We start from the raw sequence: 132,102 nt of genomic DNA on the forward strand, positions 1-132,102 counted from the left end.
AATAAGGAAATGAAAATAAAACTTGTGGGATCCAGAAAATGGCATTTTAAAAAATCAAACGTACCAAAACCAACTTAAAAATGCTAAAATATTCTATAATCAACAAAATAATGAACTGGTAGTTAATTTTTCCACAAAAGAAAACTGTAGGCCCTGGTAGTTTTACAATTAAGTTATATATCAGATGTTCAAAAAGTGGATTATTTCAATGTTAAATAATTCAGAGAACAGAAAGAACATTCCATAACTCATTCTATGAAGCTAAAAACTGTGAAAACAAAGTAACAGACCAACCTCACTCCTAAGCACAGATGTAAAAGTTCTAAGCAAAACATTAGCAATTAAAGTTCATCAGTGTATTTTAAAAAAATGATCATTAATGATCAAGATGGCTTTAGCCCGAGAAGGTAAAGACGGCTCAACATTTAAAAAATTTTAAATGTGTAATTCACCACATTACCTGATTAAAGTAGAATAAATACATTGACTTCAAGAGGAAAAAAAAGTGTTTCATAAATTTCAACCCCTATAAATTAAAGCTTAACAAAATAGAAGGAAACTTCCTTGCCTTGTTAAAGAGTAGCAAAACTAGTAAAATTCAATATTACCCCAAAGAGTAGGGCTGTCAGTACTCTCTAATTATCCTATAGATTAAATATGATTCTAGTTAAGAAAAAGAACCTCCTGCAGTTGTTTTTCTTCCCAAAGAATCTGACAACTGATTCTAATATTTAATGAAAGAACAAAAAGGTCAAGAACACTCCTTAAAATGAGGATAGGGTTACTTTACAAGTTATCAAGACCTTTAATCAAGTTGCAGCAATTATGTACCACTTAGCTCTTGGCTAGCCAAACTGACCAAAGGAATGGCACAAAAAGTCCCAAAATAGACATTTATTTACGTGGAAATTCGCCATGTAGACAAAGTCCCTGAAGAAAGGATGCATTAGTCAATAAACAGTAGAAAGAAAACTGGTTATCCGCATAGTAAAAAAACTGAAATTATTTCTCACACATACATAAATCAATTCCAAGTGGACTAAAGACAAATGTGAGACTTTCTGACTTCTAAAGGAGACTATAAAAATATCTTAAAACAGAGGGTACCTGGCTGGCTCGCCTGGTGTAGCATGGGACCCTTCATCTCAGGGTTGAAGGTTCAAACCCCATGTTGGGTGTAGAGATTACTTTAGGTCCTTAAAAAAACTTTTTAAAAAAGATTTATTTAGCATGTGCATGCAAGGGTGGGTAGATGGGCATAGGGAGAAGGAGCATTTCAAGCAGACTCTGCACTGAGTGCAGAGCCTGACACAGGACTTGTCATGGGGCTTGATCTCACGACCCTGAGATCATGACCTGAGCCAAAATCAACAGTTGCATGCTGAACTGACTGAGCCACCCAGGTACCCCTAAAAAAAAAAAATCTTGCAACATAAATATAACTACATTTGAAAATGTTAAAATTACAGAAATATTAGTATCCTATTATGAAGAACTTTTAAGAAAAAAGGACAAAAGACACCAAGAAGTATTTCACAGAAGAAACAATAGCAGCAATAGCAGCTAATCGTGAAAACATGTTCAACTTATTGTTTGGGAAAATGCAAATTAAAGCCACAGTAAAATGTCATTTTACACCTATCAAATTGGCAAGAATCCTCTTAGAGCAGTAAGCAAACTATAAACCAGGTTGTACACTAGCACAACCATTTTGGAAAATAAGCACATACCTTACTACCAACTCTGCTAGTACTACATACTCTGAAGAAATTCTTGCACATTTGTACCAAGACACTATATAAATTATCTGTAAAAGCCAAAGACAAATATAAGGAAAACTACTCCCAATATAAATTATAAAAATGAACCTGTTGAATAGAAAAAAAAACAAATAGGGCAGCCCGGATGGCTCAGTGGTTTAGTGCCTGCCTTCGGCCCAGGGCATGATCCTGGGGTCCTGGGATCGAGTCCCACATCGGGCTCCTTGCGTGGAGAGGGAGGAGCATACTTCTCCCTCTGCCTGTGTCTCTCCCTCTCTCTGTGTATCTCATGAATAAATAAAATGTTGTGTTAAAAAAAGAAAAAAAAACAAGAATACATACAGTACAATACTATTTTGTATAAAGTCCACCAACAAAGGTAAACATTACGTGGGACGTGTATATATACAGCAAAAGGCAAAAGAGGAAATGATTGATTCGGGACAATAGTTACCTCTGAGGAGGAGGGCAGACTGGGTACTGGAAATGAGAAGAACAAGAAGGTACAGTCAATACTATCAGAAATGTTCTAGTTCTTAATTACAGAATGGGTATGCAGGTGTACAATTATTACTTCCATATTGCATATATTTTTATATATGAATCAAACATTATATAAAGAAAAACAGTGACCAGTGGTTGCCAGAGGTTGGGTGTGGTGGGTGGACAAAGTGGGTGAAAGTGGTCAAAAGTACAAACATCCAGTTATAAAATAAGTCCTAGGGATATAATTACAGCACCATGACTACAGTTAATAACACTGTGTTATATATTTGAAAGTTGCTAATACGAGAGATCTTAACCTTTCTCAACATAAGAAAAAAATACGAGAGATCTTAAACTTTCTCAACAAAAAAATAGATCTTAACTAGACTTATTGTGGTGACTGTTTCACAAAATATACACATCGAATCATTATGGTATACACTACAAACTAGTCAACTATATCTCGATTTAAAAAATTAAGTAACTGGGCAGCCTGAGTGGCTTAGCGGTTTAGCGCCGCCTTCAGCCCTTGGCATGATCCTGGAGACCGGGATCGAGTCCCGCATCGGGCTCCCTGCGTGGAGCCTGCTTCTCCCTCTGCCTGTGTCTCTGCCTCTCTCTCTCTCTCTCAGTCTGTGTCTCTCATGAATAAATAAATAAATAAAATCTTTAAAAAAATAAAAAATTAAGTAACCAAAAAATAGTGACCAGAAATACTTTTATATTTCTAAGACACTATGAAAAAGGAAATCATCTTTCCTTAAATGTACATACACTACCTTGTAAAAGCAGATGTACAGTATAGCTGGTTAAGTGCAACAGTAGGATCTTTTGGTCACAAAGAATACTGGTCAACCACTCATTAGTTGTGGATCTTGTGAACAAGTCATTTTATGTCTGAATTTATTTTTTAACTGTAAAATACAGAATTACTGTAAAGATTAAATGTTATAAAGTGGTATAAACTACACACTTAAAAAAATAGTTATTCTCTCCTCAACTATTACCAAATTTAAGAAACCAGTTATAGGGGCACCTGGGTGGCTCAGTCAGTTAAGTATCTGACTCTTGATTTCAGCTCAGGATTTTGGGATCAAACCCCAAGTTATCAGTTTCTGTCTCAGACGGGAGCCTGCTTGAGGATTTCTCTCCTTCTCCCTCTACCCACCCCACCTCCAACGCATATTCTAAAATAAATCTTTAAAGATTTTTTAAAATTTTTTTATTCATGACACACACACACACACACACACACACACACAGAGGCAGAGACACAGGCAGAGGGAGAAGCAGGCTCCATTCAGGCAGCCTGACGTGGGACTCGATTCCGGGACTCCAGGATCAGGCCATGGGCTGAAGGTGGCGCTAAACCGCTGAGCCACTCGGGCTGCCCTAAAATAAGTAAATCTTAAAAAAAAAAAAAAAGAAAAGGAAAGAAAAGAAAAAAAAAAAAAAGAAACCCCTATATTCTACAGAGTTTTTTCAAGTAGATTGAACTTAGCCTCAACCATTATTACAATGGAGGACTTTCTGAAACTTTCTGAAACAACAAAACCACCAGAATTTTTGCATCAAATAAGGTTTCCCCTCAAAGAAACTACATACTGAAGTTACTTTCACTCAGTGATTTTAGAAATATTCCATTGGAACTATTTATTTGTGAAAAAATTGTCCCACAAAGTTAAACCTTAATTTTTGAGGATAGATTTCCCTGTTGTAACTATAAAATATTTTAATCAAGTTTGATGAATAAAGTACACAGGGCCACAATCAAGATTCTGGTCAAAATTAACATATGACTGGGAGGCCTGGTGGGCACAGTGGTAGAGCATGTACCTCTTGATCTCAGAGTTGTAAGTTCAAGACCTATGCTGAGTATAGAGATTACTAAAAGTAAAATCTTAAAAAAATTCTTTTTAACTAACATGACTAAAATGAGTGACAAGACTAGTTCTTTTGGATGCCTTACAAATGGAGTCTTCTGGCCATTTTCAGAAAAATGTTTAGCAATGGCAACATAATTGAAAAAAAAAACAGGATTACTTACTTGGAAGGACAGCATTCATCCTAATGCATAAAGAATCTCATTTCTATACAAGTCTGCAGTTGCTGAAGAGACAACTGCTTTAATCAGTTACTAAGATTAGTGAAACTACTTACATTAGTTGCCTACATCCTTTTTTTTTTTTTTTTAAGTACACTCCACGTCCAACGTGGAGCCCAGTGTGGGTCTTGAACTTACAACCCTGAGATCAAGACCTGAGCTGAGATCAAGAGTTGGATGCTTATGATCCTGGAGACCCTGGATCGAGTCCCATGTCAGGCTCTCTGCATGGAGCCTGCTTCTCCCTCTGCCTGTGTCTCTGCCTCTCTCTCTCTCTCTGCATCTCTATGAATAAATAAATTTAAAAAAAAATCTTTAAAAAAAAGAGTTGGATTCTTAACCAACTGAGCCACCCAGGTGCTCCTAAACATCCTTTATATGATAAAACATATTACAGCCAACCTATTAAATCAGTTTCAGGAATGGAAAATAAACAATTATATAGTTTTGATAGGATTCTGTAAAAACACTCAAAAAATGAGAAGCAAAGTTACATAGACTTTATAGAAATTGCTATTCATAATAGATAGATGTAGTATATTTTGAACCAATAAATAGTACTGATGTGAATCCAACTCTGAACTCAGTACTTGGCAGTATATATGATAATTATTTTGATTTGTTGGAGTATTTCTATACAAATTTATATTCAGTTTTAAGAAAATATTATAGAGAAGTTTTATTGCAACTTTTAACTCCACATAAGGAAGAAATAGAGCCAATGACACCCCAACAATTTCTTTAGAGGTCTGATGTAAAAAAACCACAAAAATGTTCTTTACTGATAAGATACAAATCAGATTCTAAATGCATTCTCTAACATAGAGGACATGGAGAAAAAAGGAACAAAGAAAATTTGCAAGAGGAGTTTATGTAATTTCAACAATCTCTTATCTAGGCATTTAAACAAATTTTGTGTGAGGAATAAGAGAAGAAATCATACTCTTTTGAGGGAGTACAAAGTTTATTCAAACATTTAAATAATTTAAAATAATCAGTTATACAGAGTACAGTGAAATTAATCAAAAACAATATCAAGTAATTTGTTTTTAAAGTGATAGTACAATATAGGAAAGCAGTGGCTTTAGTGATTTTATGGAAGATTCACACAAAAGCACCTACAATATTTCTTGAAGAAATAATAATATGCAAATTTTCACTTTTTCTGTTTTTCTGCTTACCATTTCAAAATTTTATCTCAATTTTCTATCACTTTTTTGGTATTCTTATTAACATCTGAGTAGAAATGAAGGCTTCATAATTAAGTAGCCATATTATTTTAATACTGTCATCTCTTTATTCCTATGAATATAATCATCTTTCGTTTGCATGAGTCCTTCAGCCTGATTCTCATTTTATATCTCAAAGAATGTTTTTAATAAACTGTATATATTGATCCCACTATTTATCTTTTCATACTATTGTCAAGACCTTCAAGACTATGCTTCTAATGGTCTATCAACACATAATATAACCGACAGCCACATGTTTTCTTTACTTCCCTTATGAATAGTTCCTATTTTATTGATAGCTAGGGTACCAATTTAGTATGTTACATGACTACAGTATAGTAAGACCAGAAATAGAAATTTAACACCCTTTTGCTCCTAAACTCTGCACACATGACAAAGGCAGAAATATGTTAAAGAAAAAAACCATTTTAAATAATCTTAGGAACAATGAGATCATGATCCTCTCTCTCACAAAATAAATATAACAAACATACTAGTAACCATAGCCAGACAAGCATTATAACACAAGAATTCCATTACACATAAGAAATAGACTGTTGAAGCCAGGTGTTGAGATTTATACTCCACATCCAGCTGGTTATAACCAGTCCAGTGAGTGCTAGAGTTAAATTCTTTGGGGACTGACTGAAATATGGTTTTAGTTATACAAGAAAACACTGATTCAGATCCAGCAAAGACTTATGAACTTGCCTACCGGCTGACAGCAAAAAATGGCGGAATTGGGGAACTTTTAAATCTACCTCATGGAAGACCTTTATCTGTGAGCCTGAGATCCTCTTACAAATTTTTTCTTTTTCTGGTCTAATAAATCCAGTAGACACTGGCTTTTGTAATGTGGCTTTCTACCCTATTATACTAATAAGCCCAGGCTGCCTTTTAATGAGGGCCATCAGAGTTACTAGGCAATGAATTTCAGAGCTGGATGGATGGGGTTAACGTTCCTCATTGCCCAGCTTTCCTGTCAACCAGCAAAGAACTATACTAAATTCTGAGGCATGATGACAGGAAAATTCAGGGAGGCCTGGAAGAGAGGTACCAAAGTGCATTGAAAATACAAAACAGAATATTTTAATATTCTTCATAAATAGTTTTACAAATATTTACATATAATGAATAGGCCACTTTGCATTACTGGCTAAAACTAGGAAGAGCTATTAAATCAGTAGGTTAATCAATCCTGGCTTCAAATAATCCATTGAAATATTTTTAATTGAAGTTCAATAAATATACTGAAGGTGATTAAACAGAAAAACAGTTTCAATCTTTTTAACAATATATTTTATTGGTAATAATGGACTTGAACTAATTAGTAAACCATAATCTATAAAGAATTTTTGTAAAAATGCATTCATTTTCTGATAATAAATACATCCAAATTCCAGTTTTTTTAAAAACCAGGATGAGGAAAAGAACAAAATGGAAAGATAATAATCCTGGGCTCAAAGCCAAATGATTAAACCAAAGAGAGAAATATTTTCAGATTCCTCTCAAGGAGTCATGGAATGGGCATCATTTTATCTGAAGGTTTCTCAACTGGGCACTAGAATAATACCAACTCTAAAGCCTTTTCCTCTAATATTTCTTCTGTTTCAAATTTTGCTAATATGAAACAAATCCTTTTTACATGAAATTTAAAAATAACAGTATAAATTCATTCAGATGGAATTAGCTCAGGTAGGTATTTGTTGCCCTAAACAAGTCAAACTGAAATCAAGGACTCCTTACAGCACTCCTATAAAGCTTCTGAATATTCAGCTAACGGCACTGAGAAAGACTAAACATTTTTTCTACTTCTATAAAGATCCAAGAAATTGAGAAGTCAACATCTAGAAAAAAGCAAGGCGGGATCCCTGGGTGGCGCAGCGGTTTGGCGCCTGCCTTTGGCCCAGGGCGCGATCCTGGAGACCCGGGATCGAATCCCACATCAGGCTCCCGGTGCATGGAGCCTGCTTCTCCCTCTGCCTATGTCTCTGCCTCTCTCTCTTTCTGTGACTATCATAAATAAAAATAGGAAAAAAAATTAAAAAAAAAAAAGCAAGGCATAAATTCATCAGCACCAAAGAGAAATAATCTTCAAAATGAGCAGGTCTTTTATGTGTTGATGAATAGGTTCTAATCTCCCCTCAAGGAAAAGTCCACTGCCTACAGTTAACACTTCTGGATAAAAGAAAAGGTAAAACTCAGTAAAATGGTAAAAATCATTTCCATTTTACATATTGATTTATCCAAAATGCCTTAAAGAGGGATTTCAAGATTTTGATACTACTTTAAACATTTTTCAGAGGAGGTATGGTTTCAAGTTAGACTGTTATTTGCTAAAGTGGGAAGTATCAAATTTACTTTTTTTACTAATAAATCTTCAGCTACTGTCTAAATGTTGCATTTAGTCACAATACAACAGTTTCCATTTAAAATAAGACTCTAGTGGTAGTGAAAACTGTTCAAAGGTGGTAACACAAAATCCTGGTTGTCTTTCTCGCATATCAAATATAACTAAATTGTTGGTGGCTGGAACTCAAATCACATACAATCAACCACATTATTGGATCCATGACCTACATCTCGAATTTGGCTAGTTAAACAGGCACACACAGCTACGCCTGCTCCAGCTCTGCAGTGAGACACAGATCCAACCAACTCCCACCTGAAAAGACAGGAAAAACAGGTTATCTTAATGCATGATTTACTTTACTCAAAATTCTAACCAAAGACAAAAACTCCCTATTATTGGGACTGGTTTTAAAAGACAGCAAGTTTCCTCAGGGAACTTATATAAATAAAATATTTCTAATGTTCTATATTAATGGCTACATCTAGCAGTGTTTTAGCACTCTGGAGTAATCTGTTACTGGAAGATCCCATTGAAGCATACAGAAAACATGAAAATTACCTATTCAGGACTGGATCAAATGCTTCCACTGTATTTAAGTATGCATTGCCATTATGCCCACCAACTGCAAAGATTTTGCCCATCACTGTTGCAATCCCCACTCCACCCCTTGGAGTGGTAAGTGCTGCTACATAATCCCACTTGTTGCTTCGAGGATCATACCGCTCAACTGAACTTAGAGGAGAATTATCATCAAAACCACCTATACATTAAAAAAAAAAAAAGATTTTAAAAATAGTACATTTCATAGAAATTAACTATTAAATCTCAATCCAATAGCTTCTCAGCCCAATCTTTTAAAAACATTTTAGGAAATAGAAAAAAAATCAAGGAAAAAATTCACCCCAATGCCTATCATCACCACCAACTCCTATTAGACATTTCTACAATTCGAGATAACTTAGATAGTACTGTACCTCAATACTAAGATTAAAAATCTGAAAGTAGGAAAAACTGAAGTTCCTATATCTAAGCAGATAACTTAGAAGGGAAAACCCCCCACAAACATTCATATAATTTGTCTTTAACCTACTAGAGGCAAATAAGACGTACTGAGATTCTTCTCTGTGTATACATTGTGTATTATATATTTAAACAGTTGGAGGGCCTGAGAAGAGAATAAAACTACCACTGAATCATTTGACTTATGTAGATACATTAAAGTTTTCCAACTGTTTCCCATAATGCTGTAACTGCCATCACAATTACAGAGATGGCTATGATTGAACTTTCACCAATTTTTGCCAAAACTACATCTTCATGCTACATACTCTAGATGGGGACAGTTCTCTCTATACATCATTCTAACAGTGTTACTTATTATATTCCTGATGGTTAAATATAGTGACTTATTCTGACAGTGTTCTTTCCTTTAAAAAATAAGTGTGCCTCTTTTTAAACTCCATCTCTGTCTACATGAGTAATCACTCTCTTCAGCAACTAAGCCTATTTTCCCGAGGACAGGAAGTGTTGCTATTATGATCAGTCTATTCAGAAACAAGGTCAGTTAAAAAAAATCAACAGTTAATTTCTCTAATGTGTTTAATTAAATCAACTTAACTGAAATAAAATTCACCAATTTTATGTATATAATTTGATAAATATTATAAATGTGCACAATAGTATCCTCACCACTGCAACCATGCTACAAAACATATTTTCATTATAATAAAGCTCTCCTAAACAGGGAGCTGTGAGAAGTAGCAACTGTGTACTGCAAGAACTCTGGTTTCTCATACACCCAAGTTCAAATTCTAGCTTTATCACTATGAAGTAAATTATTCACATTGAGTCTCTGCTACCTCACAGAGCTGTGATGATCAAACAAGATCTAAAGATAAATTGTTATCTCTTTTCTTTAGTACACATAACCCCTGGAATATTCAGCATTACTTCTATTGTTTGCAGATATTTCAATGCTAATGATACCCCACACTCTCTTATCAAGAACTGTTAAGTTATGTAATACCAAACAGTTTACATCAACATAAGTGTGACATATGCTAGTTATAATCTCTCTGACCAATTTCTTTTTCTGTAAAGAAGGGAATTACTCATCACAATATTGCTCCCCATTTACTGGGTAACTACAAAGTACCAGATGCAGTTTGAAATGTTTCTTATATCTTATCTTTAAATTTTAGAATAATTCTCTCAAAAATAATTCTCATTATTATTCCTATTTCATAGTTTAAAACCGTGCTACTGGGGACACCTGGGTGGCTCAGTGATTGTGTGTCTGTCTTCAGCTTAGGTCATGATCCCAGGATCCTGGGATCAAGTCCTGCATCAGGCTCCCCGTAGGGAAGCCTTGCTTCTCCCTCTGCCTATGTCTCTGCCTCTCTGTCTCTCATGGATAAATAAATAAAAATCTTAAAACAATAACAACAACAACACCCTGCTACTTAATGTGTGCTGAACAGACCAGAAGCAGCATTGATTATCAGTTGGGAACTGTTAGAAATACAGAATCTGGGCTCCTTCCTTGCAGTTTAACAGTATCTCCAGAAGATTCATATGTTTGAAGTCTGAGAAAGCACTGCCCTATGGTTCCTTCCAATTCTGCAATTCAGTAGGTCAACAGCCATTATGCATGTTGAAATAACCATTGCTTTGCTTTAAGGAATCAACATAATTCCCTTGAAATGATGATGGAAAAAATATTCTTAAATCAAAGATTTTAGCAAAGCATATGTGTCCTTACATTAAAAAATATATATCTTATTTAAATATAATCCTCTACTTTAGATATATTTACTACTCCTACTAAAAATATGAAGGTAGAAATTTTAAACGTGAAAGATGAAGGCATAAACAAAAGCACAAATGTGGATCTTAGTAATTTGAAAGCAAATTTTAAGACTAATTCCACTTGAGCCTAAATATTATATAATTTATGGTACTGTATTTTCTTAAATTAGAGAAATACCAACTACTCACCAACAACATATAAGCAACCATGGAGCTCACTAACTCCATTGCCTGCTCTTCGTTGACCCATTTCTTTAACTTCTATCCACTTATCCAGATGTGGATCATACCTCTCCACACTAGACAAAGAAGCTACTCCATCATTGCCACCTACTGCATAAACATGGTTCTAAATAAAGAAAGAATAAAAACACTTAACATTAGACATTTATTTATTTATTTATTTATGTATTTATTTCATTAGACTTTTAATTGATGTATATGTAATGGTAGACCAGATGTGCAAGAAAGCATGTTTCATGAGATAATATGGTGTGTAATCATTATCTGCATCCTGGAGATAAGAAGATAGCAGACCTTTCTTTATTAGGGACGTGATACAATGCAATCCATAAGCAAATTGTCACATAACTTACTATAAGAGCCACAGAGCCAACCCCTCCACGGGGAGTATTCATTGGTGCCACTGTACTCCACTGATCAGATTCTATGTCATATCTCTCTACATCATTGAAACAAGTGTTGTCATCTAACCCTCCAATTGCATAAATTGGACCACCCAAGGAGGCCAAGGCAATTCCTCGCCTGCAAAGACAATAAAAACACACTTTAGTGTCCGGTTTTGTTTCCAGAAAAAAGGTAATAAAAATATCATCCTAAGGAAGGCATTTACTTTGTTAAAGATCAGTGTGGGCTTTTTTCCCCATTATTTTTAGATTTATCAAACGTTCTGAATAGATGGCTATAAGGTTGCCAAATTATGCAACTGTATGTGAACAGTGCCCTCTGGAGTTTTATAATGCATAGTCTACACAGGTTACTTTAATTTCAAATGAAATAAAGTGAAACCCAACAAAATACTATATAAATGGAGTCCAAAACACAATTAGCAAAACACACAGTTGCATAATGAGAGATTAAATAAATTGAAAGAGATATTTTGCTGTGGAGGTCAGAAATCAATCTCATTTCTAAATTCATGTATTTGCACAGCACGTGTTTGGACAAAGGGTTTCATGGTACCACACAAAAGAACATCAACTTTCATATTACAAGCTTTATATCACATTGTTTTACTTCTGAAGGGCATTTATTTTTCTTCTTGGAAGGGAGACTTAGCCCTTGTGAAAAGCTAATTCACTGTAATAGTAATCAGAAAAAATAATTTCTTAAACACTGCAGCAATAAAAAATTGAATTATTCTAAAACTATAAACTGCCACTGACTTTGTATGTACTTTGGATAGTGTACTTTATAAACCTCGACCTTACTACCTTGCTTCTTCATCTGTAACCCATTTGAGAAAGGAGTAGACACAATTGATATGGAGATAATATAGCTAAGCACTTAAAACAGTGATTGGCCTATGTTTAATGCTATGTATTAAATATATTACTGGAGAGCGCAGCTGTTCAACAGAAATTCAAAGTTTACCAAGAGAATCCTAGGAAGGATTCTTAAGGGTAAGGTTGTTACTCATTTTCAATCCTCTTAATCTCTTTTGTCTTGAGTATAGAGCAATGACTTATAAAATACTGTGGCTATAAAAATTCGCAGGTGTGTGAACATGTGCGTGCACTCCAGAACATACAGGTGTTATATAATGGCAGATGTGTGCCTAATAAATATTCCTCCCCCTCACCATCCCAAACCACAAGAGTATATGACATTATTAGTTATCTCCTACTCCTCAAAACTCTTGATTTTCATGAAATCACACATTTGAATTCCCTCCCAAATCTCTAGCTGGTGCTATTTTGTTTCCTTTAATCGGTGTCTTCTTTTTTACCCTACCCCATCATTTAAATCACCATGTTCACTAAGGCCTCTTATCACTTACATGCTCTCTCTCTCCTGAGGCAACCTCATACTTTCCATGGATTTATGATAACTCAAATATATATTTCCAGACACATATCCCAACTTCTACCTTAAATCTGTCATGCTAGCTCTTGAACCTTAATTTTTTGCTTTTAGAGCAATGAATGAGGTTGGCAGGGGTGGAATAGAGGAAGACAGAGAGAAGGAATCTTAAGCAGGCTCCCCAACACAGGGCTCAATCTCATGATCCTGAGACCATAACCTGAGCTGAAATCAAGAATCAGACGCTTAACCAACTGAGCCATCCAGGCGCCCCTCTTCAACCTTAACTTTAACCTGAGATGAAACTCACGGCCTACTTCCCTGTAATAGGCAAATTTTAAGATGTACCCCCCACCCCCCAGTATATTCACCCTCTTGTCTTATTCCCATGCTTATACTACTTTATATGGCAAAAAGATTACTTGAACGGCCCTAATCTAATCACACAAGCCTGCTTAGAGTTTCTCCAGCAGGAGACAACTCAAAAACTCAAAGAATGAGATGGATTCTGCATACCACTGCTTGTTTGCAGACAGAAGGGAGCACCTGGAAAGGACCTGAATGGCTTCTAGGAATTGGGAGTGACATCTGGCAACAGCCAGTAAAAATGAGAAACTCAGTGCCACAATCTCAAGGAACTGAGTTTTATCAATAACCTAAATGACCTTGGAAGGAGATTCTTCCCCAGAGCCTCCAGAGAAGACCTTAGCCCAGCCTACACCTTGACCTTGGCCTGTAAGACCCCATCAAACCTGCTGAACTTCTGATCTATGGAACTGTGAGCTTTAATAAATAGACATTGTTTTAAGCTGCTAAGTGTGTGGTAAATGGTTTCACAGCAATAGAAAACTCATACACCTATCACAAGGGAAATAAAAATTTTATCCTGTTCATTGACTTGTTTTCTCTAATACAGAAAATTTTACCACTAGCCATATCCAATTGCTTAAGCCAAAAACTGAAGAATCAACCTTGCTTCTTGTTCTTTCAACCTTCCACATCTCAGTGTCATAAAATCTTTTGATTATCTCTCAAATATTTCCTCTCTTCTCTATCCCAACTTTTTCCACTTTAGTCCAAGCCACCATTATTTCTTGACTAAAATATTACAATGATCCTGTTGGTCTCCCAAGCTGTTTTCACTCTGCTCCTCCTCAAATCTTTTCTCCATTTCATTTCCCTGCTATTAAAACGTGTGTGTGTGTGTGTGTGTGTGTGTGTGTGTATGTGTAAAAGCTCACCAGATAAAATTAAAAACTTCTGGCAAGCCTGAAAGGCCCTCATCCTTTCCTTTTGTTTCAGTCTTATTTTTTCACACCATTCACCTTGATATTTCAGTCACACTGGACTTCCTTTATGCTCTCTGCTCTGTTGACCTCCAGATTTTCAGACTTCATCTCTTTCCACCCATCACCCTTCTATCCACCAATATCTAACCAGGATAAATTCTTCTATTCCTTCAGATCTTAAATGGAACTTCAAGATTTTCTCCACTCTCAAGCCCAGAATTATTGCCCTTGGGGGGCCTGCGTGGCTCAGTTGGTTAAGGGTCTGCCTTTGACTCAGGTCATGATCTCAGAGTCTTTGGATCAAGTTCCACATCAGGCTCCCTGCACGATGGGGAGTCTGCTTCCCCCCCACCCTCTCTGCCCTTCTCCCCACTCATGCTCTCTTTCAAATAAATAAATAAATAAATAAATAAATAAATAAATAAATAAAATTATTAAAAAATAAAATTATATTATATAATTATATATTTATATTATAAAATTATTAATTTTTAAAAATAATAAATAATAAATAAAATTTTAAAAATTATTGCTCTTGTAATTATGTCTTTATTTGTATCTTTCCTTCTTGAATGTAAGATCTACAGAAGTAAACCCATAAGATCATGACAGGAGCCAAAATCAAAAGTCAGCCACTTAATGGACTGAGTCACCCAGTCACCCTTGTTGCATTTCTATACACTAATAATGAAGCAGCAACAAGAGAAATAAAGAAGACAATCCCATTTACAACTGCACCAAGAAGAATAAAATACTTAGGAATAAATCTAACCAAAGAGGTGAAAGACCTGTACTCTAAAAACTATAAAACACTGATGAAAGAAATTCAAGACAACACAAAGAAATGGAAAGACATCCTATGTTCATGAGTAAAAACAAATTGCTAAAATGTCTACTACTCAAAGTAATCTACAGATTTAATGCAATCCCTATCAAAATATCAACAGCATTTTTCACATTTTTCACTAGAATAAACAATCCTAAAATTTGTATGGAACCAAAAAAAGAACCTGAATAGCCAAAGCAATTTGAAAAAGAAAAAGAAAACTGGAGGTGTCACAATTCCAGACTTCAAGTTATATTGCAAAGATGTAGTAATCAAAACAGTATGGTACTAGCACAGAAACAGAATGGAACTGAACAGAAAGCCCAGAAATAGACCCACAATTATATGGTCAATTAATCTTTGACAAAGGGGGAAAGAATATGCAATGGAAAAAAGAAAGCCTTTTTAACAAATGGTGTTGGGAAAACTGGACAGCAACGTGCAAAAAAAATAAATAAAAGAAAGAAAAGAAACTAGACCACTTTCTTTCACCATATACAAAAATAAACTCAAGGTGGATTAAGGACTTATGTGTGAGACCTGAAACCATAAAAATCCTAGATGAGAGCAAAGGCAGTATTTTTTCTGACACTGATCATAGCAACATCTTTCTAGATACATCTCCTGAGGCAAGGGAAACAAAAGGAAAAATAAACTATTGGGACTACATCAAAATCGAGAGCTTCTGCACAGCAAAGGAAACAATCAACAAAACTAAAAGGCAACCAACTGAACAGGAAAAGATGTTTGCAAATGACTTATCTGATAAATGGTTGGTATCCAAAATCTATAAAGAACTTATCAAACTCAACACCGAAAAAACAAGTAATCCAGTTAAGAAATGGGCACAAGGCACAAACAGACATTTTCCCAAAGAAGACATCCGGATGGCTAACAGACACATGAAAGATGCTCAACATCACTTATCATCAGGGAAATGCAAATCAAAGCCACAATATTACTTCACAAGTCACAGAATGGCTAAAATAAAAAACACAAGAAATAACACTATTGGCAAGGATGTGGGGGAAAAAAGGAACCCTTGTGCACTGTTGGTAGGAATGCAAACTTGTGCATCCACTGTTGGAAACAGTATGGAAAGTTCCTCAAAAAATAAAAATAGAACTATCCTAAGATCCATTACTGGGTATTTATCCAAAGAACATGAAAATACTAATTCAAAAGAATATATGCACCCCTATGTTCATTGCAGCATTATTTACAATAGTCAAACTACGGAAGCAGCCCAAGTATCCACTAGATAGATGAATGGATAAAGATGTAGTGTGCATGTGCGTGTGTGTATGTGTGTGTGTGTGTGTGTGTGTGTGTATATATATATATATATATATATATATATGTATATCCAAACACTTACCCCTACCTTTGATTTCCCAACTCTCATTACTTAGTAGATGAAATCACTAATCATGCTTTCAAAGAATGTTTAATAAAAAAACGTTCAATGTATACACACACACACACACACTGGAATATTATTCAGCCATCAAAAAGAATGAAATCTTGCCATTTGCAACAACATGGATGGAGCTACAGAGTATAATGATAAGTGAAATATCCCAGTCAGAGAAAGACAAATACCATATGATTTTGCTTATATGTGGATTTTAAGAAACAAAACAAAGGGGGAAAAAAGAGACAAACCAAAAAACAGACTCTTAAATATAGAGAACAAATATCATACCACAGGGGAGGTTGAGTAGGTGAAACAGAGGAAGGAAATTAAGAGTACACTTATCTTGGGTGATGGGTATTAAAGAGGGCACCTTTGGTGAGCACTGGGTGTTGTATATATGTCATGAATCACTAAATTGTACTACTGAAACTAATATTACACTGTATATTAACTGGAAAAAAAAAAGAGATCTAGGCCCACTCCACACCAATTCCAAGATAAATTGCTAGAATGAAAAAAAATTTTAAATAAGCATTTGGGAAATTTAAAGAAAGAGTACATCTATCTTGATGAGCACTGAGTAATATATGGAACTTTGTTAAGTCACTATATTGTGCATCTGAAACTAATGTAATACAGTATGTTAACTACACCAGAAGTAAAATAAAAAAATCCTCTCTCCTCAGATTAAAACCCTTCACCAGTTTTTTATTTTTATTTTTTTTCCTTCAATAGTTTTTTAATGACAAAGTTTTCAGATCTCTTACTAAACTACTAGTCCTTATATGCATTCCAGGTTATAACTCTCAGATTTGTAACAATTTTTGTGCACCTTCCATATACCATAATTATTTTCAAATTATAAACATATTTTTGTATTAACAGGTTATGTTCATTTAAAAAACTTGCAATCAGAATAAATTTAAAAGGATACAAAAATATATACAGCTTAATTTTTATTTCCATACCCCAATTAATGTTGTATATACCACTTTGAGAACCCAGCCATAGATATGGAGACATCAGCATGAAGAACAGTATAACTACAATCTTCCTTGATCTGAAGGCTACACTTCTCAACTATATTATATTCATTTTCCTTTTCTTCATTTTTTTATAGCTGTGCTTCATATTGGTTCAAGTACTTTTATCTATAAGAAACATAATTGCTAACCTGATTTTCTACCATGTTGTACTGGTGTAATTCATCTTTCATAATATCTAAAGCAGGTTTTTACCTGTAACTCTAATATTTTTAGGTATTGTTTCTAGATCTACAGGGTGATTAGTCTATTATACTTTTGGAATCTTCATTTGGTGAAATATTTTTTGAATCTTCATTTGGTCATCCACCTTAAGATATCTGAAAATCCAATATTGAAGTCATCAAAAAAATTCTGAATAGGCTATTTAAAACTTACTAAGTTATTGAAAATCTTCCTCTTCTTTAGATTAATCCATTTATCAACATATATTTCAATTTACTGTAGATTAAAATTTTAAGTATTAATGCTCATAATAAAATGAGTAAAAAATGAGGGATTTAATAAATATATTATTTATTTATTTATTTATTTATTTGAGAGAGAGAGTGAGAGATAGCAAGAGAGCATGAGCAATGGGAAGAGGCAAAGGGAGAGGAGAAGCAGGCTCCCCACTGGTCAGGAAGCCTGACACTGGGCTCCAACCCAGGACCCTGTGATCATGATCTGAGCCAAAGGCAGATGCTTAACCAACTGAAGCCACCCAGGCACCCTGAGGGATATTTTCTTAACATGTTAAAATAATTATGTCTTAGTCCTAAAGCCAGTATCTCATTTAATAGGGAAACACTAGAGACATTTCCACTAAGATCAAGATTAAGACAAAAACACCTACCATCTCTGCTACTATTCACCCTGTATTAGATTAATAGGCAAAATAATTAGACAAGAAAAACCATTCAAAGCATTGGAAAAACAGGCAAAAGTCGAATAAAGTCTATTAATTAATACCATTATATCAATGTTCATTTCCTGTTTTCAGTAATTGTACTACGATGGTATAAAATGTCAACATGAAGGGAGCTGGGTTAGGAGTATAGCACAGGATTTCTCTCTCAGTACTACTGACATTTGAGGAGGAAAATTCTTTGCTGTAGGGGGCTTTCTTATGTATTATAGGATTTTTAGCAGCATTGTTGGCCTCTCTCAACTAGATGCTGGCAGCCACTCCCTCTAACATCCCCCCCCCGAAATCTGTGACCACCAAAAATGTCTCCAGATATTGCCAAGTATTCCAGAGGAAGCAAAATAATCTTTTATTGAGAATCACTGGCATACAGGAATTCTACTATTTTTACAATTTTCCTTAAATCTATAATTATTTCAGAGTTAAAAAAAAAATCAATGCTCAGGTTTAGGTGGAAACCATATTAATCATTACCATATTCTGAAATATAAAAAGAAAATATAAAATATATTCTGAAGAGGGGGTGGGGGTGAATGGGTGACGGGCACTGAGGGGGGCACTTGACGGGATGAGCACTGGGTGTTATTCTGTATGTTGGCAAATTGAACACCAATAAAAAATAAATTTATTATTAAAAAAATAAAATATATTCTGAAGAAAGAAAATATAAAAAGTTATAACAAAGCATCACATTGGATGCTAAATTTAACAAAAAGTGTTTAAGACAGTATTAAAGTTTCTAAAAACGTAAAAAGTAGAAAATTAGCCCTTTAAATTATTGGAAGCTTTATTTTCCACCAACAAATCAAAAAATTTCCATGCTGATTCACCTCTTTGTGTTCATTGATGCCTTCATCATCCATTTATTAGTCAGAGGATCAAACATCTCCATGCTACCTAAATGTTCATTTCCATCATGTCCACCTACTGCGTATACTTTACCTGTCAAATAGAGAAGTTTGATTTTCATTTGATTCCAAATGGGTAAACTGATAGTTATTTATGTATATATAATATATATGAGATCACATATAATTAGAATAGCATGATAATTTTCAACAAATATTCTTCTGTTCAACATCATGAATAATGTCACTTAAATAGTCATATGAAAATAACTGTAAGCTTCTGCTCAATAAAATGCCTGGAACATGCTGTTCTATATAAAGTTATTTAAATGTCCAAACACTACCCCTACCTTTGATTTCCCAACTCTCATTACTTAGTAGATGAAATCACTAATCATGCTTTCAAAGAATGTTTAATAAAAAAAGTTCAATGTTATGTGAAGAAAATATAAAATTCAGTACAATGTGATCAAATTTTCTAAATGAAGTTATTAAAAATTCACATACAATAAATAACTGTAAAGGTTACACAGAAATAATGTCAACTGTGACTATTTCTGGGTGTTTGGGTTATAGGTGATTTTTACTTTTTATTAGAATGTTCTCTTATTTTCCAAAAAAGAATTTACACTTCTATAATCCAAAAAAAGTGATTTTTTTAAGGTCCTCTAACAGTTTACCCATGGTTCTGTAATTATTTCATTTTCAGTAACCAGTAAAAAAAGAATCTCATTTCAATAATAATTAAACATAAGAAAAAAGCTGATATATATTTATTATTTGAGTTCAATAAGCACTCTTCTTTAGGTTGATTATTTTGCAAATATAACTAAGAAAAGTTTAACTCTTTAACTCTCTTTTCCCTAATACTCATCTCTCAGTAAGCACCTACATGCAAGAGATTGCTCACTGAGCATCTTTGGGCATAAGACAAATAATCACCACACACATATTTTATTGACAGATTGAAACATTTTATAATTTAGAAATTTTCTTACAGAAAGAAATTCTCAAAGTTTAAATATCTCAAAAGAGTGTTACCATCATGGCTATGACTTAAGACAATAATGGACCCACCTTCCACAGAGATTACACCCACATGTCGCCTTCGACTATTCATTTCTGGCCCAAAAAACCAACTGTTTTTGTTGATAGAATAGCATTCAATACTGCGAAAGGGGTCACCAGATCCACCTCTACCACCTACACAAAACAGCACGCCTAAAGGTAAAACCAGAAAATAGAGATCAAAATTATAGCTCCCTAATTTTTCTTAAATTAGTGTGGAAAAAAATACTTAGGAAGTCAAAATTTTGATGAACTGCTAAAAAAAATGAGTTATTTGGATAACTTCAATGTCATTATGTTACTAAAATTCTAACTTTCTTTTCTTCCCCTTATTTGAACTTCTCAAAGAATAGAATACATCAGCTATTATCTCTGTTTGCTAAACAGAGATGTAATGTTACATCCCATTATAGTAAGGTTTAAGTTTTCACCCACTCTGTAAAATTGCTCTTGGCTAAGGTCAGAACTACATCCAATAAATGCTTAAGTTAATTTCTTATTGAACACAAGTACAACACTCGATATGTTGATCATCCTGTTTTTTGAGAAATTCCTCAATTCTCTTGATTTCCAAAATACTGAAGTCTCTCCTTTTGTGTCCAATAATTTCTCTTTCCTATGTTTCCCACGTTTCATCCTTCACCGACTTCTCACATACTTTATGTTAACACAGGAAAAGTACATTCCTTGATTTTAAATTCCATTCTGTATCATAATGCCTTCCAAACTACATATCTAAGCCATATTTCCACTTGATGTCCCACAGGCCTTTCAAACCCAACATATTGAAAGGATCTCCCCTCCTCACCTACCTGAACAACCCCTTCCTTCCCTGAGGTATCCTTCCTCTCCCTCACTATTCCACTGCCATTGTTTTAGTTCAGGTCCTCATCTGCTATTACCCAATACTGCAAAATCCTGTCCTTTCTTATCACTTTTAGTAGTCTTTTTGTTTTCAGGCATACTTTTATCCCTCTTATTTTTTTTTTTTTTTTTTTTTTAATTTTTATTTATTTATGATAGTCACAGAGAGAGAGAGAGAGAGAGGCAGAGACACAGGCAGAGGGAGAAGCAGGCTCCATGCACCGGGAGCCCGATGTGGGATTCGATCCCGGGTCTCCAGGATCGCGCCCTGGGCCAAAGGCAGGCACCAAACCGCTGCGCCACCCAGTCTCTTCATGCATAAAATGGAATAACGCCATCTATCTCATAGTAAGGATTGAATCCTACACTAAAACCTACTCATTAAGTTGCTGCAATCATTTAAGAGATCACATATACAAGAGTCTATTATATGCCTACTATATGCATGTAAGCCAGGCTACCAAGGTGTTGTTTAAATTTAAATCTGAATTTAAAGAGGAATTTAACTAAATACCTTGACTTCCAGAAACAGGATTCACAACTTTAAAAAACCCCATGCTTCAAAAATTTAATTTTTGACATCAACCAATTAAAAAAAAGGAGAATAAGCAGTCCTTTCCATAGAAAACTACAGTTGACACTTGAAGAACCCAGGAGTTAGGAGTACCAACTTCCTTTGTAGTTGAAAATCTGCAGGGCAGCCCCGGTGGTGCAAGGGTTTAGCACCACCTGCAGCCCAGGGCATGATCCTGGAGACCCGGGATCAAGTCCCGCGTCCCGTGTCAGGCTCCCTGCATGGAGCCTGCTTCTTCCTCTGCCTGCGTCTCTGCCTCTCTCTCGCGCTCTGTATCTCTCATGAGTAAATAAAATAAAATCTTAAAAAAAAAAAAAAAAGAAAAAGAAAATCTGCATATAATTTTTGATTCCCCCAAAACTTAACTCCTAATAGCCTACTGCTGACCAGAAGTCTTACTGGTAGCATGAATAGTCAGTTAACACATATTTTGTATGATATATATACACACACACACACACACACACACACACACACACATATGCCATATTCTTACAATAAAGTAAGCTAGAGAAAAGAAAATGTTATTTTTTTAAAGATTTATTTATTTATTTATGATAGACATAGAGAGAGAGAAAGAGGCAGAGACACAGGAGGAGGGAGAAGCAGGCTCCATGCCAGGAGCCCGACGTGGGACTCGATCCCGGGACTCCAGGATCGCGCCCTGGGCCAAAGGCAGGTGCTAAACCGCTGAGCCACTCAGCGATCCCCGAAAAGAAAATGTTATTAAGAAAATCATAAGAGAAGTGCTTGGGTGTAGCTCAGGCAGTTAAACATCTGACCCTTGACTTCAGCTCAGGTCTTGATCTCAGGGCTGTGAGCTCAAGCCCCTCACTAGGGCTTTAAAGAGAGAGAGAGAGAGAGAGAGAGAACAAATACATTTATAGTACTATAAAAAATCCACATACAAGTGGACCTATGCATGCAGTTCAAACCCATGTTGTTCGAGGGCTAATTGTATCTATGAAGAAGTAGTTCTAAATACATCTATGACATTCAAATTTTCGTTACCTATATAAAATCCCACTATTCATAATCATGTACTGCCCTTTGTTGTTATTTTTAGGCTATTCCACAGATCTGTTTATATGATAACTATATTTGGTAGCAACGAATGTAGATAAACTCTTTGCTCAGAGTACCACTTCTTGAATTCCTAGACCTTCATTTATTTTCCATCATCCCTCAAATATATTTTTTATAGTTATAAAAAGTAGCATAAGTGAACATGAACTATTAGGAAAATACAGTCTGAAAACTGTGGCAAATAAAGATAAAATTACATGCCTCCTTAAGTATAAGACCTTTAGATTTGAGGAGTCTAACATAGTCTATTATACAAATTTGTAACGTAGTTACTGCCTTTAAGTTTTTATTTTATTTTATTTTATTTTATTTTGTAATCTATACACCCAATGTGGGACTGAACTCATAACCCCAAGATCAAGAGTCACATTGCTCTTCCAAATGAGCCAGCCAGGGGGCCCACTTAGTGCCTTCCTTTCGATTTGATAAAACACAAAAACTAGTAATATTTAAACACAAAATATGTGTCAAGCTCCATCCTTGGCACTAGGGATACACCTGAATAAGATATTTACCTGTCTCTAAAGAGATCGAAACATGTCAAATAAATAAATTTCAATGCACTACAGTTAATAAAACAAGTGCAAACAAAGCATTCTAAAAGTACAAATGATAGAGGAATTAACTCTGCTAGAAGTATCAAGAAAACTTAAAAAAAAAAAGAGAGAGAGATTTCAGCAGGCTCTTCAAAGTGTATAGGGCTTATGACTTTTTAAAAAATTGGTTTATTGGTAAAACTACCTGAATCATGTCCAGTAAGAATTCACATACAACCATATTATTGCCAATTACTACTTTAAGACAATCAGATACTAACCATCTTACAATTAAGTTTGGGAATACATAACTAGTCCTCAAATACAACAAAGATCCTTCTAGTAGAGGTAATAAGATGAGTAATTTAATTACCAGCAGTATGCTTCCTTGGGGTAGTCCGAATGGAGTATTCAAAGTCAGGTACTGCTCTGCTACTCAAGTGAAGATGGTAATTTCTTGCTTCATCCAACAAATCTCTACATTTTAGATTTTGCTTGACAATCTGTTCTTTTGCCACAACACCCATAAGAAAATCAACTGGCAGCAGCGGCAAACGAACCTAAGATCATGAACAGTAGCAGATATAAGATTAAACTGTAATTAGATAGTTCATTCTGTACTTTGTAGTATGTTTACGTTGTTTTTAAAAACTCATTTATTGGGCAGCCTGGGTGGCTCAGCAGTTTAGTGCCGCCTTCGGCCTAGGGTGTGATCCTGGAGACCTGGGATCGTGTCCCATGTCCGGCTCCCTGCATGGAGCCTGCTTCTCCCTCTGCCTGTGTCTCTGCCTCTCTGTGTGTGTGTGTCTCTCTCTCTGTGTCTCTCAGAGAAAAAATAAAATAAATGAATGAATAATAAATAAAATCTTGAATAAATAAAATAAATGAATAAATAAAATCTTAGAAAAAAACCCTCATTTATTACACAAAGCCTTTCTAACATGTGAAGGAAGTTCAATGAGCCAAGTTCTAAAGTGATTTCTAGTATGCTCTGCACTAATGAAATCAGATTGTATGTTAAATACATCCTCCCCCCCTTTAAATACAGTTTTAAGTAGACTAATAAAATAATTCAATTGTCTTCACTCAAGTTACTTAATTCCAAAAATGGCAGTGTCATAATCACAAGGCCCCACTGCTGCTGGAGAAAAGGCACAATCAAAACAAAATTGCCATATTTTGTTCTTTTGCCTTTTAAAGCTTAGATAGAACAAATAAATGGGATTTCTTCATTACTTGAACAAATAAACATGCATAATATTAAATTAATGCTGTTTTCTCCAAACTAATCACCTTGGAAGGTTATATACTGAATGAGGGATGCATCCCCTATTAGGTAGAGGCACTCACCTTTCTTCCCTTAAAGATGCATTGATTTTCTAGTGGATTAAGGGGATGATCAAATCAGGTAATATGATTTTGAGTTAAAAGTACCTATGCATATACAGAAAGAAGATAGCTGCAACATAATGAAACTTTTTGTTTCTGTTGACAAAATTATTTTCAGAGTAATTCTAATGCTTATTTTATTATCTCCTTACCCAGGTTACCCTGTTGGAAATAAAGAAAGGAAGAAAGAAAAGAAAAGAAATGAAATAAATAAGAAAAGAGCCATATTTCTGAGGTTACAGAAGTGAAACCATGGTGAGGAAAGAAAATGGCATGTTATGTCTTGTGGTTCTTTCCAGATAAGAAAGTAACCACTATAATTTCAAAACTTCATTATAAACAATAGTTACTTAGAGCTGTTTCCTCAGAACCATTTTCTATCAGCATAAATAAAATATTCATTACTACAATTTCAAAAGGCTATTTTCAACATTCAGGTTAAAAAGCAAAGAATGGTATTTCTAATTAAATGTAACAAATTCAGACCTTTCCTTAAATAGTATAGTGAATAAATAGGAAAGTGAAGAGAAAGCCATTTTCACACTGTATAACACAAAGATTTCTACATTCCTTTAGATAATCTACACATTTCATATCAGTGAAACAACCTAATTTGCTGCTATATCACTTCATTTCTATACACCAGCTTATTTTAGCCCCTACCTGTGCAAGTGTTTCATCCAACCATTTGGAATGATGCTGTGGATTGGCAAGAAGCCACTTGATGGCCGCACTATAGACCTGCTTTTCATTCTCAATATTTAAGTCACTGGAGGACAGAAGTTTATGGAGATGTTGGGGTGACACACTTACAAAGTCTTCACACTCCACTACTTCAGTAAAATGCTCACAGGCATACTGATCCGCCATGTCCATTAAGTCTATTCGGTTGTGACTTTCAGCAAAAGCTCTCACTGCCAGGCAGTTGGAGGGATGAAAATGTAACTTCATGTATTCACAACAAGCTCTAGCCACCAGTTCAACCTGTAGAATACAGGCTGCATATAAGAGAGGTTGGACATTATCAACAGTCAAAGTGAGCCGTGAAGAATAGACAAACTTTACCAAGTCTTCTATTGCATCACCGTCAAAATCTCTGATCTCAATCAGTGTTTGCTTGGCTTCAGCCATTTCAGAAAGAAACATGGCTCTGAAGTAAGGGATAACACAAGCCAATACTAGTTTGTGACAAGAGATTAGCTTTGAGCCAACCTGTTTAAAACAAACAAACAAAAGGAGACTTAGTTTAATATAAAAATCAGTTTTAGATCAGCATTGAGCATGTGTGGTAGCAGGGACAAAAACCTGCACGAATTTAGTGTATTTGTTTTTAACAATCCAATCCTTTGGTTACTTATTTTAATCAAGGACAATTGCAATTTTCTTCTTCCAAAGTATTCACTTATCTTCTATATATTATCTAAAATGTATATATAGTAAACTATGATTTTCTAGACTACCTCAAATTTCAGGAACATTCTGTGAATGAATGAGAAGAGCAACACACATTATCTACCACTACTTGGGCACTATTCTTGTTTTTGGTCTGTGAGACCCTTTCTTAAAATTTTTTTCTCGGGATGCCTGGGTGGCTCAGTGGTTGAGCATTTGCCTTTGGCTCAGGGCATGATCCTGGATTCCCGGGATGGCTCAGGGCATGATCCTGGATTCTGGGATGGAGTCCCGCATCAGGCTCCTTGCATGGAGCCTGCTTCTCCTCCCCCTGCCTGTGTCTCTGCCTCTCTTTCTGTGTCTCTCATGAATGAATAAATACAATCTTTAAAAAATACAAAAATAAAAAGAATTAAAAATAAAATATTTTTTTTTCTGAGAACCTGGATGGCTCAGTTAAGCGTCTGCCTTTGGTTCAAGTCATGAGCCCAGCATCCTGGGATTGAGTCCCACATCAGGCTCTCTGATCAGTGAGGAGTCTGCTGCTCTCTCTGCCCCTCCCCCACTCATGCTCGCTCGCTCGCTCTCTCAAAAATAAATAAAATCTTTAAAAAACCTTTTTCCAGTTTTATAACTGACATATAATATTTGGTAAGTTTAGGTTATATAACATAGTGATTTCATACATGTATACATCATGAAATGATTATCACAATGTTTAGTAACTATCTAACACCTCACATAATTATAATTTTTCTTTCCCTATGATAAGAGCTTTTAAGATCTCTTAGGGGCACCTGCCAGGCTCAGTCAGTTGGGCGTCCATCTCTTGGTTTTGGCTCAGGTAGTAATCTCTAATGGGTCATGAGACAGAGCCTTGTATTGGGCTCCATACTCAGTGGGGAGTTTTCTTGGGATTCTCTCCCTCTGCTCCTCCCCTCCACCCATGCTGATGCATGCACTCTCTCAAATAAATATATTTTTTTAAAAAGATCTCTTGGGCAGCCCAGGTAGCTCGGTGGTTTAGCGCCGCCTTCAGCCCAGGGCCAGATCCTGGAGACCCAGGATCGGGTCCCAAGTCAGGCTCCCTACATGCTTCTCCCTCTGCCTGTGTCTCTGCCTCTCTCTCTCTCTCTCTCTCTCTCTCTCTGTGTGTGTGTGTCTCTCATGAATAAATAAAATCTTTAAAAAATAAAAAATAAATTTAAAAAGTATCTCTTATCTTAGTAACTTCTAAATATACAATATAGTATTATTAATTAGTCACCATGTCAGGCACTATTCTAAGTGCTTTTCACATATTAACTCACTTAATTGTCCCAATGCCCCTATGGGTAGGTACTATTATGATCCATAATTTACCAGTGAGAACACTGAGAGAGTAAATAATCCATTATTTTGTAGTATATACTATGAACTAAAGTTTTTTCGTTTCTTAAATTATTATTTTTTTAATTTTTATTTATTTATGATAGTCACAGAGAGAGAGAGAGAGAGAGAGAGAGAGAGAGAGAGGCAGAGACATAGGCAGAGGGAGAAGCAGGCTCCATGCACTGGGAGCCCGACGTGGGATTCGATCCCGGGTCTCCAGGAACGCGCCCTGGGCCAAAGGCAGGCGCCAAACTGCTGCGCCACCCAGGGATCCCTCTTAAATTATTTTGAAATAAAAACAATGAAATCTTAACCACCTTATTTGTTGAAAAATTAGACTATCAATACTTCGCTGTTGTAAACGGCACAATGAATTTTGCTGTCACTGAATCTATGTTCACACTTCATTATTTCCTACAGATAAGTTCCTAAAAGTAGAAATAGTATTTCAAAGTATAGGTACAGCTTGAATATATACTGCTAAATTGTCTATTTCTGATCTACCTACAATATTTGTGCGATGTTTCAAGTGTTAATTTATTGAAATATACTTGTCAATTTGATTAATGAAAATATTATCTCATTGTTTTAGTTTATCTTTTACCAATACCATTAAATCATTCATTTTGGGCTACTTGTATCTCATCTCTCCTATGAACTTTTTTCTATGTCTTTTTTCATATGTATTTGTAAGAACTCCTCATACATTTAGAATGTGAGCCATTTTTCATATATATTTCAAGCTTTTCTCTTTTATGGTGCACTTTTTTATTCACCCCCTATAGATTTTTACACAACCAAATCAATCTGTGTCTTTATGATTTCTGCCTTAGATTCTTTGCTTTAAAATGAGAATCATTCTAATATTCCATAAATATTAACTTTAGGTATTAGAGTATTTTTTTGGTATTATAGTGGTTATTTATGGTTTTATTGTTTTATACTTATAATTTTATTTCCATCTGCAAGTTTTTGGTATTGAGTATCCAGTTTTCCCAGCCTTAAAGTTAAATAACCATTAAGCACAAGTAACAGGATAGTGTTTTACCAATTTTCCTGTTTGCATGTAGCATTTTGACTGCATAATACACTTTTTGTTGGGTCTCATTATTTGGGAATGAATTTTAAAATGAGAACTTCCAGGGGATCCCTGGATGGCTCAGTGGTTTCGCGCCTGCCTTTGGCCCAGGGCGCGATCCTGGAGTCCCGGATCGAGTCCCGGATCGAGTCCCGCATCGGGCTCCTGGCATGGAGCCTGCTTCTCCCTCTGCCTGTGTCTCTGCCTCTCTCTCTCTCTCTCTGCCTACCATAAATAAATAAAAATAAATCTTTAAAAAAAAAAAAAGAACTTCTACAGAAAAAGGCCTGAGGAGTATAATGTATAAATGTTTTTGTTCATAAATGTTCCTCCCTGACCTTTTTTCACTAATGTGGAGGAAGAATGAATATCCCTTCAACAAATACAGGATTATCATTTCTGTTGGTTATACTGTATTTAATTTTTTAAAAAGTACTCACAAGGCAAGATTTAGATTCTATTGAGATTAAAGGTATAACCTAGACTAAAGCAGAGAGATTGGCATGTTTTCAAACTTACTTCAGTCCTAAAATGGGATCTGAAACCTGATATTAAACATTTTAAAAAGAAACTAAAAATACCTTTTCAGAATATCTCCACATGCCACCACTGAGATTTAGTTTCTATGCAAATATATGTAAATCTTACATGACATAAATCTGGTAAAACAATCTGCCATTACATAAAATAGAATTCTACAATTTCCAATTAAACATTATTTTAACACTGTCTGCTTATGCAAGCTGTATAAATCAATGAACCACAAACTATTTTCATATTGTTCATAAGGCTTTTGTCCCTCAAAAACTCTAATTTATGCAAATGAAGTAAAACTTGATTATTTAATACACACAATCATACCCCCATATGCCCTTTTAGAATAAATACCCATCTTAATTTTAAAAAAGTCTTTGAGCCATGTGTATGAAATAGCAACATGAGAATATTTGGCTTTTTATGCATTAATTCTCTTTTGACATTATTGAGTCTCACTGTATTACTGACAGCTTATTTCTATACTCTTGTGCTCTGGTACATAAAAATAATTACCAATTACTAAAAACATTTCATCAGAAAGTTAGGAATGCAAGAAAGCAGAGTATAAGGACTACACGCTTGAAATTTGGTGAAAAATACACAAATTACAAAAATAGTAGACATTACAATTTTAAATAAATACTACAGTATTTAGTAAATAATAATAAATGTTATGTTGGTTTTAACATAAAATACTAAAATTAAAATACTAATATTAAAATCCATAAAATAACAATATTTATAAAATATTAATATTAAAAATAAAATAGTGACTAATAAATATGAATACAATAATAAGTCCCTTTAATACTAGTGAAAAGGTAGTGAATTTTATAATTTACATCTTTTATTAGACTAATGAACATATGAATAATTCAAGATGCTCTGGGGAAAAATTATGTCAAGTTTAAACTTAAGTAGTGAAATATGTAGAATAACATTAATAAGATTATGTCTTCTTAAAAAAAAACTTGAAATACAAACCACTAATCAAAACCTTGAGTAATTTTCCATAGATTAGTCAGTAGGGATCAAAATACACACAATGAAACAAAGGTTTTTAGACTGAGAAACCACTTCACTTTTTCAACACTGGGATGGGAGGGAGAGAGGGGCACGGGGGAAGTCAAGCATCCTCAATTTTTATTGCTGATTGACATTTAAGTCCACCCAGAAAAACTACATGACAGACTAAAAAGAACTCTGAAAATAATAAGTGATCTTTTGCTGAATTATGAGTAAGCTAAAAGTAACATAAAAAGAACATTAACCAAGAACATTGATATTCCCCCCAAAAATGAACATTGAAATTTCAATAGCTTTCAATTCTAACTTACAAAATGAACTTATTATCCTACATTTAAGGTGACTTACATTTCAATTTTCTTTTTTCCCTCTAAAATACAAATTCAGTGTATAAAATCAACAAAGAACAGGAAAAAAATAGCGGAAAAATTCTGCTCACAATTCAACAAATACTGTCAACCTCTTGATGCATTTCCAACTTTTTTTTCTACGTGTTATGAAACATAATTAAGACCATCCCAAACTTGGGGTACCTGGGTGGCTCAATTAAGCATCCAACTCTTGATTTCAGCTCAGGTCATGATCTCAGGGTCATGAGATCAAGCCCCACAACCTGCTCTATGCTGAGTGTGGGGCCTGCTTAAGATTCTCTATCTCCTTCTGCTCTACTCCCACCCCGCACCCCACTGGCAAGCATACTTTCTTAAAAAAGATTGTCCTGAACTTTGTCATCATCTCCTAAGTTTCTGAAAACTTTTATAACCTTCATGTTTATTTGCTACCCTATACAGTGGATGTAACACACTTTATTTAATCATACTGATATTAGCCATTTACATAGCTTCTCCATATTTTAAAATACACTATTTCAGAGCAGAAAGTTTTTTCAGAATTTCAGAATATTTCATTAAGATGAAATCTGAAAAGTAGAATTAATTAACAAAAAAATATAAGCTTTTTATAGCTCGACACATACTGTTAAACTGTACACGAAAAACAATGAGTCAATTTACATATCCACCAGAAATGTTTAAGAATACCTCCTTCACCAAAATTTCAAAAGCAATAAATGTTTAAAATATTCAATGTTGATAAGTTAACAATTTTTTAATTGATTTGATTTTTACTTCTTAGCTATTTTTTTAAAAGATTTATTTATTTTAGAGGAGGAAAGAGAGATCTGGAGCAGGATGAGAGGGAGAGGAAGAGAATCTCAATCAGACTTCCAGCTAAGTGCAAAGCTGAGGCAGGGCTCCATTCCACAACCCTGAGATAATGACCTGCGCTGAAATCAAGAGTTAGATGTTTAACCAAATGAACCACCCAGGTGCCCCACTTCTTAGTTATTTCTAATATTTTTTCAAGAGATTTACTTTAGTGAAGTGAGAGTGTGAGAGAGTGTGGAAGAGGGGCAGAGGGAGAGAATCTTCAAGCAGACTCTGCTGAGTGGGGAGCCCAAGGCAGGGCATGATCTCAAGACCCATGAGATCATGCCCTAAGCTGAAACCAAGAGCCCGATGCCCAACCAACTGAGATACACAGGTGCCCCTTAATATCTTTTTTTAAAATGTGGCTATTCTAGTAACTATTCTTTTGCAAAGGAGCTGTTATTACATAGCTTCACTTCACTTCGAAGTATTAACTGTATAATCCCATTAACACAGTTTGTTAAAAATCATTTATAAACATGCATGCTAAAAAAACTTTTTAAATCATTAAAACTAAAGTATATTAGTTTGAAATGTTTATAATCATGCCACTTAGTAACTCAAACTAAGTGTTTAAGAACTACATTGAAATAAAAGTGCCTAAAACAAACAGTGAAAGAGGAATAGCGTAGAAGGAAAAAAAACCTACATGCTCAATCTCCTTTTATGTATGTTAATAAGCTATATTCTAATTTCTCAATTTTTTTCTAATTTCTCAACTTTAATCCTTTGTAATTTTGCCCTTTTAATCCTTTAGCTACTCTTTTCAATAATCCACCAATTTTAATCAGTTTGAATAACCAAAATAGTATTTTATTGCCAAGATCAAGAACAGGTTAGGTATATAAGACTCAAGATAGTTTGGCTTATGGTGAATTATCACATCATAATGTCTCACCACACCCACTGTTCTACAATCTTGGCTAATTTTACTACATTTATTAAAAGATCTGCTTAAAGAAAACAATGGATTAACACTTTAAGAGACTGAATAAACAACTATCTACAAATATAAGTATTTAAATACCTCTTTTTCTGAGAAACCTGAAAAAAATCAAAATGTCAATTTATTACTTGAATGTCAGAAAGTAAAAGTGATCATTTATTACACTGCTTAACACAGAATACTTAAGTGTTAAATATGAAAATCATCTCCTCCTTTATTGTTTCTCTTTTATTAGATTATGTCTGTCTTCTAGTCAGGAGTTATCTGTTACCTTTATAAGGCTAATAATTTTATCATTTCTAGCTCTTGGAAGTATGCTATTATAATGTAGTTTATATATTTTATTTCCCTGAAATCTTTTGGAGCACTTATTCTTACTTGGTCATTTGGAAGTTTGACACCAAAAAATAACAACAATCTTGAAAATATTTATTAGAATCCTATAAATATTTGCTTAAAAAATCACAGAAACGTACTTTCAAAAAAAAAAGAAGCCAAATAATATGAATAAAACATATTCAGTGGCAGCATCAACAGATGGTGTAGGGAGCTTCCTTCTTCTAATAATCTGTTAACTTCTTCAAGTAAAATTAACTATGATCTTTATTTTTTTTAAAGATTTATTTATTTATTCATTCAGAGAGAGTGAGAGAGAGGCAGAGACACAGGCAGAGGGAGAAGCAGGCCCCATGCAGGAAGCCCGATGTGGGACTCGATCCCGGGTCTCCAGGATCACACCCCAGGCTGCAGGCGGCGCTAAACCGCTGCGCCACCGGGGCTGCCCTAACTATGATCTTTAATAAGAATAATTACATTTCCTCAAACTACATAAAGCATGAGTTTTTACTCATCTTTGTAAGTGTTACTCTTGTTGATGTATAGCATATAACTTAAGTATTATGAGTGCTATGCAATACCTCTGAAAGACAAATTCCCCTGACCTTTATTCAACCAAATAGTTGCCCCCTAAGAAACTTGCCCCATGCACAATTTTAGACCTGCTACTGGATATACTGTTTAAAATGTTTTCACTAAAAAATAATATATAAACAAGTTTTACCTCTCCCTGGAATGGCTTAAAGACAATAATCTCTTATGTGAAGCCTTTTGAATCACCTCTCAGGCATAATTTATTAAATCCTCTCCTATGCTACCATAAAAATAACATAAAAATGATAATCGCTAAATTTTACTGTCTTTAACTTTATATGTGCCTATTTCTGACTAAATTTCAAATACCTTGAAGGCAAGAACAGAATATTATTCAAATTTCAAGTTTATTTATACTCTCCATGTACTAGAGTAAGACCTTAGTAAATATATGCTAAATAAACTTGTTATTTGTAATACAGGTGCTCATTTTGGAATCTAAAAATTGGCTAATGACCATATATACAAACAATAAAATAAATCTGGATAGTTGCTGGTTGTTTTTTTTTTTTTTTTAAAGATTTTATTTTTAAGTAATCTCTATACCCAACATGGAACTCAAATTTACAATCCCAATATGAAGAGTCACAACACTCCACCAACTGAGCCAGCTCAATGGTCTTTCTAAAATGTGTGTCCTTGGGGGTGCCTGGGTGGCTCCATTAGTTAAGCATCTGCCTTTGACTCAGGTCATGATCTTGGGGTTCAGGGATTGAGCCCCACATCAGGCTCCCTGCTCAGGGGGACTCTGCCTCTCTTTCTCCCTCCCTCTATGTGCAAGTGCACATGCATGCTCTAATAAATAAACAAATCTTTTTTAAAAAATAAAAAATAAAATATGTGGCCTAAAAGCAATAATGGTCAAAGGAAACATACTAATAAAAGAAAGTAGATGACTTTATATTAAAGAATTCTTAAAGTTACATGAATGTAAAAAGTGAAGTTTATGTTGAACAGAACATTATAAATTATCCATAATCCTATTTGACTTAGTTGTTCTATGACAATTAAATTCTGACAGTTGGGCAGCCCGAGTGGCTCAGCGGTTTAGCGCCACCTTCAGCCCAGGGCGTGATCCTGGAGTCCCGGGATTGAGTCCCACGTTCGGGCTCCCTGCATGGAGCCTGCTTCTCCCTCTGCCTGTGTCTCTGCCTCTCTCTCTCTCTCTCTCTCTCTCTCTCTCCCTCTCCCTCTCTCTGTCTCATGAATAAATAAATAAAATCTTAAAAAAAATTCTGACCGTTGAAGAAATGTTGAATTCAAATTAAGAAACAAATCCAATAATAGATTTGTTTAAAACTTCAGTTGTAATACTTTCTAATGAATAGGAAGAGAATATACCATAGCAGAATTATCTGATACCCTTGGAACAACAACAATAGTAACATGATCCAAATAGCTGATATTTGTTATCTTTCATATACCAAACAAACGCTATAAGGACTCCAGTTATATCAATTCACTTATTCCTCACAAAAACCTAATCATCACTCTAATTTTACAGTTGAAAAATAAAAATGATAGTCCCTTAAATTAATGAAGTGTGTCTCATCCCCAAATAATCTCCATCATGTTTAAAACATAGTATTTCAGTTTTCAACCTCTGATTCTGTGGGAGTTATTTCAATCTATTGCTTAAGTTACACAATAAAGTTACAAGTTTAATTCTCACTTGCCCTATTTTTTACTTAAGAAAGTTACTATGTTGTACAAATTATTCTAAAATTCAATTATAAAATTTATAAAATGAATAATACTCTACTTAATTATTTTCCATTCATACATTGATATGCTGAATGGTAACTGAATTCAAATAATCTATTTTACTTTTTTTTTTTCCAAAGCTAATGTGGGTCACTGAATTTCACACTAGGGTTGAAAATTAGAACAATGGCATAAAATGTGGAAAATGCTGCATGAATGCATATGAATCATCAAAAAAATTTTAATATCACACTGACACATAATAGTAAAAAGGAATCTTAAACAAGTAATGAGGAACAATTAGAACATGGGTTCCTCCACACTACTTTATCACTTTATCAATTTTACTAAAACTGTCTTTTACAGCAGAATAACAGGATTCTATAGACCACAGACTTAAAATTTACTATGCTTTTTCATCCAAGTCTAAATAGATTCTACTTCACTATCAGGTATAGAAAATCTCACTTAAGAGATAATTGTTTTAAAGTAGAGATTAAATTACCAGAACAGAAATATATACTAGAACACTAGTGCAGCTGAATAAACCACCAAGAATTCCTAACTTTCTAAGTTATTTCTAAATTCGTAAGTTAAAAGCTTACTAGTTAACAACAATTTATTAATTTCCCTAATAATGACTACTTACTGTTTTAAGGTTCCAGAACTCTCAGAAGTTACATTACCAAGAAATAATGAATATTACCATTTAATTAGTACAATAAATTTAGCTTATACTAACCTCTAAGCACCTTTGCTTATGTCCTTTCACCTTCAATAAAAAAGGATTGAGACCAGTCATCTTGACTGTAACAAGTAAGTATGGCACCAAAAATTTGTCTTGTGTGGTTCTAGAAACCTTCATTTTTCATAATGCAATAAAGAAGTTGAAAAAGAAAAATAGTCTCACCTTTAGTGTGACATCACAGAGTTCTCCATTTTCATAAAACCGAAGAAGGGAACCATGAAAATCTTTCCAAGCTTCATTAGCTTCAAAGATAAAGGAGTCTTCTCCATCACCATCACTAATTGAAGACCTGTTTTTTATTTGCTGGTGCTGCCTTTTCCCCTTTGTGCAGTGATTCCTAGCTTGTTTTGTATTCACAGATTCTGAAGCCATTTGCAACACTCTTCTTTTAATACAGCACTGTTCTCAAACATCCCATTTATTCTTTTGTAAAGAGTGGGGAGAAGGCAGAAGGGAGATGCTGCCCACTAACCTTCAGATATTTTTCAAAATCCACTCAAATTGCCATTGTTCAGTTTCCTGAGATTTAAAAATAAGTAAAACACATAAAAATACACCAAAAGAAAAAATATCATTAGTAATTATAGTTTACCAAAACTACATATGCAAAGTGACCACACAAATTATTACTTAAGAACAAGTTACTTTGTAACTTTATGCTAAAAGTCATATAAGTTATCTAAGCTAATTATTCCACTGAAGGAACTCCTTTAAAAATTAATTTGAGGGGCATCTGGGTGGCTCAGTGGTTGAGCATCTGCCTTCTGCTCAGGGCATGATCCCAGGGTCCTGGGATTGAGTTCCATATCAGGTTCCCCACAGTGAGTTTGCTTCTCCCCCTCTGTCTATGTCTCTGCCTCTCTCTGTGTGTCTCTCACGAATAAACAAAATCTTTAAAAAAAAAATCTAATTTGAAAATTCTGGGAAATGGTGGAATAGAAGCAGCAGGAATCTGCCTTCCCCACATAGGCAACAATTACACTGGCAGAATCTGTCTGATGTAACTATTTTGGAATTCTATGGAGCCTGCTGAAGGCTTGCAACTTCCAGGGAAAGACTGAGAAGTTTAATTTTGGTCAATTTAAGCAGTAGCAGCTGCCCATCCCCACATCCTCAGTCAGGTGGCAAGTAAGCAACTGTGTGCATGTTCCTTGGAGGAGCTACAATTTTTAGGATTCAGGGTGGGCAAAAAGAACCCAGTCCTCCAAATATCAGGGATCTCTGCTGATTGCTGACTACTGCTTCTGATCACCAAGGTATAGATAAAGGAAAAGGTGTATAGCCATTATTAATACACCTTTACCTGTTGCAAATCCCTCCCTCTTGGCTGAAGTGACTTCCAGATGATTTAAAAGGCTTGTGCCCTTTATTCCCATTCATTTTTTGGTTTGGGGGTTTTTTCCTCCCCCTTTCAGAAGCAAGACACAAAAAATAAAGAGTATAAACAAAGAAAATTAGAAAATGACAATGCATGCCAAGGGAAATGCTCAAATAAGACCTGAGAAGACCTTAAATTATACCTCAGGCTGGTCTTCAGCACAGAGATGGTCTAAAAACAATCAAAAAGAGGAGGAAAAAAAGTAACAAAAAATAGCAGAACTTAAAGAAGAATTCGATTAAATCTGGACACTGATTTCCAGAATTACTACATTATTAGATCCAAATGCCTAGTGTTCAACAACAACAAAAATCACAAGGCATACAATGAAACACATTCAAGGTGTGTGTTGGGGGAAGAAACAAACAACAAACTGTCTTGAAAAGGAACTAATGGAATTTATACTAAATGAAAACTTTAAAACAACTCTTTTAAGGATGCTCAACTAAAGGAAGATATAGAATCAGGCACACAATCAATACTATCAAAAAAAGAAACAGAAAAACTAAAGACCAAAAAGAGTTCCTGAAATGGAGAAGTACAATAACTGAAATGAAAAATTCACTAGAGGGACTCAGGACAGATTTGAACAGGAAAAAGAAAGAATTACCAACCTCAAAGACAAGACAATGGAAATTATCGACTCTCAAGTGGAAAACATTGAAGAAACATGAGTAGAACCTAAAAGACCTGTGGAACATCAAACAGACCAATATACATTATTGGAATCCTAGAAGAGTAAGTGAGAGATAAAGGGGAAGAGAGAATATTTAAAGAATAATGACTGAAAACTTCCAAGATTTGATGAAAAACATAAATGTAAACATTCAAGAAGTTTTACGAAAGAGGAATTAAAAGAACCACACCAAGACATTATAAAAAAGCTTCCAAAAGCCAAAGATAAAAAAGAATCTTGAACACAACAAAAGAAAAGTGAATTGTTAGATAGAGGATTCCTCAATAAGGGTATACTCGCAGATTTTTTTAACCAGAAACTTCAGAAACCAGCAAGGGTGGGCAGATATGTTCAAGGTACTGAAAGACAAAAGCTGTAATCAGAAATATTGTATCTAGCAATAATGTCCTTCAAAAGTCAGGAAGGAATTAAGGCATTCCCAGATAAGCAAAAACTGGGAGAGTTTATGACCATTAGACACCACCTGCAAGAAATCGAGTCCTATAAGGTTAAATAAAAGAATGCCCAAGAGCAACTCAAAGCCATATGGAAAAATAAGAGTTTGATAAAAGTAAATACATGAAAAAAAAAAAAAGTAAATACATGGGTAATTACAAAATCTGGTATTACTGTAGTTTTGGTTTGTTTGTTTTTTTAAAGATTTTATTTATTTACTCATGACACACACACACAGCGGGCGGAGGGGCAGAGATACAGGCAGAGGGAGAAGCAGGCTCCATGCAGGGAGCCCGATGTGGGACTCGATCCCAGGTCTCCAGGATCAGGCCCTGGGCTGAAGGCGGCGCTAAACCGCTGAGCCACTGGGGCTGCCCTAGTTTTGGTTTGTAACCACATTTTATTTTCTACAGATTTAATACACTAATACATCCATAGAAGAAAAAGTAATTATTAATGTGAAAGCAGCTTTACTGTAACTTTCATTTGCACACCGAATCTTGTTTCCTATACAACTTGAGAATAATTTAAAATAAATAAAAAATTGAAATTAAAAAAATTTAATTCAAAATTTAATAATTACTAATTGTGTAAAGATACACAAGTTAATATGGAAAGAATAGAAAAAAATACTCCATGCAAACAGGAACCAAAAGAGGGCAAATATAACTATACTAATACCAGATAAAAAAAGACCTTGAGTCTGAAAATGTTATAAGAAACAAAGAGAAATATATTAATAAAGGATCAATAGAATAAGAAAAGACAATTACAATGATTATGCATATAATGACAAATAATGAAAATACTTAAGTAAAAACTAATAGAATTGAAGTGACAAATAAATAGTTCCAGAATAATAACTGAAGACTCCAATACTCCATTCACAATAATAGACAGAATAACCACAGAAAAAGCAGAGGACACATAACACAATAAACCCATTAGATCGAAGACATAAAAACAAAACAAAACAAAACAAAAAAAAAAACCACAACGCTCTACCCAACACAACACATATCCTTCTCAAGTGCACATGGGATGCTTTCCAGAATGAATCACTGGTAGGCCACAAATTAAGTCTCACAGATTTAAATAAAAAGATAAACTGCATACCAACTATCTTCTCTAACTACAACAGGATGAACTTAGACATCATGACAAAAGAAAAATGGAAAATTGGCAGAACTGGGAAAATTAACACACTTTTAAAACTACCAATGAATCAAAGAAGAAATCACAAGGAATAATAGAAAATACTTAGCAAATGAAAACAAAAACACAACATACCAAAACTGATAGGCGTCACAGTGAAAGCAGTGCTAAGGAGGAAACTTATGGCTATTGACATATTTTTAGAAATCTCAAATGAACAATTTAGCTTTACAACTTAACTAGAAAAGGAAAACTACCTAAACCCAAAGTTAGCAGAAGAAATGAAATTAACATTGGAACAGAGATAAATGAAATAGAAAATAGATACATGATAGAGGAAAACAAACCAAAAGTTGGTTCTTTGAAGAGATCAACACAATTGACAACACTTCAGCTAAATCAACTAAGACAAAGAGAGAATGCTCAAATTAATAAAATCAGAAATGAAAGTAAGGAACATTACTTCTGACTCTGTAAAAATAAAAAAAAAAGTCATGAGAATACTATGAACAACTGTACATCCATAAATTGTGTATGAGATGGACAAGTTCCTAGGAAACAAAACCTAAATCATACACAAATAGAAAATCTAAATAGACTTATAACTATTAAAAAGACTGAATCAATAATCAAAAATCTCCCAACAAATTAAAGAACTAAATTTAATGGCTTCACTAATGAATTCTACCATATAAAGAAAAACTAATATTATTCCTTCCAAACTTTTCCCCCAAAATTGAAGAGGTCAGAAAACATCTTAATTCATTCTATGAGGCCAGCATTACCCTGTATGTGAAAACTACAAACCTATAAATCTTAGGAACATTGATGTCTGAAACTATAAAACTCCTAGAAAAAACACAGAGGAAATGCTTCATGACACTGAATGTGCCATGACTGCTTGGCTATAACACCAAAAGCACAGACAACAAAAGAAAAAAAAAAAAAACAGACAAATGGGACTATATCAAATTTTAAAACTTCTGTGCAGCATAGGAAACAACACAGTGAAAAGGCAACCCACAGAAAGGAAGAAAATATTTGCAAGTCATATATACATAAGAGGTTAATACCCAGAATAAACCCTTAATACCCTTTGACTCAAGAATAACAACAAAAAATATCAAACAATTCAATTTAAAAATAGGCAAAGGACTTGAATAGATATTTCTCCAAAGAAATAAAAAATGACCAATAAACACATGAAAAGATTATTTCAGAATAAGCAAATCAAGACCTCACAACCTTTAGGATGACCACAATAAAAAAAATTTAGAAAATAACAAGTGTTATTTAGTGCATAAGGATGTGGAAAAATTGGAACTTTATGCACTGTTGCTAGGAATACTAAAATGGTGCAGATGTGAGGTGCAGGATGAAGAAAGGAGATTAGAAGGATCCTAAGCTCACCTCGTCTCACAGACATACCTAGAAAGCCAAAGCAGATGAATTAACTTTAGAAAATGACACAAAGACTGGCAGAACAAACTTTCCAGAGCTACTCATGAAGAAGAGGCCACATAAAACAGGGTAAGAGGAACAAAGACATGGTCAGCAAACAAACTCCTTGCAAAACTAACCACAAATGGAAGGGGTACCACAAGCACAGAAAATAGAGAGGAGGAGCAACCTGCATCAACATTTGCACTGGAGACAAAATCCCTAGAACAGCTGGCTTTGAAAACCAGTAAAGATTAATTTCATGAGTTTTTACAGTCAGTGTAGGGCTTAACTCCAAGTACTTAAAATCAGCAGGCCTGGCTCTGGGAGAGCCAGAAGGTGATAGGAAACCAAGTCCTTGCCCTGAAAGACCCAGCATAAAAACAGCAATTTGAAAAGCACCTGTGGTTTGCAGGAAGAAGAGTTATATAATCTCAGAATATGCTGAAGAGGCAAAGATCTTTAGGAGACTTCTTTAAGAACAAAAGAGCCGGCAGATGCCATTTCTCCTCCACCCCCAAGCCTAGAGAACTGGACACTTCTGGGAACACACTCCATCTAGCTTGCTAACACCACATGCCCTGACTCTGCATTCTCCTGCAGATCTGCCCCATCCAACCCTGTCTCGCTTGACAAGCATCCCTCCAAAGCAGCTCCTGCTGCAACACATTCTACAAGCAGCCCAGTTGGAGAATGGCATCACTCCAAAGTGACTCCTGCACCAGGGAGAGGGGAAACTAACCACATACACCAGTGCAACTGCAGCCTCATAAGACTTACTGGGGGCAGGCACCTGGTCTGATTGCAGGCCTACCAACCAACAAAAGCCTCTAGGGGGACACTGCAGGGAAAGCACCCTGCAGTTCAGTGTTACCACAGCTGCATCACACAAGCTGAAGGCAGCATCTAGTCTGACTGCTAACACCACCCAGCTACAAGCCCACAGTAGCCCCAGATCAGCCACTTAAAAGGACAGGGACCAAACCCTGCGAAGAGTAGATAAACTGGGTCATTCCAACCAACTGAACTTAAGGCAAACACTGCTCAGCTACAACACACATAGGAGGGTGCATGCGACAAACATAAAAGACACCCCTGAAGTGCCTATTTCTGGTGAACAGAGATGCTGTACTATAGCGCACTACTGGATCTCTTCTTCATAAAGCCACACATTCAAGAACAGGAGATTTAGCTGACTTTCCTAATACAGGGAAACAAATACACAGAGTTAAATAAAATGAGGAGACAGAGGAATAGGTTCTAAAAGAAAGAACAGGACAAATCATAGGACAAGAGCTAAATGAAATGGAGATAAGCAATACACCTGATAAAGAATTCAAAGTAATGGTCATAAAGATACTTATAGAACTTGAGAAAATAGTGAAAGACCTCAGTGAGACTGTCACAAAGAGATAGAAAAGATAAAAAGAACCAATCAGAGATGGAGAACTCAATATCTGAAATTAAAATTGTGTACACTAGAAGGAATCAATACCAAACTAGAAAAGGCAGAAGAATGGATAAGCAAACTGGGAGTAAAACAACGAAGTTGAACAGAAAAAAAAAAAAGTGAGAAAAAAATCAGAGTAGGTTATGGGAACTGACTGACATCATCAAGTGTAATAACACTCGCATATAGTGATCCCAGAAAGAGAAGAGAGAGAAAAGCCCAGAAAGAGAAAAGAGAGAAAAGGGAAAACATATTTGAAGAAAGAATAGCTGAAAACATCCCAAATCTGGGGAAAGAAAGAGACCCCACATCTGGGAAGCACAGGGAACTCTGAAGAAAATCACCCCAAGGAGGTCTACACCATAATACATAACAATTAAAGTGGCAAAAAAGTAGTGAAAAAGAGAGAATTTTAAAAACAGCAAGAGAAAACAATTACTTGTGTACAAGGAAACCCCAGAGGGCTATCAGCTGAGTTTTCAGCAGAACACTGCAGGCCACAAGGGAGTGACATGATATAGTCAAAGTGCTGAAAATAAAAAAACCTGCAAACAAGAATACTCTACCCAGCAAGACTATCATTCAGAATAGAAGGAGAGAGAGAGAGAGTTTCCCACACCAACAAAAGTTAAGGGAATTCTTTGAGTAGAAAGGAAAAACTATAATCAAGAGTAAGAAAATTAGGAAAGGAAAAAAAATTCACAGGTAAATACAAACATAACAAAAGTACTAGATCAATCGGTTATAAAACCAGTACAGATTAAAAAAAAAAAACCAGTACAGATATTAAAGCACAAAATTAGTAAAATCAATTATTTCTATAAAATTCAGCCAAGGGATTCACAAAACAAAAGGATGTAAAGTATTATATACATAAAGTGTGGGGAGTAAAGATTTAGTGCTTTTAGAATGGGCTCAAAGTAAGCAACCATCAGCTTAATATAGACTAATATGTGCATAATATATTATATATGAACCTAATGGTAATCACAAATCAAAAACCCATAATCAATATTAAAAAATACACAAAAAAAGGAATCCCCAGGCATATCATTAAAGAAAGCCATCAAACAACAAGGAAGGAAAGAAGAATAGAGAATAACTACAAAAACAACCATAAAGTAAGTAATAGAATGGCAATAAGTACATATCTACCAATAATTATCTTGAATATAAATGAACTAAATGCTGTAATCAAAAGACAGAGGGTGACTGAATGGATATAAAAGCAAGATCCAATTATACATCGCCTACAAAACACTCACTTCAGATCTAAAAACACATGCAGGTTGAAAGTGAAGGGATGAAAAAACATTTATCATACAAATGGAAGTGAAAATAGAGCTGGGAATGTCCACAATAGCCAAAATATGGAAAGAGTCCAGATGCCCAACAGCAGATGAATGGATAAAGAAAATGTGGTATACATACACACATACATACACACACACACACACACACACACACACACTCTGCAATATTACTAAGCCATAAAAAAAGAACAAAATCTTGCCATTTGCAATGAAGTGGATGGAACTAGAGGGTACTATGTTAAAATAAATAAGTCAGAGAAAGACAAATACCATTTGATTCAATTTATATGTGGAATTTAAGATACAAAACTGATGAACATAGGGGAAGGGAAGGAAAAATAAAATAAGATGAAAACAGAGGGAGACAAACCAGAAGAGACTCTGAACTATAGGAAAGAAACTAAGGGTTGCTGGAGGGGAGATGTGTGGGGGGAATGGGCATTGAGGAGAGCACCTGATGGAATGAGTACTGGGTGTTTATTATACGCAACTGAGGAATCTCTAAATTCTACCCCTGAAACTAATAATACACTATATGATAGTTAAGTTGAATTTAAATAGAAAAATTTTTAAAAAAGAAAACAAAGCTGGGGTAGCAATCTTTATATTGAACAAAATAAACTTTAAAACAAAGACTGTGACAAGAGACAAAGAAAATTACATAATGATAAAGGGCACATTCCAACAAGAGGATATTAAAAATTATAAATATTTACCCAACATAAAAACACTTAAATACATAAAGTATTAACAGACATAAAGAAAAGAATTTCAGTAATACAATAATAGTAGGGAACTTTAACACCCTCACTTATATTAATGGATAGATCATTCAGACAAAAAATCAACACAGCAACAGTGGCTTTGAATGACACACTGGATCAAATACATGTATTCAGAACATTCCATCTCCAAACATTCAGAAGTATTCAGAACATTCCATCCCAAAACAGTGGAACAATGAATAGGCTAACCTAGAAATCAAAGAGGAAATCACAAAATATATAGAAACAGACTAGACAGCAGCAGCTGGCATACAGCTCCTTAAATGTCATGGCTTCAATAGCACGGTAGCTCCCACCAGGTGGAGTGTCACCAGCCTATCCCCTAGGAAAATACTGCAGTCTCTTCCCCAGGGGCCCTGCTCCTCCATAATCATGTGCTACTGAAAATCTGTAATCAAAAGTGCCAATATGTCAGATGAGATGCAACAAGACTCAGTGAAGCGCTACTCAGATGTTGAAGAAATATAGGGAAAGAAAAAAATATAGGGAACTCCATATTAAGACAGAGTTTGACAAGAAGTACACCACCACCTGGCATTGCATTGTTGGGAGAAACCTCAGTAGTTATGTGTCACGTGAAACTAAACAATTCATCTACTGCTACCTGGGCCAAGAGGCCATTCTTCTGTTCCTATTTGGTTAAAAGCATGGACTGGGTATGTGTTATATACCCAGTGGTCCATCCAAAAACAAGGACTGCAGCCTAAATTCCAAATACCAGAGACTGAAACCTTCAGCCTATGCATGAGAAAACACCTTGATGTCTGAACCTCTATTGTGTGGTTTTGTATAGGCATCCTCGGTACAATTTTGTTGTTGGTTATTAAATTAGAAAAACAAAGGCAAATGAAAATGAAAACACAATGCTCCAAAATCTTTGGGATGCAACAAAAACTGTTCTAAGAAGGAAGACTATAGCAATACAGGCTTACCTGCAAGAAAGATACAAATAAAAAACCTAACCTTACACCTAAAGGAACTAGAAAAACAAGAACAAAGAAAGCCTAAAGCCAGTAGAAGGAAGGAAATAATAATGATTAGAGTAGAAGTGAAATAAACCTAAATAAACAAACAAACCAGCAGCTGGTTCTTTGAAGAAAAGATCAATGAAATTGATAAATCTTTAGCCAGACTTATCAAAACAACAACAAAAAAATAAAGGAATCAAAATCAGAAATGAAGGGGAACCAACAACTGACACCACAGAAATTCAAAAGATTATAAGAGAATATTAGGAAAAATTATACGCAACAAATTGGACAACCTATATGAAATGGATAAATTCCTAGAGACATAACCTTACAAACTGAGGAAGTAAAAGAAAATTGCAAACACTGACTACTGGCAATGAAATTAAGTCAGTAATCAAAAAGCTTGCCAAAAACAAATAGACCAAATGGCTTCAAAGCGGTTTTCTACCAAACTTTTATTTTTATTTACTTATTTATTTTTAAGATTTTATTTATTTATTCATGAGAGACACAGAGAGAGAGAGAGAGAGAGGCAGAGACACAGGCAGAGGGAGAAGCAGGCTCCCTTCAAGGAGCTCGATGTGGGACTCGACCCCAGGTCCCCAGGATCACACCCTGAGCCGCAGGCGGCACTAAACCACTGCGCCACCGGGGCTGCCCTCTACCAAACTTTTAAATAAGAGTTAATACCTACCCTTCTCAAACTATTCCAAAAAATAGAAGAGAAAGGAAAGCTTTCAAATTCATTCTAAAAGGCCAGCATTGTACTAATACCAAAAAAAGATAAAGACACTACAAGAAAAAGAAAACTAAAAAAAAAAAAAAAAAAAAAAAAGAAAACTACAAGCCAGTATTTCTGATGAACACAGACACCAAAATCCTCAACAAAATATTAGGAAACTCAATCTAACAATACATAAAAAAATATCATTCACTATGGTCATATGGGCTGTATTCCAAGGATGCAAGTATAGTTTAACATTTTAACTCAATCATATCAACAAGAAAGGATAAAACTCACATAATCATCTCAATAGATGCAGAAAAAGCATCTGACAAAGTACAACATCCATTCATGATGAAAACTCCCAATAAAGTAGGCTTAGAGAGAACATACATTAAAGTAATAAAGGCCATATATGAAAAATCCACAGCCAACATCATACCCAATGGTGAAAAACTGAGAACTTTCCCCCTATGATCAGGAATAAGACTGTCCACTTTCATCACTTGAACTTAACGTAGGAGTATAAGTCCTAACACAGCAATCAGACATGAAAAAGAAATAAAAGGCATCTAAATTGGTAAGAAACAAGTAAAACTTCACTATTTGTAGATGACATGATATTCAACATAGAAAACCCTAAAAACTCAATCAAAAACTACCAGAATAAATCAATTCATCAAAGTTACAGGTTACAAAATTAATATACAGAAACCTGTTGCATTTCTTTTTTTTTAATTTTATTTATTTATGATAGTCACACAGAGAGAGAGGCAGAGACACAGGGAGAGGGAGAAGCAGGCTCCATGCACCGGGAGCCCGACATGGGACTCAATCCCGGGTCACCAGGATCGCGCCCTGGGCCAAAGGCAGGCGCTAAACCGCTGCGCCACCCAGGGATCCCACCTGTTGCATTTCTATACACAAATAATGAAATAACAGAAAAAGAAATTAAGAAAACAATCCCATTTACAATTATACCAAAAAGAATAAAATACCTAGGAATAAAGTTACCAAGGAGAGTAAATAACTGTGCTTTGAAAACTGTACAAAACTGATGGAAGAAATTAAAGATGACAAAACTGAGATACTCCAGGTACATGGAGAGAGCCGATATTGTTAAAATGTTCAGAGTAGGAGATCCCTGGGTGGCTCAGCGGTTTGGCGCCTGCCTTCGGCCCAGGGTGTGATCCTGGAGTCCCGGGATCGAGTCCCAGGTCAGGCTCCCTGCATGGAGCCTGCTTCTCCCTCTGCCTGTGTCTCTGCTTCTCTCTCTGTCTCTCATGAATAAATAAATAAAATCTTAAAAAATAAATAAATAAAATAAAATGTTCAGAGTACCCAAAGCAATCTACAGATTTAATGCAATCCCTATCAAAATACCAACAGTTTTCACAAAACTAACATAATCCTAAAATTTGTATGCAACCACAAAAGACCCCTAATAGCCAATGCAATCTTGAAAAAGAGTAACAAAGCTGGAGGTATCACAATCTCAGATTTCAAGATCTACTACAAAGCTGTAGTAATCAAAATAGTATTATCTGGCACAAAAATAGACACGAGGATATTTGCAATGAAACAGAATCCAGAAATAAAACCATGTTTTTATGGTCAACTGATCTACAACAAAGGAAGCAAGAACATACAATAAGAAAATGACAGTCTCCAACATATGATACTGGGAAAACTAGACAGCTACATGCAAAAGAATGAAATTGGGCCACTTTCTTATACCATACACAAAAAATAAACTCAAAATGGATTAAAGACCTAAATGTGAGACCTGAAACCATAAGACTCCTAGAAAACATAGACAGAAATGTCTTTGATATTGGCCATGGAAATATTTTTCTAAATATGTCTCCTCTGGCAAGGGTAACAAAAGCAAAATTAAACTATTGGGACTACACCAAAAGTTGGTAGTTTCCTTTTGTATAGCAAAGGAAATCATCAACAAAACAAAAAGGAGAAGATATTTATAAATTATATATCTGATAAGGGGTTAATATCCAAAATACATAAAGAACTTATGCAATTCAATACCAAAAACTCCCCAAATAATCCAATTTTTTAAAATGGGCAGGGGAACTGAATAGATATTTTCCTGAAATTGGTATACACATGGCCAACAGACACAATTAAAGCCAAAATGAGACGTCGCTTTACACCAGTCTCAATGGCCAAAATCAATAAGACATTAAATAACAAGTATTGACAAAGATATAGAGAAAAAGGAACTACTGTGCATCCTTACTGGGAATGCAAATTGGGGCAGCCACTGTGGAAAACAGTATGGAGGTTTCCCAAAAAATATTTACCCAAAGAAAATGAAAACACTACTTCAAAAGACACATGCAGGGCAGCCCCAGTGGCGCAGCGGTTTAGCGCCGCCTAAAGCCCCGGGCGTGATCTGGAGACCCTGGATCGAGTCCCACATCAGGCTCTCTACATGGAGCCTGCTTCTCCCTCTGCCTGTGTCTCTGCCTCTCTCTCTCTCTCTCTGCATCTCTATGAATAAAAAAACAAAAAAAAATGTATTAAAAAAAAAGACACATGCATCTGCTCTTACAGCATTATTTACAATAGTCAATATATGGAAGCAACTCAGGTGCTCATTGATAGAGGAATGGATAAAGAAGATGTGGTGTGTACACACACACACACACACACACACACACTGGAATGTTACTCAGCCATAAAACAAAGAATGAGATCCTGCCATTTGTAACAACATGGCTGAACCTAGAGGATATAATAAAAAAAGTCAGAGAAAGACAAATACTGTATGATTTCAGTCATATGTGGAATTTAAGAAACAAAACAAATGAAGAATGGACAAAAGAAAGAAAAAAAGACAAAAAGACCAGACTCTTAAATATAGAGAATAAATTGGTGGCTGCTAGAGGGGAGGTAGGTAGGAGATGGGTGAATTAGATAAAGGGTATTAACTTATCTTGATAAGCACTAAAAAACCTATAGAAGTGTTGAAACGTATAAAAGTGTGGATTTCCCAATATCCATTATATATGCACTAGAAACTAATAAAACACTGCATGTCAATACAACACTATATACTCATATTTAAAAACATGGTGGAGATATGAGGCACCTGGCTGTCCAGCTCAGTCCATAGAGCATGCAACATTTGATCTTGGGGTCCTGAGTTTGAGGCCCATGTTAGAGGTACAGTTTACTTTTTATTTATTTTTTTTTCTTTTTCAGTTTACTTTTTTTTAAAAAATGGTGTAGATATTATGGAAAGAGCATGGCAGTTCCTCAAAAAATTAAAATTAGCATTAGCATACCATGTACCAATCCCACTTCTGGGTATAGATCCAAAAGAACTGAAAAGAACCTAGAGGGTCTATTTGCATACCTATATTCAACATAACATTATTCACAATAGCCAAGAGGTCCAAGGAACTTCAACGTTCACCAACACATGAATAGGATAAGGAAAATCTGGCACACACATACCACAGAGTATTATTCAGCCTTTAAAAAAGGAGTTGCCACATGCTATGAACCTTTAGAACATTATGCTAAGTGAAATAAGGCAGTCACAAAATGAGAACTACTGCACAAATCCACTTATATGAAGTGTCTAAAGTAGTCAAATTTTTACAAACAGAAAATAGAATGGTGGTTGCCAGAAACTGAGAAGAGGGGATAAAGGAGCTCTTGTTCAATGGATATAGCGCTTCTGTTTTATAGGATGAAAAAGCTCTATAATTCTGTTGCACAACAATGTGCAAATAATTAATGCTTTTGAACTATATGTTTAAAAATGGCTAAGATAGTAAATTTAATGTGTTTTTTACCACAATAAAAAAAGATACTACATACTGATGAAAAGGTCAATTCACCAAGAAGACAGAATTCTAAATGTATATGTACCTAACAACAAACACATGAACCAAATATTGATAGAACTGAAAGAAGAAAGACAACTCCACAATCATATTTAAGATTAACATCAACATTGCTCTTTCAGTAATATAATTAATCAAGAATCAGTAGTGATATCAGAGAACAGAACATCAATCAACTGTGTTGAAATGACGTTTTGTAAGACAATCCTCCAAACAGCAAAATGTGCATTCTTTTCTGGTGCCTATGGAACAATTACCAAAAAACCATGCTCTGGGACAAAAAACAACTCTTAATAAATTTAAAGGAAATTATATCATATAACATATGTTCTCAGACCATAATGGAATTAAACTAGAAATAGATATCAAAACTAACAGAAAAATCTCCAAATGCCTGGAAATTAACTTTTAAATAATCCATGAAACAAGGAGGAAGTCTCAGAAGAAATTAGAAAACATTCTAGGCTGAAGAAGAATGAAAATACAATGTATCAAAATTTGATGTTACAAATTTAGTGTTACAGCTAAAGCAGTGCATGGGGAAATTTAGAGCACTAAATGCTTATATTAGAAAACAAAAAAATGGGTGCCTGAGTGGTTCAGTTGGTTACATGTCTGCCTTTGGCTCAGGTCATGATCCCAAGGCCCTGGGATTGAGGGCCACGTCAAGCTCTCTGCTCCATGGGGGGAATCTGCTTCTCCCTCTGCCCCTCCTCCCACTCGTTCGTTCTCTCTCTCTCAAATAAATAAAATCTTTAAAGAAAGAAAAGACGTGAAATCAAGAATCTAAACTTTCAACTTAATAAACTAGAAAAAAAGGAGAAAAAATACCCAGAGGAAATAATAAACAGCACAAGCCAATAAAACTAAAAACAGAAAAGATATAAAATAAAAGACAAAAGCTGTTTCTGGGGAAGATCAACAAAACTGATACACATCTAGCAAGACTGCCCCCCAAAACAGGTGGGGGAACCACACTAGTCACCGATATCTGGAATATCAGACACTATCACTATGAACCTCATAGGCATTAAAAGGTTAGTAAGGTGACTACGACAGTAAATTTTACACACATAAATATGACAACTTAGATTAAATGAATTTCTCAAAACCACAATCTACCAAAATCTACCCAAGAGATAACATGAATATTTCTATAACTACATATTGAAAAGCAATCTCTATTCTTTTTTTTTTTTTTTTTTTTTTTATGATAGTCACAGAGAGAGAGAGAGGCAGAGACACAGGCAGAGGGAGAAGCAGGCTCCATGCACCGGGAGCCTGATGTGGGACTCGATCCCGGGTCTCCAGGATTGCGCCCTGGGCCAAAGGCAGGCGCTAAACCGCTGCACCACCCAGGGATCCCCCTGAAAAGCAATCTCAAAGTCCAAATGACTTCACAAGCAAATTCTACCAAATATTTAAAATAAAATAGCATCAATTCTACAAAAATCTTTCAGAAAACAGAAAGAGAACATTCCTAATTCATCTTTTGAGACCAGGATTACTCTGACACCAAAACCAGAGTACAGAAAAAGAAAACAAAAACTAAAAACCAGTATCTTTCATGAACTAAGACACAAAAATCCCCAACAGAACATCAGCAAACATAATCCAGGAAAATAGAGAATAACAACAATGACCAAGTGGGGTTTATCCTAAAAATGTAATAAGGCTGCTTCAATATTCAAAAAATCAATATAATCCACCCTATTAACACCCTAATAAACCATCATAACAACATGTTAAAAAAAGAAAAACCACTAGGTTTTCTCCAGTTCCATAAGGCATGAAAAGGAAACAGAAGGCACAGAGATTAGGAAGAAATAAAACTGTTCCATTAGTGGACATTACCTATGTAAAACATTTCCAATAAATTGCTAGAACAAGTTTAGGAACATCACAAAATACAAGGTGAACCACAAAACGAAAGCAATATTTCCATACCTTAGCAATGCACAATTGAAAAATGAAATTTTAAAAGGCACTCTATTTAAAGTGGCACAAAAGGGCAGCCCCGGTGGCTTAACACTGCCTTCAGCCCAGGGCGTGATCCTGGGGACCCAGGATTGAGTCCCACATCAGACTCACCGCACGGAGCCTGCTTCTCCCTCTGCCTGTGTCTCTGCCCCCGCCCCCTCTGTGTCTCTAATAAATAAATAAAATCTTTAATAAAAAAAATGAAAAAATTAAGTGGCACAAAAAAATGAAATACTCAGGTATAAACCTAACAAAACATGAATGCAGAAAAATCAAAATCTAATAGAGAAATATAACATGTTTATGGATTAGAAAATTCAAAATAGCTGATATTTTCTGCAAATTGATGTACAGATTTAAAGCAATCAAAATCAAAATAACAGATTTATTTATAGATACAGAGAAGCTAACTCTAAAATTTACATGGAAAGGCAAAGAAACAATATATAAAACAATTTTGAAAGAGAATAAGGTTTGAGGAATCACATCTAATTTAAAAGCATAACTTACATGCCTTTAGCCCCCCCCCAAAAAAATATATATATATAAATAGGACTACAACTCAAAGTATAGAAGAAATATCTGTAAGTCCATACCATACTGATAAAAACAAATGATGTAAGTAATATATAAGTGAGGAGAACAGACAAAACTCCTATGCAGAAAAATTCTAAATAATTTATGTAGGTACTTCATCCTCAAGGAAGTGGAGTATAACTCTCCACTCTTTAAGTGCAGGCTGCATATAGCAAGTTACTTCTAAAGAGCACAGTATGAAAAGGGGCAAAAAGAAAAAAAAGTAACTTTACAGTGAAGAAATTTGACGAGCACTACCTCAGTCAGTTGATGAGGGTTTACACCAATTTTGATAAGTCATGTTGACAGTATATATGCTTGATTTAATATGTGATGAAAATGGCATTTTATCTCTGTTATATGTACCTACTCCAAATCCATAATCCCTAATTATGAGAAAAATACCAGACAAATTTCAACTGAGGGACATTTTACAAAATACCTGACCAATACTCCTCGAGGTCATTGAAAACAAGAAAAATCTGAGATACCATGACAGCCAAGAGAAGACTAAGGAGACATGACAACTAATTGTTATGTGGTATCCTGAATGGGATCCTCTAACAGAAATCAGACGTTAGTTAAAACTAAGGAAATCTGGAAGTGCCTGGATAGCTCAGTCAGTTAAGCCTCTGATTCTGGATTTTGGCTCAGGTCATCACCTCAGGTCGTGAGATTAAGCCCCACCTTGGGCTCCACTCTGGGCCTGGAGCCTGCTTAAGATTCTCTCCCCTCTCCTTCTGCCCCCTCCCCGGACTTCCCTATCACATGTGTGGCGTGTGTATGTATGTGCACTCTCAAAAAAAAAAAAAAAAAAAAAAAAAGAACTAAAGAAATCTAAATGAAGTATTGGGCTTTAGTCAATAATGTATCATTAATTATAACAAGCATGCCAATTTAATGAAAGATGTTAATAACAGAGGAAAGTGGATGAGGGGGATATACAGGAATTATATGTACTATCTTCACAATTTTTCTGAAATCTAAAACTTTAATTTAAACTCATATATAGTATACACCATTAATCTTAGATATAGTGTTCAGCAATTTATCATCAGTTGCATTGAACACCCAGTGCTCATCACATCATGTGCCCTCCTTAACGTCCATCACCCAGTTACTCCATCCCCTCACCCTCCTCCCCTCCAGCAACCCTCAGTTTATTTACAATAGTTAAGAGTCTCTCATGGTTTATCTCCCTCTTTGATTTCTTCCCATTCACTTTTCCCTCCCTTCCCCTATGATCCTTTGTGCTGTTTCCTATATTTCACATGAGTGAAACCTGATAACCGTCTTTCTCTGAATGACTTATTTCACTCAGCATAATACTTTCCCGTTCCATCTACACTGATGCAAATGGTAAAGTATTCATCCTTTCTGATGGCTGAGTAATATTTCATTGTGTTATATAGCACATCTTCTTTATCCATTCATCTGTTGATAGACATCTCTGCTCTTTCCACAGTTCGGCTATTGTGGACATTGTTTCTAAGAGCAGGTGCCCCTTCAGATCACATTTTTATCTTTGGGGTAAATACCTAATAGTGCAATTCCTGGGCACGACCAACACCAAGGGCATACAAACAATTTTAAGAACATACTACAAGCAACTATATGCCAACAAATTAGGCAATCTGAAAGAAATAGATGCATTCCTGGAAACATAAACTACAAAACTGGAAATCTAAATCTTTCACATTTAAATGCTTAAACAAACAATGTGATAATGTGAATGGACAGGCATAAACATCAACAGAACACAGTTCAGAAACAGAACCACACAATATGGCAAACTGATTTTTTAAAATCTTTAAGTGATCTCTACCCTCAATGGGGGGCCCAAACTCATGACCCTATGAGCACATGCTCTTCAGCCAGGCACCCCTTGATTTTTTAAAATTATAGTATAATTGAAATACAATGTTGTTTCAGTTTCAGGTGTACAACATGGTGATTTAATAATTCTACACATTATGCAATGCTTACCAAAATAAGTGGAGTTACCATGTCACCATACAGTTATCACAATATTATTTACTGTATTCCCTATGCTATACCTTGTATTTCTATGACCTATTTATTTCATAACTGGAAGTTTGTACCTCTTGATCCCCTACAACCTATTTCATCCATCCTCCCACCTTCCTCCCCTATGGCACTCAGTAGTTTCTTCTCTGTATTTATCAGCCTGCTTCTGTTTGTTTGCTCATTTGTTTTGTTTTTTAGAGTCCACATATAAGTGCAATCATACGGTATTTGTCTTTCTCTGTCTCATTTATTTCACGTCACATAATACCCTTTAGGCTCAACTATGTTGTCACAACTGGAAAGATTTCATTATTTTTTATAGCTATTATTCCATTGTGTATATGTACCACATCTTTATCTTTTCATCTATCAATTAGCCAATTGATTTGAAAAGGTACAAAGCAATTCGGTGGAGAAAAGAGTCTTTCAAAAAGTGATGTTGAAACAATTGGACATCCATATACAGAATATGAACCTTGGCCTAAGCCTCACACATAAAAACACCTCACATAAAAATTAACTCAAAATGGGGCGCTTGGGTGGCTCAGTTGGTTAAGCATCTGCCTTTGGCACAGGTCATGATCCCAGGATCCTGGAATCAAGCCCCACATCAAGCTCCTTGCTCAGCAGGGAGCCTGCTTCTTCCTCTCCCTCTCCCTGCTGCTTCCTCTGCTTGTGCATTTGCTCTCTCTCTCTCTCTCTCTCTGTCAAATAAAACCTTTAAAGAAAAAAATTGACTCAAAATGGATCAGAGACTATATATGTATGTAAGTTTTAGAAAAGTTAGGGGAAAAAGTTCAAGACTGAGATTAGACCACTAGTCTTTAGAAAAGAATTTTTAGATACATAAAAGAAAAAACTGGCAAAGTGGACTCCATCAAAACTGAAAATACTTGCTATGAGAAAGATACTGTAAAAAAAATTAAAAGCCAAACTCCAGACTTAGACAAAATGTTTGCAAATAAAATATCTGACAAAAAACTTGTATTCCAAATAGATAAAGAGCTTTCAAAATTCAACAGTAAAAGGACAACTACCCAATTAAAATACAGGTAAAAGACTTAAGACTTTTCAACAATGAGGATATACTGGTGGCAAACATGTGCACAAAAAGATGCTCAACATCACCATTAGAGAAATGAAAATAAAAACCATGATGAAATACTACTACACGGGCAGCCCCTGTGGCGCAGTGGTTTAGCGCTGCCTGCAGCCCGGGGTGTGATCCTGGATCGAGTCCCACATCGGCTCCCTGCATGGAGCCTGCTTCTCCCTCTGCCTGTGTCTCTGCCTCTGCCTCTCTAAATCAATCAATCAATCAATCAATCAATCTTTAAAAAAAAGAAATACTACTACACACCTATCAGAATAGCTGAACTAAAAAATACTAACACTACCAAGTGCTGGTGAGGATGTGAAACACTTGGAACTTTCATGCAATGCTTGTGGAGATGCAAAATGGTGTAGCTGCTCTAAAAAAAATGGCATTTCTTATACAATTTTTAAAAAATAGGCTCCATGCCAAGCACAGAGCCCAATGCACAGCTTGAACTCACGACCCTGAGATCAAGACCTGAGCTGAAATCCAGAGTCAAATGCTTAACCTACTGAGCCACCCAAGTTCCTGTTTCTTACACAATTAACATACACTTACTCCATGGTCCAGCAATTCACTCCTGAGTATATGCCCTAGAGAAATGAAAACTTATGTTTGCAGAGAAATACATACATGACAATTTATAGCACTTCTATCTTCCAAATGCCAGAAACAACCCAAATAATCGTCCACAAGTGAAGAGATAAACTGTGGTACATCCATACAATGGAATACTACTCAGCAATAAAAACAGTACATGCAACAACTTGGATGAATCTCAAGGGTATCAACTAGTTATGACTGCAAAAGAAATAGTCTCAAAAGGTTATTTCATGATTTAATTTATATGATATTCTCAAAAAGCAAAACCATAAGTGACAGAAAACAAATTAGTGGTTGCCAGGGATTGGGATGGGGAGAGGATGTGACTATAGAGAGCTGGCACAAAGGAGTTTTGGGGCATGATGGAACTATTTTGTATCCTGATTTTGGTGGTGATCAAAAAAATCTATACATGTGTTAAAATTCACAGAACTGTACACCAAAAATATCAAATTTTACTGTATGATAAAAAATAGAAAAAAAGACAGTTACATTGCAACATATTTATGATAAAATCATAAGAACACAAAAGACAGGGCAGCCTGGGTGGCTTAGCGGTTTAGCTCTGCCTTCAGCCCAGGGCGTGATCCTACAATCCCTGGATCGAGTGCCGAGTGCCACGTCGGGTTCCCAGCATGGAGCCTGCTTCTCCCTCTGCCTGTGTCTCTGCCTCTCTCTGTCTCTCATGAATAAATAAAATCTTTAAAAAAACACACACAAAAGACAATATAATCACAAGCCAGTCTATTCCCTAATGGGATAAATGAGCCCACAGAGTAAGATACAAAGGTAGACATCATCACAATCATCATCATTCAAAATACTACTACCATCGTCACCATCATGATTCAAAATACTATCTGCCTATCACTGTTTCAAGTGCTTTATGTCTATTAAATCCTGTTCCCTCTATGGCTCTATGAGGCAGCTATTTTTATTTTGCCCCTTTTACAGATATGGAAATTGAGGCACAATGAGATGGAGTAGAGCCCAAGTGGAGCCAAGTGGTAGAGCTAGTGTTCAAACCTATATAGCACAGCTCCAAAGGTCTGTCCCAAGCACTTGGCAAGTAAAATAGAATTTTAGAAAAACAACAAAAACAAAGTACCTCTCTTCTTCCTTCTAAAACCAGCTATTTAAAAAATAAATAAATAAATAAAACCAGCTATTTTAATTTTCCTACTTTTGCATGTGGGGATGCCATTTTTTCAGCAGCCCTCGTTTGTAACCTGAACCATATCTAGCCCCTCTGACTTTCATAACCTATTAGTTTCAATTCCCCTGAAATCTCCTTGGAAAAATCTCTCTCCTATTCCTCCATTTTTCCTGCTCTCACTGAATTCAACTCTTTTTCATTGTATAGTAGCCCTTTTATCTGCAGCCCCTTTATGTTCCAACACTCCCAAGTGGATCCTGAAACTGCAGAGAGTACCAAACCAAACTCTCTGCAGAGAGTATATACTATGTTTTTTCCTATATATATATATACATACTTATGATAAAGTTTAATATATTAACAATAAGAAATTAACAGTAAGAAATTAAATAATAAAACAAATATAACATATGGTAATAAAAATTATGCAAATGCACTCTCTCTCAAAATACCTTAGTGTACTATACCTACACTTCTTGTGATGTGAGATGACAAAATGCCTACATAAGATGAAGTGAGATGAATGGCAGGCATTACGATACACTATCAGGCTACTATTGACCTTTTGATGATACGTCAGGAGAATCATCTGCTTCTGAACAGCAGTTGATCTCACAAAACCGAAACTGCAGAATATGAAGCCATAGGTAAGGGAGCGGTGGGGGGACTACTGTACTCTGAGATGTACAAATCTTGCTTGGATTATAATAGCCCCCATTGACCAATTACCATGCCCGTATCATCCCTAAAAATCTATTATGGGCAATGCTGCCAGACTTATCTAGCTCTCAGTGTCAATTCCAAACTATTTGATGATGTAGTTCAAACTGCTTAACCTGGCATTCGTTGCTCTGATTCCAAATTACCTTCTAGTCTTTTCTTCCATTAATTTTTTAAAAATTTTTATTTAAATTCAATTTTCCAGCATATCCTCCATCAATTTTTGACATAAAGTAGGGGAAAGGAGGGAAAGGTTACTTACTAAACCACTATGTGTCAAATATTTTGATAAAAATCTTGCATATACTTCCTCATTTAAACATCACGAGTACATTATAATGGCCTGAACATCCCTGACTTGCCCAAAGTGACACAGGTGGAACATGGGAGCTAGAATTTCAATTCAGCTCTAAAAGTCCATTCTTTTTATATTAAATCAGACTTCACTATTCCATTTTTCTCAAATATATGTGCAAGTACTAAACCTATTTCTTGTGAGGGAATGACATCTAGGCCCAACTGAAATAATGTTTCTGAATGGCATGAAGCCTTCTCTAAATTCTTCCAATGGGGTGTGTTCACCCTTCTGTGAACTCACATGGTAAAATGTACTTCTTTGGAGTGACTTTATTTCTTTTGTGTTTTAGACTTGTCTACTTAACACAATGTTAAATAACTTAGAGAAAAATATCTCAATATCTATGTATCTTGCCCACATAAGCTTAGGTCATAAGTGACTGAGTCAACATGATTTTTGTGGGCTGTATGATTTTCCCCCAATATAAAGGAACTTGGTCAGCTCTTCATTATTGGTTAGACTAGTAAGTCTTCTTTCATCCAGAACCTTCATCATACCATATTTTGTGCCCTATGAGTGTTAGGATTAACTAGCAAGCATTACTAATATGTTATTTCTAAACCTTACTAGGTTTACTGACACAGAATTCAGAACTATCATACACATATTAAGCCTCTCTAGCTCCTGTTTACGAACAGCTTAATTTATCATTGTTGTCACAAAACTATTTCCTTAGAAGATTGTTCCATGAAAAGGGGCATTAATATCCATTTTATATAATTATTTTTTATTGATATCAGATTTGGGCATGATATAGCATCTCAAAAATTTTCTATATTAAATTCTTTTAAAACAGTCTATTCAAAGAATGCAATGTCTGTCCTAAACTTTTAAAAATATATAAAGTAAAATAGGAAGACAAGAGCAGGAAAAGAATATTTATCCTGACATTTCACTCTTCTAAGGAGCTTCACAGACTTTGTAACTCACAAAGACTGTATTTTTTTTTTTTTAATTTGGGCTTTTTTTTTTTCCTTTTATTTATTATTTATGATAGTCACACAGAGAGAGAGAGAGGCAGAGACATAGGCAGAGGGAGAAGCAGGCTCCAAGCACCGGGAGCCCGACGTGGGATTTGATCCCGGGTCTCCAGGATCACGCCCTGGGCCAAAGGCAGGCGCCAAATCGCTGCACCACCCAGGGATCCCACAAAGACTGTATTAAGTGAAAGTAAGACTCAACCTAAACTCTAACTCAAAATGTTTAAAAAATGTATCTAAGATTTTGACCTGTAGGAAGAAAAAAATAAGATACTCTCGCTTCCCCAATAGAATAAGAGATTAAAAAAGAAAAAAAAAAAAGACATGATCCATGGTAATGTTTCTATCATACCATAGTGTGTTATGACACTGAAGCAGACAGGAAGTGAGACCATTTTTTCCTGTTGTTGTTGTCCTCTAAGTGCTAGTAAAGTCATTATCAATCAACAAAATAAATTCTGAAGAACAAAGTATTTCATGCAGAAGCAGATAGTTTTACTGGTTCAGTGCAGAGAATATATAATAAAACTAAAGTGTTTTTATGTTTTAACACAACTTACAATAAATTTCAGAAAACAAAACTTAACGGCTAACGCATAAAGATACTATGTTAAGTCACTCTGTTCTCCTTTTTCTGATTTCCTTGTATTTACACTCTATATCACATATTAGTATGTACTATCAACATATAATACTATTATGCAGAACACTGTATTAGCTCAGACTGTATTATTCTCCTAGCTAAAATCTTTGTAGGCAAAGAGTGACTTTTATACTGCACATTAATCAGAACAGTACTTAGTAGAAAGAGGAACTCCAAATGGCACTTCTGCAGTACCTACTACAGGCAGCAATAGTACTATTAGATTAATTCTTCTATTATTTGTTTTAATTGAAGCATAGTTGACATATATATTAGTTTCAGGTACAACATAGTGATTCAACAGTTCTACACATTATGCAATGCTTACCACTAAGTGTAGTTACCATATATCATCATACAAAATTATTACAATATTATTGACTATATTCCCTATGCTGTATTTTCATTCCTATGATTTATTTTAAAACTGGAAATTTTAAATCTTGGGGCACCTGGGTGGCTCAGTGGTTGAGCATCTGCCTTTGGCTCAGGTCGTGATCTCCAGGTCCTGGGATCCAGTTCTACATCAGGCTCCCAGCACGGACCTTGCTTCTCCCTCTGCCTATGTATCTGCCCCTCTCTCTGTGTCTCTCATGAATACATAAAATCTTTAAAAAAATTTTTTAACTCTTTTTTTTTTTTTTTTTTTTTTAATTTTTTAACTCTTGATTCCCTTCACCTATTTCACCAATCGTCCCACCCACCCCACCTCTGACAACCACTATCTTGGTCTCTGTATTTAAGAGTTTCTTTAATTTTTTTGTTTGTTCATTTGTTTTTTAGATTCCAAATATAAATGAAATTATATGGTATTTGTCTTGTCTGATTATTTTACTTACCATAATATCCTCTAGGTCCATCCATGTTTGTCACAAATGGCAAGATTTTGGTTTTTTATGACTGAATAATATTCCACTTTATTTATACCACATCTTTATCCACTCACTATTGATGGCCACTAGGGCTGCTTCCATGTCTTGGCTATTGTAAATAATGCTGCAATAAACATGGGAGTGCATAGGTATTTCCATTTTTAATTTTTTGAGGAACCTCCATACTGTTTTCCATAATGGCTACACCAACAGTGCATAAGAATTCTCCTTTATACCCTTGCCAAGACTTGTTATTTATCTTTTTTAAAAGATTTGTTTTAGAGAGAGAAAGAGTGTGCACATATATATGAAAGGGGAGGGGCAGAGGGAGGAGAGAGAGTCCCAAGCAGACGCTGTGCTGAGTGCGGAGCCCAACATGGGGCTCAATCTCACAATCCTGAGATCATGATCTGAGCCAAAACTAAGAGTCGGATGTTTAACCAACTGCGCCACCTACAAGGCCCATTTTTTTGTCTTTTTGATAACAGCCATCCTGACAGGTATGAGGTGATATTACATTCCCATTTTAATTTGCATTTCTCTTATGGTTAATTGTATTGAGCATCTTTTTATGTGCCTGTGGGCCATCTGTCTTCTTTGGAAAAAATGTCTATCCAGGTCTTCTGCTTATGTTTCATATATGGCCTTTATTATGTTGAGGTATGTTCCCTCTAAGCCCACCTTGCTGAGTTTTTATCAAGAACAAATATTGCATTTTGTTAAATGCTTTTTATGCATCTACTGATATGATCATGTGATTTTAATCTTTCATCTTGTTAATGTGATATATCACATTGATTGAGCTGTGAATATTAACCATTTTTGTATCCCTGGAATAAATCTCACTTAACTATGGTGAATGATCCCTTTAATGTATTACTGAGCTTGGCTTGGTAATATTTTGTTGAGGACTTTTGCATGTATGTTTATCAAAGACAACGGCCTATAATTTTCTCTTTTTTTGTGTGGTGTCTCTGTCTGGTTTGGGTATCAGAGTAATGCTGGCTTGGTAAAATAAATTCAGAAGTACTCCTTCCTCTTCCATTTTTTGGAAAAATGTTGTAAGAACAGGTACTAATTCTTCTTCAAATGTTTGACAGACTTCACCTGGGAAATGACCTGGTCTGAAACTTTTATTTGTTTGGAGTTTGATAATCAATTCAATTTTGTTACCAGTAACCAGTAGGTCCAGATTTTCTACTTCTTCTAATTCAGTCTTGGAAGATTGTGTTTCTAGAAATGTATCCATTTCTTCTAAGTTGTCCAATTTGTTTCCATAGTAGTCTATTATAAGTATTTGTATTTCTGTGGTGTTGGTTATAACTTCTTTTCCATTTCTGATTTTATATACTTGAGTCTTCCTTTTTTCTTCTTGATGAGTCTAGCTAAAGGTTTGTCAATTTTAATGTTTCAAAGAACCAGTTCTTAGTTTCATTAACCATTTTACGACTTCTTAAAGTCTCTATTTCATTTATTTCTGCTCTGATCTTTGTTATTTTTTTCCTTCTACTAATTTTGGGCTTTGTTCTTTTTCTAACTCCTTTAGGTATAAGGTTAAATTATTTGAGATTTTTCTTGTTCTTGAGACAGACCTTCCACATACCAAAGAATCTGCCTTGTGTTTCCATTTTATCTCCATGTATTTATTTCCTCTTTGATTTCTTCACTGACCCATTGGTTGTTTAGTAGCACATTGTTCAGCTTTTTCAAGTTTTTTCTTCCCTTGTAATTAATTTTTAGGTTCATACTGTTACTGGTGAGAAAAGATGCTTGATATGATTTCAACCTTAAGTGTATTGAGACTACACTTGGGTGGCTCAGTGGTTGAGCGTCTGCCTTTGGCTCAGGTCACATGATCTGGGGTCCTGAAATCCAGTCCTGCATCAGGCTCCCTGTGAGGAGCCTGCTTTTTATTTTTTTAAGATTTTATTTATTTATTCATGAAAGACACAGACAGAGACAGAGACACAGGCAGAGGGGGAAGCAGGCTCCATGCAGGAAGCCCAATTTGGGACTCGATGCCGGGACTCTGGGATCACACTGAGCCAAAAGCAGATGCTCAACCGCTGAGCCACCCAGGCATCCCACGAGGAGCCTGCTTCTCCCTCTGCCTATGTCTCTTCCTCTCTCTCTGTGTCTCTCATGAATAAATAAATAATCTTTTAAAAAGTGTACCGAGACTTGTTTTGTAGCCTAACACGATCTATCCTGGAAAATGTTCCATGTGCACTCTGCCCTTTTTGGATAGAATGTTGTGTATATATTTGCTAAGACCATCCAGTCTAATGTGTTGTTCAAACCCATATGATCCGCCCACTGATATGAATGGGGTTTTAAATTCCTTACTATTATTGTATACCGTCAATATTTGCTTTATACAACTAGGTGCTCCTATGTTGGGTGCATAGATATTCATAACTGTTATACCTTCTTGTTGGATCGTGCTCTTTATCATTATGTAATACCCTTCTGTGTCTCATTACACAGTCTTTGTTTTAAAGTCTATTTTGTCTGATACAAGAATTGCTACTCCAGTTTTTCTTTCACTCCCATTTACATGAAATATTTATATTTTAAGATCTAATTTATTTGAGGGGTGACTGGGTGGCTCAGCTAGTTAGGCACTTGAGTCTTGGGTTCAGCCCTGGTCATGATTCTATTGTGAGACTGAGCCCCACGTCTGGCTCCACATTCAGGGGGGAGCCTGCTTCTCTCCTTTCCCTCTCCCCCTGCTTATGTACTCTCTCTCTAAAATAATTCTTCAAAAAAAAAAAAAGATTTGAGAGAGAGCAGCACTCCTGCATGGAGTTTCTTTTTGCATCCCTTCACTTCCAGTCTGTATGTGAAGTGAGTGTCTTGTAGCATAATGACTGATCCTGATTCATTATTCAGTCACCTTATGTCTTTTTATGAGCATTTAGTTCATTCACATTTAAAGTAACTACTAATAGGGGTACCTGGTGGCTCAAAAGGTTGAGCAGCCAACTCGTGGTTTCAGTTCAGGTCATGATCTCAGGGTTATGAGATTGAGCCCTGTGTCAGGCTCTGTGCTCAGCAGAGTCTGCCTGTCCCTCTCCCTCCCTCTCTGCCCCTTCCCACAGTCATGTATGCATGCTCTAATAAATCTTAAAAAAAAAAAAAAAGTAACTACTGACAGGTACATACTTATTGCTGTTTTGTCGTTTTCTGGTTGTTTTTATAATTCTTCGCTGTTCCATTCTTCTCTGGCTCTCTTGCCTTCTGATTTGATGATTTTCTTTAGTTGTATGACTGAATTCCTTTATCTTTATTTTTTTTTTAAGATTTTATATTTCTTTATTCATGAGAGACACAGGAAGAGAGAGAGGCAGAGATACAGGCAGAGGGAGAAGCAGGCTCCATGCAGGGAGCCCGAGGCAGGACTCGATCCCAGGTCTCCAGGATCATGCCCTGGGCTGAAGGCAGATGTTTAACTGCTGAGCCACACAGGCATCCAGGATTCCTTTATCTTTAATGTATCTGTTACAGGATTTTGATTTATGGTTATAATGAAGTTCATATTTAACATCCTGTGCATATAGCAGTCTATTTTAAGTCGATAATCACAAGTTTGAACTCATTCTAAAAGCACTACATTTTTATTCTCCCCTTCCATGTTTTATGCTTATATTGTCATATTTTATATCTCTTAATTTTGTATATCTCTTAATTACTGTAAATAATTAAGTATTAAATAATCTTAATACTTCCGTCTTTTAAACCTTCATACTAGCATTATAAGTGATACTACCTTTACTATATGTTTGCCTTTACCAGTGGAATTTTTTCCTTTCATGACTTCCTTACTTTTAGTTTTGGCCTTTCTTTTCCACTTAAAGAAGTCCCTTTAAAAGTTCCTGTAAGGTCGATTTAGTGGTAATGAATTCCAACTTTTGTTTGTCTGGGAAACTCTTTAACTCTCCTTCAATTCTGAATGATCTTGTTGGGTGGATTGGTTATAGATTTTTTTCCTTTCAGCCCCCTGAATATATCATACCACTCCCTTATGGCCTGAAGAGTTTCTGCTGAAAAAAAAAAAAAAAAAAAGAGTTTCTGATGTAAAAGCAACTGATGGCCTTTGGTTTTCCATTGTATGTAACTAGTTGCTTTTCCCTTGCTGCTTTTAAGATTCTCTTTATTTTTAATTTTTGACATTCTAATTAGTATATGTCTTGGTGTGGATCTCTTTGGGTTCATCTAGTTTAAGGCTCTCTCTACTTCCTGGACCTGGATGCTTGTTTCTTTCCTCAGGTTAGGATAGTTTTCATCAATCATCTCTATAAATAAGTCCTCTGCCATTTTCTCTCTCTTTCTGGAGCCCCTATAATGCAAATGTCAGTATGCATGATATTGTCCCAGAGGTTCCTTAACCTATCCTCATTTTTTTTTAATGCTTTTTTCTTTTTTGCTGTTCAACTTGGATGATTTCCACTCCCACACCTTCCAGATCACTGATCCATTCTACATCTTCTAATCTCTGTTGACTCCCTGTAGTGTCATTATTTCAGTTATTATATCCTTCAGCTCTGATTGGTTCTTTCTTGTATTTTCTCTTTGTTGAAATCCTCACTCAATTCATCCACTCTTCTCTCAAATCTGGCAAGCCTGTTTATGACCGTTACTTTGAACTCTGTATCGGGGAGATTGCTTATATGTTTCATTTATTTCTTTTTCTGAGATTTGTCTTGTTCTTTTATTTGGAACATATTCCCCTCTCCCCTCATGTTGACTGACTCTGCTTCTATGTCAAGTGGATCAGATATGTCTCCTTGTCTTGAAAGTAGAGCGCCTTATGTGGAGGGCTTCCTATGTGGCCCAGTAGCACAATACCACCCCTGGTCACCAGAACCAGGTGCTCCAGGGGCATCACCTTTATGGGATACATGTGCCCTCCTGATGTAACTGGGCCATGACTGCTGCAAGTACACCAGTGGGTGGGGGCTGGCCCCCACCCAGGATGACTGTATTGACTAACCTCAACACCATGGGCATACTGATGAGCAGAGCTGGCCCCTAGCCCAGCTAGTTGAATGGCCGATACTATGGACATGCTGGTTGGTCAGGTTAAACCCTGGTACAGCTGGCTGAGAGGCCTAGCTTCAACTGTTGTGGGAGTACTGGTAGGCAGGACAGGTAGGCCTGTCTATACTTCCATTCCCAGAGAAAATTCCGACAGATCTCAGCCTCTCCAACCTGGGGCAGGAGTCACTTGGGAGGACATGCCTGTTGCATATGAGAGGGCAGCAGTTGCTTTGGGGGGAGGGGGAGACACCAAGGATGCCTGCTTGATATGGCAGAGTGGCAGCTGCTTTGGAGGTACACCTGAAGATTGGGTTGGGTAGATCTGCAAGAGAATGATAGGCAGTATCAGAACTGGCTCCCCGCCCCCCCCCCCCCAGCTTTGGGCCAGTTAGGCTGAAGGAGGATAAGAAAAATGATGCCTGTCTACACTTCCATTCCCAGAGAAAATTCCAACGTATCTCAACCTCTCCAACACATTCTCTAAAATTAGTCAAAAAATCTCCTTCACATATAAACTAGGCACTTTTCAAACTACTGCCTCTGTGTTTGTTCTCAGAGAGAGTAATATAGAGTACTAGCCCTTTAAAAGAAGAGTCTCAATTTTCTATAGCCCTCCAGCTCTCCTAGAATTAAGCCCTGATGATTTTCAAAGCCAGATGGTAAGGAGGCTCATTTTCTCAGTACAGATCTACAGGGTATGGGGTACCCAACATGGGGCTTAATCCTTTCACTCCTCAGGGAGGATCTCCAGGCTTGTGATATCCCTCCCACTGAGTGGAGGTTTGGTTCCCAGCCACATCTCTGCTCCTCCTACCCTTCTCAATGTGACCTTTTCTTTATGTCTTTAGCTGTTGAACAGCTCTTCTGGTAGTCTTCAGGTTATTTTCAAAGTGAGTTGAACTTTATGTAGTTACACTCTGATGTGTCCATGGGAGGAGTGCTCAGAATCCTCCTACTCCATCATCTTCCCAAGCTCCTGTTCCAGAAAGTCTAGATTCATTCATTCCTTAAAATAACTGTAGTTTAAAATAAATAAGATAACTGTAGTTTGTACTCCTTATGATTCAGTTAGGTGAAGATTTTAAGAAGATACAAAATATTACACTTTATACAGTATCTGATAGGCTATACTCATTATTTCACTTTTATTTACAAAAGCAAAGAACAGAGATTTTAAATTTTAAATCAAGCAGTCCATAATTATTAAAGAAGAAGTTGCTGCTTTAACCAACTGGATTACAGTTACAATAGTTCCTATTTAGTCAAGGAATACATGACTTCTAGCAATTTACTTCTGTGATTTAAAAAACAAAAGTTTTTCTTAGCATTACCATGTATCAGATACAATTGTTATCAAAGTCTGCTTGTTAAATACTAGTGTCATTTCCAGAGCCTATAAAAAACATTTTCACTGCACTGAATACTTTGTAAGATGTTTCAATTTTGGAGTCTGTTTTATAAGAAGGCTTTCTATTAATATTTCACTACTATATTCATTTGTTGAACTAGTCCACATAATTTATAGTCATAATAATTGGGAAGTCTAGTATAAAGTTGTAAAAAAATATATAAATATTTCATTTTAAAAGATTTATTCATTTTCAGAAGAGTAGAGGGACAGAGGAAGAAAGAATCTGGGCAGCCCTGGGGGCTCAACGGTTTAGCACTGCCTTCAGCCTAGGGCGGGATCCTGAAGACCCAGGATCTAGTCCCACGTTGGGATCCCTGCACGGAGCCTGCTTCTCCCTCTGCCTGTGTCTCTGCCTCTCTCTCTCTCTCTCTCTATGTCTCTAATGAATAAATAAATAAAATCTTTAAAAAAAAGAAGAAGAATAAAGAATCTTAAGCAGACTCCAAGCTGAGCATGGAACGCCATTTGAGGCTCAATCCCACAACCCTGAGATCACAACCTAAGCCAAAACCAAGAATCAGATACTTAACACTGCCCACCGAGGTACTCCTAAAAATTAAAAAATGTTTAAAAAGACTTGAATTTTACCTAAGTATGTGAATAAAATGTATGAACCCTCTCTTAGGTAGGGACTCTATTACTTAATAGTTTTGTTTAAGAATGTCATAGAAGTCACAGGGTTGCACTTAAAGATAAAAAAATGACTCAAAATATAAAAAAATATTTTGACTCAAAATATAAAGCCTACTAAAAAATAAATTTACCAATATTTTTTTCTAAGTGTGAAAGGTATTCCCCATTCAACATCTGAAATGAAACAAAAAACACAAAACTAAATAATAATTACTTCCTTACGAGAGCTATGCTGGTCAGGCAAGATTGCTAGTCATACATAGGGTTTAGGAGGAAATGTGGAGTCCAGGAATTGGTGAATTTTCAGAGGCTCTGAAGCATGGCTGGCTTGCAAAATCTTGTTCACTAAGGCAGGTTGCTGTTGGTTAATTACACTGACTTAAAAACAATTCTAAAGAACTGTAACTTTTTTCCTCTTTTAAAAAATATTTTATTTGACAGAGAGAATAGTGTGTGTACATGTACAAGCAGGGGGAACAGCAAGGGGAGAGGGAGAAGCAAGCTCCTCACTCAGCAGTGAGCCTGATTTTGGGCTGGATCCCAGGACTCCAGGACCATGACTCAAGCCAAAGGCAGATGCTCAACAAATCAAGCCACCCAGGCACCCCAAAGGAACTGTAATTTATTCAGTTAAGCAGGTTTGAAACTGGTTTGAGTGACTAACAGTCACCATGTCTATACAAGATTCAGTCTTCTACCAGGAGTATGGAAACTTCGTTTTATTTTCACAAGGGAAGCACATAAACCAACATATATATATATATATATATATGTGTGTGTGTGTGTGTGTGTGTGTATGTAAGTCATATGGTTTTATAATCACATTTCAAGAAATTGCAATAAAAATAGAAAATAGAAATATTGTCAGTGTTAAGGGGGAAAAGCACTTGTCTTACAAGATATATTTAATCAGTCATTACATGTTATAGGTTATGGCAATTCAAAGATGAATATGAAAAGCAACAACCAAGTGGTTTATAGAGCTATTCAAAGTGAGTCTGGTCCACAATTTTTGTTTCAGGTCTGCAATGAGGTAAGTACAAAAATGGGGTGTTTAGAAACTCTTACAGGAAATTTGTATTTGACAGAATAATTTTATGCTCTTTGAATCTAATGAAAAATTAAAGTTTATATTTTGTACAACCATTTTTTCATTTTTCTAGTAATTAATTTTTGTTGTCTGTTATAAAAATATTGGTTCACAAACTGGTCTTTCACCACAGAGAGAAGCATTACTTCGTAAGACTCAGAAAGGCAGCTATCTGCAACCAGAGAATGTTGTATTTTGCTATGAAGATCCAAGCAAAAAGAATGTGTATCACACACCAAGCAAATAAACACCTGCATCAGAATTGGAAGAATGGTGACAAAATTGGAATAATGATGACAGAGCACATCTAAATGCTGCATCATCTATCCCCCAGATGCAGCAGGAGATTATGGTATGTGGAAAAACAAATGGCTCTAGAGATAAAGCTGCTTCAAAAGAATCAGACTCTAAATATGAAGAAATTTATGAACACCTTAACCTATCTCTTCTATTTTCATTTTTTAAAAAAATGCATGCACAAAATAATCTAATCTTTAAAAGGTTTATCTAAGATAAATCTCCCCTGAAATTACATGGATAAGACATGACATAATTCCTACCATTAATGAGCCTGAATTATCCCAATAGTACAAAAACAGATGATAATAATAATGTGGTAAAGGCAGTAGTATAGAGATATACTGGATGTTATAGGAGAGCCCAAACTAGCCTGGATGATCAAAGCTTCCCACTGAATGTGAAAGCTCCCATGTACTCAAAATTCCCACTCGACTTCACCCACTATAACAAAGTTCTGTACATTTTACTTCCTCAATTCCTCTCATATTGTTGGTCCTGCTTCTCCAGCAATACCACGTTAGTCCCAGGCCACAACTCACAGCTATGATTATAACTCCCAACAGCCTCTTCTTTCATGAGTGCATCCTTCCGATTGCTGCCAGTTTTCATTCCCAAATTCAAATCTGATATCACTTCATTGCTTAAAAAATTCCATGAATAGTGTAAGAAAAATTCCATTAATAATGGAAAAGTAAGGAAAAAAGAAAACTGGATGCAAGCTGTATGATCTCTACTTTCTAAAGATGTATATGTGGTAGGTATAGTACCTATACTACACTACTTTATAACTAGGCTAAATATTCTTATAGGTCATAAACATTTTATAATGCTTTAAAGTCCCTTACATAATGACCATAAGATAGAGCTATTGATTTTATAGAACTTAAAAAGAGGTAGCATGGGGCACCTGGCTGGCTCAGTTGGAAGAGCATGTGACTCGATCTTGAGGTTGTGAGTTTGAGTCCCCTGTTCATTGCAGTAATTATTTAAATGAATAAATAAATTAAAACTTTTAAAAAGTAAAAATAAGGGTGCCTTGGTGGCATAGTTGGTTAAGGGTTCAACTCTTGTTTCAGCTTAAGTCATGATCTCAGGGTTGTGATATCGAGCCCCATGTCAGGCTCCACACTCAGCAGAATCTGCTTCAGATTCTTGCTCCCTCTCCCTCTGCCCCTCCCACTTCTGTGCTTTCTCTAAAATAAATAAGTCGAACTTAAAATTAAAAATAACAATAAAAAGAGGTAGCATGGTTTAGCAAAAATAACATTGACTTTGGTATCAGGATAATTGGATTTTAGCTAGATACATTTTTGGGAAGTTACCTAATCTCTCCAAGTCTGTTCATTTATAAAAGAATAGGATTGGATGGGTCATGGATCAGTAATCTTTTTCTGTGATGGGCCAAATAATAAACATTTTAGGCTCTGTGAGCCATACAGTCTCTTTCATGATCACTCAACTATGCCATAGTAGTATGAAAGTAGCCAGAAACAATACATAGAGAAATGACTGTGGCTGTGTTCTGACAAAATTTTATTTAGAAAAGTGAGAGCAAGCTGAGTTTGGCCTATAAAAACCTAGCTTTAAGTAACCACTGTTTAGTTCTAAACGATGAGAGGAATTTTTTTTCCCTATTTAAAATTCCCGGGACATCTGGGTGGCTCAGCTGTTGGGCAGCTGCCTTTGGCTCAGGTCGTGATCCTGAAATCCGGGATTGAGTCCCGCATCGGGCTCCTGTGAAGAGCCTGTTTCTCGCTCTGCTTAGGTCTCTGCCTCTCTCTATGTCTCTCATGAATAAATAAATAAATCTTAAAAAAATAAAATAAAAAATAAAATTCCCTACACTGTTCCCTTTATTTTTATGTATTTTTTGAGGATTTACTTATTTATTTGGGAGAAAGTATACATGCATATAGTGGGGAGGGGCAGAGAGAAAGGGAGAGAATCTCAAGGAGACTCCATGCTGAGCACAGAGCCCCAAGCAGAGCTCCATCCCACAACCTTGAGATCATAATCTTAGCCTCTTAGCCAAAATCAAAGAGTCTGATGCTTAACTGACTAAGCCACCCAGGCACCCTGGTTGCCTTGATTTTTAGAGAAATCTGTTAGCCGTATCCTAACACAAGGCACATAAACTAGTGATTAATAGCAGATTTTCGGATCAGACAGTTTTCGGATTCTTTATTAGCTATTAGCCTTGGACAAGTCACTCACTTAAAATCACTCTGAGCTTCAGCTTTCTTATAAGGTTGTTGTGAAGTTTAAATGAAGTGATAATAGGGGTGTCTGGCTCAGTCAGAAGAGCATGTAACTCCTGATCTTGGGATTTTTGAGTTTTTGAGTCCTGTTGGACAAAGGGAGTACTTTTTTTTTTACAATCCTGAGGTCTTTTACTTTCTTTACAGTTATCATGCCATGAATTCATAGGGAATGGGTTCCAGCAGTTCAGGCTCCTTTCCATTGGTTCTCACAAAGTGTGCTTCTCTGGGTGGGGCAGGCTGGCGCTTCAGTTGGACCCAAGTACCTTTCTCTTTGGCTTCCTTCTTTTTCTGATCATTTTCCTTCACACGTTTCAGGAAGCTATCTCGGCTCTTTGAGTGTTTAATATGCTCAATGCGGACATTAATTCTCTTGGCAAGAATCTTGCCCTTAACTTGTTTGTTTACAACAATGCCAGCAGCATGCTGAGTAACATTGTAGACCCTTCCAGTTTTGCCATGGTAACATTTGTGGGGCATTCCTTTTTGAACAGTGCCCATTCCCTTGATGTCCACAATATCACCTTTCTTATAGATTCGCATGTATGTGGCCAAAGGAACAACTCCATGTTTTCTAAAAGGCCTAGAGAACATATAGCGGGTACCTCTCCTCTTTCCCTTTGTGTTGGTCATTTTGGCGAATTACTGGAAGATGGCCGCAAAGGGAGTACTTAAATTAATAAAACTTTTTTTTTTTTACTTTAAGCAAAGTAATAATATATAAAGTATTTAACCCTATATCTGGTATATAATAAGCATTCAATAACTGAACATTATTACTTTTATAAATTACACAATCCTGAAGCTTTGGTCAGGAACACAATACTCCAATCAACATTTCTTTCCAGCAAACAAATAAAATATGCTTTATAATGATCTATATTCAAATGCATTTTTCACTAAAGCAAAAGACAAGGGCTGGCTATACTACTCCTAAGTTCCTATGGCTTTGATTTTTGTTTTTAAATGATAGCAGTCAGCTTTGAGTGCTTACTATTTACTTACTAGCTGTATGACTCTGGTAAAGTTCTATAACCAACCTTTCATTAGCCTCCATTTCTTCATCTGAAAAAATGTGGAAAATAACAGTATCAACTTTATAGGATTGTTACAATTATTAAGCCAGTTAATAAATTGTCTGGCATATAAACTATGTAAGTACCTGCTATTATTTTACTTAGATATTTAACATTTGTTCATTTCAATGAACAACCTAAAGAGGTATTACTCCTATATTTACAGTTGTGGATAATGAGGGTCAGAGAAACTAGGAAACCTACCCAAGGTCACACAGCAATTAAGTGGCAATGCCCAGGACTCAACACAGGACTGCCTGACTACAAGCCAAAATCCTTACCACAAGGCCAAAGAGGACCTTAACTGTATCTCTGTATGGCACATACAAATGACTTTTAAGAACTAATATAGGGGTATTATAAAATCCCCATACAGGAAATGTCTGATTTTTTTTTTTTAAGTTCAAGGGTAGGAGAAAACATGTAAAATCACAGATCTTCTTACAATGATAGTTTCCTCATAAGTAAAATTTTTCTTGAAATGATTCCTCTTTTTAAATTATAGCTAATTAATTTAACTCAAACTTTCATTTTTAAAGTAATAAGCAATCCTTGGCATTAAAATAACTAAAGATGCAGCATAGTGACTTATCCTGTACACATAAAGTACTATGCAAATGCTGGCATTCACCTCTAACTGATCTTTAAGATTTACATAGGCCCTCTCAGACTAATCTTATAAAAAGCAAACCTAGAGAGCCTAACGGAGTTCTGTTACTTTATTCCATAAATTCCCAAGTATTGACTTAGAACGTGGGCTCAGAAAAACTTTCCAATTCAAATGAAAATACTGACCAGGGATCCCTGGGTGGCGCAGCGGTTTAGTGCCTGCCTTTGGCCCAGGGCGCGATCCTGGAGACCCGGGATCGAATCCCACATCGGGGTCCGGGTGCATGGAGCCTGCTTCTCCCTATGCCTATGTCTCTGCCTCTCTCTCTCTCTCTGTGTGTGACTATCATAAATAAATAAAAATTAAAAAAAAAAAAGAAAATACTGACCAATATCAAAGGGGAAAAAAAAAGACCTCAAGGAAAAAGACCAAAAAACATTACTCTGGTGCATAGGTTTGTTTCTAAGTTTGTGCTGCATCACTTAGTTCTCCTCATACTCCAGGCCTTGTGAATGCTACTGGTAACTGATACAGAAGAGAAGTTGGCTTTATACTGTAAAGCCTCAGAGCCGGGATCCCTGGGTGGCGCAGTGGTTTGGCGCCTGCCTTTGGCCTAGGGCGCGATTCTGGAGACCCGGGATCGAATCCCACATCGGGCTCCCGGTGCATGGAGCCTGCTTCTCCTTCTGCCTGTGTCTCTGCCTCTCTCTCTCTGTGTGTGATGACTATCATAAATAAATAAAAATTAAAAAAAAATGTTAAAGCCTCAGAGCCCAGCAACCCAATACTAACAAGAAACACAGGACAGTCTGATATAGCTTACTTCTAAACTTTATTACATGAATGAACCCAAATTTAGAACTCTAACCTAACTCTAAAATTCCCCAAATGCAAATAAGATTAATCTTCAATGTTAGAAAATTATAAATTAGGGGCACCTGGGTGGCTCAGATGCTTAAGTATCTGCCTTCAGCTCGGGTCATGATGTTAGGGTCCTGGGATCCAGCCCCACGTCTGGTGGCTCCCAGCTCAGTGAGGAGTCTGCTTCTCCCTCTCCCTCTGCCTCTCCCCCTGCATGTTACGTTCTTGGTCTCTTTCTCTCTCTCACAAATGAATAAATAGAATCTTTAAAAGGAATAAAATAAGATTACAAATTGGGGATCCCTGGGTGGCTCGACGGTTTGACGCCTGCCTTTGGCCCAGGGCGTGATCCTGGAGTCCTGGGATCGAGTCCCGCGTCGGGCTCCCGGCATGGAGCCTGCTTCTTCCTCTGCCTGTGTCTCTGCCTCTTTCTCTCTATGTCTATCATAAATAAATAAATAATCTTTAAAAATAAATAAATAAAAATTAAAAAAATAAAATTACAAATTATAATCTAACCTACATAATAATCTGACCTACATAAGCAGATTGTCAATTTTCTTTCCAAACCAGAAACACTGAAAGCCAAAATAATCATTAATTAAGAATTAATAAAACATTACACTCTATGCTATTCAGAAAGAAATATTGTATGACAACAAATACACTATGTAAATACCATTATCTACTTTGGAAGACAAGATACTTAATTCTCTTTAGTGTTCTGTTGAGAAAAGTGTTCTGTTGAGAAAAGAAAAAATGTTCAAATTTTAGATTAAGGAAATCAAATTACCTTTTACCATTTCAAAATAATATTCTAACACGCTGGATTATAGTAGGGTGTCATTCCTTGCCACATATTCTATTGCCCATAAACACTAAAGGGAAGGGGAGGAATGAACAGTATCTGCCTAACAATAATGGATTAATCAGTAATGTCATCTCCACATAGAAGAAGCAGCACTGTTATTCATGTTAACATAGTATATCATAAATATCAACTTCCAGTTCTGGAAGAAAAACAGGCACTCATGGTGGTTCAGAAATTACCTTCTCAAAAAAAAAAAAAAAAAAAAAAACTAATATTAAAAACAATCTGCAAGGGGTGCCTGGGCGGCTCAGTCAAACATCTGACTCTTGATCTCAGCTCAGGTCTTGATCTTGGGTTGTAAGTTTGAGTTTCTTTAAAGTTGGGCTCCACACTGGGCATGGAACCTACTCAAAAATAATAATAATAATTTACAAAATGTTTAGTAAAGAAGCCTGCCTACATAACTGATACTAATAGTTCTTAGAACTTTGTGGGGGGGGGTAGGGGGGTCATCCATGAACCCCTTTTGAACAGCTGTTGAAAGCTATGGGTCTTCTCCCCACAAAGTACAGATATACAGAGTTCACAGAGTCTTGTAAGACTATGGGCACACCCACATATCAGGTTAAGAGCCAGAGAGATAAAATACACATTTTTCCTGAGGTACCTTTGACTCTCATAATTTTATCTCTGACTCATAAGAACCAACTAAATCCTTCATAACCAGACAATGAATTCTCTGGTAAAGCTAGCTCTTAAAAAAAATAAAAGTTTGACAGTATTTACTTAAGCAGTATTCACCTGAAAATAAATTATACTGGCAGCATTTTATTTATTTATGATAGTCACAGAGAGAGAGAGAGAGAGACAGAGATATAGGCAGAGGGAGAAGCAGGCTCCATGCACCGGGAGCCTGACGTGGGATTCGATCCCGGGTCTCCAGGTTCGCACCCTGGGCCAAAGGCAGGCGCCAAACCGCTGCGCCACCCAGGGATCCCCTACTGGCAGCATTTTAAAATACAGCATGTAACTAGTGATATCAATAATTATAGTATATTAGAATTTATAAAATGATTTCACATTATTATAACAATATTTTTCTCTCTTTTACAGCTAACAAAATGGAGGTTCAGAAAATAATGTGCCCTGGTCACACAGCCAACAAATGGAGAGTTGGATTCTAATTCAAGGGTGTCTAGTTCCAGAACTGAGCTTACTTACTACATTATTATATCCTGATACTTCCACACAAACCCCTCAGAGAAAACATTTTTAAAAAGGAAGGCCTGATGGATCACATTCTATCAGAGATATATCTTGACATCAGTAAAGAAAAATTAGTGTATTTAAAATGTGTGATTTCCTCTTGTTTCAATGGTTAACATAAAACATGATTTTCAGAAAAATAAAGAAATGGTCAAGCTAATGAGTTTTAGGACTAAAAATAAGGACATTTTATTATTTTACAAAGCACTTCTCATTTAACTCTAATTCTTAATATACAAAAATAACAACTTGAAAATTTAAATATAAGAAACTGAAAGTTTAAACATCCAATTTTTTTAAAACAAAAAAACCATTTGAAAATAATTTTCAGGATGGTCAAAATATTCCTTGCAATCTTTTAAAAATAACAATACTCCTTTCCTTCTCTATAATCTTAAGGTTTCTTGATTTTTTTTTTAAGTGTCATTTGTCTAAACCCATAGAATATACAACACCCTATAGTAAACTATAAACTTTAGGTGATAATGATCTGTTAATACAGATTCATCAATTGTAATAAACGTACCATTTCCGCGTGGGAATTTTGATAGTGGGGGAGGCTGTGCCTATGTGGAGCAAGGCAGGGGGCACAGGGAGGCAGAGGGTATATGTGAAACCTGTATCCTTCATCCAATTTTGCTATGAACTTAAAACTGCCCTAAATATGAACTCTATTTTACAAAAGGAATGGGGTGGGTGTGTCAAAATTCACCTCATTTTCTTAACAAATGAGGAAATCATTGTTTTCTAAAAATTGCCCTGTGACTTAAGCTTCCTGCCAGAATAGAGCGCGTCGGATTGTTCTATCACATGTTTATAACTCAAGAAACCATTAACAGTAATCTTATTAAGCGCTAAAAGAATTCGTTTTAAATGTCAATATAGGGATCCCTGGGTGGCGCAGCGGTTTGGCGCCTGCCTTTGGCCCAGGGCGCGATCCTGGAGACCCGGGATCGAATCCCACGTCGGGCTCCCGGTGCATGGAGCCTGCTTCTCCCTCTGCCTGTGTCTCTGCCTCTCTCTGTGACTATCATAAATAAGCTTAAAAAAAAGTTAAATGTCAATATAAAACTAAGTGCATACTTGAGTATAGTTACCTTAAGATTCCTCTTTCTATTTATGTTCGTACTATTCGATATTTTAAAAGGCAATACTATATCAAGGGACTGCAAGTTTGCAGTGGATCACTGTGCAGACAGACAAACTAGAAGGGGCGCCAGTAGGAAGGAGGAGGAAAAGCAGCAGCCAATGAAAAGAGCTACCGCCAAGCCGAGATCCCGTTTTCCCAAGTCCACCCTCTGCCACGGCCAGGATTCAAGGGAGATAAAGGTCTCCTTGCAGAGCGCGAACGAAGAACGGCGAGAGTCAGACAACGATCGACTTTCGCAAAAGAAAAACAACGCAAAAACAGGGAAAAGTGCAACTCACAAATAAAATGCTTGTACCAACCTAGGTCTTCCGAAAAGCTTTCCCCTAGGGCATCATCCCAAAGCGGTACCACGAGCATAGAATAAAGGGCCAGAAAGAGTCACGCTATTAAAAGAGATGAAAAGGACTACTGAGAAAGGCTCCATTTCTACGAAAAGACATCTGATTCACCACCACCAGGTGGGGGGGGGGGAAGGGAGGGGGGACACAACGCTTTTCACGGCCAGGTGCGCAAACGCTACGAATGTGCCAATCCGGGTAAGGACCTGGCCCCGAGCTAGAAAACTCCCCACTGTGTAGACGAATCGCCCTCCCTGCACAACCATCGCCTGCGGGTTAGGTAAGCCCAGAACGGAGGGGAAGGAACAGACAGCTGGCTCTGGGGCAAGCGGAGTCGGCTACGCGATCCGAACCCGGCTGCAGTCGCAGGTGTCACAGCAGGAGGCGCCCTTCGCGGGGGTCGAGCACCGCGGAAGCGACACCTGGGCGCGCGCCGCTCCAGCACGGCCGCCCCGCCGAGAGGCAAGTCCCGACGGGCGCCGAGCCCCCGCGGCCGAGGCCCGGGCCCGGGCCGGCGACACCCCCCCCCCCCGGCCGCCCCGCCCCGCCGCGCCCCGCCGCGCCGCTTCCCTGCAGCCCGCCAGGAGCACCTGCCCGTCCCTGTCTTCCGCGAGGGACCGCGAGGAGACCGCCCAGAGGCCGCCGACGCGGCCGACAGCGCCCGAGGCCGGGGCTCTCCTCCGCGGGATGCGGCCCGCTCCTCCCGCCAACCCGAGCGGCCCCAGACGCTCTCGGCCGCCGAGTTTCGTGACCGCTCGCGGGGCTGCAGCTGCCCCGAGCCGGGGGCGCGATTTCGGGCGGGGGGTCAGAGGCGAGGAGCGACGCGGACGAGCGCGGTTACCTCGGCCCCTCGGCGCGGTTACGCCCGGCCTCGCCACGGCGGCGGCGGCGGCGGCAGCGGCGCTCCGGGCTCCCGCACGCCCGCGGCCGCCCGCAGCTCCTAGCGGCGCCTCACTAGCCCCGCGCGAGCGCCCGACGGACGCGCGCCTTCCCGCGCGGCCCCGTGGAGTCCCCGCCGGCGCCGGCGTCCTCCGGGCTCGGAGCGAGCGGAGCGCGCGCGCCCGGGCCTGCGCACTGCACCCTGGGAGGTGTGGCTCCTGGTCCCCGCCCCCGCGCGCGTCCTCGCCGCCCCCGCGCGCGTCCCCGCCCCCGCCCCCGCGGCTCGTGGGCGGCCGGAGCCGTAGCGCTGGGCGGCTGGGGCGCGCAGACCAGGGCTAGGGCTAGGGGGCGCCTCCAAGCAGCTCTAGGTGGGGCGCCGCACACGCATCCCTGAACTTCCCCGTCTCTTCACCTCGGTGGCCACACAAACTTTAGTTTCTTAGTATTATCCATCAGCTCCCCCGCGCCTGAGTGTTGGGCGGCTTTATCCCTGTTTCCTAGATGCTGGGGCAGCGGCGAGGCGTCCGCTCTCGTTGCTCTGTGCTCCGCGGAGGGAGTACCCTGCAGCCTGAGTCCGTAAGCACATACCCACGGTTTATTTTATTTTTTTTAATTTTTATTTATTTGTGATAGTCACAGAGAGAGAGAGAGAGAGGGGCAGAGACACAGGCAGAGGGAGAAGCAGGCTCCATGCAGCGGGAGCCCGATGTGGGATTCGATCCCGGGTCTCCAGGATCGCGCCCTGGGCCAAAGGCAGGCGCCAAACCGCTGCGCCACCCAGGGATCCCCATACCCACGGTTTATAAACCGAAGGCAGCGGTTGATTGACCTAAGCAGACACTGCCCTCCCGCCCCCCCCCCCCAAAAAAAAAAAAAAAACATTGCAAGTAAAACTGGTGTTGAAATAAACCAATTTTTCAATGAAGTCAAGGGAACGTAGAGGTGGGAGATTAAGAAAGCGCAGAGAAAAACATTTAAAAGGATGGTCCCGGGGATCCCTGGGTGGCGCAGCAGTTTGGCGCCTGCCTTTGGCCCAGGGCGTGATCCTGGAGACCCTGGATCGAATCCCACGTCGGGCTCCCGGTGCATGGAGCCTGCTTCTCCCTCTGCCTCTCTATCTCTCTCTCTCTCTCTGTCTCTCTCTCTCTGTGACTATCATAAATAAAAATTTAAAAAAAAGGATAGCTAAAATCCATTTATTAAAAAATAAATAAATAAATAAATAAATAAATAAATAAATAAATAAAAGGATAGTCCCCTAATTTGTCTTCGGTTAGAACAATGTCAAGCTTTTACAGCCTATTTGAGAATAAATTCGACCCTACATACATTTATGAATGTTAATACGTACGTTTGTATTGATTTTCCTAGAAAAACAGCTTTTTAAAAAATAGCGGCGTTTATGTAAACACATTTATGGATGTTAATACATAGGTTTGTATTGATTTTCCTAGAAAAAGAGCTTTTTAAAAAATAGCGGCATTTATGTAAAAGACCCCAAAATGACCACTTGAATTTGAAATTCCATTTCTTAAAAACATCACCTTTTTTTTAACATGACAGAAATTGAGATAATCCTTAATATTTAAAAATATCTCTCTTCAGAGCATTGTATTTTGCGAATTTAATGAATGTCAGTGCCCTTAGAAAAATAGAGCAAGGCCAGTTTTTTTTTTTTTTTTTTTAAGATTTTATGTATTTATTCATGATAGTCACACACAGAGAGAGGGAGAAGCAGGCTCCATGCACCGGGAGCCCGACGTGGGATTCGATCCCGGGTCTCCAGGATCGCGCCCTGGGCCAAAGGCAGGCGCCAAACTGCTGCGCCACCCAGGGATCCCACAAGGCCAGTTTTAAAGTACACACACACACACACACACACACACACACACACACACACACTTATAAAATTTGTCTGGAAGCAGGATGCAATACAATGTATATTTAATAAAACCATGTCCTAGTAGAACTTTTTGTATAATATGAACTTTTCAATCAGGTGTACTATGTCTCCTAAAAAAAATGGGGTGCCTATAGGGGTGCCTGGTTGGCTCAGTTGGTAGAGCATGCGACTTTTGATCTCAGGGTCATGAGTTCAAGCCCCATGTTAAGCCTAGAGCTTACTTTAAAAAAATTAAAATGGGGGATCCCTGGGTGGTTCAGCGGTTTGGCGCCTGCCTTCTGCCCAGGGCGTGATCCTGGAGACCCCGGATCGAGTCCCACATCAGGCTCCTTTCATGGAGCCTCCTTCTCCCTCTGCCTTTGTCCCTGCCTCTCTCTGTGTCTCTCATGAATAAGTAAGTAAAATCTTAAAAAAATAAAAAAATTAAAATGCAATAAAAAATGCTTATAGAGCAGAATGCTGTTTTCTCTTCTAATGGACATATACAAAGCAATAGACTACTTGTAATCACTACATCAAAGAAATATACATAAAATTTCAATACTCTTATCATTTATTTATTCAAGATTATTTACTGAGCATCTAACTAATGCTAGACACTGAGCCAGGAAATGGGAAATACACCGTGAACAACACTAAGCAGTCCTAGCACTTTAGTGGAGGAGACAGGAAAAAAATACTGACAGAGAAATAAAAAAGTATGCATAGAGTGACAAGGGGAGTGGGGAGCATACAAGGTATACCAATCTAGAGCTTTTTTTGGGAGAAGAAAATCACATACACACAAAATCTGAAAATGAAATGAAATTTTCAAACCGAATATCCATAAACTAGGGGTAGGGGGAGAGAGTCCATCTCTAAAACATAATATATCCACAAAATTTTTCTCAATTATCTAAAAATATATGTATCTCACAAAACAAGATATACCTTTGATGGGGTTCAGGACATGCTACCCCCACATATGGCATGTTGGCATATTGAATAAAGCTGAAAGAATTTGAGAAAAATGCCAGAAGGGCGAAGGCCACTCTCTCATCTTTCTTACCCTCTCACCTTTCTTACCTAAAATAGTTTGTAAAACTGCCATGTAAGTAAAAGTGCCCTACCTGTACCAAAAGGGGAAAAAAAAGATAGTTTAATCACCAGAAATGGAACTTAAAGCCAAGAAGGCTGTATAAACAAACCTTGTTAAACTTATCTTCCTGGTTACTTCACTAATCAGTACTCCCAGCCCAAATCCCTTTGTCTTGTCAATTTGTCACAAATTTATTCCTTCTTTGTCTAAAGCTTCCTGCTCTGGTCATTTCTTTGGTCTTGATTGTAAAGACCCCCATATGCAAGTTAAAAAAAAAAAAAAAAGTGTATGCTTTTCTCCTGTTGATCTGTCTTTGTCAGCTTAATTTTCAGACCCAGCCAGGGATCCTAGAGGATCAAAGAAAACTTTTTTCCTCCCTAACTTCAACTGAAAGAAAAGAACATAGGTTTCCTAAATCTGACAAAGAATATTTTCTTAGCTTTTATTGATTCCTCTCTAACTCCATTTGAGAATAAACAGCACTGGCCTTAATAAGTGATGATCTTTCTTTAGAGACTCCACCCCTTCTCTAAATCCCACAAAGTCCCATAAATTAAAACTGGAATAAGTCTGATAGCTGTTGACTCATTGTCTGTTGTACTTTTTGGTTTGAATAAATCACAGTGTTTTAACCTTAATTGACATTTGCATTTTAAGCTAAAATAGAAGGCATCTTTATCTCTAATCCTGAAATAAAAGGTCTTCTAATTTCCAGAAGAATTTCAGATGTGGACTGCAGAGGGATTTGGAAAGATTAACAAAGAGGACAATTTTTATCACCATTTGCAGTGGAGGCAAAGCTTCCAGCCAGAGGGCAGTACCCTAGAGAGCTTCCGGCCTATAGGGAAAAAAAAAAAAAAAAAAAAGTCCTTAAAGAGCCTGAACACCACCTCGCCCTCTCTAAGTCAGAGTCACTGGCTTGCACTTTCTTACCACTCCTCTACCCCTATCTTAGCACCCTCTTCCACGGCCAAACTTAACTGTGGTGCTTCTGCTTCCCTTTGAACAACTATCACTTCCTGCCTTCTGCCCCACAACACACCGGATGCCTACATTTTCTGGCCTGTGTCCAGCAGCCCAACTTATTCTATTTCAGTGAATTTCTGACCATTCTACCATCCATTACCCTTGCCAATAATCCGACATAAGTATCACCAAACTTTTGCTGACCTTTTTTCATTCTTCTCTCTGAAATGTTTGCATTTCCCTAATTTCTCTCTGGGCCTTTGTAATTGCTGGGCTTTCTTTCTCTTTGCCTGGCTAATTCCCATTCATCATCCAATATTAACTTAGATACTATTTCCACAAGGAAATCTTCCCTGTTTACAGGCCCCTCTCTTCAATGCTGGGTTAGTTCCTTACAGATATGCTCACATTGCAACCTATTTTTGCCCCAAAGGTAGCACTTACCAGAAAGCATTTTTTTTAAGATTTTATTTATTTATTCATAGAGACAGAGAGGGAGAGAGAGAGGGAGGGAGAGAGAGAGAGATTGAAAGGCAGAGACACAGGCAGAGGGAGAAGCAGGCTCCATGGAGGGGGGAGGGGCTGACATGGGATTCCATCCTGGGTCTCCAGGATCATGCCCTGGGCCGAAGGCGGTGCTAAACTGCTGAGCCACTGAGGCTGCCCCTGAAAGACTCTTAAATAGAAAGTAGGAGCATAGTACTTGATGTATGGTAGCTGTTTAATAAACACTTGGGCAATAAATGAATGCATACCAACTTTGTGCAATAAAGAAGGTTTGAGCAAATATTTTCCGTAAAGGGCCAATAGCAAATATTTAAGGCTTGCAGATTCTAAGACCCTGTCACAACTATGCAACTCTGCTTCCTAAAGGACAATAGCTAATTTCCACTGGTGGCTTCAGAATATCTCTAAAAGACAGAATTTGAGTTAAAAAAAAAATGAGTGGAAAGAGTGGGGGTGCAGCTCTGGGATGACAACATTACTTGAACATAGAGTTACACATTAGCTACATAGTTCTTGTTTAGAATGATAAATATTTTGGGTAGTTTGGGGGTGGGTCTTTATCTCATTTAAGATATAGATCTGTATTAGATTTCTGATAACATCTTCACATTGTCATAATGGAATCTATCTCTGAAAAGTTTATTTTTTGAAATATTAGTTTATTTAAATCAAAATAAATGCAGCATGGCATATACTGCTAGGTGCTTAAATAGTATCTGCTTGCCTTCTTTGTGAATAAGAAAACCCCAGGTTTTTTGAGGTGTGGCTATGTACCTAGCTAACAAACTATCTTTCAGCCTCTCTGACAAAGTTCTGTTCATTTGATAAAAGTACAAGTGTTGCATGGACTTTGGGGGATGGCTGCCTAAAGGGAATTGATTCAGCTGGGGGAATCCTCTCATCCTTCTCTCCTCCTGGAATAGCTTGAGTTTTAGCAGCCATCTTTGACAAAGAGGTTACTTGAGTCATGTATAGGATGGTGAAAAAGTACAGAAAGAGCCTGAGTCCCTGATGACCATTGAACCACCAAAACAGTCTCACTACAAGCCTTGAGGGGTGAGAATTTCCGGTTGCAAAAAGAATAATATCCCTATCTGATAAACCAAATGTGGCTGCTCCCAAATTTTGGAACTGGCACAGTGGCCTGCCCAGGCTTGCAGGCTTTCTTTCCTTATTAATTAGCAATTTAGGACTGCTTTTACTGGGTCAATGGAGAAAGATGATATAATAGTCAGGAGCCAAGAAGAGATCAGCAGATGAAAACTGCTGATTAAAAATGATAAACCAAGGTTGAGTAATCAGAGTATGTGAGTTTATTCCGCTAGGCCTTGACCATTTTTCACAGAAACTTTAAGACTATACTTTGAGGTTATCTTGTTGCAACCTTGGGTAAATGATGTAACTCTTTTCCCTAAGTAGCTGCGGGCTGGCTGTCCTGTAGCCATTATCTAGAACTCCTGCACCCATAATCCCTACATAGATGGTCCAAAAAGCTCAAATTTCAGATCCTCTTTGTAACTGGTTCTCTTTGGGAGTTTATAAGTCAATATTGAACAGGAAAAATTGTTATAAGTTCATTTATTTTTTAAGGAAGCAGAACCAGAAGTAAAACTTTCAGCCAATATCCTCAGAGGTGAACTGGATTACTAAAATAGAATAGCCTGTTGTTCAGCCTATTTGGAAAGTTTCAGTTGCTACTTTTATCATCAGCTGAAGCTTGGATCATGTAAGACCAGAGGGTAATTGGATATGTGCCTACCTAGTGAAGGTACCCACTAAAAGATTTCCTTTATGCTCACAACTGTTGAGCACAAAACAGATGAGGCCAAAGAGAGCTCAGGATAGAGAATATGAGATGACCTTTGCTACATGCTCTCGTTGGCAAGCAGCCATTTACACGTCAGTCAAGAATGTTTAAACTGCTCTCAGAATATTGTCCTCAAATCTGTAGTATCATTTTTCTTTGAAAAAATTTTAAAAAAGAAATGTCCGTCTTACCGGCCTCTACTTGGCAACATGAACTCTTTCCTCAAGCTCTGTCAAACATTTTACTCTTCTCTCAATGGAGCCCCTTCTCATCTTTTCAATCAGGCAGCTGAAAGAAAACTCACAGTACATTTGAGGAGAATTTAATAAAGGTATTGTATTGGACAGATTCTAGAAAAATATCCTAGGAGCAGTGCAGTATTCCTGAGCTAGTAAGAGAAAACTTACTAACTGAAGATGAGAGAAAGCTATGTGTAGAGGGCCTCCTGACTATAATAAAGACTTCACAAAGGAAAGCAGCTGACTTGTGGTGACTGCGAGAAAGAAGTCGGGGTGGAACTGCCCCAACCTTTCTCTCCTCTTTGACCTCAAGTGACAGCCCCTGCCAAAGGCAGCTGCTGGAAGCCAGAGGACAAGGAAGTCTGTCGATTTTGTTCATAAAGGTCAACTTTTCTGGCACAAAGCAGGATAGAGACAACTGGAAGATAGTCAGCACACCTACTATTACATTTTTGTTCATGCTGGGCTCATCACCTAGAATGCTGTCATTCTCGATTGTAATAGAATCTTCTGGTCTAGACTATGATTCAGTGTATGACCTACTTTGAAATATGGAAATGCCTTTCTCCTCAGCATTTTATCTATATCACTTGCACTGACACTTAACTATATACATCCTTTATTATCACTTTAAAGTTTCACATTTATATATATATATATATATATATATATATATATATATACCAAAATGTATGAGTTACTCTTCTATTTCCACAGCATCTAACACAGTGTTCAACATAGACCAGTTAAAACAAACTGTAATCGTATTAATCTTCTCCCTCTTTTTATCATCACACCCTACCTATTCCTTCATATTTTACCTTCATATTATTATGTGGACATTCAATGGAGAAAAAAAAAATCATTCAAAGTCAGTATTGGAAAGCACAAGACCTCTAGATGTTAGGATTTTTATACAAGTGTGTCAGTAGAGGTGTTCCTAAAGTTGGGCAGTGGACATGCAGGTGGAACTTAGGCTTCTATGTGTAGACATCTGTGACTCTTCACTGGAGGTTTTTTTTTTTTTTTTTTTGCCTGCCTGATTACCCAAAGGCAGGGGAGGCTAGAAGTGCTGGGAAGTCAGCTGTCATCCTTCTCTCTCACAAGCAGCTCTCAAACAGTGACTGAGGGAGCTGATGACTAAAAATCACAGCAAACTCACCTATGGGATGAGAGGCAACGCTGAGGTACCTTCTACATGGTTTCCCAGAATTCCTCAGGGGATTGAACCCAGTTGCCCACAGCAGTCATCTGCATGATAATGCACCTTTAATAGCTTTCTTCTTTTTTCTCATTCCTCCTTTGTGCTGCCAATACTTTTGGAATCATCTCCCAAATGAAATAATTCTGACTTAAATTCTTATATTCAGGTTCACTTCTAGGGTAGCAGGATAAGATATACCAATGGTAGTCAACCTACCTGTGAGGAATATACAAAGGATGTGCTTTGCTTGGTGTAACTTCTCTACCCTGATATTTTCCTTTTCATTTGGTTTCATGGTATCTACATATATTTTTGAACCACCAGAGGAAAATTCCAAACACATTTTTTAAAACTAAAAGTAAATATTAGTGGTACTTTATCTTATTATAAAAGCAACATCTACTTACTGTTGAAAATTTGAAAATAAAAATAACATCACTATTCTAAAATAGCAACTGTTACTGTCTTGCTGTGTATCCTTGAACCATTTTCTTTACATGAATTAATATTGGGGTTTTTTTAAATTGTTTTTTTCCCACTTGAGAATATATACTGAATAACTGGTCAAAAAGTATGTATATTTAACAACATTGAAACATTATTGTAGGCTGTTTCACTATATGGATTTACTATTAGTATCCCTTTATTTTTTTAATTAACTAATTATTTTTTAAATTTTATTTCAGTTGAATTTGCCAATATATAGTATAACATCCAGTGCTCATCTCATCATGCGCTCTCCTAATTGCCCATCACTCAGTTACCCTATGCTCCCATCCCCCCGCTTCTGTTTTTTAAAGATTTACCTACTTGGGAGAGTGCACGCATGTGCACAGACCTATGCTCACACACAAGCATGGGGAGGGGCCAGCGGAGAGGGGAGAAGCAGAGTCCCTGCTAAGTGCAGAGCCCAGACCGGGGGTCTGTCTCACAACTCTGAGAGCATGACCTGAGCTGAAATCAAGAGTCTGACCCTTAACCAACTGAGCCACCCAGGCACCCCAATTCCTATCCCTTTAATCGAACTTTCATTTTTTATTGTTTTGAGCTTTTTGGTTTTCAAAAAAATTGCTAGGTTGTATAACTTTTAACTAAATCATCAAGATATCCCAAATGTGGGAAATCAGAGGACATATAAATTCAAAGGATTTGTGATATCTTAACCTAAGTGGCCCCCAAGAAGGTTCATACTCTTACCAGCAATGACGACTATGGATTTCCTGACAACTCTACCAATTCTATTTTCTTTGTACAGTCCTTGCCAATATTTAATTTTATTTATTTGATTAATGATAAGGGCAAACCTTTAATATTCTCATTAGTCATTCTTTTCCTTTTTTTATGAACTAGCTTATTTCTACACATAAGGACAGTTATTGGAAGATGCTGCTATAGTACCAGCTGAGGGTCACTCTATATTGTTCTTTGTCATTCAATTATTCTTCTTCTAAAAACAGACCTATCTAATTGAGGCCTCTGACATCTTGCCTCGGGTATCTAATTCATGTTTAAGTTTAACCTTGGTCTCTGTACCAATGACTCCTCTTTTTTTTTCTCCCTTAAGTAAGCTCTATGCCCAATGTGGGGCTCAACCCCACAACCCCAAGATCATGAGTCACATATTCTACCCACTGAGCCAGCCAGGTGCCCATCACATGAGTCTTTCTATAACCTACTGGATCTCTCTCCATTGGCTCTCCTATCAATATTGAATATCAGCATGTTAAGTCCTGACTTTCAATCACTCACTATTTCCAACTTCCTCAGTGACACTCAAATTCTCTTGGCCTCCAAAATTTGAAGTAGGGGAACTTCTCTTTAATCTTTTCCCTTTTTTGTACCCCAATCCAACTACACATCATTATGCAGTTTCTTTGTTTACAAGATCTCTCTTTCTCCCAACACATTATCTGTACAACCATGACTCTAAGTTAAACCTATCACATCCTGTCCAAATGACTTATTTGGGTTTTTTTTTTCTAAGATTTTATTTATTTATGCATGAGAGACACACAGAGAGAGAGAGAGAGAGAGAGAGAGAGAGAAGGAGGCAGAGACACAGGCAGAGGGAGAAGCAGGCTCCATGCAGGGAGCCTGACCTGGGACTCAATCCCGGGTCTCCAGGATGAGGCCCTAGGCTGAAGTGAAGCTAAACCGCTGACCCACCTGGGCTGCCCAGAATGACTTATTTGAATTCAGAGCTAATAGAGCTTTAAACACACAATTTTAAAAATATTTTAGAATAATTAAATTTATCTGGTAATGATATATGTGCTTATACCATTAAATAAAGGGAAAAAAGGATAGTGTACTTAGTTCAGTAGGGCTTCTTTTTGAACACATCCTTCTATCTCTTTCGCAGATAGATAAACACTGTTCTGAATGTGATATTTATCATTCCCACATATTTCTTTGTAGAAATAGGCTCAATAGAGGAATGGATAAAGAAGATGTTTTATATACCAAATACACACACAGAGGAATATTATTTGGCCACAGAAAAGAATGAAATCTTGTCAGGTGCAACAACATGGATATATAACGCTAAGTGAGGTAAGTCAGTACAAGAAAGACAAATACCATATAATTTCACTCATATGTGGAATTTAAGAAACAAAACAAACAAAGAAAAAAAGGGACAAACCAAAAAACAAATTCTTAAATACAGAGAACAGATTTCTGGTTACCAGAGGAGAGGGAAGCAGGGGAAGGGTGAAATAGGTGAAGGAGATTCAGAATACATTTATTGTGATGAGCAGTGAGTAATGCATGGAATTGTTGAATCACTATATTGTACACCTAAAAGTAATATAACCCTGTATGTATACTAGAATTTAAAAATAAATAAATAAATAGAAAGGGAACTATAAAAATATAGATTATAATCCCTGCCTTATAAAAACAAACATGCATAGGAATGCTGGTTATAAGGCACACTAAACAGTGGTTGTTATCCCTAGTGATGAGATTGTGAAGCATAGAACATGTTGTCATTAAAAAGTACTGTTTTGCCAGGAAAAAAAATTTCATGTATGTGTCATCCTTTGAGATGGATGAGCTACACCTTTGGGGGGGGAGGTGAGGAAGTAGCCTGGCTGTAATCATTTAATCATCATCTATCACAATATCTATAGCAAATCAAGCATTAAAAATTATGTTCTATACTTCATATTGGATATTTTAAATATGACCTTAATTGGATATGGAGATGTATGATATAATACAGTCTCTCTTTCTCTTCAAATTGTTCACACCCTGCCAGCTCCTAATGTACCCCAGGGAAAAACCAGACCCATTCAATGACTTAGCACCAGAATTAGGCCAAAATTTGTCTTTGGGATCCAGTGGAGTGGGAGGAAGGGAGGCTCCGCTAGTTAACAGTTGTAAAGCACTTGGAGCTCCCTCTGCTGGAATATATTAGTAAAGGAACAGTAGTGAAGGAAGCATTCTACCTTGAGGGGGAAGGAATGGAAACAAAAGGAAACCAATGGCTCTCTGAAAGTTAGCTTTGATAGGGGTAAAGCAGAAGTTTGAGACAACTGCAGTCTCTTTTCTAGGGTTTTCAGTAAAATGTGTCACTTTTCCTTCTACTTTAGGAATATTTGCATTATACGAGGAAAAAACATGAACTTGACTTGTTAATAGATACCTTATGGGAGGCAGCCTCAGAGAAAGGCATAGCATCTTTTAGCAGGATGATGACAGAAAATTTATTCTAAATCAATTTAAATACAATTTAGTATGTAAATAAAAGGTAAGACTTTTTTTTAACTTTTGGGAGTTCAATTAATGTTTCTGTACTATGTCTCTCTACTCTTAATTTTTCTTTATATTTTTAAAAATATTTTATTTATTTGATAGAGACAGCACAAGCAGGGGGAGCAGGAGAGGGAGAAGCAGACTCCCCGCTGAGCAGGGAGCCCAACTCTGGGTTTGATTCCAGGACCCTGAGATCATGACCTGAGTGGAAGGCAGATACTTTACTGAGGCACCCAGGTGCCCCTATCTCTCTAATTTTAAAGTGAAGATGACAATATCAATCCCAACCACTTTGATAATGGGAGAACAAATGAGAAGACAATAGATGCTAAATGAACTACCAAAGTGCCACATATTATCATGGCTAAAATCTCAAAACTGGCTGGTAGCCGTGTTCTCAGATGAACACAGTGCTGACTCCTAGGCACTACATTTCAGGCCCTGATGATAAAGAAGGCATGGTTCTCAACCTCCCAGAATTCGGTCTTACAATCTACTGGGGAAGACACTGTAACACAAATAATAACAATAAAACATGGTAAATCCTATAAAATAAGAAAGAATTGGAAAGTTATGGGAACACATAATTTTCTGGAAGATCAGAAAGGCTTCAAAGAAAAGTTGAATTTGCACTGGGACTTGAGAGATGAGGTACTTGCCAGTACATTTTTCTTTCTTAAAATTGTTTATTTAGCTGTTCTCAGTAGAAACTCTCTTCCAAAAAATTTTTTTTTGAAAAAAAAAAAACATAATTAGGAGAACAGCAAGTTAGCCTTGTTCTAGTTTATTTCACTGGCAGACTTAACAAACAACATAGAGATGTAACCACTGGTTAAATAGACAAACCATTAGACTAAGGTTGATATAACAGCATGGACATAAAAAAAATATTGGCTTATTGAAAAGGTGAAATAACAGAGTGATAGGTTGTAAGGTTTATATTTATTATTTATGTCCTGCTTCTAAAAATAATGTTAGGCTTAATAGCTTTCAGTTCGTATATGGAAGATAATAATACAAATTTACCATTGATAATGATAGTGAGTTCTGCTTTTCTCCTCTTGCAGAAACACAAATCCATGTCCTGTTAATACCTTTTAGGTCCCCAGATGCTAAGCATTACATCTTATATTACATGCATTTAGCCCTGAATGCTAAATCTCAACAAGTATGTTTTTAGGGCAGGAAAAAAATGTGTAGCTATCATTGTCTATATTAGGAAAAAAGAAGAGCTTAATTCAGTAACCTAACTAAAGCAAGTAGAGAAAAGGAAATAGTAAGTGAGTGGAAATATATGAACTAGAGAATATAAAACAAAAGAAAATCAAAGAAACCTAAAGATTTTTTTGAAAAATAGTAGAAAATGACAAAGATTTAGCAAAATGGACCAAGATAAAAAGAAGGAAGACTAAAATTACTAAAATCACAAGTGAAAGCAGAGTAATTGCTACCAACCTTACAAAAATAAAAAGGCTTACAGAGGAATACTGTAAACAACTAAATATAAATTATAGGTCTACATAACCTACATGAATGAACAGATTCCTCTAGCTGTCCCAATTTCCAAACTCATTCTCTGAGGTTAGTATTACTCCAGTACCAACAAAGATATCACAGGAAAAGAAAACTATAGATTGATATCCCTTATGAACACAGATGCAAAAATCCTCAACAAAATACTGGAGAACTGAATCCAGCATCATATTTAAAAGATTGTACACCAGGGTACCTGGTTGGCTCAGCTGGTTAAGCATTGCAGTTGGGTTTGACTCAGGTCACGGTCTCAGGGTCATGAGATCAAGTCCCACATCATGCTCTCTCTAAAATAAAATAAATAAATAAAACTTAAAAAAAAAGATTGTACAGCATTACTAAGTGTGATTTATCTCAGGAAGGCAAGTATAGTTCAACCTATGAAAACCAATCAATTTAATATATCATATTAAAGACTGAAAAGGAAAAAGACCCAAGTGACCATTTCAATAGATACAGAAAAAGAAAAAAGAAAAAAGAAAAGAAAGATACAGAAAAAGACACTTGAGAGAACTCAACAACATTTTATAATAAAAAATACACCCTGAAATGGAAATAGAACTTCCTCATCCTGATAAATGGGATCTATGAAAAACTCACAGCTAACAGCATACTTAAAAAAAAAAAAAGATTTATTCATTTGAGAGAGAAAGAGCAAAGGAGGGGCAGAGGGAGAAGGAGAGAATCTCAAGCAGACTCCCCGCTGAGCCAGGAGCCCACCGCAGGGCTTGATCCCCTGACCCTGAGATTACTATCTGAAGAGAAACCAAGAGTGAGATGCTCAACTGACTGAGCCATCCAGGCGCCCCCTAACATCATACTTACTAGTGAAAGACTAAAAGCTGGGATCCCTGGGTGGCGCAGTTGTTTAGCGCCTGCCTTTGGCCCAGGGCGCAATCCTGGAGACCCTGGATCGAATCCCACGTCAGGCTCCCAGTGCATGGAGCCTGCTTCTTCCTCTGCCTGTGTCTCTGCCTGTCTCTCTCACTGTGTGCCTATCATAAATAAATTAAAAAATTAAAAAAAAATAGACTTAAAAAAAAAAAAAGACTAAAAGCTTTCTCCTAAGATCATAAATAAGACAAGGATGAGCCCTCCTGCCACTTCTATTCAACATTGTACTGGAGGTTTACCCAGGGTAATTATCCACAAAAAAGAGATAAAAATGCATTCACATTGGAAAGCAAGAAGTAAAAGTCACTCTATTCATGGATAACATAATTTTATACACAGAAAATCCTGAGAAATCCACACACGAACAAAAAACTATTAGATCTAATAAATGAGTTCAATATGTTTACAGGGTACAAAATCAATATACAAAAATTAGTTGTATTTCTATATGCTAGCAATGATCAACCTGAAAATGAAATTAAAAAAACAATTCCGTTTATAAGATACATCAAAAGAAATAGAAGACTTGTACATTGAAAACTATAAAACATTGTTGAATAATGAAGACCTAAATAAACAGAAAATCATCTCATGTTCATAGATTGGAAGATTTATTTATTTATTTATTAAATTTTATTTATTTATGATAGTCACACAGAGAGAGAGAGAGAGGCAGAGACACAGGCAGAGGGAGAAGCAGGCTCCATGCACCGGGAGCCCGACATGGGACTCGATCCCGGGTCTCCAGGATCACGCCCTGGGCCAAAGGCAGGCGCCAAACCGCTGTGCCACCCAGGGATCCCCAGATTGGAAGATTTAATATCAATATCATTAAGATGTCAAAACTTCCCAAATTGATCCAGAAATTCAACATAATCCAAACTGCTTTTTTTTTTTTACAGAAATTTATAAGCGGATCCCAAAATTCATATGAAAATACAAGGCACACAGAGTAGCCAAAACAATCTTGAAAAGTGGAACAGAGTTAGAGGATTCAGACTTCCCAATCTTCAAACTTACTATAAAGTTATGGTAATCAAGACAATGTAGTACTGATATTATCTAGGATAGACATACTATCCAGTATGTAAAAGAATGAATTCAAATCCCTGTCTCATACCACCCACAAAAATTAACTTAGAATGGATCACATATCTAAATATAAAAGCTAAAATTATAAAATTCTTAGAAGAAAATCTAGGCATAAATCTCTGTGGCTTTGGATTAGGCAAAGGTTTATTGGTACGATACCAAAAGCACAAGTGATAAAAGACAAAATTAAAATTTTTAGATGGGCTTCCTCAACAATAAAAACTTTTGCGCTTCCAAGTACACTGTCAAGAAATTGAAATGAGAGTGCATTGAATGAGAAAAAATATATGCAAATTATATACTTGATTAGGGACGTTAACTGGAGCGAATAAAGAATATTTACATCCCAATTTTAGAATGGGCAAAGGACTTGAATAAACATTTCTCTTAAGATATATAAATGGGGGGATCCCTGGGTGGCGCAGTGGTTTGGCGCCTGCCTTTGGCCCAGGGCACGATCCTGGAGACCCGGGATCGAATCCCACGTCGGGCTCCGGTGCATGGAGCCTGCTTCTCCCTCTGCCTGTGTCTCTGCCTCTCTGTCTCTGTCTCTCTCTGTGTGACTATCATGAATAAATAAATAAAATCTTTTTTTTATTTTTATTTTTTTTATTTTATTTTTTTTTTTTAAAGATTTTTATTTATTTATTCATGATAGTCACAGAGAGAGAGAGAGAGGCAGAGACACAGGCAGAGGGGAGAAGCAGGCTCCATGCACCAGGAGCCCGATGTGGGATTCGATCCCGGGTCTCCAGGATCGCGCTCTGGGCCAAAGGCAGGCGCCAAACCGCTGCGCCACCCAGGGATCCCCTAAAATCTTTTTTTTTAAAAAAAAGATATATAAATGGCCAATAGCATTTGAAAAGATGCTTGATGCCATAGTCATTAGCAAAATTGCAAATCAAAACCACAGTGAGATACCATTTCACACCCACTAGGATGACTCTAATCAAAAAGACAAATAATAATGAGTATTGATGAGAACGTAGAGAAACTGGAACCTTCATATATTGCTGGTGGGAATACAGAATGGTGTGATCTCCTTGGAAAACAGTTTGGAGGCTCCTCAAAAAACTTAAAAATAGAGTTGTCCCATGACATGGCAATTCCACTCCTAAGTATCTACCCAAGAGAAGTGAAAACTTATGTCCACATAAAATCTTATATATATGAATATCCATTACCGCATTCTTCATAATACTCCAACGTGGAAACAATGTAAATGTCCATCAGATGATGAATGGGTAAACAAAATGTGTCCGTACAATGGAGTATCATTCAGCCATAAAAAGAAATGAAGTACTGATGATACATGCTACAACATGGATGGACCTTGAAAGTACTATGGTGAGAGAAATCAGACACAAAAAGCCACGTATTCTATGATACCATTTACATATACTATCCATAATAGGCAAATCCATAGAGACCAAAGGTCAATGAGTGGTCGTCAGAGGTAGAGAGTGACTAGTAACATGTAGGAATCTCTTTGTGCAGTGATGAAAATGCTCTGGAAGTACATAGTGGTTGCACACCTTTATGAATATACCAAAACCTACTGAATTATGTACTTAAAAAATAAAGAAAGAATTATAGCCTTAACAACATTTTAAAACTTTGGAGGCTGCTAATAACAATACCTAATACTTGATAGCACCCACCATTGTTGTTGTTCAAAATCCATTATAGAGATTAAGTCATTTTGTCCTCATTACAAACCTATGACATATTCCTTTTACTAACTCCACTTTTTAGAAGAGAAAACCTGAACTCAGAGAGGTTAAGCATCTTGCCTAAGGTTACACAACTAAGAGAGACAGAGAGGGGATTCAAACCCAAGTATGAAAGTCCATTCAAGCCAATACATTTATTTGGCTTGTCAATGTGACTATGCCACAAAGTTCCAAAGGAACTGGTAAACAGGAAATAACTTTATAAAAAATAATTCAGGGTGACAAAAGTTACTGTGCTTTCTAGAGGATACTGGGAAATTTAATCTTTTAAATATAAGATACTGGGAAATTTAATCTTTTTAAATATAAGAATAAAACACTTTATTATTAATTATCCACGTTTAGGAGAGGCCCTTTCCTGGCACTTACATTTCAGATATTATTGGCTGCATGCAAACCCAGAAGCTTCCATATTAATTCTCTTTGAAAGGTGTGTTTTATTCAATCTTTGAGAATTAGAAATATTCACTTTATTTCCAAGTGGAAGCTGGGAAAAAAACGGGATGGAGTGTTTAGTCCTGATAATTAACAAGGGCTGAGTTTCTTTTAATGCTGCCAACTCAAGCAGACTCAGTGAGGCTTGCACTACAAGCCGCTGTTAACAGTGGGGTTCAGTTCATACTGGCGAGGCTGGCCAACGTCCACTTTGTCTTTGCACAGAAGAGAGCACTGCAGAGCAAGTGAGGGCTTGTTCTCCTGCCATGCCAAGATTAATCATCTGCTATATGTTGACTTATGTTCATTATCGAGAATCCCAAAAGGAAAGTTGTCTCTTATCCCAAATAGAGCTGTCTACATCCAGTGTAGTCACTGATAACCTTGAAAACAGGAAAATCTTCATGTGAAGTCATAGCTGAGGGAGACAAGATTAAGGGCAGCGTCTTAATGCTGGAGATGGCAATGACTCTGCCTGTTTCCATTCTTGCCCACTGTAATCCATTGTCCATGTGGTAGCTAGGAGACTGAGACTAGAACAAATCGAGTGCCTTCCATTACACTTAAAACCTGGAGTTCTCACATGACCTTTGTATGCTTGCATATCTGAGCCTGTCTCCCACCTTTGGTTTCTTCAATAACAGACTGCCAAGAAAACGTTGAAGGGAGAACTACAAGTTTTAAGAAACTTGAGAGACCTATGAACAACATGTGAAGTGTGAATTCTATATGATTCTGAATTGAACAGCACAACTATAAAAAAATTATGAGGCCAGGGCACCTACGTGGCTCAGTAATTGAGCCTCTGCTTTTGGCTCAGGTTGTGATCCCGGGGTCCTGGGATCAAGTCCTGCATCAGGCTCCCTGCAGGGAGCCTGCTTCTCCCTCTGCCTATGTCTCTGCCTCTCTCTCTGTGTATCTCATGAGTAAATAAATAAAATATTTAAAAAAAGAAAAAATTATGAAGCAAAAGGAGTAGCTTGAGCATGGATTGGATATGTGGATTAAGAATTATTGTTAATTTTTTAGGTGTAATAATGGTATTGTGATTATGGGTTTTTTGGTTTTTGTTTTTACAATAGCTCTTGTCTTTAGAGATACATACTGAAATCCAGGCAAAGTAACATGTTATGTGGGATTTGCTTGAAAATAATCTAATGAGTAGAGGGAGGAGTGTGCAGGTATAAATAAAATGAGATTGGCTGCAAGGAAATAATTATTGATGATGGATGATGAGTATTTGGCAATTTATTATACTATTCCTAAATATCTCTGTAGCTATGAGAAGGGGCACAAACATATTCTATAAGTTTTATTTTATTTTTATTTTTTATTTTTTAAAAAAGATTTTATTTATTTATTCATGACAGACAGAGAGAGAGAGAGAGGCAGAGATACAGGCAGAGGGAGAAGCAGGCTCCATGCAGGGAGCCCAACGCGGGACTCGATGCAGGGTCTCCAGGATCACACCCCAGGCTGAAGGCAGCACTAAACTACTGGGCTACCCAGGCTGCCCCACTCTATAAGTTTTAAAAACAGGAGACTGCATGACGTCTTGGAAAGAGTATAATCGTTGAAGTGAGACATCTGGAATCCTAAACTCCATCTTTTACCATCTGCATCACCTTGAGTGACCTCTCTGAGTATCTGTTTTCTTTCCTATAAAGCTAAGGATTTTAAAACCTACTGAGTCACAGCACTGAGAGCTAAATGAAATCACATATGTCTACAGCCTACTGCAGTGCTAGCACATAGAAGATATCTTAAAAATGGCATAAAAAAGAGTAACACAAATACAGCGGTTTACTCTTGTTAATGAGTCACTCAGTTCTTGTTTCTCTGTACTGTTATTGAACTACTCCTACCAGTGTGTTGTTTCTTGCAGACCAGAATGTAAACTGCTTAAGGAATCTTTAATTTAAAAAAAAAATTGTTTATTGTGCCTAGAACAGTGATGGACATAATAAATGATTATTGATTGAACAAAGCAAAACAAGATATTTGGCCTCTGGGTTTGGACATCAAGAACTAATATTGAATCACTAACATTGACTATGTCTGTGGAACATCAGCAGATTTATGTTTTTTTACTAGAGTTATTAAACACATATTTATCTGTACTAACCTCTGTTCTAGGCACAAGAGAGTGCTAAAAGTTGGAAAGAAGAGAATTTCCAAATACCGGTTAACATTGGAGATGCATTGTGTATGTATTTTTTCTATCATTTTTGTTAGTGTAAATAGTAGTGCTTTCATGCATTTGTTGCCGATCTGTCATGTTTTGTATCGAGACCAATTTACTTGACATCGTATGTGCTTGGCATTAAAAACAGGGTAAGAATTCTGTTTTCAAAAGGGGCACAGTTAGCTGGTAGACTCTGCCAAAGCAATTTTCCCCCTCCCTTCCTTTAACCTCCCAAGGAGACAATTGGTGACATTCTAAGCAGATGCTTGCTCAGAGAGTGGGCAGCAAGCCGTGGGCAGCCTGCTCGCTTAATTTTAAGCAAGATCTTTGTGTGTTTTATTATATTAATTAGTGTATTGGCAAGGTCGAATGGGATTTTTAAACCAGCAGGGGTTTTGCTGATCCCTTAATTTGCAGTTTGTGATGGTTCTTTTGTTTTTGTTTTCGTTTAATTCTTCCACCCATTAAACACTTCAATCTAGCATTAGTTGTAACTCCCTGTACTGCTAGAGCTTTAGGGAGTGATGCATGAAGACAGAAAGTGGCTGGAGTAAGGAGGGCAGAGTGCATTTTTTTCTTTGGTACTGGTTTGAAAGGGGGCTGCTACTTTCATTTTATGTATATAGGTATTTCACTGTAGGAATGAGCTCCTAGAAAAATGATGCCACGGAGTAAGCGCTTTTTAGGGATATGTGGAAAAATTCTTCAACCTTTCCTTTGAGCTTTAGGTAATGCAAGTAGAAATACTTGATTTAAACATCTTGGGCTAGTGAAGACTGAAAGAAATGCACCAGAAAGGGATACCTTTGTGGATTTATGTAAATGAATATTAGGAAGATTTTCCTGTTGTCCTTGAATTAACTATTCATCTTCTCACCATTGTTTGAGGGCAGAGATGCTTCCTTAACTCATCTACTACCTACAATACTCATTTTAGTTAATAACACTAGTTCAATTCAGCCTAATGCTTCATTTAAAAATTCTATATAAATCTTATTTCTTTCTCTACCCTCTGTGCAGCCTTGACCCATTACTTTAAGGGGAAAACACATGGTTAACACTTACATCCCTCTGTCTGTAGGCAAAAAGAGTCAGGCATTCCCAGAAAAAGAAAGATGACACATAGCTTTCTGACATGAGAAAAGTCATTTTCGGCCCCTCGCTGTCTTGTGATCTATGCTCAACTGGTACTGTTTCCCCAAAGCACATTTTTTGCAGAACTTCCTGGGATATGTTGAAATTGCAGAACAGACCTCAGTAGTTGATGATTTGAAAAGAACTAAAAAATGTAAGAACCAACTGCTACTATCAATCCAGGAGATAACCTAATCACACCAGGGACTATAGATCAGTGGTAAAACTCAGTTTAGTTTTGGGTGCCCTGGGTGGTTCAGTTCGTCAAGCATCTGCCTTTGGCTCAGCTCATGATCCCGAGGTCCTGGGATGGAGGCCCATGTCAGGCTACTTACTCTTTGGGGACTCTGCTTCTCCCTCTGTCTCCCCTACCCACCCATGCTGCACACACACACTCTTTCTCTCAAATAAATAAATAAAATCTTAGAAAGAAAGAAAGAAAGAAAGAAAGAAAGAAAGAAAGAAAGAAAGAAGAAAGAAAGAAAGAAAGAAGAAAGAAAGAAAGAAAGAAAGAAAGAAAGAAAGAAAGAAGAAAGAAAGAAAGAAAGGCTTTCAGTGCTGGTTCAAAAGTAAAGATTGAGCTGACATATATTTTTGCATTAACTTTGCAGGACTGAACTCCCTTTGAGCACTCAGATACCAGACCAGCTAGAGCCAGAGAGTTGATGATACCCCAATTCCATGTTGAATTCCCCCTTGCGCAAGCCCCTTCATGAATATGTATGCACCCTTAGCTTAACACTTACGTAGTTTTGGGGATGCCTGGGTGGCTCAGTGGTTGAGTGTCTGCCTTTGGCTCAGGTCATGATCCCGGGGTCTAGGATCAAGTCCCACACATCGGGCTCCCTGCGAGGAGCCTGCTTCTCCCTCTGCCTATGTATCTGCCCCTCTGTGTCTCTCATGAATAAGTGACTAAAATCTTTAAAAAAAAAATTTACCCAGTTTTATTGATCAAGGAGACACTGTTTTGGGAAATATCCCCAGTGTTCTCCTTTACTTGGTGCAAATATACCCTTCCCTTTGCTATTCTTCAGTTTGCTTTGAATTTGGCTCGACTACAAGAGGTGAATTTAGTTTTGGGTAACATGTCCAACACCTAAAAATGGAAGAAATCCTTTATTACTTAAAAATGTATTTTGTTGAATATTCAAAATTTTTTTTAAATGGGGCCATGGTGGGGGTGGGGAGAAACGCAAAGGAGTTATTTCTGAGGAAAATTTGAGAATTAAGGATTGATGAATTAGTAAATAGATGCCTTATGGTTAATTTGCAATATAATAAAACATCCCATTTTAAATCAGGGTGGGTTTTTAAAAATATTTTCTTAAGTGTATTTTGATAAATTCCTGATGGACAGGTAAAGTTCGTGTTAAAAGATCATAGCCAAACAAATTCTTCCAAAATGAATGGAGCTTTTACTTTTCAAAAGTTACTACTGTTTCTGAGGGGAAGGGAGTTCATTTCTAACTGAAGAGGGAATAAAATGAAATGGCAACCCTTGTGATAGTCTCCCCCATCTCTGCCTCCCCTCTTTCCTCCTACCCCCCACCAACCACGAGACCATGATAATTGCTTGGGAACATTGGGATCCTGAGAAAAATAATAATAAGTAAAATAACTTAGAAAAGAAAGATATAAATATGGAGAGTCATTTAAACTATTTACAGATAGCCAAGTTTTAAATAAGTATGTAGAATGTTCTCCAAATTATAAATTAATCTACCTTGCAAAAACATCTGGCACTGTGTCTAAAATCCATTTAACATACATTGTTTCCTTTTGCTTTCTCTTTTTATTTCTTTTTCAAGGACATGATGCTTGAAAGGGTACATGGCATATTTTTTGAAGTGTTCTCTTCATTCACTGATAATGAGAAATAAAGAAAAACAGAGACAGTGAGAACAGTGTAGTATTGAACCGACCAGGGTGGCTGTTGAACACTGTGAAGACTGTCTAGATTCTAAAAAAATTATTTGGGAAAAGTCAGCACTGTTGAGTGTGTTGAAGACTCAGGGGTTTGTAAAATATATTTTTTTCTGAGAAATGTTCTGGAGGAGGTAAGAAATAGTAAAGGCAATTATGCCTTAGAAGGGATGCTTCATTATAGTTTGGTTTTAAAACTTCCGTTTAAATTTTGTTAGTATTTATTTAGCACTGACTTGTTGATTATAAAAGGTTAGTCACTGAGTATCTGTGTGGCTTACCATTTTTCAGAAGAAGAATTTTATTTGTAAAGCAGCATCTGGCTTCTGCTGTCTCGAAGCTCTTCCTTTGAATACTCTTGTAAGGAAATTACTCATTTTGGAAAATGACCCAGAATGACATAGGGTTGTAGACAAACAATGATCTTCAGAGTTGGATAAATTTAGCCTTGAGTCTAGCCTCCACAGCTACTGGTTGTGCCACTTTGAACAAGCTACTTAACTTCTTTGTGTGCGTGTGTTCCCCAAAAAACCTCATTTATGGATACTGACATTTCAGTTTCACATCATTTTCACATGTCACTAAATATTATACTTTTCATTTTTTCTCAATCATTAAAAAATGTAAAAAACATTCAGGTGGGCCAGATTTGGCCTGTAGGTCATAGTTTGTCCACCAAGTCTAAAGAGTCTACTCTCCAGCCTAATACTCTCTTCAATCCCTTAGCAGAAAGATTCTCCTAGGTCAGGGCTAAAACAGACCACGCCCTGAGGTAGGAAATGGGTAGTTCCTACTCAGCCCTTGGTTTTAGGAAGAGGACCTATTCAAACTCTCACAATGTTACTTGTATCATTTAGAACGGGAATAGGTGAAGGAACAGAAAGTCAATTTGCTGATCCTCCTTTCAGATGTATGGTGGAGGCTTTAGGAATCCTGAGAACCATACTTAGGGTTCAAGCTCTAAACTCTTACCTCATAGCTCAAAAACACTGGCACCCAAAGATTGGCCAAGGTGAGCAGCTGTAGGAACCCAGGTCCAAGGACTCCTCACTTCCAAATGTAGCTTCTGTAGTCAGGGCTCAGGGCTGAGAGTCCTTGATTCCTTCCAGGAGGTAGAAGAGCAGGGCCCTCCTTACCTCCAGAGTGATTACACATCTGCCCTTCTGGGCTGCATTCTAAACCCAGGAGCTCCCTAATCCCTCTGTTGGTCCCAGCCATCTGTGGGTAAGAATTAAGGCCAGCAGCTCTGCCTGCAGCCTGTGACTTCTGAAGAACTTTGGTGCCTTTATAATCACTGCCTGTGGGAGGAAGGGCACAGAGGATGGTGTCCATTTCCTAAAATAGAAAGCTGAGGCCAAGCAACAGCAAAACAAGGTAGTAGCGGAGTCTGACCTTGAACCCAGGTCCCTGAACTCCCTCCAGTCTCTTTCTCCTGCCTGAACCACAGGGGGACACGGGGGTCCCCATGACCTGCCTCTCACTACCCAGCACAATGCTGCTGCAGCTCTCCAAGTTCAAGTTCCTGGGAGATGGAATCAGGGACTCTCGGGTGCCCCTCCCAGCTGGCACTGTTGCCCTAGAGTCTTACTTAACCTCTTTAACCTTAGTTTTCTAATCTACAAAATGGACATGATAATGTACTTACCTCCTAGACTACTAGATCTTAAAGCAGCTGAATCTTTTTTTATGTTATGTGATGCTCAGGAGAAATTGTGCATAAATATGCTTAGCACACTGCCTGGCACATATTAATGTCAGAGCTGAGTAACCATAACTTTTTTTTTTTTTTTTTTAAGATTTTCTTGATTGGATGCCTGGATGGCTCAGTTGGTTGATCATTTGACTCTTGGATGATCTTGGGGTCCTGGGGTCCAGCCCTGGGTCAGGCTCTGTGTTCAGCAGGAGTCTGCTTATACCTCTCCCTCTGTTCTGCAACCCCCCCACTTGTGTTTTCTCTCTCTCTCTAAAATAAAGAAAATATTAGAGAGAAAGAGAGAGACACACACACAATACACAGAGAGAAAGAGAGAGAGAGAGAACAATAAGGAGGGGCAGAGCCAGAGGGAGAAAGAGTCTCAAGCAGAGTCTACTCAGCATGGAGCCCAATGGGGGGAGGGGTCCATCCCAGAACCCTGCCATCAGACCCGAGCTAAAACCAAGAGCCCACAGCTCAACCAACTCCACCAACTAGGCACCTCAATTTTAACAATTTCTTCAAAGACGGTCACTTCATAAAAATAGGCCTCTCTTTCTTCCAGAAACAAAGGCACATTTCTGCCCTGTGTAGAATGTGATCTCACTGAAAGTTCATGGGCCATTAGACTAAATGAAAATCACAGATGAGGCATCAGATGCAAGTTCTTATACATGGGTAAAGAGGATAATGTTTTCCAAGTTTCAGCAGAACAAACAGAAGTCAGTGGGAGTGATCTGAAAAGTAAAATAAAAACACAGCAAACTAAACTTCTGGGTGGAAAGCATTGACAGGTCATAGTCCAGTGACAAATAGCACAGACTCTGAGGCCAATCTGCCTGGGTTCAAATTCCAGCTTTGCTACTTACTTGTTATGTGATATTGGGCAAGTTACTTAACCTCACTGTGATCAGTTCCTACATCTATAAAGTGGGTTAAACAAGAATACTCGAAACAGTTGTTGATATGATTTCCTGGGTGATTAGTCATCAAGTGCTTAGGACAGTGTATGGCATACAGTAAAATGTATATGGGTATTTGTTCAATAAACAAATATAGCAGTTTTCTTATTATCTTAAAACAAATCCATATTTAATTTGCTTGGGTAGGAAGAGACTCTCGGAAGAAATACCTGTAACACACACAAGGCCCATGTTTGTACTTCCTTGGTTTCCTCTTTTCCTCTTCTTTTTCTCAAAAGGGGTATTCATTTTTATACATTTAATTGCGGAGGGAGGAGACCTATGATTTAACCATTTATCCTTTAAAAATTTTTTTTTGGTGCATGAGCTTGGTTTGTTTGGCACACAGTTTGCTGTTGACTATTTTTTCACAACTGGCATTTTTGGACCAGACCATAAGGGCATAGGAAAGTACTGGAAGAATTGGTTTTGAGATGTTTTTATTTATTCCTATAGTTCAGATGATCAGAGAGACCAATACAAAGAGAGTATGCTGGTTCCAAGATTGGTAGTGAACCCCCATTCCCCAGATCACTGGAAGCTTTCAAAGAATTAGAAGCTATAATTTTTGATGAGGCTATAACAGATTTTTATTTTGAAGAAGAAAGCTTTGTTCTTGAGAAATCTCTTGTTGCTCATTATGCATCATTACCATTGTCTCTGAAGTGACATTTAGGGAAAAGCATATCCTCAGTTTTCCTTCTGGGAGTAGTTTACTAGATCTGAAAGAAGCCGAATCTTTTTTTTTTTTTTTTAAAGCCATGGGATTAGGTTTTTTTTTTTTTTTAGATTTATTTATTTTATTTTTATACAGAGAGAGACAGAGAGAGAATGTGAGTGGAGGGAGGGAGAGAGGGAAAGGGAGACAAGCACTGAGCATAGAGCCCGATGCAGGGCTCCATCTCATGACCTTGAGATCATGATCTGAGCCGAAATCAAGTTAGCTGCTTAGCCAACTGAGCCACCCAGGAGCCCTCGTGGGATTATTTCTTTTTCTTTTTCTCCTCCTCCTCCTCCTCATTCTCCTCCTCCTCCTCCTCCTCCTCCTCTTCCTCCTCCTCCTTCTTCTTCTTCTTCTTCTTCTTCTTCTTCTTCTTCTTCTTCTTCTTCTTCTTCTTCTTCTTCTTTTTCTCATGGCATTACTTTTAATCAAGAATATTTTTACTATTAAAACTTAATTTGTGGGATGCCTGGGTGGCTCAGTGATTGAGAGTCTGCCTTTGGGTCAGGGTATGATCCCAGGGTCCTGGGACCAAGTCCCACATTGGGCTCCCCACGAGGAGCCTGCTTCTCCCTCTGCCTATGTCTCTGCCTCTCTCTCCGTGTCTCTCATGAATAAATAAATAAAATCTTTTTTTTTTAAAGAAAAGCTCAATTTGTTTTCCTAACATCTAATTTTTTTCTTATTTATTAATTACAGTTACTACACTCAAAGCAATTCCAAACTTGGTAACTATAAATAACAATCTCACTGACTGATATGGAACTTTCTTGTATAGGCAGTCCTCTCTTTGCACACCACAATGGGACTATAAAAATAGACTCTGCAAACCGAAACCATGCCAAGCAATCTTAATAATCATTGGGAAGAATTAAAATTGTTCTGTGATCATTTGTCAAAACATAAAAACTGCCTTGCTGTTGGTTATAAATGTATAATGAAAGGAAAAAAGAATAGTAAAACTAATACATATTTAGTCCACCGTAATTTTAAATGTTAGATTGAGAATTAAAATGTTTGTTTGTAAAATACTTATCACAAGTAGTTTGAATAGCACTAGCTTTCTTCTCATCATATAATTTATGATGTGGAACGAGCCTCTTTTCTCTATGTTGGCTAATTCTCATATTCCTTCCTAAGTTTGGATCGGCTTCCAATATTTTATCCTTTGTGCTTTCAGTGTTGTAAAATAGCTCTGAGAGTTGCCTTAATGTAAAGTGTCTTGCTGTTGTCATTTCCCCTGGGACATCTTTATCCTTTTTATCAAAACTACTTTCTTTGTTTCATCCACAAGTTTGCCCCGCTAAGTTCCTCTGGCTGCATATGTAATGTCACCAGTCCCACAGTCAGCTATTTCTTTATAGCTCCATTTACGTTCAATTTGAATTTCACATCTAACATCACCACTTTTTTTTTTTTTCACTTTTTGTTTCTTTTCTCTACTTCCATCTTTCCTGGCCAATTCCCTCTTTCAATGATCTGTTTTTATAAAATGTCACATGGGTTTATCACTGGGAGACAAGAAGTCTCCACAACTAAATGCTTTGCTGGCTGAGTGTGGACTACATTACAGATGTGCAGTGACCAATCCCTTACAGACTTTGAAAACAGTGATGTGAGGGCACCTGGGTGGCTCAGTGGTTGAGTATCTGCCTTTGGCTCAGGACATGATCCCAGGGTCCTGGCATCCCACATTAGGCTCCCTGCATGGAGCCTGCTTCTCCCTCTGTCTGTGTCTCTGCTTCTCTCTCTGTGTCTCTCATGAATAAACAAATAAAATCTTTTTAAAAAATGAAAGCAGTGATGTGATTGGTCACTGATCATGATGTGCATCTGTTATTTACATAGTGATTGGTGAACTAAAGAACAAGCAGTGAGTAGATACCGTATAAAATCATTCAGTAACTATACCCTACTACCAGAGTTTGGGACTGTGTTGTTAGGGGATGCTATTTAACCCCATGGTAACTCAATTGTGTGCATATCACAACCATGGAAAGTGAAGATTGTATATTGTATATAACTTGTGTGTTTTCTGTGATATAATTTGAGGGATGTTAAAGCAATAGCTCTCAACATACTGTGGGGGTGATCATTCTACCATGATTATTCGATTACATTATTCCTCTGCAACATCCTTGAGTGACTTTCTACACAGGATAGCAAAAATGACTACAATCCTTCACTCCTCTCTGTGCCTTAACCTTTTTCAATATGACTTTTTATCTTCTCCTGTGAAGAGGTGAAGTCCCCACTCCCTGAATCTTGGTTGATCTTGTGACTTGCTTTGGCCAATTGGATACTAGTGCTTAGCACACTTCTTATTCTGTTGGGGCCTTCCTCTCTGCTGTGGGAAGCTAGCTGGCTTCAGGATCAGTGTCCCAGCAGAGAATGTCCCAGTTCCCAGTTGACTCAGCAGTTGACTATAGACACATGACTGAACTCTGTCAAGATCTGGAGAATTGTTCAGCTGAATTGACCTCAAAATGCTGACCCCCAGATTTAAATAGCTTTGTTTTAAGCCGTTAAATTTGGAGTGGCTTGTTCTGCAGTGATACCTATCTGATATTCTTCCCAATGCTCATAGGACCAATTCTAACCAAGATGCTTTCCAGCCATGGCTCTGTTCCACCTCTAGCAACAGAGAACTCCCCACCTTTAATAATAATCTCTACTTTTGTGTGATATGAGACTAAAAACAACACAAAACCCCCAAAAGGTGGCTCTGGTAATTATAGTTATGAAATCTTTAAATAGCACTGAGTATATTTGAAAGTTATTTCTTTATAATAACTCTATTACCCTACAGTTTCTATTCATTGGGCCGAGTTCTACTACCGTTTTTTTTTTTTTTTTAAGATTTCACTTATTTATTCATGAGAGACATAGAGAAAGGCAGAGACACAGGCAGAGGGAGAAGCAGACCCCCCGTAGGGGGCCCGATGCAGTACTTGATCCCAGGATCCCGGGAACACGACCTGAGCTGAAGGCAGATGCTCCACCGCTGAGCCACCCAGGCATCTCTGCTACTTTTTTGTTTTTAAGAGTTATTTATTGATTTTAGAGAGAGAGAAAGAGTGTGAAGGAAGCCAGAGGGAGAGAATCTTTAAGCAGATTCACTGCTGAGTGTTGGAGCCCGATGTAGAGCTTGATCCCATGACCCATGAGTTCATGACCTGAGCTGAAACCAAGACTTGGGAGCTCAACTGACTGAGCACCCAGGCACCCTGGACATAGTTCTACTTCTTAGGGATAAATAAAATAATCTCTCTTCCACTTGCATGCTTTTCAAATACTTGAAGATAGCAATTGTGTGCCTCATGAGTCCCAACTTCTTCATGCTATATGTTTCAAGTTCTAAGTGACATATAAATTTCTCCAGAGAGTCTTGTCATTTCCACTTCACCAACAAATTCCTCCCTGTTAGTCAGAGTTTGCCACAGAGTTAGCATTCCCCTAGTCACTTACTTTACACGATAAAACTGTCAGGCAAGTTAAGACATTTTCAGATCACTGCTCTTCAGCTAATTCAATTTTGTAGTCTACATTATGAAGGCAGCTTCCTTCTTCTTTTTTTTCTCTTTCCATCTGGCCTGCCATAGAGGGGACTTTTTGGAAATGATCCTGAGACTGTTTAAAGGACAGAAAAAAAATTAGAGAGGCTGGAATTCAGGTTATATGCTTGCCAGGTACAAGTTGGGACTATTCTAGAATGTTTTATATCTTGCGTTTTTGTTTTAGGTGTATTACTTGGATTTTAATTTTTTCAGGTGTTGGAACCTTGAAGAAAGACTCATTATGCCTTGTGTATTGCTTGTGTTTACTTAATGTTGCTATTTGGGTCTCTAAGGCCATAGATAGTGATTTTCATCTGGATGCCCTCTCCCTACATGTTGGGTCCAGGAGTAAGAGTGTGGAATCCTAAGCGAAGATAATAACCACTGTGCCTGCCAGAGGAAGGTACAGAGGAAGCAATATCCTGGTGCTAGAGGAGAGACAGGATTAAGGACATATTCTGTTTGCTGAATATGTAAAGAGAGCCAAGAATCAAATCTGGAAAGATGTGGAGTTTCTTAGGTGAATGACTTGTATGGGAACACCATTTATTAGTTAGAGAGGGCATAGTGCATGGATGTGTAATTAGCTATTAGAGACCAGAGTGAACAAGGAGGATTGAGTCATCTTTATATTGTTTCTAAATCTGAAGTGGTATACTATTTCACCCTGTGTGGGAGAGAGAAGGAGACCCTGGGAACTTGCATTTTTACAATAATTTTTTTACTTAAATGGCTATTAGAGCAATGTCTTCCAACTGGTTCTGTTTTCCAAATTATGTTCCCTGCCATCTCTCAGAGCAAAAGTCCTTTGAATATTGACACATATGTAGAGATCTTTCCAATTCCCATTTGTGCACAGCCCCAAAATTGGGATACGAGTTGTAGCAATTTTCTCTTGAACTCTGGCAAGCATTTTGTCACCAATATAAATGCACTGATGACTTCGAGTCCATGCCAGTTCCTGGTGCTGAACTCTGCACATTTTATATTCATAGTTATTTTTTCTTTTTTTAAATTTTTTATTTATTTATGATAGTCACACACACACACACAGAGAGAGAGAGAGAGAGAGAGAGGCAGAGAGAGAAGCAGGCTCCATGTACCGGGAGCCCGATTCAATCCCGGGTCTCCAGGATCGTGCCCTGGGCCAAAGGCAGGCGCCAAACCGCTGCTGCCACCCAGGGATCCCTCATTTTTTCTTTATGTCAGTGGTATATTCTGCTTATAACTCAAAATCCTTCTGTTCTATCCTTGTTTTCTTCCAAATTGTCTCTAGTAACTGGAACCTACACCAGGGTTCCCCATAACTGCCTGATCACCAGCTCCACAGAAGCCATTCAGTCTTTTGAAAATCCTTTTCAGGTAGGTAAAGTAGCATAAGGGCTGGGGGGAATATCAAAACCCAGCCTCCTGAGTCACCAAGAGTTTCTAGGACTTGTGCATGCCAGGAAGCTCATATGGCACTGGGTACGCCTGGGCCTCTTGTCTGAAATATTCTCTCTTAAATTGCACCTCCCTTAACTCTCAGTCCCCTATTCCAGTCTGCAATCACGACCTCAGCAGTCTCCTTAATTTCTCTGCGACTACAGGTTGAATTCCGAAAGCTCTTACAGCTCATGCCCATTCCTCCATAAGGAATCGACTAGTTTGGTAGTAACTGTGAGATGGCATACTGGGTTCTAAAACAATGATTTCACCTGAGATCAAACTGGGTTTTTTATCCTCATTCCAAGCAGCCTGGATAAGCTGAAAAGCAAAAGCACAAAATAAAACTGTGAAAGGTAAAATGAAATGGAGTCACTTATGTCGAGGGGTTTTTAGCATGGAGCCAGGAGGCCATTAAGGAAATGGGCCTTATGCATGTCCTCAGCAGCTGCAACCATAAACTTCTGAACTGGTCCAAGCTGCAAATATTCCAGAGATCCTGCAGGAACACCTGCAACTTGCTGCTTTGCTTAGTGATAGCCTTAGCAATCACTCACATTCAGCCAAGGTTAGTTTTCTGCTGCCAAGACCAATCAAAATTATTTGTAAACAATCCATACAACCATTCTCTTTTGTCTTTTAAAATCCTCTATTTTTGTTCCCTAAGGGGACACAATTTGGGTTGCTACCCATGTTTGTGTTCCCCGGATTACAATTCTGAGCCCCTCAAATAAACGCTTTCTTTTCTCAAATAAACGCTTTCTTTTTCTGCTCTGCCTCTTTACTCAGCCAACAAGCAAATAATGTGTTACCTGTATCTCATTTGGGGACCCGGCCCCTCAAAGAGTAGCCTAAGCTTGGTTCAAAAGCCCAATATCATGGTCCATGAGGGTCTGATGACTTCCTGATTCCTCATGCTTTCCTCTGCTTTCAGCATTCCTCTTCTTGCCTTCAGATGCATCTTTGATAAGCCCCAACGAGATCCTGTAGATGAAATCTGTACATTTACCACTTTCTACTCACTAACCTCAAGCCTTTCATGATTTTTCCCTATAGATCTGCATGAAGAATTGTGGTGGTAGTCTTAAAGAGATGTCACATCGTGGATTTTTGTTTTCCTCCTACTACCACTTCTCTGTGTCTCTCTCTTCCTTTTCTGAAACTACCACAAAATCCATCCCCTTGTCCTACATATGGTGTTCTACCCACATTCAAATACTCTCAATTTCTGAGCTTCCAACATTCACAGGTTTGACAAGGCTTCTCTTCTGTCCAAATACAGCATTGTCCCTGAAGGGAATTCTGGTGAATTCTATTTTTCCACTTCAATGCACTAGAAAAACAGATTTGGAAAGGTCATGCTATGGCCGGAACTACTTAGTGCCATATTTTGGGAGGAAGTAATATTTCATCTTTACTCTTGTAGTCAATCTTTTTTAGTTGGTTTTGCCAAATACCTTCAAATAACCTCAATGGGAAAATTTTTACAGGCTCTACAGACAGAGAAATACTTCACCTTTGACCCAAATATTGTTGATTTGGTAATGATTTTTGGTCGCATCTCTTTCCCTTAAGACTCTAATTTGATGCAGAAGCTCTCCTAGTGTAATTAATGAATTTCTCTTTATTGCTGTAAAAGCAAAGCTGAGATACTTCATGCTCTCATCCCTCATCATTCTCCTTATTCTGCTTCTCTACTTGTCCCTATTTCAACACATTGTTTGAAAAGATGGAGGAAGAATAAGGGGAAGAACAAAAAGAAAGGAGGGAGGAGAAGGCCACTGTTGCTGTTTTCCCATTATGTGTTGTAAAGACAGTCTCCAGTGTACTTGATATACATTATTTTTTTAAAGATTTATTTATTTATGATAGACAGAGAGAGAGAGACAGAGAGAGAGAGAGAGAGAGACAGAGACACAGGAGGAAGGAGAAGCAGGCTCCATGTCAGGAGCCCAACGTGGGACTCGATCCTGGGACTCCAGGATCACTCCCTGGCCAAAGGCAGGCACTAAACCGCTGAGCCACCCAGGGATCCCTGATATACATTATTAAGCATGATATTAGTAGGTGATGGGGAGGACAAACTATTAATGGGTATGTGACCAAGAATAGATCATAGGGAAATGCATTTCCCCCTCATCATTGTTGTATCATTAATCTTTGAGGGGAGGATAGGAGGTTTTGTCCTTTCGTTCATTCCAGTAGTTCTCTTTCTTGGACGATCTCTGTGTTTTACTTTTTTAGCTGATATTTATATGAAGGACTTTGAAGATTACTTTTTTATTTTAAATGCTTGGGGAATTTACAGAGTTATTTTCCTGGATTGGTATTAAATCCATCTTGGATGAGACTTCAGAGTCATTTGCCCAAGGCTTATATAATAATAAAAATTGCCAAGTTATAAAATTTTCTGTAGTGCACTTGTGTTCTCTCTCTTTTCCAGTTTTATTCCATTTTAAATACTTTACAAATATTTAACATTTTTTTCCTCTTACTTCTTCTGACACTGAGAATTTTATGCTACTTCCCTTTTAGGAAGGAAGGAGAAGATGTGTCTATTCTTGCTGCAAAATGACTCAGAGTTCCCTGAAACATGACTTCCATGACAAATGAGCTTTGGTGAGCAGAAGGCAAATCAGAGCCTTGTGCCTATTAATGACCCCCTGTTGACCCACTGATTAAATTGCCTTAGGCCTTTCCTGATTTAAATTTTTTTTTTTTTACTATTGAGCACCTGGGTGACTCAGTCAGTTAAGTATCCTATTCTTAATCTCAGCTCAGGTGTTGATCATAGGGTTGTGAGTTCAAGCCTGCATTGGGCTCCACACTGGGTGTGGAACCTACTTAAAAATAATAAAATAAATAAATAAATAAATAAATAAATAAATAAATAAATAAATAAATAAATAAAGATAAGTTTTTAAAAAATGAGATCTTTTTTTTAACTATTGAATTATAATTGATAGACAATGTTATAGTAGGTTCTGGAGCACAATATAGTGATTCAACAATCCTATACATTATGCAATGCTCACACAATAGGTGTAGTTACCTGATTTCTCTTTGTTCCAGGGTCATGGATCAGATTTATTTTCATGAATGACTTATTCCTTTGCTCTTTCTTCAAATTCAGAGGGTACCTGAACTAGCCAGAATAAAACACTTTAAAAAATTGTTAAATAAAATAGATTTATCAAGTAATCATTTTTCTATTTTATTATATACTGTTTGACAACTGCTCCAAGTAGCATCAATTTTTAACAATCTGCCTTTTTATAATTTAATTTAAATTTTTATCAGAGAAATGTATATACTCAGATTTTTAACAAGGCTTGTAATGAAAAGGAGTATCCTCTGCCACACTCATCCCCACCATCATCCTTCTTGCCAGAAGAAACATTTACTTATTTTTAAAAATATTTTTAAGATTTTATTTATTTATTCATGAGAGACACACAGAGAGAGGCAGAGACACAGGCAGAGGGAGAAGCAGGCTCCATGCAGGGAGTCCGATGCGGGACTCGATCCAGGATCAGGACCTGAGCTGAAGGCAGACAGATACTCAACCACTGAGCCACCCAGGCATCCCAACATTTACTTATTTTTAAAAATTTGTAAACATCGTATTATTCACAATGTTCTGCACAAAATTAAAATTTTTCTAGACATACCAAGAAGCAGGAAATAGTGAACACAAAATCAAGAAAAACTGAATTAATTAAATTAATAGAATTAATTAATTAATAGAAACTGACCTCAAGATGTATAAATTAATTAATAGAAATTAATAGAAACTGACCTCAAGATGTATAAACTGTTGGAATTAATTAAAAAACTAAAATAATCCCCAAATCCCTCTTCTCTCTTGCTCTCATTACCACAATCAACCCCACTGATCTGTGTGTATCCATGAGGGCATTTTTGGTCTTGTTTTTTGTTTCTTTTGTTTGTTTTTTAATTCTAGCACAGTTAACACACAGTGTTATACTAGTTTCAGGTATACAATATAGTGATTCAACAATTATATACATTACTCAGAGCTCATAATAATAAGTATATTCTTAATCCCCTTCACGTATTTCTCCCATCCTCCCACCCCTCCCCTCATGTAACCATCTGTTCTTTGTATTTAAGAGTCTGTCTTTTATTTTGTCTCTTTTCTCCCTTCTTTGTTTGTTTGTTGTTTCTTAAATTCCACATATGAGTGAGATCATATGATATTTGTCTTTCTCTGACTGACTTAGTTCACTTAGTATTATACTCTCTAGCTCCGCCTATGTAATTGTAAAGGGCAACATTTCATTTTTTTTTTTTCTGGCTGAATAATATTACATTGTATGTTTATACGGCATCTACTTTATCCATTCATCTATTGATGGACACGTGGGCTGCTTCCATAGTTTGGCTATTGTAAATAATGCTGCAATAAACATAGGGATGCATGTATCCCTTTGAATTAGTGTTTTTGTATTTTTGGGGTAAATATCCAGTAGAGTGATTACTTAGAGTAGTAATCTTAAGACTAGTTTTATTTTTAACTTTTTGAGGAAACTGCACACTGTTTTCCAGAGTGGCTGCATCAGTTTGCATTCCCATCAACAGTACATGAGGGTTCCTTTTTCTCTGCATCCTCACCAACACTTGTTGCTTCTTGTGTTTTTGATTTTAGCCATTCTGAGAGCTATGAGGTGATATCTCATTGTTGTTTCAAATTGCATTTCCCTGAATGTTGATTAGTTTTTTTTTAATTTATTTATTCATGAGACACACAGAGAGAGAGAGAGAGAGAGAGAAGGCAGAGACACAGGCAGAGAGAAAAGCAGGCTCCACGTAGGGAGCCGGACTCGGAACCCAGTCCTGGGACCCCAGGACCATGCCCGGGGCAGAAGGCAGGCGCTAAACCGCTGAGCCATCCAGGGATCCCTTGATTAGTTTTTCATATGTCTGTTGGCTATCTTTATGTCTTCTTTGGAAAAATGTCTGTCCATGTCTTCTGCCCATTTTTAATGGGATTATCTGAGTATTTTGATGTCAAGTTGTCTAAATTCTTTAAATATTTTGGATACTAACCCTTCATCGGATACGTCTTTTGCAAATATCTTCTCCCATTCAGTAGGTTGTCTTTTAGTTTTTTTGACTATTTCCTTTGCTGTGCAGAAGCTTTTTATTTTGATATATTCCTAGTACAGAAGAAGCAAGAATATGCAATGGAAAAAAGACAGTCCTGGGGTGCCCGAGTGGCTCAGGTGGTTAAGCGTCTGCCTTCAGCTTGGGTCATGATCCCAAGGTGCTGGCATTGAGCCCCACATTGGGTTCCCTGCTCCATGAGGAGTCTGCTTCTTCCTCTGCCCCTCTCTCCTGCTTGTGATCTCTTTCTTTCCCAAATAAATAAAATCTTTAAAAAAAAGATAAGATAAAAGAAAGAAAGAAAATAAATAAATCTTTAAAAAAAAGAAAAGAAAGATAGTCCCTTCAACGAATGTTATTGGGAAAACTAAACAGCTACAGGTAAAAGAATGAAACTGGGTCACTTTCTAACACCATACACAAAAATAAACTCAAAATGGATTAAGGACCTAAAGGTGAGACCTGAAACCATAAAATCCTGGAAGAGAGCACAGGCAGTAATGTCTCTGACATTGGCCATAGCAATATTTTTCTAGATAGGTCTTCTGAGGCAAGAGAAACAAGAGCAAAAAACTAATTTACTTAATTTTAACTAGCTGTCAGCTCTTTATTTCTTGGTAAATAACATGTTCACTCTACTATTTTTTCTCCAATTTTACATATTCTTTTGTTTTTGTTTTTTTGAGAGAGAGTATGTGCGCATGAGCAGGGGGGCAAGCAGGAGGGGTAGAGGGAGATGTAGAGAGAGAATCTCAAGCAGGCTCCATGCTCAGCATGGGACTTGACACAGGACTTGATCTCATGACCCTGAGATCATGACCTGAAATCAGGAGTCAGATGCCCAACCAACTGAGCCACTCAACCGATGGAGTCACTGAGGTGCCCCTATTTTACATACTTGTAATTACTTTCCACACCTCCAAAAAATTGTCTTTTTGTTTTTAGCTTATTCTTATTTTATTCACCCATTCTTTATTCATTCATTCATAATGCTAAATAGCAGGGTAAATGTCCTCTTAATTATACTTACCTATCAGGTAAGCTATCTGCTCCCTGCAACCCCTCTCTCTCTTGCTCTCACTCTTTCTGCAAGCAGCCACCCCCTGGAGCTCCTTAGCTTTCTGTTCTAATTGGGATTGGTTGCTGTCTAGGTCTGATGCACAACTATCATCCTGGAACCTCCTTTGCCTCTCTTGTGTTGAATTCCCTGTCCCCTAGATCCTATAACTTTAGTTAACTTTCAATTGTGTGGAAGATTTCTTCGAAGTAGCTTCCCAGCAAAAGCTACATGATAAAAAAGTTTTGAAAACTTGGAATATTTGAAGATGGCTATATTCTATGCTCACGTTGATTAATAGGCTGATAATTTAATTTTTGGTAGAAAATAATTTCTTCTGAGATTATGAAGACATTGTTCCATTGTCTTCTAGCTCCTGTGTGTATGTTGAGGAGCCTATTTTTTTCTCTCACAAGATTTTGTATATAAACTTTTTCTCTTTCCCAAAGATTTTAGGAGATTTCCATCATCCTGCTGTTCTGAGAATTCATGTTGATATGCTTTACTGCCAATATTTTTTTAATTTATTGCCTGTTCTATTCAGTGGGCTCTTTCTATCTGAAGAGTTTTAGTCTTCATTTCTGAGGAAGCTCCACAAGATCAGGAATTTTATTGCTTTCCTGTTTACTGCTGATTTCTCATCACCTAGCATAGGTTCTGGCACATAGTAGGCACTCACTAAAAGTGAATGAATGAATTCATGACTAAATGAAAAGGGGAATTTTTTGGTAATTTCCTCCTTCTCTTTCTTTTATTATGTAAAAGTCTTCTGATTCTCTTGTTTTCTTATCTGTCCTTCCTTTTATTTTAAGTCTTTTGTCTCTGTTTTGATTTCTGGGAAATTTCCTTCACTATACCTTCCAAACCTTTTTCGTGTGTGTATGTGTTTTATGTCCATAATATATTTAACCTCCAAAATTTTCCCTTTTGTTTTCACAATGTTCCTTTTTTTAAAAAAAAAGATTTTATTCATTTATTTGAGAGAGAGAGAGTACACAGTGGGAGGAAGGGCTGGGGCGGGGGTGGGGAGGGACAAGGAGACCCCACTGAGCATGGAATCTGACTCAGGGCTCAATCCTATGACCCCAAGATCACAAGCTGAGCTGAAGTTTGGCGCTTAACCAACTGAGCCACCCAGGTGCCCCTCAAAATGTTCTTTTTATAAAATACCACATTTTTTCTTGTTCTAAGAATATCTTATGTCCTATGCAGTATCTTAAAACTTGAGGATATCACACTTGTTTGCTTGTTTTACTTTAATTTACTCAAAAGTCAGGTACAAAGATTAGTTTGCTTCTTTTAGGTTTACCCCTCTGGGGGTTTAGGTTTCAGCTTCCTCTCTTCTGCTAAAGTACTTAGCACATATACATCTGCTTTCTACATTCTCTTTTCTGTTGCAGTCTTTTTTTGTTTTTTATATATATAATTCTATCCTTTTATACTTTTTAAAGTATAACATTGCCATTTTAGAGAAATTATGAAAAGGAATGGTGGTAAGTTTATGTTTCAATCTGTCAATTTAACTAGAATTTCCCATACATTTTCAGTGAAAACTTTAAAGAATTAGGATTAGTTAACTATTTAAAGACTTGAGCACAGCTTGGGAAAATAATCTTGATCATGAAATGGTGAATAGGGTTATTATTATTTTTAGGTAATAAAATATAATGTTTTAATAAACTGTCATATCATATAAAACATTTTTTATAAGTGTGGAAAGTCACTCTCCTGGATTTTTTTAAAAAGTTCTAGTGAGGGATCCCTGGGTGGCGCAGCGGTTTGGCGCCTGCCTTTGGCCCAGGGCGTGATCCTGGAGACCCGAGATCGAGTCCCGCGTCGGGCTCCTGGTGCGTGGAGCCTGCTTCTCCCTCTGCCTGTGTCTCTGCCTCTCTCTCTCTCTCTCTCTCTCTCTCTGTGTGACTATCATAAATAAATAAAAATTTAAAAAAAAGTAAATAAGTAAAAAAGTTCTAGTGAAATTTTGGAGGATTTATCCCACTTTTGATGACCCTTGTAAAAATTCTAAGGCAAAGTAATACTAAGTGTTTGTCTATTCAAAATAGAGAGGAGGGGGGGGAAATAACATCTCTAAAAATTATTCTTTCATATATATTAAACCTAGAAACAATAACGCAAGGACATTTTCAATAGCATTTTCATTCCAGCATAGGCCCTTAGATGGCAGATTACTTTGCTCCCTCTTGGTGGAGCTGTCTGCAAGGAGTTAAATGAATCAGCCTGAAACCACTGATGCCCAAAAGAAAGTGAAAGGAGTCATTGTATAAGACTGATCACCTCCTAGAAGTACAGTTTATAAAGTCAAGATAGAATCTTGGTTTCCCTCAATAATCTAAAGCAACCAATGTCTACAGCAGTGGTCTGTCATTTTACAAACAATTAGCTTAAAATAGTTAATATATATACACATATATTAAAAAGTAAAGTAGTACTAAAGACTTCTAAAAATGTATCACTTCTCTTCGCTGTTTCTTTTGACATTTACATGCATATTCTAAGGAAATAAGGTAGATACAGCACCTTTTGATTAATTTTAGGTATTACTAACTGACTTCTGTGTTAGTCCAGACCCTCTAAGAGGCAGATACAAAAGTGGGAAATTTATTAGGGAAATGCCTGTAAGAAAAAATGGAGAGGGAAGCAAGGGAAGATTGAAATGCTATCAGACTGCTCAGCAGGCCTTACTAAGTCAGAAGAGAGGGAAAGAGGGAAGATTGGGTGGAATCACTTTACAGCGCAGGGCAATTCAAAGGAAAGGTCAGCAAGGCCCTTGGGGACTCCTTGAATCGTAGTCACTCAGTGGAGAAATCCCCCATCTCCCAGAAACCACTTTAGCTTAATATCCCTTTCTCTCTCAGTCACAGGCTGGGAGCAGCCCATGGGAAGTATGGTCTCCGCATAAATGTGGTGATTGATTTCAAAGGGCAGCAACTGGGCCCATTGGATAGCTATGTTTGTTCCCTGCAGTTAGAAATTGAGACAGGACAGTCTCATGCCTGCTTCTACTTCCAATATGACAAGTGAAGATTTTTGCTCCCTTTCACAGAGAGCTAAATCCCTTTCCCCTCTTTTCCTTCTCTCTGATATGACTATACTCCAATTTTGATTTAATCCATATTCAGGGCTTTCATTATTATAATTATCTAAAATTTGCTCATAGCTGAGCCAGATAATACATTATAATGATAGTGTTTTTATTGTGTACTTTTTGTTTTTCCTAGATATAATAATTACCTCATTTTTTCCCACTTGCTTAGTTTTGAAATTATGGCTAAAGTTTCTCACATTTCCAATAGCTTTGTAAAATACCTCTTACTATAAAATTCCACAAATGTGCTAAATTCAGGAGCGGGATGATAGCTGTCCTTGGAGGGTAGGGGCAACTGAACTCTGAATTTTAGCTTTTCCCCTTCCATTGCATAAATACAGATTTACACGTGACAGATTTCAAGCTACCAGCCGTGATGTCACTGAATGCAGAGTTGGAAAGAGAAGCACACAGTCTTGCAAGCCTGTACAAGTTGGCCCTCCTGGAACTCCTCTGTCTCCTGCTCCAATATGGACTTGTCATTCTGTTGGTCTACTATAACTTCATCACTCTTGTATTTCCGTTTTTCTTCTAATTCATGCAATAGGTATTATCTTAGTTTATCCTACCATTTTGATGAAGTATATCTTCTAGTTACTTCCTGAGAAAGGCCACATAGCAGGTTGACAAGCTTCCAATTCTGCTTGCTTTTACATTTGCAAACTTGCATCTCTGAGAATGTCTCCCTCTACCCATATGTCTTTGATAATTTTCTTATCAAATTCTAGTTTTAAAATTCTATCTTCCCAGAATTTTGTAGGCATCACTCCCTAGTCTTAGCTCCCCAATGTAGCTGTTGAGAAGTGTGATACCATTATCTCCTCAACGTTTTTTATTTTTAAGATTTTATTTATTTATTCATGAGAGACACAGAGAGAGAGAGAGAGGCAGACACAGGCAGAGGGAGAAGCAGGCTCCATGCAGGGAGCCCGACGCGGGACTCAATCCTGGAACTCCAGGATCACACCCCGGGCCGAAGGCAGGCGCCAAACCGCCGAGCCACCCAGGGATCCCCTATCTCCTCAAACTTTTTAAAAAAAGTTTATTTATTTATTTGAGAGAGAGAGAGAGTATGAAGAGGAGTAGAGGGAGAGGGACAAGTAGACACGAAGCCGAATGTGGGGCTCAATCCCACGACCCTGAGATCATGACCTGAGCTGAAAACCAGAAGTCACCTGCTTAATAGACTGAGCCATCTGAGAACTCCACCTCCTCAAACTTTTAAATGCAATTTTTTTCCTCTCTATGAGCTTTAGGACCATCTCTATCCTTAGTGGTTGGCAATTTCATGATCATGCACTTTGGAATAAATATTTTCTCATTCACTATTAATAGTAATCTTTAAGGTAGATACAGCACCTTTTGATTAATTTTAGGTATTACTAACTGACTTCTGTGTTAGTCCAGACCTTCTTAATAGCAATCTTTCAATCTAGACACGTATAATTTGCCCTTTCAGTTTGGACAATTATTTCTATCAGTTCTTGTTACCTTTCTTCTTTGGTTTTATTGAAATTTCCTCCCTTTAGCATTTTTAATTATGTATTTATTTTTCTGGCCTTCCTATTAGACAAATATTGGGCATGCTGGATAGACTAAAAAAAAAGGAAAGAAAATCTTTCCCTTATTTTCCTTTTATTCTCTTTTTGTTCCTCTTTCTAGATATTTCCTCAATTTCACCAGCCAGAGTTTCCACAGAATTTTTTTATGCCCACTATCTAATCTGTAATTGTCAAGAACTCTATTTTGTTCTCTTTTTTCCCCTTTTAATAATATTGTCTTTGTTTCCTATATGCAATATATTTCATATCTCCCTGAGGATATCAATTAAAGTTTTTATTTTCCTCTCTTTATTTTTTTTTGTCTTTAAAAAACTGTGTATGATCTTTATCTGCCAAGCAGGAGGCATATATTTCAAATACCTGGCAATCCTGGGTCCCCAGATTCTAAAAAATCAAACAGAAATTGTGGAGACATGGGTAGGTAGGTTTCATTAAGTGGGCTTCACTGTAGTTTTTGTGGAGGACCATTAAATTTTTCTAGTTTGGACCCCCAAACGTCAGAATCTATAGACCTTTTCTCTTGTGTGATTCAATTTCTTAAAGAAATAGCTGCCAGTCTCTTGCCTGGGGGATATAAATCTGTCTGCTAGCATTCTGAAGGAGGATGTGGGACGTGTTCCTCTCTCAACATTGTTTTAATAGTCTTATTATAGAATTTCACCTAAACATTGAGGCCTTACTGTGTACAGGCACCATGGAAAAGATGGGAATCTAAAGAAGGTTCCTACACTCAAGGAACTGGATCCGGTGGAGAAGCAGGAGAGCAACAGACAATTATAATCCAGTGCAAAAAGGTTTCTTCTGGTGTTCTTAGTTTTTTTGAGATTAATTATTTGGCTTCTTCTCCCAAAAATCATCTTGTAGATGCAATATTTAAGATTAAATTATAATACTGTTTGCCTGAGGTGAAACACATGTGTTATAGATGGAGAGACTGATTTTTTTAAAATTTATTTTTATTTATTTATGATAGAGAGAGGCAGAGACATAGGCAGAGGGAGAAGCAGGCTCCATGCACCGGGAGCCCGACGTGGGATTCGATCCCGGGTCTCCAGGATCGCGCCCTGGGCCAAAGGCAGGCGCCAAGCCACTGCGCCACCCAGGGATCCCTGGAGAAACTGATTTTATAGAGATTGTTCTATAGAAGGTCATCGAGAAGAGGAAGGCAATATGACATCATTAAGGACACAAGAAAAATATCCTGACCATAGCTTATTGGAAAAAAATGTAATGTTTTAACTTATAATTGCCATAAGTATTTACTAAAAGTTAACTTTATGATTTATAGTTATATTTTCCTTTAAATTTATGATAATTCTGTTATAAATGAATGCATGTTACATAAACAATTTATCTTTAGGTTTTCATGTTAGACCTTTTTACTATCTTTGGGAACATGGGGACAAGAGCAGACATTTTAGTGCTTCTGTGACTGACTTGCTTCATTCATTAATCAATGACAGCTTCAAATAAAACAAAACTTTTTTAAAGTAAGCTTTTCAGGGATGCCTGGGTGGCTTAGCGGTTAAGTATCTGCCTTTGGCTCAGGACATGATCCTGGAGTCTTGGGATTGAGTCCTACATCGGGCTCCCTGCATGGAGCCTACTTGTATTTCTGCTTCCTTCTCTCTCTGTGTCTCTCATGAATAAATAAAATCTTTAAAAAAAAAAAAAAAAAAAGGAAGCTTTTCACCCAACATGGACCTTGAATTCATGACCTAGAGAGAAAGAGTTACATGATTATTGACTGAGCCAGCTAGTTGCCTCTCAAATCAGACATTAAAAGAAATACTTTATTTATTTGAGAGAGAGAGAGAGTGTGTTTGAGCACACAAGCAGGGGGTAGGAACAGTGGGAGAGGGAGAAGCAGGTTCCTTGCTGAGCATGGAGCCCTACACTGGGCTGTATCCTAGGACCGTGGGACTGAGCTTAGAACCTGAGCCAAAGGCAGGCGTTTAATTGACTGAGCCACTCAGGCAACCCTGTCTGCCACATTTTAAAAAATTTTTATTCAAATCAGAAATTTTGAACAGACTTCAAACTTACAGATTTTGAATGAACTAGTCATATGAATGAGTGCCAGCCAAAATAAAACAAGAGGAGGTAATATATGTCCCTCCTAGCCTACAAAAAATTTCACTGGTGATTCACCATCCTCTTATTCCCTCTGCTGACTGAATGCAGAGGACATGAAAGTCCACTAGGAGAGCAGAACCAGAAAAAAAATAGTTTGGTTTCCTGAATGGAGAAATGAGAAATAAAATTCTATTTTACAAGCCATTGGGATTTGGGGATTTATCTTTTACAGTGGTTGCCGTTACCTTAATGGATACACCTTTTCATGCAACTATCTTGAACATTATTTTATTTTTCAAGCTTATTTATTTATGTTAGGTAATCTTTTTTTAAGATATTATTTGTTTGAGAGACACAGAGAGAAATAGTGAGAGAGAGCATGATTGAGGAGGAGAGGGAGAAGCAGGCTCCCCACTGAGCAGAGAGCTCAATGCGGGACTCGAACCCAGCACCTTGCACCTTGGGATAATGACCTAAGCCAAAGGCAGATGCTTAACTGACTAAGCCATCCAGACACTCCTATTTTAATTAATCTTTACACCCAGTATGGGGCTTGAACTCACAGCCTCAAGATCAAGAGTCGCATGCTTCACCAACTGAGCCAGCCAGGTGCCCCTTGCACATTCATTTATTTAAGAAATATTTAACACCCAATAAATAGCAGACACTGTGCCAAGTAATTGAGATAGTCAATAAGACTAGTAAGGTGCTTTGTCTCTTGGAGCTTACATTCTCTTGGAAGGGAGACAACGTTTATTTATTATTATTTTTTAAAGATTTTATTTCTTTATTCATGAGAGACACAGAGAGAGAGAGAGAGAGAGAGAGAGAGAGAGGCAGAGACACAGGCAGAGGGAGAAGCAGGCTTCAGGCAGGAAGCCCGACATGGGACTCAATCCCGGGTCTTCCCAGGTCTCCAGGATTACGACCTGGACTGAAGGCGGCGCTAAACCGCTGAGCCACCTGGGCTGCCCCAGAGACAACCTTTAAATGAGTAAGTAAACAAATGGTAAAAGGTATCAGTAAGAAGTGCTAGGAAAGAAATATGATAAAGACTAGCAGGATAGTCTAAGAGGCTGATTTAGATGGGGTGGTCATGGAAGGAAACCCTAGGGATATGACATTTGGGCTGAGGCTTGAATGATGTCTCAGCTATATTTCCAAATGCTTCTTTGGAAAATAACTATTTTTTAAAATGAAAACCTCCTCTCTAATATCCCTTCAAAAAGAGCCTCTCTCCTCTGGCTCAGAGTTAAGTACCAATGAATGAGCAGAAATCTCTCCCTAACATTAGGATAACTACCTGATTTTACAGCTAAAGCAATAGCAGCCCAACAAGGATCACCTGATTTGACTAAAGTACTTTTGGACAATCCCACAGCCCTGATTACCTAATTGCTGAACAAGGGGGCATTTGTACAATCACAAATCCACCTGTTGCACATGGATAAATGCCTCTGGAGAGGTAGAAATTCAATTACACAAGATCAGGGAAAAAACCCATTGGTTATAACCAATCTTACCCAATGACCCCTGGTCTTTTGACCTATTTAGCTGGTTACATTCAGGTTTGGGCTCCTGGTATAAAACCATCATAAAAACTAATTTGTCATATTACTTTTGATTCTGCTTTGCATAATTATTTTTAAGTCTTGTATCTGTTGCTTGTCAAATCTTTGTAGAAATGACATATTCAGGAGGGTGCTGATATGCTCTCTGACGTTTATGACCTTGATGAGATATAGGCTTTGGATAAGAAATGCCTGAGTGTTCTCTTTCTTAATCTCCCTTGTTTTGTTTTGTGTGTGTGTGTGTGTGTGTTTGCCCAGGGTTGAGTGCAAACACAGTCCTCCCCTACCACAAACTATGCAGTTGAGTTTCCTCATATTTGGGGAAATTGCAGGAGTCGCACCCTCTGGAATGCAAAGGGTGAGCCTCACACTGGGAAAATAATCTCCATTATCATGGTATCTTCCCTGCCAGGTTAGGATCCTAACCTCCTTGTTACCAAATATGGCCTTAAATGGTTTCCAACTGCTATGCACTTGTCCTCTATGTGGGACATAACAACTGGCAAAGGTCCTTCCTGGCACCAAAGGACAAAACCACTAAATGCAGAAAACCAAATTCTTGACCAGTGATGCTTTGGAGAAACATCTTGATCAAAAGGAGGAAATGTGAAACTGAATAAAGGAAACCTCATTTAAAATAGAGTATGGAGGCCAGAAGGGCAAGCTCTTACACCCTACCACTGGTCATCAATTGCAGACCCAACAGAAAGAGACGTACCTTGCTTGCCTCTTTGCTCAGCAGTAAGCTCAGCCAATAAAAAATAATACCACAACTCAGGCAATGAGAAACCATAACCACCCTGATCTCTTGCTTTCCTCCAAAGGACTTTAATTTTTTAAAAATATTTTATTTATTTATTCATGAAATGACACAGAGAGAGAGAGAGGCAGAGACACAGGCAGAGGGAGAGGCAGGCTCCATGCGGGAGGTCCAATGTGGGACTCGATCCCAGGTCTCCAGGATCACACTCTGGGAGCCGAAGGCGGCAGTAAGCCACTAAGCCACCCAGAGATCCCCTAAATGACTTTAATTTAAAGCAGACCCTCCCAGCTTCCTCCTTGTCTCTATAAAGTAAGATTTCTGTCCCTATCTCCAGACTTCATCTCCAGTTTGCCATAGCTTGTGTGTCTTGATTGGCAATTCCCTTGCTATTTCTGAATAAACACATTCTGCTGGGAAAATAACTGGCTGTTTTAACCAGGGTCAACAACCCTGAACAGAATCAATTTTATATTTAAAAAGATGACTTTGGCTGCTGGGGAATACTGTAGGAGGCCCAGGAAGAAGCTGGGAGAACACTTAGGAAGCTGTTGCAATAATCCAGGCAAAGCAGGACAATGACTTGGACCAGCGGTGGCAGCAGAGGACACATGGTGAGGAAGGGTTGAATGCTTTGAGGGAAGAGTGGACAGGACTTGCTGATGGTTTAGATATGAAGATGGAAAATGACAGTCAATGACAACTCCAAGGATTTTAGTCAGAATCGGAAGGATGAGGTCGCCATCTACTGTGATCAAAAAGACAACAAGAAGAGCAGAGTTGAGAAAGAATATTGAGAGCTTGGTTTTAGAAATATTAAACCTAACATGTTTATTAGACATTATATGCATCATCTTATTAATTACCAAAATAATTCTGAAAGTTGATATTGTTGTCAATTTCATCTTAGGGATGAGAAAAGCTAAGTTGAGAGAAGTTAACTAAGTTGCCCATCCTCACACACTAGTAAATGGCAGGGGCAGACTAAAACCTGAGTCTTTTGGAATCCAAAATCAGGATTCATCCCATTACCACTCTGAGTTACCTATTTCTACAGGCAATTTTTCACCTTATTCTCTATAACTTAGAATTTCTCCAGGTTGCTTTCTTTTCTTTTTTTAAAAATATTTTATTTATTTATTTGAGAGAGAGAGAGAGAGAGAGAGAATGTGAATGAGAGAGAAAGAAGTAGCAGAGGGAGAGGAAGATGCAGGCTCCTTGCTGAGCAGGGAACCCCATGCAGGGCTTGATCCTGGGACTCTAGGATCATGACCTGAGCCGAAGGCAGATACCTAACTGACTGAGCCACCCAGATGCCCCTCCAAGTTGCTTTCAATACAAATTCTTCTAACTCTCCATCTCTGGTATCTGGTTACTACATATGGCCTGATGATCAGGCACAGGATTTTTATGAGATGGCCATGCACAGCAGAGAATGCTAATAATAAAGTCTCCCTTGAGTTTCCAATGACTGCCTAGTTGGACACTAAATTCTCAGCTCCCCTTACAGCTAGGTGCGACAATATGACTAAGTTATGCCTGAGCCATAGGAACGGAAGCGGTATGTGTGACTTGCAGCTCATAGACCTAGAAGGAACCTGCTTCCCTCTCTCTTCCTCTTTCCCACTTCCTTTGGTTTGGAACTAAGATGTATGGGAGCACAAGAGATACATCCTAGGAGAAGGTGGAGCAGAAGGTAGAGTCTGGGTCTCTAATCATACAGTAGAGCAAAGCTGGCTTCTTCTCCTGGACCATCCAACAGCTTAGACTTTTATTTTTTTAAAATAAGATTTTATTTATTTATTCATGACAGACATAGAAAGAGGCAGAGACACAGGCAGAGGGAGAAGCAGGGTCCATGCACGGAGCCCGATGTGGGACTCGATCCCGGGTCCCCAGGGCCATAATCAAGAGTCAGATGCTTAACTGACTGAGCTACCCAGGCGCCCCTCAGGTCCTATGTTTTAAAATAAGGATAACAAGAGTATCTACGTCATAAAAGTTTTACTATGGTTAAATAATTTAATATGTGCAGGGCATTTGTAGCACTGGCTGGGGCATGGTAAGGGCTTGATAAATATTAGCTACATAGGTAGTATATTAAAAGGAGAGAAAAAACTATTCACATTGAGAGCAAATAATGGCCCAGAAGACATTTTTTTAAATTGAAGTTCAATTTGCCAACATATAGCATAATACCCAATGCTCATCCTGTCAAGTGCCCCCCTCAGTGCCTGTCACCCAGTCACCCCAACCGCCCGCCCACCTCCCCTTCCACTACCCTTTGTTCATTTCCCAGAGTTAGGAGTCTCTCATGTTTTGTCACCCTCTCTGATATTTCCTGCTCATTTTCTCTCCTTTCCCCTTTAATCCCTTTCAGTATTTTTTATATTCCCTGTATGAGTGAACCCATGTGATGAGTGTTCTTCTCCGACTGACTTACTTCACTCAGCATAATACCCTCCAGGTCCATCCACGTCGAAGCAAATGGTGGGTATTCGTCATTTCTAATGGCTGAGTAATATTCCATTGTATACATAGACCACATCTTCTTTATCCATTCATCTTTCGATGGACACGAGTCTCCTTCCAGTTTGGCTATTGTGGCCATTGCTGCTATAAACATTAGGGTACAGGTGTCCTGGCGTTTCACTGCATCTGTATCTTTGGGGTAAATCCCCAGCACTACAATTGCTGGGTCGTAGGGCAGGTCTATTTTTAACTCTTTGAGGAACCTCCACACAGTTTTCCAGAGTGGCTGCACCAGTTCACATTCCCACCAACAGTGCAGGAGGGTTCCCCTTTCTCCACATCCTTTCCAACATTTGTGGTTTCCTGCCTTGTTAATTTGCCCCATTCTCACTGGTGTGAGGTGGTATCTCATTGTGGTTTTGATTTGTATTTCCCTGATGGCAGTGATGTGGAGCATTTTCTCATGTGCTTGTTGGCCATGTGTATGTCTTCTTTGGTGAAATTTCCATTCAAGGACATTTTGTTTGAATAGGGATGAGTGAGGATCAGTCAGGGATCATTTATAAAAAGAATACTTGAGTGATTTGCCCCTTTCCCTTCCTGGTTATGGCAGAAAAGGCCAGTTGTTCACCCAAACTTCATGCTTCCTCTTGTAGTGTTTTCACTTGCTATCCAGCCAGGGGCTATCTCTTCCTAGTCCCTCTTAATTAGTTCTTGGCTGAGGGCTTTATTATTAGTATTATTGTGGTAAAATGTATATAACATAAAATTTACTGTTTTAACCATTTTTAAATGGTTCAGCTATTGTCCAGTGTTGTTAGTACATTCACATTGTTGTACAATTATCACCACTATCCATCTCTAGAACTTTTTCATAATCCCAAACTTAAAGCTCTATTCAATATATATATATAATATTTATTATTTTTAAGCTTTTTTAAAATTAAGTTTTCCATTTTAATTCCAGTATAGCTAACACACAGTGTTATATTAGTTTCGGGTGTACAATATAGGGATTCAACAATTCTATACATTATCAGTGCTCATCATGATTAATGTACTATTTAATATCCATCACCTGTTTCACCCATCTCCCCACACACCTCCCCTCTGGTAACCATCACTTTGTTCTCTATAGTTTGTTTCTTGGTTTGTCTCTCTCACTCTCTTTTTTCTTCCTTCATTCATTTGTTTTGTTTCTTAAATTCTGCATATGAGTGAAATCATACGGCATTTGTCTTTTTCTGACTGACTTGTTTTATTTAGCATTATACTCTGTAGCTCCATCCAGTCATTGCAAATGGCAAGATGAATATTTCATTCCACTGTATGTATACACACACACACACACACACACACACACACACACACAAAATGCTATATATACATATATACATAGTATTTTTTTTTTTTTTGGGAGAGAGAGAGTGAGCATGAGTGAGGGAAAGAGGTAGAGGGAGAGAGAGAATCTTAAGCAAGCTTCATGCCCAGTTCAGAACCTGAAGTGGAGCTCAAGCTCATGACAATGAAATCATGACCTGAGCCAAAATCAAGAGTCCAACACTTAAGCAACTGAGCCACCCAAGCACTCCCCCACCTTTTAAAAAAGATATACTTATTTTTATTTTAGAGAAAGAGAAAAAGAGATACAACGTGCATTTGAGTGGGGATGGGGTAGAAGGAGGAGAGAGAATCTCAAGCTGACTTGGTGCTGAGTGCAGAGCCAGATGGAGGGCTTGATCCCACAACTCTGAGACCATGATCTATGCCAAAACCAAGAGTTCAACGCTCAATTGACTGAGCCACCCAGGGCCTCTCTACCACATCTTCTTTATCCATTCACTTATTGGTGGACACTTAGGCTGCTTCCATAATTTGGCTATTGTAAATCATGCTGCAATAAACATAGGGATGTACATATCCTTTTGAATTAGTGTTTTTGTATTTTGGGGGTTAATACCCAGTAGTGTGATTTCCTGGGTCCCAGGATAGTTTTATTTTTAACCTTTTGAGGAACTTTCATACCGTTTTCCAGAGTGGCTGCTCCAGTTTGCATTCTTACCAACAGTGCAATGCAAGAGGGTTCCTCTCTCTCCACTTCCTTGCCAACTGTTGCTGTTTCTTGTATTTTTTATTTTAGCCACTTTGACAGGTGTAAGATGATATACCTGACATGACAGATAAGATGATATATCATTGTGGTTCTGATTTGCATTTCCCTGATGATGAGTGATGTTGAAACTCTGTATGTTTTAAACAATAACTCCCCATTCCTTCCTCCCAAATTTTGTTTATCCATTCATCTGTTGAGAGACACTTGGCTGGGCTACAGGATGTTTAGAAGTGGATGAGGCTTCTCCATTCTCTCTTACAGCATCCAATTTAGAAAGTCCTGAAATTTTGGAAAACAGACAAACTTCAAGAAGGAAGGAACTTGCACCCTGGAATAACCATGGAAACTGCTCTCTGATTAGGCATACCTACGTGGGTATTGTATATGATAAGAAACATATTTTCATTGTATTAATTAGCCACTGGAAATGTGGAGTTTATTTGCTACAATATCTTGTATAGTATAGACTACTTATACTCCTTTATTTACTTGACAAAATACTTTTCGGTCACTGAACCACAAAAGTAATTTTTTTCCTCTCTCTACTACCACAATATCTCTGCTTCTAGAAAGCCACAGTCCTGGGGCACCTGGCTGGCTTGGTTGGTTAAGCATCTGTCTTGGGCTCTGGTCATGATCCTGGGTCTTGGGTTCAAGCCCCACATTGGGCTCCCCACTGAGCTGGGTCTCTGCTTGGCCTTCTCCCTCTGCCCCTGTCCGCACTCATGCTCTGTCTGTCTTAAATAAATAAATAAAATAATTTCAAAAAATAGAAAACCACAGTCCCTTAATAAACAAAAACACAAGCAATATTGAAGGGGCTCTTTGTACTTTGCCCCCATCAGTAAGATTAAGAATTATGACTTCTTTTCCAGAACCTACTCAAGATTAGTTCATCTTTTACCTTGACTGAACTAAGATACTCCTTTGTGTGACCCCGATCATATTTCAGTTCAAATAATGAATTTTCTTTTATGAAACTGCACAAAGTCCTGCATACCAAAATCATCAGGCCTTCACTTGGCAGGGGCCCTGGCAAATCAAGAGCAACTTCTGCCATTTGCGTTGGCACCACCCCCAGATATGTTTCATTTGTTTGTTTTTGTTTCAGCTTTGCCAGCTAAAATGTATAATGTTTACCTTTCTCATATTTAGCAAGGTTTTCAAAAAGAGAGGGTAGCTCCTTCTGTGAAGCATGTACAGACTGGTCTTAACCTTATCTGGTGACAGGTTACATAAGTGCAAATAAAACACATTAACAGTTTCCATGCTGACAAGAGTGACTGCAGTCAGACTGGCCTACCCAGATTTCCAAGATTCCGGAAACCCCTCAGGTGTCTGGTCTATCTCGTCTTCCTCAGATTCGCCTTCAGGTCATTTCAAAGGTACCTTGTTTCCCAAGATATCCTTTGATTGAAAGGTGGATGTTCCTTGTGTTCAGTCTGGAAAAATTAGAAAGCACGGGATAAAAATTTTAAATGTGTGTTGGAAAAGTCAAGGGACAGTAGTTGACTCCCTTTTTGCAGGGTCAAAAGGACCTGAGAGTATGGCCACTTTTAGGAGTTCAGAGCTGATGTTAGGTGAACCACTAAGCCGGGTTGTCTCCGGCTACGCTGGCTCCTGGGGCACCGGCCCTTGATGGTTTCACTCTGAACAGATAACAGGGGTGGGAGAGGATTAGTTAGAAAGGAAAGAGGGGGGACGCCTGGGTGGCTCGGCAGTTGAGCATCTGCCTTCCGCCCAGGGCGTGATCCTGGAGTCCTGGGATCGAGTCCCATGTTGGGCTCCTGGCATGGAGCCTGCTTCTCCCTCTGCCTGGGTCTCTGCCTCTCTCTCTCTTCTCTGTGTATTCTCATGCATAAATAAACAAATAACATCTTTGAAAAAAAAGAAAAGGGGAAGAGAGGTGTGGGAATTTGGAGCATCAAAAATGGGAGAGAGGAGGCAGAATGAAGGAGGAAGAATTGGTGAGGTGGTAGGTGAATCAGGGGAAGAAATGCAAGGAGAAAAGGAGAATATGGTGGGATGAGGGAGAAGGCAGAGGAAAAATGTGAAAGACAGTGGGAAAGGGATAGAAATTAACATTCACTGAGTACCTTTTAGGTAAATGATAACAGTCTTTTAATTTTTTAAAATATTTTATCTATCCATTCATGAGAGACACACAGAGAGGCAGAGACACAGGCAGAGGGAGAAGCAGGCTCCATGCAGGAGCTCCAGATGTGGGACTCGATCCCAGGACCCCAGGATCACGCCCTGAGCAGATGGCAGATGCTCAACCACTGAGCCACCCAGGTGCCCAAATGACAACAATCTTAAGGCTGGAATCTTCCTTTTCAGCTTAATGGGACAGAGGCTGGGGCTGGGCTTTAGGCACTGAAGGCCAGGATAGTGGAAGTCTTATCCTGGATGAGGGCTGATTGGTACTGGAGGTGTCTTTAGCCAGAAGCAGGTCCACAATTTGCAAGGCCCTGTACAAAATGAAAATGTGGGATCCCCTGTCCCAAAATCATTATGAATTTCAAGATGGTGACAGCAGAGCATGAAAACAGTTGAGGGGCTGCTCTGAGCACAGGGCCTTGTGCAAATGCACAGATTTCATTTCGATGAAGCTGGTCTTGTCTTCAACATATTGGCATGACTAAAAAGCTAGAAAAGGAACTGACATTCAAGTAGTGTCTATATGAGATAAAACCATCTGGTTGACTGGAACTGGATCTTTGGCATCATCTAAGTAAAATGGTTGCTTTGAATTTTTCTTAGATCGTCTATTTGCCTTGTGCTATATTAATTTAGCTCAGTTTTCTTTCATACTGCCTAGAGCTTTATCTTTAAGATAAGACTTGTACTTGCTTACTGGATAATAACTACTGCGAAATTAATAACTACTCATAGTTTTAAATATCAGGCTCAAAGATGGTATTAGTTGCACAATAAAGGGTCAGGCATTAGCTCAAAGCTATTGAATATAGTGAGA

The 132,102-nt window shown here is 37.5% G+C and overlaps 2 protein-coding genes, 1 non-coding gene and 1 pseudogene across 4 annotated transcripts; 1 reads left to right on the top strand and 3 right to left on the bottom strand.

Annotated features, from left to right (window-relative positions):
• Positions 1–5,295: 5,295 nt before the first annotated feature.
• On the bottom strand, positions 5,296–78,707 carry KLHL8 (kelch like family member 8). Of its 2 annotated transcripts, XM_025425330.3 has the most exons (11): positions 78,494–78,707; positions 35,736–36,092; positions 25,699–25,845; positions 25,297–25,617; positions 23,618–23,804; positions 20,194–20,337; positions 19,099–19,210; positions 11,340–11,508; positions 10,933–11,092; positions 8,494–8,695; positions 5,296–8,247 (listed from the first exon to the last, which is right to left on the bottom strand). In XM_025425330.3, exons 2-11 carry the CDS (start codon positions 35,943–35,945, stop codon positions 8,124–8,126), a joined length of 1,776 nt encoding a protein of 591 aa, XP_025281115.1. In that variant the 5' UTR covers positions 35,946–36,092; positions 78,494–78,707; the 3' UTR covers positions 5,296–8,123. The 2 variants fall into 2 exon arrangements, with proteins under 2 accessions (XP_025281115.1, XP_025281114.1); XM_025425329.3 differs by having other exon boundaries at positions 25,297–25,845; positions 78,494–78,706.
• On the top strand, positions 44,599–44,932 carry LOC112645825 (dynein light chain 1, cytoplasmic-like; annotated as a pseudogene).
• Positions 71,651–74,942, bottom strand: LOC118353075 (60S ribosomal protein L21-like). Its single transcript, XM_035709574.2, has one exon. The coding sequence runs from the start codon at positions 72,171–72,173 to the stop codon at positions 71,691–71,693; it is 483 nt and encodes a 160-aa protein (XP_035565467.2). The 5' UTR covers positions 72,174–74,942; the 3' UTR covers positions 71,651–71,690.
• Positions 78,708–124,035: 45,328 nt separating the features above from the next.
• On the bottom strand, positions 124,036–124,200 carry LOC112643533 (U1 spliceosomal RNA). The gene has a single exon (XR_003125810.1). It is a non-coding gene; the product is annotated as a U1 spliceosomal RNA (small nuclear RNA).
• Positions 124,201–132,102: the final 7,902 nt, after the last annotated feature.

The sequence above is a fragment of the Canis lupus genome, chromosome 32 (genome assembly GCF_003254725.2).
Source record: "Canis lupus dingo isolate Sandy chromosome 32, ASM325472v2, whole genome shotgun sequence".
In the NCBI taxonomy this organism is placed as follows: domain Eukaryota; kingdom Metazoa; phylum Chordata; class Mammalia; order Carnivora; family Canidae; genus Canis; species Canis lupus.

Excerpts from the sequence above, each read along its gene's own strand:
- KLHL8 (XM_025425329.3), bottom strand. The coding sequence starts at position 35,945 with ATGGCTTCAGAATCTGTGAATACAAAACAAGCTAGGAATCACTGCACA. Across the intron at positions 23,805-25,296 it reads TGGATGAAACACTTGCACAG|GTTCGTTTGCCGCTGCTGCC; the intron begins GTAGGGGCTAAA and ends TCATGATCTTAG. Across the intron at positions 8,696-10,932 it reads TGGTTGCTTATATGTTGTTG|GTGGTTTTGATGATAATTCT; the intron begins GTGAGTAGTTGG and ends TTTAATGTATAG.
- LOC118353075 (XM_035709574.2), bottom strand. The coding sequence starts at position 72,173 with ATGACCAACACAAAGGGAAAGAGGAGAGGTACCCGCTATATGTTCTCT.